This window comes from Microtus pennsylvanicus, chromosome 1, assembly GCF_037038515.1.
Source record: "Microtus pennsylvanicus isolate mMicPen1 chromosome 1, mMicPen1.hap1, whole genome shotgun sequence".
Lineage (NCBI taxonomy): Eukaryota > Metazoa > Chordata > Mammalia > Rodentia > Cricetidae > Microtus > Microtus pennsylvanicus.
In genome coordinates this window covers 204,663,128-204,807,306 of record NC_134579.1, presented here as the reverse complement: position 1 = coordinate 204,807,306, position 144,179 = coordinate 204,663,128, and the positions used below count along the sequence as shown (strand labels likewise).

General features: G+C 43.7%; 1 protein-coding gene, 2 long non-coding RNA genes and 1 pseudogene across 3 annotated transcripts; 2 read left to right on the top strand and 2 right to left on the bottom strand.

Moving 5' to 3' along the window:
* Positions 1-2,735: 2,735 nt before the first annotated feature.
* Positions 2,736-14,286, top strand: LOC142835786 (retinoic acid early transcript 1E-like). The gene is made up of 5 exons (XM_075949564.1): positions 2,736-2,864; positions 6,351-6,599; positions 7,176-7,442; positions 8,055-8,199; positions 11,595-14,286. Exons 1-4 carry the CDS (start codon positions 2,774-2,776, stop codon positions 8,171-8,173), a joined length of 726 nt encoding a protein of 241 aa, XP_075805679.1. The 5' UTR covers positions 2,736-2,773; the 3' UTR covers positions 8,174-8,199; positions 11,595-14,286.
* Positions 14,287-47,378: 33,092 nt separating this feature from the next.
* On the bottom strand, positions 47,379-139,275 carry LOC142835843 (uncharacterized). The gene is made up of 3 exons (XR_012907945.1): positions 138,937-139,275; positions 138,096-138,131; positions 47,379-47,461 (listed from the first exon to the last, which is right to left on the bottom strand). It is a non-coding gene; the product is annotated as an uncharacterized LOC142835843 (long non-coding RNA).
* Positions 85,026-133,475, bottom strand: LOC142835837 (uncharacterized). The gene is made up of 4 exons (XR_012907944.1): positions 133,419-133,475; positions 131,979-132,124; positions 130,084-130,245; positions 85,026-85,220 (listed from the first exon to the last, which is right to left on the bottom strand). It is a non-coding gene; the product is annotated as an uncharacterized LOC142835837 (long non-coding RNA).
* On the top strand, positions 121,726-131,532 carry LOC142835806 (dnaJ homolog subfamily A member 1 pseudogene; annotated as a pseudogene).
* Positions 139,276-144,179: the final 4,904 nt, after the last annotated feature.

Sequence of the window (144,179 nt, the reverse complement as noted above, 5' to 3'; positions counted from 1 at the left end):
GTGTCTCTAGATGGCTGCCTGCATCCTCACCCTGTCCTGCTGTGCTAGATGTAGCAGCAGCCTGTGTTAGGAGGGACCTGTGAGGTCTCTAAGGACATGACACTCCTGAGCACGGGATGTGCCATGTGCACTTCAGCCTTGGACCCGAGTCCAGGTTTGCACTCTCAGTCCTCACTGCTGACTCTACTGGACCTGTTCTCAGTCAAGACCTTCAAGTGAAGCCAGACTCCTAAAGACCCGAGTAAGAGCAGAGTCTAAGGAACTGCAGAAATAGGAGACTGCAGGGAAAGGGAAGGGTTAGGAGAGTCCCAGCTGAGCAACCTGAGACACAAATGGGGAAGTCACCCCCAAAGAACAGCAGAGATGTTAGCCCACCCCTCCTATTCACATCCTGTGTTCTTCAACTCCACTGCAGGCTGCGGGCAAGAATGACGTCAGCTATACCAGAAGCTTTTTTTGTAGGATGTCAACAACCATCCCTCTGCGATGTCCGTTACATCCTACCCTAAAGCTTGTGGAGTCCTTTGGTGGGGGTATATTGAAGGTAGGGGAGAGGGGGCACTGGAAACTCAGGTAGTATGGGAAAAGACAGGGTCTCTGTTCTGCAAGCTCTTTATTAGATGGGCAAAGTAACAGAGCTTCCGAGAGTTAAACAAATGCAACGTAAAAGAATGCAGCAGTGTGGAGCGATAGCTGAGTCATACAGCACTTGTCCTGCAGGCATCAAGACCAGAGTTTGAGCCCTAGGACCTAAGTTGTAGAGAGAGGGGTGGTAGAGCATGCTGGCCATCTCAGAAGTGCTGCAGCAGAGACAAGTGGATTCTTGACACTCACAGGTGAGCCAGCCTAGCCTTCCTACTTGGTAATCCCTGAGTCAGTGAACTCCCCAAACAAAAGATGGAAACCAGCTCGAGAACTCGAACCTTGATAGTTCTCTGGCATCCCGTGCACAGACACAAGCACAGAGTTTGTGGGCACTACCCCTGTCCGTGAGCACCCAGCCCTGCCTTCACCACCCCCACAGGAAAATAGGCAGAAGTACCAACTGTCCACAGTTTCGCAATTTCTGCCTGCTCATGGTAATGTTTTCTATGAAAGTGTTCTTTGCTATTGTTGTTTGGTTTTTAAGAAAGTTTCTCACCATGTAACTCTGCCTGGCCTTTAAATCAACAGAGATCTGCTGCCCAATTCTGCTTCCCAAGGACTGGGATGAAATGCAGGTGCCACTATGAGCAGCTAAAAAGTTGCTTTTCAAATCCCAGCAATGTAAGCACGAGGACCTGAATTTCATTCTCTAAAACAAACACAAAACCTCCAGAAGAGATGGTTTGTGCTTGTAATCCTGGACATAGGATGATCTTGGTTTTGGAGGCTGGCCAGTTTAGCCAAATCCATAACTTCCCAACTTCAGAGGGAGACCCTGCCTCAAAAAACTAGGTGTACCTCAAGGCCTCTGGAAACCCAGTAGTGACTTCACGCTTTCCTATGCAAGACCATGGGGGCCACAGAATTGACTAGAAATTCTAGTTGGCCTGCAGTTAGGAGAGCCAACAATTCTGATTTCAGAGGGGAACAAACCTGTTACGTGTTTTAAAGGATATACAGAAAGGAAAGTCCAGAGGGGTGTGGTGGCCATTTTCTGTCCTCTTGGCTATATCTGGAGTGAATGACAATTCAGAAATGGAGGGCACACCTGTAAGAGATGTTTTGCTTGGTTTCAGGTGGGTGAGTCAGGACCTGTGAAACAGGAAGCGACATGCCTTTAATTCGGTTCCTGAGGCACGAAGACTCACCTTTCTCTGGGATCTACCTTATGCTGGATATTTATAGAAGGACACAGAAGAGGAAGACTTGGCTCTTTGCCTGCTCGCCCTCACCTTGCCAGCACATCAGTTTCTTCACTGGCACGAGAGCCTGGTTCTACAGGAATCCAGCACACACTGAAGACCTTGGGAACTGAGCAACTGCTGGGTTCTAGGACTTAGCATTCACAGCCAGCCATTGTTGGATTAGCTGAACAAATCTTCTTTTCCAAAAATCTCCTTTATATAGTGAGATTCCTTCTCTAACCTCTGTTTCTCTAGAGAATCCTGACTAATATAAGGAGTCTGAAGGAGGAGCTGCAGTTAGGGAGAGAGAGGAGATGGGGTCAGGGAGGGGGCAGGAAGACGGATTGCTGCAGCCAGAGAGGAGTAGAAAGGATTCCTAGGCCATAGACAAGAGGCATGAACATGGGGTGCAGGGGAGGGGTGCGGGGAAACCCCACAAATGCACACCGTGTTTGGCCAGGGTTACTTCCATTTCTGGTTGCAGCCCATGTGACCACTTTCTTTGCCCTCTGTCCAGGTTTGCTGCAGAGGGTCCCCCAGGACATGGCTGCTGAGTGAGCTCCTTGAGGAATCTGGGTGTTATGAACTCAGAAGCCTGAAGCCCCTGCTGCTGGGTCCCCACCCCACCCCAGGCCCTCTTGCTGCTGCACTCCCCAGCCCCAGCACTCCTGACTGGAACCAAGGGAGGGGTCACACTGCAGCAGACAAGGGCATAGGACCAGCCCCCACAGACTGTGGAGTGACTCAGAGAGTGGAAACTAAGAACCTGATTTGACAGTCCCTAAGAAGAGAAATACCTCACTGCCAAAAGTTTCAGAAACTTCCTGTGGGCAGGGCCATCAGAAGAGAGTGACTGAGCCTTTCCTGACTTTGCAGACAGCTCATTTCATCACAGCAATTCAGAGAGTTCGCATTGCATCGCACTAGAGTCTAGGGAAGAAACCATGGAGCTGGAGGCAGCCACCAAGCTCATTTACTGCCACCTAATCCTGCTTCTCACTCTGCTGTCTGTCTGTCTGTGTGCAGGACTGGATGGTGAGTTCTGGGATTCCATGGGAACAGCGCCTGGCAGGGAGTTTAACTTGGCTGAGGGGCGCATGTAGTTTGTCTGTGAGTTTCTGGGTTCCTTCCGACATTGGAGAAGCGGGGTGGTGGCCAGGAGTTAACTGTGTTTTGGGCTAGCCAGTGAGTTCCAGGATCAGACTGGGAGGGGAATCACAGAGGCATAGTGTGGGAAGACAGGGCTTCCTCAGTTCAAGACTCCTTATAGAGTCTCAAAGTTCCTTCTTGCCCTTCCCTTCTGTCCCCAAACTAACTCTCAGGCATTCTCTGGGCTCTTATCTTGTGAACTTCTCAGTGTGCTTTAATAGAAGATCACAGCACATGCAACCAGCTTTTATATTGCTTTTATTATGTTCAGCTTTGTCCCTTATATTTCTAAACTGTCCAGGACTTTTATCATGAAGGGGTATTGGATTTTGTTAAAGGTTTTCCTGCATCTAATGAGATGATCAAGTACATGACATTTTTCTTTCACTTTGTTTATACAGTGAATTACATTTATTTATTTTTGTATATTGAACCATTCCTGCATCTCTAGTATGAAGCCTACTTGATTGTGGTGGATGATATTTTTGTTGTGTTCTTGAATTCAGTCTACAAATATTTTATTAGTTATTTTTGCATCTATGTTCATAAGGGGCATTGGTCTGTGGTTTTCTTTGCTGGGTCTCTATGTGGTTTGAGGATCAGGATAAAATGAATTGGGCAATGTTCCTTTTGTTTCTATTTTGTGGAATAATTTGAAGATTATTGCTCTAACTTTTCTTGAAAAGTCTGGTAGAATGCTGAACTAAAACAATATGAACCTGAACTTTTTTGATTGTTTGCTTGTTTATTTGGGAGACTTTCAGTGATTGCTTCTCTTTCACTAGGGATTGTAGGTCTATTTAAATTGTTTATCTGATCTTGATTTAACTTTGGTAAGTGGTACCTATGGAGAAGGTTAATCATTTCTTTTAGATTTTCCAATTTGGTGGAGCACAGTCTTTTAAAGTATACCTCTGTGATTCTCCGGATTTCCCTGGTGTCTGTTGTTATGTCCCCCTTTTCATTTCTAATATTGTTAATTTGGAAATTCCTTCTCTGACTTTTAGTTTGGATAAATTTTGCCTATCTTGCTAATTTTCTCAAAGAGCCAACTCTTTCTTTCATTGATTCTTTATATTGTTCTCTTTGTCTCTATGTCATTGATCTGAGTTCCCAGTTTGTCTGTTTCTTGTAGTTTACTTCTCTTGGGTTAGTTTGCTTCTTTATGTTCTAGAACTTTCAGGTGTATTTTTAAATTTCTGTCTTGAGATCTCCCCAATTTCTTTATGTAGGCTTTTAGTGCTATGACTTTTTCTCTTCGCACCGCTTTCATTTTGTCCTGAACATTTGGATGTGTATTAATTTTCATTGTATTCTAGGAAGTCTTTAAATTCTTTCTTATTTCTGCCTTGGCCCACTTTTAATCCAGTAGAGAGCGGTTCAGTTTTCTAACTGGGTTTTCGAGTTTTGTCTTGTTTCTATTTTTGATGATAACTCGCTTTAATCTGTGATGGTCTGATAGGATACAGAGAGTTATTTCAATTTTTTTATATCTGTTGAGACTCAATTTGTGTCCAAGTATGTGGTCAGTTTTGGTGAAAGTTTCAAGAGGTCCAATGAAGAAGGTCTATTCCTTTGTGTTTGGGTGAAATGTTCTGTAATTTCTGATATGTCCATTTGGTTGATAGCGTCTGTTAGCTCCAGTATCTCTGTGTTTAGCTTTTGTCTGGATGACCTGTCATTAGTAAAAGTTTGGTATTGGAGTCTACCACTATCAGTGTGCCAAGGTCAATATGTGATTTAAACTGTAGTAATGTTTCTTTTACAAACTTGAGTGCCCTTATGTTTGGGACATAGATGTTAAGAATTGAAATGTTATCTTAGTGGATTTTTCCTTTGATGAAAATTTAGTGTCTATCTCTTTTGATTAGTTTTGGTTTGAAATCTATTTTGTTAGATATTAAAATAGCTATATCCACTAACTTTTTAGGTCCATTTTATTAGAATATCTTTTCCAACCATTTACCCTGAATTAACGTCTTTGCTTGATGTTGACATATGTTTCTTGGGTATAGCAGAAGGATGAATCCTGTTTTGACATCCATTAAATTAATCTGTGTCTTTTAATTGGGGAATTGACATCTTTGGTATTGGAGATATTAATGACCTATGATTGGTGATTCTTGTTATTTTGTTGTTGCTATTGGTGGTGGTGCTGGTGATGGTGGTAGTAGTGGTGGCAGTGGTGTGTGTGTGTGTGTGTGTGTGTGTGTGTGTTTGTGTGTGTGTGTGTGTGTGAGTGTTCCTTTTTTTGGATTTCTGGTGTGGCGTTATTTATTTCCTATGTTTTCATTGGTGTAGTTAACTTCCTTAAGTTCGAGTTTTCCATCTAGTGCCTTCAGATGTGCTGGATTAGTACATAGATATTGTTTAAATCATGGAATATCTTATTTTCTCTGTCTGCGGTGAATAAAGATTTTGTTGGATATAATAAAATGAACTGGCATCTCTGGTCTCTTAGAGTATGCAGGAAACTAGGCTCTTTTGGCTTTTAGGGTCTCTGTTGAAAAGCCAGGTGTAATTCTAATATGTTTGTCTTTATATGTTAATTGGTCTTTTTGCCTTGTTGCTTTTAGTATTCTTTCTCTGTTCTGTAAGTTTAGTGTTTTGATTTCCATATGGTGAGGAGAATTTCTTTTCTGGTCCATTCTATTTGGTGCTCTGTATGCTTCTTGTGCCTATATGGGCATCTCCTTCTTTAAGTTAAGAAAGCTTTTTTTCTGTGATTTTGTTGGAAATATGTTCTGATTCTTTGAGCTGGAATCCCCCTTCCTCTACCCCTATTATTCTTAGATTTGGCTAGGCAGGACAGGAGGACTGTGACTTCATGCAGGCTATAGCCACATGCATAACCCTTAAACCTTTATTGAACTAGAGAGGACCCTAAAGGTCCAGTGCTCATAGCGAGGGCACCAAGATAGGTACCAGGTAATGTGACTATGGCAGCCTCTCTCCATCTATGCTATTTGTAATTTTTTCCCTGGAAGCCTCTCCTGAGTGCTTAAGATCTGTGATGAATTTACCGTGCACCCTTGATAACTCTCTCTTTCTGTAAAAGGCATTCTCTCATCAGCCAGATTTGAAGCCCCAGCAGCACAGATACTTTGTGGTTTATTTTTTACCTAGGTATTATTAGACAAAGATATTTCAAGGGGTTGTCAGGCAGGTCCTCCTGGTGACACTGTTTACATCCTAGGGGTTCATGGTAGCACCAGATAGTCATGCCAGACTAAGGCAGCTGAAGGTTATCCAGAACTCAGGATCTATCTTTCCTAACCAGTGTACCCATGCAAGAGTCTAGGTTTACAGAACGTGAGTTCTGTGGTCCTCTGCTCTCTTTGGAACTTACCCGCTTGTGTTTTTTTCTCACAGATACATACTATATTTATTTCAAATTCACTATCAAGGCTCGTTCCACACCCTGGTTTGAAGGGCAGTGCTCAGTGAATGGAGAACCTATCCTTTGGTATAATGAAAGTAATTTCACACCTTTGAGTGACCATGGAAAGGTGATATATAACACCAAAGCATGTACAGATTTCGGCCAACGCCAGAAAGACATTGGAGAAGAGATGAGAAAGCAGATACTTAACATGGAACAAGAAGCAGACAAGACCATGGGTAAGAATGGGGCAGGATGTACAGATAGAAGTTATCAATAAGAAACAAGAAGGGCATGTGGGGTGATGGTGGCCGCACATGCCCTTAATTCCAATACTCCAGAGCCATAGACAAGCAGAATCTTTACATTCAGACCAGCCTGGTCTATACAGAAAGTTCTAGGACAGGCAGGGTTACACTGAGAAACCCTGTCTTGAAAAAACAAAATGAAAACAAACAAAAAATCCAAACAAACAAACCAGCAAAAAAGAAAGAAAGAAAATAAGAAAGAGCAAGCAAGACAGACAGACAGGAAGAAAGAAAGAATGAATGAAAAAAGAAAAGAAGGAAGGAAGAAAGAACAAAGAAAGAGTAAAGGAAAGAAGAAACAGGGCAGAGCACTTGTGGGAAAGGGACTGCTGAGGATTTCTATAAAGAACTTAATGTTGACACAACCTAGAAGTACTAGGTACCCTATGGGTAAGAAACAGGAAGCCAGGGGAGGAAAGAATCCAGGTCCCTAAGTGTGTAGAGAAAGACTTGACCTTGGAGGGTCTGTAAGGGGTAGGATATGATGGTTTTGTGTGTCATTTCCAGGCTGTCACACCTTGCAGGTCACTATGGAATCCCAATATAAAAAAGGAGAACTCACTGATTCCTCCTGGAAGTTCACCATGGATGGACAGTATTTCTTCTACTTTAATCCAAAGAACAAGACTTGGGGAGTGATGCATGAGGAAGCCAGAGGTATCATGGAGAAATGGAAGAATAACAGAGAACTGCAAAAACTTCTAGCAATGTTCTCCATGGGGGATTCCCCACACTATCTCAAGGAATTCTTAAAGCTCTGGAAGGAAATGCCAAGTAAGAACTTAGGTGGATTATCACAAGGAAACCTCTACGGGGTGGGAAAGTCTGTTGACTTACCTAAGTAGACATCAGCATGTGTGCATAATGGTAGAGTTGATAGACTGAGTGATTTCTTGATAGTCTTCCTGCCTGGGGAGTCAGTTATGACCAAAGGGATCTCTCTCCCCCATCTCACCTGCCAATGTTTGGCAGTCCTATTAACCAATGCCCAGGTACTACATGGCCTGCTAATGATCCCCAAGTCTGTAGAGGCATCCCTATAAATGTTAACCCTTTCTTCCTCACTTATAGCTGTCCTTCCACCAGCTCCACATCAATTGAAAGACTTCACTATGTTTCTCTGGCACAATTAAACACCAGGGCTGACCTTACATCCAGAAAGTTCTACCCACAATAAATACATCACATTGTTTGATAGCTATTTGCTTTCTTTGGTAATGAAATAAACTCTGTAAGGACATCTTACACACACATCCTAGTCCTCTCTCATTGTAAGATCTGGTAAAATAGATATCACACAGGAGTCTCTAGGGCTGCCTAGAGAAAGAAGTAGCTCATAGTGGTGCGTTTTCAGCTTTATCCATACTTTTCCTAATGTTTTTATAGGATCAACATCAACGACCCTAGATACCACCTGGTTTCCATCTTCTTCTACCACCCAGTCTCCATGTATTGCAGTGCGTATCATCATGGGAGTCAGCTTCCTAGTCTTTATTTTGGCATGATTATGGAGAACTTTGGACCCAAGAAGGTAAGGAGCAGCCTGGGCTCTCACTCCTGTCTTTGGTAGTATTAGTCTGGTATGGATGTAGGAGAGTGGTCCCAATGGACACACCCAAGCCACTGCCTACCACAGTGCCTCTCTATCCGCTTGAATAATGATGAATGCCTCTTCTTAGCCTTAAACCCTCACTTTACAGTAATGTAGGTGATGACTATTGTTGAGGTACAGGAGGTCAGGAGAGTCAGCATGAGCATGCAGTCACAGGAGGTTTAAAACGGTAAAATTCCCCTGAGGTGACAGAGAATTCAGCAATCAAGGATGCAAATATGACTCAAGGAAAACTGGAATGGGGTGTTGCCTTCTCATAATCTAACAAAAGGTTCCCTCAAGACATTGATTAATATCTCTTTGCTTTCTGAGGATAACATTATGCTCTTTAACCTCATAGATGGTATCAGTTACCTGCTGTGTATGCTCTATACCAGGAGAAACAGCGTTGTTAGAGCAATCCTTGATTTCAGTCTGACTTTTTTTCCTTCAAATTTATTCTGTGTGTGTGTGTGTGTTATATGCATCTGTGCATTTTGTATGCCCCCATATGCACAATAAAGATGACAAAAGAAATCCACCATACTGCCCATGCGACAAGGTCTCTTTCTGACCTGGAGCTGGGCCTGTAGCCCTCAGGCTCCATTGATCCTCCTTCTTGTACCTCCTGAACCCCTGAAATTACAGGCACACCCACCCACCACCAGCTTTTGCCTGGGCTTGGGAATTGAAATCAGGTTCTCATGCTTGCATAGCAAGTCCTATACCAACTAAGCCATATTCCCAGACCCCAAATTGAAGTCTGTTGATAGTCTATCTGCCAGCCCAATACATAGCTTCGGCTCAGACACCAAGAGTAGCCAACAACTGAATGAAACAAGCTCCCTAAAGCCTCACCTGTGTGATCTCCTGCCATACTCCTTGGAGAGAGACCCTTGCCTTGTATCTACTTAACACTTATGAATGGTTTGTAAGAGATATTTGCTTACAGTCAGTTAGGACAGCCCACTGCACTCAGTCTTCCACAGTCCCACCATGTTAGATGCAGTTGGAGTGGTGGTGATTTTTATTTAAGGGGATGTATTTATCACAGCTGAGTGGGACAACACTCCTTTCTCTGTTGTCACTGATGGGCAGAAACCACAGCCAACTGTGCTAACTCACCAAATACCACAAGAGTGAGATGAAGTGAAATATGAATTAGCATGCTCTAGATTCTTTCACAGAAAGGATGAAGTATGATATATCTGTCTGCAGACAGAAATGTAAAGGACCATCCCAAGTTCAGATCTAGCACCTCCTGGGTGGATCACACCCATCTCCCAGAGCCCACTTGTCACCCTCAGCCTCAGTGAAGCTCAAGATTGCCATGTCATCCTCCTTCCCACAACCCAGCCTCTAAATTCTGTTTCTCTGGCAAAGGTCTCATGTGTTGAGCCTGTTAGTGTCACAGCAGAAGTAGGAGAAATGTCTAGAAACTGTGATGTGCTGCTTCACAGCATGGTGACCAGAAGGACACAGGTCCACAGTTTACCCAGTACAGAGGGATTTTCAGTATATTGCAAAGGCGCTTAATAAAGTCATTTCTCAAGGCGGTTTATCAGTTTTGTCCATGGGTGTTTAAAATTCAGTTTTCTTTACATAAAGACATGGACATATGTGTAGTATGAATGAGTACATGGTGAGGACGCACATAAAATTTTTTCAGAATTTTGTCTTTGGGGGCTGGAGTAATAGCTCATCTATTATTAACACTTACTACGCTTGTAAAGGACCCAGGTTCAATTCCCAGCACACACAGGGCAGGGTACAATCACATGTAACTCCAGGTCCAAGAGATCAGAGCCACTCTTTCAGTGTCTATGTGTTTCTGTTTAAACGTGTTGCATGGAAATACACTCACAAGCACAAATATGCACATAAAACAAAAACATAACTACTAATTTTTTTTAAAAAAAGCATTGAGATTCATGTCTGATAGTGAGCATGTGAAGACTTATAGCAACTTTGTTTCTTGCCTTTTTATTAGCAATATGTTTTATTTAACCAACTACCACTTTTAAGTGACCTTAACATAGAATCAGTGCAAAACACAAATAAGATATTTTACATCCTTTTTCTCGTGGCTGGAGAGATGGCACAGAAGTTAAGAGCACTGGCTGATCTTCCAGAGGTCTTGAGTTCAACCCAGAAACCATATGGTGTTGGCTGTCGACCATCTATAAAGGAATCTGGCACCCATTTCTGGTGTGCAACTCTACATGTAGGTAGAGCATTGTATACATAATAAATTAACAGAACAATAAATCTTTGAAGAGACTACAGGACTGTGAAGAAGATTGCATGTGGGACAATGGTCCATACCCTGTCAATTGTATTTTAATAAAATGCTGATTGGCCAGTAGCCAGACAGGAAGTAAAGGCAGGGGTACCAGGCAAAAAGTAGAGGTGGGGCACCGAGAATTCTGGGAAGAGGGAAGTTTCAGTATGCGGTCCTGATCCAGCTGCAGAGGAAGCAAGGTGTGACTGCCTAACTGAAAAGGGTACCAAGCCACATGGCTAACATATACAAGAATTATGGGTTAACATAAGTTGTAAGAATTAGTTAATAAGAAGAGCCTGAGATACTGGGCCAATCAGTTTATAATTGATGTAGACCTCTGTGTGATTCTTTGGGTCTGAATGACTGCAGGACCAGGCAAAGCAAACTTCAGACAATTGTCAATGTCCTAAGTATTTCAATTGATCTAAAATTTTCACTGTAAATATGGGGTGGTAAAAAGATTCACATCTAATATCAGTTGACATGTTAGATTTTAAAGGTAATATAATTATTTTGGAATAACTCTATTGCATAAAAAGGAAACTGTACCTGGATATTTGGTCAGCCTACAATCTCAATATGTGAAAAACTGAGGCAGGAGAATTGCTTTAAGTGTTCAAGCATGTCATAGATTATATAGTAAGTTAAAGGCAAGATTTAACTGTAAAACAAAGTCCTGTCCTCAAATATAAATAAATAAGTAAATAAATAAATAAATAAATAAATAAATAAATAAATAGTTAAAAGGCCAGCAAAGACAGAAATGCAGGCATATTTTGCTGGTCTTTTACATTTGCTGGTTTTTTTAGGTTTGCTAATTTTTATTTGCAATCTATTTTTAAATGCATATATAGCCAAGAAACATAGGAAGTCTTATCATAGCAGAGCTTAGAGTGACATAAAGATCTAGAAGGAAAGAGAAAAGAGAAAAAGGATGTGGGACTGAGTTCTATGGTCTGTAAGGTTGGGGAGTGTCAGAAATGAAGGAGAGTGGGTTGCTGTAAGTGGATGCCCAGGAGCCCACTGTAATTCACACCCTTTTTGTCAATAGGTGCTCCCTTCTGCTCCTCTTCCTCTGTAGACAGATCGTCAGTCTTCATCACCAGCTGTGTTGGGTGACTCTTGAACATTGCCTGCGACTTCTTCAGCAAACCAAGCAAACGTATTTCTGATGACATCCCCGAAACCTGTCCTGGTGACTTCTGACCAACCTTGTGGGGAACCCTGAGAGCGATGGTCTGGGAGCTTCACTCACCAGGGCATCTGAATCAACAGTGTTGCCATCAGGGGCTTCTTCTTGCTTTGCTTCTTTTCCTTTCTCATTCTTTCCTGATAGCTTTGTGGAGGTCAAGCTGGGCCGGGCTGCAAATTACTTCTCACTGTACAAAACAGTGACTTGCCCTGGGTGTCTGTATTTTACAGGCAGCAGTTGGCGCCTTTCTGAGAACAGTGAAGAGGCTGAATGACCCCTTACTTGGTACAGACACATTCTGCAGACCAGAACTGATATAAACGTTTTAGTGAGGAATGAGTTACAAAGAGATATCTCAGTCCCAGAGTGCTTGCCCTCTCCAGCATGAGGAGCTGAGTTCACTCCCCAGAACCCATGGACACCATGGTGACACACACTTATAAACCCCGTGTAGGGGACAGAAGGAAAAGTGCATACCTGGGAATTCCTCATCAGCCAGACTAGTGGAACTGGTGATCCAGGAGAGACAGGATCAAAACACAGTGTTCATGGCTGAGGAATGACACCAGAGTTAAAGCTCTGTCTCCATAGGAACAAGTACGTGAATGAGCACACACACATGTGTATATGCTCACATGAAAATGATAGACACTGTGGACCAGATCACAGCCAGTAAATTCTCATGAGGCAGTACTGCTGAGAAGGAACGGGGGCTGTAAATACTAGTTACGAGATATTACCTGGCCTTGTCTTCTGGGCCAGTTTTACGTTCATACGAAAAGGGGACAGCACATGTCTTCTTAGATGAGTTTAGTTGCACCGTGACGGATTCATAACTTGACATAAGGACCTCAGGTTACAGTTACTTATTAGAGTCTGGATGTGTATGAAGGTATGTTACATCAAACATGCAGTGAAAGAATTAATAAAAATCCGCAAGAGACTCTCAGGAATGATCTGTATGAGCCTCTGCAGGTGCAACGCTATTACTTCTCATCAGACGAATCCACAGATACAGGTCTCATAACTTAGTTACAGTTAGGGGGATGCGCAGGACCTGAGAGGAGCTGGTCCAGACATCTCCCATGGCCTTTCATCCTGTGGAAGAAGTTTAAGATTAACTTAATCACCTGTTTAATAACTGGAGCTTATCCTGAGAACATGGAGTCAGAGGTGGAGCTGTCCTTATCCTAGTATTCAGGGACAGCCTTGATCGTCTGCTCCAATGATATACTGAGACAAAGGAGTCTCTGCCTCTAATGAGAGGTCAGTACGAAGAAAAAGGCTAGTGTGAAGGCATCAGACAGTTGTTAGATAATTCAGGATTATAAATAAAAATTAATTAGTATTCAGAGCGCAGTTCTACCAGCTGATCCAAGTCATGATGAGACTACTGGGTGCAGCTGGTAGATTTTTAATTTTATATTATTTTTAGTTGTACATTTTTGGCAAGTGTTTGAGAGCATGAAGAGAGCCAACAGCTTCCTTTCCCTGTTGGCAGTTGTATCTCCTCAGGGGCTACTTTTAGGGGTTGGAGAGTGTTAGGAGCCATGTCTCCACGCTTTGCCATCTGATGGTCAAAGGGTCTTTTAGTGTGACATGACCCAAAACTCAAACTCCAGGGTCTCCACAGCCTCTCTGAGGCTATGAGATTCCTTTAGAGCTGTCCCATTGTCCTCCATCCTGGACATGGCCAACCTGGAGGGAGATGAACATATTGGCTGTCAGCCTAGCCCTTGATCCTCATTGTTCTAGGTTTCTAGAAATCTCAAAAAGTCAGTTACCCCAGATCTAATCTGTTATGTCACTTTCAGGGGTGAACACCTCACTGCCAAGGATACCCTAAATGTAGCCAAATCAAATGCAGGGACTTTAGTAAAATATTATGGGACAGTTTTGCAAAGATTTTTAGATCACTGAACTGTATTGTGACTTACGTCGATTGTCCAGTGTGAATTATTTAGATCCCTTTGTGTCGCGATATCAAAAGATCGGACACTTCTGATAATAAATGTTGACAAAGACAAATTTTAAATCAATCTTGACTCAGATAAGACCCCCATTATTGAGAAGTTAAAGTTCTGACAATCACAGAAGAAATTACAAGCAGTTATCTTGAGAAGCATAAATGCAATTAAGTAAGCTTTTTAAAAAATCCATACCATTTTAAATTAACTATCACAACTTGTGACATATGAAAGCTTCTTCTTTTTCACGATCTTTTAACAATCGTTTAGGATGAAATTAATATATCATGAAATTCTGACCCGTAAGCACATGCTCTCCTTCAGAAATACGTCTCTGTGCCTTCATGGAGCCATCGCCATCTCTTTCTTGGCTGTTTCCAGGCTTTGTTAAATTCCTGCTGTGATTTAGGCTTCTTTTTATTGAAGCAATAAAAACTTGAAAACTTCATCCTGTTTTCTCTTTTACAAAATAGGTTCAGACGTACAATATTGTGAAGTCTTTCCCTGCCCTTGCTTAATTGCTTTTTCACACTTTGCTGCAATAACCTGGTTGTTGTATGATGCTGATATTTCCATTTTTCTTTATAATTTAAAATAATCCAATATGTTAGATTTGTCTGTATCTTCTAAATTAAAAGAAATTTGGACTAAGCTTTCATAGTCTCTTGCTTACTGACCAGTCAATTTAAGCTAGATCCTTTGAAGAATGGACTTTTTCGTGTAAACACACCACCTAGCATCTCACCTGGAGGTTAGGAACAAATACATCAAATCAAAGACACCTAACCTCATCCCTGAAGTCTAGAGTACAAGTCATGTATGCTGTGGGGGCAGGTAGATCTGGAGAAGTGACTCAAGCCATTTAGAAGAGTCTAGACAGTCGTGAGTAGAATCCAGACAATGGCTACTGAGTTATTTATAGTTGGAGTTTAATTTTGATTTGTTTATACTGTAACAGGGCCCTGATTCTTCCCTCTTGAAATAAAGAAGTATTTAACTTAATTTTTATATTTACAGAAGCTTACAATTACGGACTTTGAACTTTTAAAAGAGAATTTTGATTCTTAACAAGATTCTAGATTTTTGCAGAGACTAAACTTTTAAAGTGTTTGAATTAGTAAAGACTATAGAACTTTTTAAGTCATTTAGGTTTTTATACTGTGATGTTAATTTTAAAATTCCACCATGGGGTTAAATGAGAAAAAAAAGGTTCTCACTGAAAAATGTTTTGTAGGGCTGGAAAAAATGGCTTAATGATTAAGAACACTAGATGCCCTTCCAGAGGCCCTGAGTTCAATTTCCAGCAACCACATGGTAGCTTACATCTATCTGTAATGAACTCCGATGCCTTCTTCTGGCCTGCAGGTGTGCATACAGGCAGAACACTGTATATGCAATAAATAAGTAAATCTTTTTAAAAAAAAAGAAAGAAAGAAAAGGGTTTTGTCAAAAAAAAGTGTTTATGTGTTAGGTTGACAAGGGTTCAGTTGGACTGGCTAGTTTTATTTCTAAACTTGAGAAAACCAGAGTTTCATCTCTAATTTTCTTTTGGTTGTGGTGTTTCATCATAGCAATAATTACCCCAACTAGAGGAAAAAGGGCCTTGCCATCCTGAAGAGAACAAAAACCTGATTACCCACAGGCCCTTGCATCAGGATGCCTGTCTAGAAGTGAAAACGGCAGACACAAATGCTGTCAGCAGGCTTTCTGTCCCTGACACCTGGAATAACAATAACTGTAAGTAGGGAAGTGAGAGAGAGAGAGAGAGAGAGAGAGAGAGAGAGAGAGAGAGAGAAGAGAGAGAGAGAGAGAGAGAGAGAGAGAGAGAGAGAGAGAGAGAGAGAGAGAGAGAGAGAAGAGAGAGAGAGAAGAGAGAGAGAGAAGAGAGAGAGAGAGAGAGAGAGAGAGAGAGAGAGAAGAGAGAGAGAGAAGAGAGAGAGAGAAGAGAGAGAGAGAAGAGAGAGAGAGAGAGAGAGAGAGAGAGAGAGAGAGAGAGAGAGAGAGAGAGAGAGAGAGAGAGAGAGAGAGAGAGAGAGAGAGAGAGAGAGAGAGAGAGAAGAGAGAGGATGAGGACATGCTCACCGTATGTTCAGACCTTCCGAAATGAGCTGTCACTGTCCCTTCATCATAGTAGGGCACATATTAAAAATAAATTAGCCCTTAACCCTTGCAGAGAAGTCTGAGAGTCACTCCTAAGCTTCTATCATGGTTTCCCCTGACCCCTAAGAAATGGAGGTGGTCCAGACTCCAGGCTGCAGGCCTCTGGGTCTCACTGGAAAGTCTCCCCAGACAGAAATCTTCATCTGCCCATGGAGTGCTCCATCAGCCACCACAATCAACAGACCAAAGAGAGAAGAGCTTCCCTTTAGGGTCAAAAGCCTTTATTAGACCAAGTATCTATATCATCCCATCAAAGAGTTAGGAATCACCTCGCAGAAGGGGAAGAAAGGATGTAAGAGCTAGAAGGCTGGAATGTTGTGAAAATGCTGTTTTCCAGCTATAACAGATCTGCTGCACTGCTGAACTCTCAGCTGGTCTGAGCGCTTGCACAATCCCTGCACAGAGCAGGCCTGTCAGCCTTCCCTTCATGGAGAGAGAGGTCATGAGACATAGAAGTTCTCTGGGGACATAACTACAATTAATGATGCTGGAGAGGGATAGATATTTTCAATCAGTCGTGTAACCATTCTTAAAATGCCCATGTTCCTGTACTTAACCCTCACCCACACTTCTATAATTGTAATTAAATTAATTGAGACACATATATGCACTTGTGAGCATGCACACACACACACACACATGTGAAGCAATTCTATCTTAAAGAGAAGGGGGTCTGGTGGGAGTGGAAATTAGAGGGTAATACAAGGGTTAATATGGGTGAAATATTATGTTATACATTTATGGAAATGTCATAATGAAACAAATTATTTTGGTGCCTTTCTCTGCAAATCATTTCATGACACAGGTCACATACACATAGAGAACATATGCCAAATCTGTACCAATATTAATGCTCATCCCTGTCCTTGCTGAATAATCCTTATGAAAGCAACTAGGTGAGCATCTTGCCTAACATGGAATTACCCAGAAGGAGCCCAACTCTAATCACAAAGGCCTGTGTCCTGACAGCATGAAATGTCTTCCAGGGTAGGGATTTGGCAGTAAGGCACCCAGTAACATCTGACAAGGTCTATAATAATCTCCGTAGTGTGGAAGAGACAGTCTGACACTTGCTGATTTTGTCGTCTGAGAGTCACTGGAAGGTCCTTTGACAGATTTAAGGGCCTGGAGGGTTTTGACATGAACTAAAGCTTCTTATTTGGAAAACTGACTGTAAGGTCTTAAAGTATTATGTCCCCAAGTGACCCAGGTCAGGTGAGCATCCCTTTTTGGTGACTGGTAAAACTTTGTGTAATGTTGTTCATAATATTGTATAAGTACGTGGTTATACTTTTCCTGTTGAGATGACTGTTCTTGGTTTCAACTACATCTGGAATTAACTAAAAAAGAAAAAGGCTGGGCAAGCTTGTGAGGAATTCTTTGATTAATTTGATCCTTTTGAGTTGTAAGATCCACTTACAATCTTGTTCTTAGAGGTGGGAAGTCACACCTTTAATACAGATCTTTGGATTAAATCTAATCTGGGCACCACATCTCCTCCTGGAAGCCCTGTAAAATAACATGGAAAAGGAAGATTTTGTGCTTTCTCTATTGCGCTAGCATCAAGAAGCAAGCCCATTTCTTCACTGGCACGAGAGCCTACCAATCAGAATTGTAGCATATACTGAAGATGAGCTGAGACAACCAGCCTCGTGGGTGGAGAAGCTTCTGTATTCTTGGTCTTACCATTCCCAGCCAGGCATTTTTGGCATAACTGGACCACAGCCTGTAAATCATTCTAATAGACCCCTTTTTTTATGTAGAGAGGGATTCATTCTTTAAGTTCTATTGCTCTAGAGAACCATGACTGATAAGTCTATCACATGCTTAAGATCATGTAGGGGCTACAAGTTAACCGCTTTGTGATATGATCAGTTGAGCTTTCTTAGGGTTTATTTTGGGGGACTTAGGAGAACGCCATTGCTTCTATTAATTTTCCTCACGTGACAGTGCCCTCGGTTGGAATGGGTTAGGATGTTACTGTCTGTGTGGCTTCCTTGAAGCAATGAAGCCATTTCCCTCTGTGATGACTCATGGCCCTCTTACAAAATACTTGGTCGTTCAAGTTCAACCTCGGTCATCTCTATGATCAAGACGACAGAAGGCTTATCAGAACCATGGCTGCTTTTGACCTCTCCCGTTGTTCCTTGGTCTCCTGGGACCTGGATGACCTGGGAAAAGGGGCAAAATTACAACTACTGTCTTAGCCCACTATCTGACCAATATCAGCCTCCAAGTGTGGACTGAAGGAACTTAAGGCAACTCACACAAGTCTGGAGGAGCAGACAGTCCCCTGAAATCCAGCCATCGTAGAGCACTTAGACCTTGACCAAAGGTAATTTGCCTCTGTTAAGTCAGACTCTCACCTCGTAGCTCTAGTTGGCTAGGAGTTCTTTAAGTAGACAAGGCTGGCTTCAAATTCACAAAGTTCTGCCTGCCTTAGCCTCCCAATTACTTGGATTGAAAGAATAAGCCACACACCTGTTCTCTCAGCCTCCGAAAAGCAAAGTTTCACACACATTTGTTGTGAGGTTTCCACCAGAGAAGACTGCTCAGACATGGGTTTAAACCAATAGTGAGTTTTTAATAGCTGACTGACACCTATACTGCGTATTTAGAATCCCAGTGTAGCCTCTCTCGGGATAATTTTTATGCACAAAAACCATGTCCTGAGTTGACATATGTAGCAAGAACAGTTAGCCAGAGCAGAACTACAGAAACCAAAATGCAAGGTTAGTACATTTAGAGACTTAACCCAGAACTATGGACTTTGGTGGATTAGGCCTTTGTTTTACTTGTGACAGGTGCTGATGTCCATATTTTGAGGTTCACATCCTGAATGGTACTTCCATCATGAAGTCAGTTGTGCTAAGATCTGGGTGCCCACTAAGATATGGGGACCTGTTACAACATTCTTGTGCCTTACTTTACATGCCTTTTTCCTGATCCTTTTCTCTTATTTTCAGTAATCTTTATTTTAGGATAAAACTCATTCAAAACCCTTTCTTACCAGAAATGATCTTATTTTTGTCAATAATCTGTCTTCCACACATGGAACACACACACACACACACACACACACACACACACACACACACACACACAAATGTGAACACATACAAACACACATTACTTCATGTGTCTTTCTCTAGTTACTGGTTTTAGTTTCCTTTGTAGAATTCTTGAATGCAATGTGATTTAGCATTTTCTTATAAAAACACAGGGCCCTTGACAGAGGCCACATCTGATCCATTTTGTCCTTTAATAATAGATGTAACTTTATTAAAACTTTATTATAAGGAACAGCAACTTGCTGGACTTGTGGTGCACCTTTAAGCCTAGGTCCTAGAGGGAAAAGGCAGGATGATCTCTAAGTTCAAAGCCAGCCTGGTCTACAGAGCTAATTCCACAATAGTCATGGCTACACAGAGAAACTCTGCCTTGGGAAAAAAAAACCTTTAAAATGTTTTAAAGAAATGTGTATAGTTAAAAAAAATTATATAACAAAATTAACCAGACCTAAAGTTCACTAGCTTTCTAACAGGAAACTCGAAAGATATATGACATTGTCTTAGTACTATACAGTAAGAATAGCCATTCAAATCAGTAATTTTAAAATTTGGCTAAAGGATGTTATTAAAGTTTATGTTATTGTTAGTTTCACACATTTCAACATGTAACTTAGGGACTGGAGAGGTGACTGAAAGGTCATGAGTGCTGACTGCTCTTGCAGGGGACCCAGATTCAATTAATTCACAGCACCTGCCCAGTGGCTCAGGACAACCTGTAACTGCAGAGAACCCTCTGGCCTTGGCGGACACCTGTATTTAGCACATAAATTATACAGTGACACTGTTTGTACAAGATTTGTATTAGGTCAAGGTTGTATGCTATGAAATTTATAATAGCAAATTTGTGCGATTTATTAGTATCTTATGAATTGAAAGCCGAAGAAAACTCACATAGTCCCTTGTCTTCATATAATCAATTTAAATCAACCCCCTTTCGGGGTTATTCAGAGTTATTTAGGCAAGTAAGCATATGTTATATATCAACAAATTTTATCCAAAAGTGGAAGACAAATCTATCAAGTCATAATCACAGCTAACAGCTGAACCTGAAGACCACAGGGCACCTAAGGATGATTTGAAAACAATTTTGACAACGTTAGCAAGAATCTCAAAGGACATTGAGATGACTGTGTCTCATCGTTGTTTCACTGGGAGGAAAACATTCGAACCACCAAACATAACTTAGTATAAACATGGGAGAAATTGGCTTTAAATTTTCCCTGTAGCAGGTTTCCAAGGACAGTATGCAGAGAGGTGACTCAGACTACAAAGAGTGTGTCATTTCACCTCTGGAAAGCAGGAGGAGGGTGTGGCAGGGCTCCACACACCTTGAGGAAGAAGGTATGTGAGCACTCCATACATTGCAATATCTCTCCTTTATGGAGCACCATGTCATGGCCGCAAGCATCCTCTCATCTTTATAACTCAGTGTAGTGAAGAGGTGCGGGCAGGCCTGCTTTTCATCCCACCCGGCTCCCGCACGCATGGCTAGCTTTATACCTGAAATAACAGCACACAAATTGTATTCTTTTAAACACTGCCTGGCCCATTATCTCTAGCCCCTTACTGGCTAACTTTCACATCTTGATTAACCCATTTCTAATAATCTGTGTAGCACCACGAGCTGGTGGCTTACAGGGAAAGATTCTAGCCTACGTTCATCTTGATCCAGAGCTTCATCGCATCTGACCCAGAGAGGAGAGGCATGGCAATTGCTTCACGGAGAGGCATGGCAATTGCTTCACTTCCCTCTTCCTCCCAGCATTCTCTTCTGTCTACTTTACCCACCTAAGGGCTGGCCTATCAGATGGCCAAGGCAGTTTCTTTATTAACCAATGAAATCATCCAAAATCAGAAGACCCTCCCACATCAGCTCAGCATGGCATGGCCGCAAGCATCCTCTTATCTTTTGCCTTTCTACTTCTGCCCTATTCAGAGAGTGAGTGCAGGGATGAGACCCTTGGAGTATGGGAAGGAAATAGAACCAAGGTCTGCCTGGGTGGAAATCAGAGCTACCTGAACTAGAGCTCTCTTGGAGAGGTTTAGAAAAACCAATGGGAGCTCAGAATGGGGCTGTTGAGAAAGGGTCAGGTGTGGGGAAAGAGGGGCTATTCCTGCCTGAGTGCACAGTCCAGATCTGTTGCATGGGCAGTTAGTGCCCACACAGCCCTGGAAGAGTTATTCAGGCTTTGCCTTTCCTTGGCACCTCAAGTCACTGCAGGCACCTGCTGGGTCTGAAGAAAGGAGCCATGGCCTGAGCAGGAGTCACCAAGCTTACTCAGAGCACCCAGGCTCTGCAGCTCCACTGAGTTGTTCTATTGGTCGACCTGTAAGGGTGTCTGGGAGGTGAGTTCATGTGATCTGACTGGGAGAGCCTGGATACAGGGACTCAACGTGGAAAAACCTAAGTCTCCATTGACCATAATGAAGCTGTGTAGTGTCCTGTTCCCCATGCTGGCTCTCTGTCATGCCACGGGACAACTCTACTTTGGAGACAGCTCATCATGTTTTCCCCTTCCTACACAGAGAGGAAAAGTGATAGGGAAAGGTACTGTGTAGAACACACAGGGTCTAGAGGAAAGCAGGGCGGGAAGGACAGCAGGCTATTCTATTCCCACTCCCCTCTACAAGCCATCTAACCCTCCCCAACCTGCAGATCCACAACCTCTCCAGCTTTCTCTGGTCACTCAGTCCTTACCCTCCCTTTCCATCTTCCAGCAGACCACAGCAATGCACTAGTACACACGTTGCCTTTTTCAATTTTTTATTTCATTTATTTACTTATTTATTCACTTACCTATTTATCTATTGTACGGTAGAATCACATTCTGTAACCCAGACTGGATTTAATTTGCAGCAGTGCCTTTATTCAGGCTCCTGAGTTTTAGGATTGCAGATTTGTCACCAAGCCAAGCTTCATTTCCCACTTGGTTGGCTGAACAAACATCTAGCTCACCTCCAGGCTCCCTTGTCTAATCAATACTGCTTGGCACAGTTGTGAGAGGTTATAAAAATGTTTCCCTTACTAAAGTCTGGGGGTCTACATGCTGTGGGAGCACATTCCGCTCCTTCAGCCAATAGCATTTAAGTTACCAGCCCATGTGGGCATGGTCTCTCATACTATGAATGTAGATATGAGGCATGTTCTCTCTATCTCTCTTGCTTCTGGCTCTCACTTCTGGCTGCTGGACTCTGTTCCTGTTTGTGCAGAGGACTGTTATCAAGGACAGTGATCTGTAAGTATTCCCCAAATAAACAACCCTTTATTATTTATAATTATGAACTGGTATGGGATTATTCTGTGGCTTCAGCCTTTATCTATTATACATATACTTCCTTCTCAGACATTTATCATCATCATCTACTATTATTATCATTATTGCTATTTTAATTGGCATATGTTTGGGAGTCGGGGATGCTTTCTTTAAATTGACTTCATAATTCACTATTCCTGCTCCCACAAAAACAGCTGGAAAAAGAAACAGACCATTTTCTTCATAGGTACCACATAGCAAAATTAAATCAAGAACAGAGAGACAATTTAAATAGACCTATAACCCCGAAGGAAATAGAAGCAGTCATTACAAACCTCCCAACAACAACAACAAAAGCCCAGGGACAGCTGGTTTCAGCACAGAATCCTATCAGAATTTCAAAGAAGAACTAATACCAACACTCCTCAAATTGTTCCACACAATAGAAAGAGAAGGAACATTGCCAAATTCTTTTTTATGAGCCCACAATTACCCTGATACCCAAACCACACAAAAATGCAACAAAGAAAATTACAGATCAATCTCCCTCATGAATGTAGACACAAAAATAATAAAATACTGGCAAACAAAATCCAAGGACACATGAAAAATAATAATTCATCCTGATTAAGTAGGCTTCAGCGCAAAGATGCAAGGTTGGTTCAACATACAAAAATCTATCAATGTAATCCACCATATAAACAAACTGAAGTGGAAAACCACATGATCATCACATTAGATGCTGAGAAGGGTGTTGCTGGGGTTGGAGTAGAGAGTGTAGCAAGGGAAGAAGGAGGGGCAGAAGGAATCTAAGGCATTGGGAGGTGTGGTAGAGCTGAGGTTTGAGAAAGAGGAGAGAGTTAACAAAGTAAAGCCCTAGACAGGGGATCAAGACAGGGATGAAGGTAAGGTAAAGAACAGGCCAGGAGACAGTACCACACCCTGCTTAAGGTCAAGAGAGGGTAAGGATGTCTTAAGAGGAGAGAATAGAGCATTGAGATGTTGACTGGTGTATCTGTCCCACGTGGTCCCACAGCAATTTAGCCCCAAATAAATATACAGAGGTCTACATTAATTATAAACTGCTTGGCCTATTAGTTCAGGCTTCTTATTAACCCTTTCTTACATCTTATATCAACCCATTATTCTTGTCTGTGTTAGCCACGTGGCTTCATATCTTTTTCAGCGAGGCGTTCTCATCTGGCTTCCTCTGTGTCTGCATTAAGACTGCAGACTGTTTCCTCTTCCTCAAATTCTTGTTGCACCGACTTTACTTCCTGCCTGGCTACTTGCCAATCAGCCAATACAATTGACAGAGTACAGAACATTGTCCCACAGCATTGGAAGTTAGGGGTTGTAGGGGCAAGACAAAGAGGAAAAGAAGGAGAGCAGCAAGTAAGAGGTTGAGGGCTGCCAGCAGAGAAGAGAGGGCCCTAAAACTGGGGCTAAAAGAAGACAAGGATAGGGTTTGGCCCTAAACAGTAGAGGTAGGACAAGGCAGAGTAGAGAGAGAGGGGTGGTTGGGGTGGGGGAGAGTGGAAGGTAAGACCAGCCAAGTTTGGGAACTTAGAACAGGAACTGAGAGGATGTGAAGAAATCCCACAGTCTCTGATAATTCCTTTCTGACCTCAAGCACATAACTGTGGCATAGACCCACGGGACTGAACTTATTCCTAGACTTTCTGCCATGCTTCAGCTGCCTAGGGTCTCCAAGGGTGCAGATGATTTGTGTGGGAAGGGACCACATGGAGTGGGAGACCTGGGAACACCAGAACCAAGGAGCCCTGGCTACTTAGCTTCTGCCTAGGTGTCTTGGCCTGTGTCAGACAAAGGACCTGAGCCTGTTGAAGACTTTCTTGGACGCTGATGTAGGCACAAATCTTCTAAGAAAAATAGGGAAGGGGTGTGACAGATAAACCGCAAACTTTTTAGGTCGCAGCCCTGATTCTGAAATTTTCATGAATGTCATTGAATTATCAGGAAGCTGGCGTCTATCCCAGTACCCTTCACATCTGAGGCTGGGTTTAGAGAAGGGAACCCATGGCCTAGCCACAGTGACTAAGCACCCTGCCTCTGCACAAACTTTACCAGCTTATGAGTTTAGGGGATTCAACAACATGACTTGAGGGGACAGAGGGGCACAAGATCCGAGATGAAGGGTGATCCTATCTGAGTTGATGATCCTGGGCCTCCATCCCCATCCTCCCATCCCCTCAGGCTTCTTCTGGATAAGCACACTGTCTAGACCCTGGGGTTAGCTCTCTACCTCACCCCTCTCTCTTTCTCTCAGAGGCTTTCAGAAAAGCTGAGAAGTTTCAGAACAAATACAACAGAATGGCAAGACTGCAGTAGAAGAAACAGAAGTTCACTGTGGCTCACCAGAAGTCACTGAATCTCTAAACCCATAGATGTCCCAGGGGCAGGAGTCACACCACCCCAGTTCCCTCCTCCTTCTCATTTTTTCCCCACTGGAAAAGGTTGCCAGCTTGCACCAGTTCCCTTCATCAGCTTTCTCAGAGCTGAGGGCAGAGGTCACCACAAACAGCTTTTCTGACTACTTCTTATACTGAACCAGCACCCATTTCACCATTCTTGTATCCCTTTCCCATCCTCCTATCCAGGAAGGTGGCACTGCATGCCCCTGCCTGAGGACACACCCAAGAAATCCATGTACCCTCACCTATAGAGCCTAAAGTAGGGGATATGGGACAAAGTTTAAATCACATAGGATGCTCCCAGTGGTGCTGAGGAAGACATAAGGAAGACTCTGTTCTTTCCTCCCAGACCTCCCAGGCTAACTGCTGGGCAGACAGTAGCAGATAATGTGGTTCATTTCAGCAGGCATTGCATAGTTTTTATTTACAGATCACATAACAACATTGACAACTTGGCAAGTCACTCCCTCTCTACATCAAACATTCTATCCCAGCTTCAGCATGAAAGCGGCTCAAGGGATTAGGGGACAACAGGAGACCAGGTTTGGCCTCTGTACTCATCTTCTGACCCCAGATTAGGTAGCATCCTGTATCCCAGTATTGGTAACCATTACCCTGAGCACTCTGTCCAAGTGATGCCAAAACTGTGTGCTAAACAACCAGGAATGGTCCTGTGCTGCCCGTGCCTTCTGGGCCAGCAGGAGTTGAGTGGAGGAGGCCCTGATGTCTGTGTCCATCATTGTCTGCAGTCCTCAGGAATGAGGACACTCCTGAGTCAGAGATGCTTGCTAAGGGAGAAGGGAAACCCCCTTTGTTATTCTTTTTTAAAAAATGCTGCAAGATCCCTGGTGGCAGTAGGCAGCAGAAATGCTGTAGGTCCCAAATGGTGGCGGTGGGCCATGTGGTGGCAGGCAGAGGGCCCTGGGAGCAGCCAGTCCCAGGCAGAAATGGCTGCCAGTCCCAGAGTGGTGGCCTGAGCGGTGGCGGCGGGCCATGTGGCAGCAGGCAGTGGGCCCCAGGCAGAGACGGCTGCTGGTCCCTGAGCAATGGCTGGTCTCAGGCAGGGAGACACATGGCGGGTGGGCAGAAGACAGAAACATGGATAGACACGACATGCAGGGTGAGGTTGAATGTTTATTCAGGGGGTTATGGAGGAGGAAGGGTGAAGGGGGGACAGAGAGAGGGAGAGAGAGAGAGAGAGAGAGAGAGAGAGAGAGAGAGAGAGAGAGAGGAGGAGGAGGAGGAGGAGAAAGAGACAGAGAAGGGGGGAAGCAGAGAAGTGGGGCGAGAGAGGAAGATGTAAAAAAGAGCAAGCTCAGGCCAAAAGCTGAAGATCAGCCTGCCTCAGCGGATGGGGAGGGGAATGAGTGTGGCTTCTCTCTTAAAGGGACCAAAACCATAACATTCCCAGGTCTTCCTTATAATAAAAAGGACGCATGTCAAGGAAGCAGAAAAGGAAGGGCCCAAGATGGCGGCAGGCAGGTCAGAGGTAATGGGAGTGGGCGTGGCTTGTCCCTTAAAGCCACAGGAAAGCACAACACCCTTCACTTCTAGGGTAAGATTCCGACAACCATCAGGGGAACAGGACATGTTCTGTCAGACAAGACTCCTTGTCCCTCCCTTTTAGGCAACTCTCAACATGTATGACCACCATGTCCCTTCTGGATGTGTCTCACTTCTGAACATCTTGTCTGACTGTGATCATTCACATAATAACCTAGTGGGAAAGAGCTCACCTCACCATGTCTTCCTGAGGCCTGATGGGCCATCTGATAGCCTAGGACCACAGGCTGCTCTTTCCCAGGCCCCAGGACCACGGCAGGGGGCACAATGAAATGGAATCTATTTTCCCTGCTGCAGGTGGATCAGGATAGCTCCTGTCCAAGCAAGGTGCTTCTCCAATTAGACACTGCCATGAACTCCACCCCGGAGCCATTTCCTTGATGACACCTCAGACTGGCATATTGCCCTGGGGACATTGGAGAGTCAGAGAACTCAGTATTGCTCAATCCAGCAGGCTGGGTGCCTCTACAGTGGCAATCTGACAGGGAAAGCTCGCAGCTACAGACTTTGTCACTGAGAATACCTGTGGAGGTAGCAGTAATACAGACACTTCCTCCTGACGGAAGGTCTTGCTGTGATACACTGTTCTCTCTGGAAACACTCCCACAGACACAGAGCATCTCAATCATTCTCCATATCTGCTAATTCAGTCAGGCTGACAATGTTGATCACTGTCCCTTACAGTTTTTTCCTCTGTGTTTTCACTTACAGTGCCTACTATAGATAAACACAGCAGGGAGGCAACAGGGACATGAAAAACACACAGTGCACTACAGACACCACTACAGCCTCCCCATCCTGCCCTACTGCACCCTCCTCTCACATTCCTGGACCTTCGTTTATTTCCTGGTTTCTCCCCACACTTACTTCCCATTATATAACCATATTTATCTTTTAGAAGCTTAGATCCACAATGATTTCAAGGTCATTTTAGATACAGGTTTGGGGAGAGGTGGAGTTTCTGGGACTCATTGGCCATACACCATAAACAACTCAGAGAACTAAGGCCTTTGAAAGAACCGTGTCCTCAAGTAAGTTTGATGGAATCTGTGGATCCACAGCCAAGGTCAATCACCATCCTGTATGAACAGCACCCACCACACCACACACACACACACACACACACACACACACACACACACACTCATATACACCTTCACAAGTATAGGATTCAACTGCAAAAAACACTAAATAAAACAATTAAAAAAGTGACAGAAAATTCAAAAATTTTCTACCAAAGATCTGTATTTTTCCTATGTAAAAGCCTCTTCTAAAATAGAAAAAAAAATCATTTTTACTTCATGTGTATGAGTGCTTTATGTGTGTGTGCCTTTCTGGCCCATGTATGTGCAGTGCCCATGGAGAATTCCCTGGAACCCCAGTTCTCCTGGCTATGAGCTGCTGTGTGGATGCTGGGGATCCAGCCTGGGTTCCCAAACAGCAGCTGGTGTTCTCACCCTCTGAGCCCTCTCTCCAGACCCCAGATGCTGCTTTTAATTGGGAGAAGTTTTTTAGTTGCAGAACTCTCCTGAAGGTCTTAGGTGCCAGTGTCACAGAGGTAAGGAGGAAAGCTCAGACTTCCTTCCCCACAAGACAGCTACTGTCTCCAACAGGGAGAGAGTGAAAGGAAGGAAATGGAGGTGGGAAGGGAGAGTGGCAAGAGGGAGCTAAGGGAGAGGCCACCTTCACAAGCTGGGACACAAGAACTTGAGGGTGCAAAGACCTTGAGGGGGTGATGGGGAAGGGACCTGGAGGGGCAAATGAGTCTGGAATGGGGGAGAAACTTGAGAAAGAGGAAGTGAGGAAGAGCAGGCTGGAGGTCCCAAGGAACCCAGAGGGATGGTCTAGAGGGAGACAGCGTTGGAATCTAGAGAAGCAGGGGAAACTGCTAAAGCTAACAGTGCCACCTACTGGAAGGGCCAAATGACTACATCGCTGTGGGCGTGGAAACCTCACCGCAAGAGAGGGCCGGGTAAAAATCAGCAGAACTTTTGTCAGAGAACAAGCGGAAGACACGAGTTGCTGAAAGTACGACTTTATTCAGTCTCTGTCTTTCCTGATTCTGTTGCCGACCCGTCCCCGAGGGTGCAGCTGCGGGTGAGTGAGGGGAAGGGACAGCAGGAGTGGGAGCCCAGGACCACAGTGTCCTCACCCCTCCCTTCACGAGAACGCTCCCTGCGCCTGTGTGCAAGGGGAACCGCGATCTGCTGGGAGGGAGGACCAGCCACAGGGCCCTGATGGAACCCCGAAGAGATGCAGGAAAAGATGAAGACTGGGAACCGGCATGGCTGGAGCACAGAAGGACTAAATTCACAGCCCTGCCGCCGGGTCTTTGGCGAATCTCCACGTGAGGTCCTCTGCGGGGCGGTACTGAGGACTCCCCATTCTCTCCGCAGCTCTAGTCACACCAGTCCGGTGCCGCACCTCGGAAAGGAACCATGGCAAAGGCTGCAGCCACTGGACGCAATCTTTCCCTAGTTCTGCGCCTTTTCGTTCTACTGAGCTGTCTGGAATCTTCACTGCAGCACCGTGAGTTACCGGGACAAAAATGAATGGGCGTGGGGGAGGGGAGCACTAAGGCGGAGTGGAGGGGATGGAGCATGGGGCAGGAAGATCAAAGTCTTCTCAGGGGAAGCTCCTGGGCTTCTCTCTCTTCACTATCACAGGGATTTAAGTATGGGCGCCCTGGTCGTCACCAAGTCCCTCCGGGTTTCTCTTCAGTGGATTGACAAAGTTAGGCGAAAGTTACTGCTGCCTCCAAGGGCTGGCATGAGAGACATGTGATACCATGCCCTTATGAGAGCCTACATCTTAAATGTCAAACAAGGTCCACACTTGAAGAATTGGGAACAGGTTTTAAAGCCACACTCCCAGTGACATACATCCTTCAGACAGCCTTACCTCCTAAACCAATCCCAACAGCTGCCACCAACTAGGGACCAAGTGTTCAAATTTCTACTCTATAGAGGACAGGCTCATTCAAATCACCACATCAGCCATTCACAGGAGCATCTCTGGGTTCATCCCTGAGTGACAGGGCAGTAACGACAGAGTGTAGAAAGAACGACTGTACTTGCTGCTGGGCTGAATTGTCTCTCTTCTTGGGATTTGATTGGTCCTCCTGGGAAGGCAATCTGGCCCTGTGTTGGAGGTGGTTTAGTTTTAATTGTTTTTTTAGATTTATTTTATTTTGCTTGCATGTATGTACATGCATTATGTATGTGTCTGGTGCCTTTGGAGGATGAAAGAGAGAACATTTGATCCCCTGGAAGTGGAATTAGAGGCAGTGGCAAGCCACCATGTGTGGTTGTTGAAAATCAAACCTGGATCCTCTGCAAAAACAAGTGCCCTTGACCATGTCACCACCTCTCTAGCCCCAATGGTTCAGTTTAAACAACGGGCAACAAAAGTCAGGGTTTTCATGCGGCGTCCGTTTTCAGTGTCTTGATCATCTGTTTGGTGTTTATTTATTCATATCCTGAAAAATCTGCGTTGGCTAACCATTTCCTATATTTAAGGTTTATCTGACCCCCCTTAAGCAGTTAGGCTTCAAGGTGGGTCCCTCTACTCATCAGTGACCCACTGTCCTTGATGTTCCTGCCTCCTGACCACTCCACCTGATAGGACTTTTCTGTTCCGTATTTCCTGGGATTCAGTAATACTGGTTTCTATTCCCCTGCCCCCAATCCTTGAGCCATCATCCTCATCCATGAGATCCCAGCCATGTTGGTGCCCTTCTCCCTGGTCCTCACTGTGCTTCTCAGTAGGGATGCTCCAGCATCCACAGACAGCATGGACTCTGCACTCTTCCCCTGGAAATGTTTGCTGTTCCATCCACTCTGGCACATGCACTTCTCTGAGATTTTTGATACCCACTCTTCTACTGCCAGATTTAACCAGCCTAGATTTTCTTTGTTCTTCAGTGTGGGCTAGCCTCTGACCAGGTCTAGGAAGCCATCCCTGGAGCACTGCAGTGTATCCTGGGGATCTGGCATGTATTGTTCTGGTTTCATTCAGTTGCTGTGATAAACCCTCTACCAAATGCAACTTAAGGGAGAAACATGGTCTTGCTCAGTGTTCTATTGCTGTGAAGAGACACAATGACCATGGCAACTTTTATAAAAAAAAAAAAACATTTAATTGGGGCTTGCTTACAGTTTTAGAGGTTTAGTCCGTTATCCTCATGATGAGAAGCATGGCGGTACCCAGACAGATATGGTAGCTGAGGGTTCTACATCCAGATCCAAAGGCAACCATCTGGGGTTGGGATGGGTTTTCTAAAATGTCAAAACCCACCCCCAATGGCTCCAATAAGGCCATACCTACTCACACCAGGCCACACTCCTAATCCCTCTTAGAAATTGCCACTCCCTGATGGTGAAGCATTCAAATACATGAGCCTATGGGGGCATTCTTATTCAAACCACCACAACCATGGTCTTGTGTAGTTTTTAACCCTGGGCATCTGCCAAGGCCTGTGCCCTTCTCCCTGGACATCCTTTCTATGCTTGGCAAATAAGAGTCACCCATGCTTCTCCATGGACAGAGTGGACATATTTCATATCACATATCCTTGACACATGTACTGAGCCTTTACACACACTCTTCACTTTTAGCTTTAGAAGTTCTGCAGCGATTCTCTGATAGGATATGATTTCTGGGTCTGTAGACACAGCCAGTTTAACTCTTAAAAGGGTCAAGTTTAACTACTCAAAATGTCAAGTTCACTTTTAAAAATAAGTTAGCCTAATTCCTTTTAACGCTGCCAACAGCCAAGGGCACTAGCCGGTGTGGGTACTTAGTCTATCCTCATCACTGCTGTGAGGACAGTCGTGTCTTCTGTCCCATCTTTAGACTCCTAATTTTATAGCCTTTTCCAAGCCTGTTTTTTCTGGTTGATGAAGTGGTTGTGTCTACCAAATATATTGTGAAAAAAGAAAAAAAAAGAAGTTCTGGACTTCCTGTTTCATGCAGTATGGCCCAGCCTCTGCAAGCCACTCCTGGAACACATGGGCATTGTCTCCAGAAAATCCTGGCTGTTTGCTGACTACTGGAAGTTAGTGTGTCCAAACATGGGAAGAGAGCTGAGTGGTAGAAGGTCTGCTTCACAACCATGAGGACTTGGTTTTGATCCCTAGCGACCCTGTAATAGAGCCAGGTGTGGTGCTATGTGCTTTCCCTGTCAATACTAAGAAAGCAGAGGCAGGAGAACCCTGGAGTCAGTGGCATGACTGTCTATCCTGCTTGGTGAATCCCAAGGCTTTTTGAGACCTTGTTTAGTCAATGCTACTGTGACACAGTCCTAAGAAAGTATAAAAATGTTTTTCTTCTCAAATCTGAAACTGTGAGTTTAAATACTTCCTTCTAAGACTTGGATGGTATCACATTAATATTGCTTTCTTTCAATCACCTTCATAAATCCCTGTTTCTGCTTTAGCAAAAACAGTTTCCTCTCATCAAACTTCTAACAGGATTTTTCTTATGGACAGTTGATGCATATTGTATCTGATCCACCAAGCTGCTGAGATTGTGGCCTTTGGTTCACAACCACAAAGCCAGTTCTCAGCTCACAAGGGCTCACGTTCATGTCCACCAATCTTCCAGCAGGGGTACTGAGTGAGAAAGATTCCAGCCATTAAATAACAAATTCAAGCCTTAGGAGTGGAAGGAAGGAGAAAGTTGGGGGAAACCACAGTGATGGAGGAAACGGGTGGCAGAAGAGGCAGAGAGGAGAAGGAAGAGGAAGTTGGTTGAAGGGACAGGAGAGGATGTCCCAAAACAGCCCACCTTAAAGCAAAGGTTTTGGGATGAGAGAAGGGAAGGAGGTTTTTCTTTTGTAACATTTCTGCATTTTTTACTATAATTATATGGCAAACTTGTTAAAACTTTCTTTAAAATTATAATTTTATATTTTAAGTCTGCACACACACAGACTATTTATGTCCATGCCCCACTAGGTCTTTCCTAATTGTTCGTGCAGTCTGCTGAACAGAACAGCTCTAGGATATTGTGTCTTCTCTTGTTGTTAGTTTGGGAGACCAGGGGCCGTAAGTGTCCTGGGAAACAACTTCCTGAGGAAGAGGAGACAATCAGGGCTTCGAGAATTTCAGACAGAGATCTCTTCTTAAGAATGATTTAGGGGTGTGGCATCTGATGCTCAACATTGTTGTGTGAAGTGCCCCAGTGGGAACACAGTGAGTACTGTGCTCACAGGTGGCAGCTCCCCTCCCATGACAAGTTTCAGCATAGTCCAGGAGGCCTTTCTTGAACTCCAGGTTCCATGTTGAATTTACCATGTGCTCTCTGAGGGCTCCTTTCTCTGTGTGGTCAGTAGATTTTCAGTTTCAGGAACAGATACTATCTGACAGATTTAATTCCTCAACACTTGATAAAATTCACTAACAGTACTTGTGAGATAAATGCCCCTGGTGATATGTGGTGCATCTGAGGGGTCCTCCCACTCCAAGACAGTCAAACATGGCACGGAAATATGGATCCAGAAGCTGAGTGACATCTTGACTAAAGGCTTCTCTTCCTACCCCTTTTGTCATTCAGAAGGACTCTGGGTGTCACAGAACCATGAGTCCTGTGGCTTCTGCTCCCTTTTTGTACCTCACCTGCTTGTTTTTCTCACAGATACACATTCTCTTAGTTGTGACGTCATTGTCAAGGCTGGTACCACACCTGGGCAGACCTGGTGTGAAGGGCAGTGCTCACTGGATGGAGAGCCTTTCCTTCAATATAAGGACAGCAAATTCACACCTTTGGGTGACCTGGGAAATGCAACAAATGGGACTCAAGTGTGGACAGATATGACCCAAAAGCTGGAATATTTGTGGAAAGAGCTCAGGACGATGTTGGCTGACAATAAAAAAGAGATTACCAAGATCAGTGGTAAGTGTTGGATCGAGTACTGGGGCAGAGACAGGTGGCAAGAGAGAGGAAGGGGAGAGCACATGTGGGAATGGGATGGTGAGTGTGTCTGTGTGAGAGAGTTGAGCATTGGTCCAACCTTGGAAGCATGTGGTACCCAGTGGGTAACAAAGGACAAGTCATGTGGAAATGATCCTGGCTCATAAGCCAGTGGGAAAGTCCTGACCTTTGGAGAAGTGATGGATCTATGAGAGTGAAGCATGATGGTATTGTGTGTGGTTCACAGGTCAGCGCACTTTACAGGCCACCATGGATTCTAAGTATAAACAAGGACAAATTGTTGATGCCTCCTGGAGATTTAACATCAGTGAAATGTACACCTTCATCCTCAATACAATGAATCTGAATTGGACACTGATTGATCATGAAGTTAGTGGTATCATGAATACATTGAAGGGTGATGAACACTTAATAAAAGATCTCAATAAAATATCCACAGCAGACTGCAGTTATTGGCTCAAGGAACTTTTAAAGTACCAGAAGGAAAAGCCAAGTAGGTATTACCTAGATCATCAGGGGACAACTCCATTCCATTTGATATACTGGGTGGGAGATTTCTTGGTGGTCTTTCTGTCTGAGATTCAATGATGACAACAAGGACAAAAGGGAAAGGAAGCTCTTTGCAGATGAGGTGTATGAGGCGTGTATGTGTGTGTAATAATTTAATCACCATGCATTCCTGCGTTGATGGCAATTTTTTGCATCATTCATTCTATTTCTCACCCTCTTCTATCTCATTAATTGTTCTCTCATTGTGGTTCTCACTGATCATTACAGTCTGAGCATCTTGTATTTCCTGACCTTTCCCCCATTCTAGACTCACTGTTGATTTTCATCTCACCTGATCTGTCTTCTTCCCTGGCACCATCTTCACAGGTGAGCTTCTCTCCTGCCAGAGGAAAGATGAGGCCCCATCATAACCTTGCTTCCCCAATCATAGTTCCATGAGTCTTTTAGGACAGAGGACATGCTTCTTCTCCCTTCCAAATCAGGATCCACCTAAACAGGTGTTTCATAGCAACAGGGGTGGAACTCTGTGTGTCACTGAATTGCATGAGCACCAAGAAACTAAAGTGAAATCTCCTTAGATCTGAGGTCTGGTCAAAGACTCAACTGTGTTTCCACTTCAGCCTTGCCAACTGCTGCTCCAGATGTGGTCCAGCCTTCATCCATGGCCATCAAGACCAATATCTCTGTCCTGCTGATAATTCTCATGTGCTTACTCCTGAATCTCATTCTCTGAAGAGAATACTTGGTAATTACAGGTACTGAGGGCAGTGTTGGGAGTGCGGTAAGAAACAGGTGGGTGAGGAGCAAGGACGAAATCCCTGAAGTCCTGATATTATCCCTAAACTCTATCATCTTGTTGAGAAGGAGGCAGGATACCTGAAGTTCATGTCACCTACTAGCAATAACATGTGCATGTTCTTCAAAGGACAGGAATCATATCACAGACCAGTTGGGAATGAGGAGGGAACACAGCAGGTGTTTGATCAGAGCAGGTTCCTAATCAGGAGGGTTCTGTGATGCAGATGTGCACACAGCAGGAACACAAAAGAACTCGCTAGTTCCACTTAGGGTGTAAAGGGAGGAGCATTCCATCTTGCAGACAAAAATAAAGAGATATAAATAAAAAGATGACCCAGTGGCAAGACCACCTGCTGCTCATGCATCAGACCAGAATTCTATTCCCAGAACCCACATGGTAGTTCATGACTATACAACTCTAGGTCCAGGAGAACCTGCCCTTTCTTCTAATTCACCGAGCACAGGTATTCACACAGTGCACATACAGACATGCAGGCTCACATTCATACACACAAAATAGAATTGAATCAAGCAGCAGCAGGTATTTCACATTCATACACACAAAATAGAATTGAATCAAGCAGCAGCAGCCTTCAGTACCCCTGGAGCAGTGTCCCCACTGGAGACAGAAGGGACTGAGATGCTGATGTGGCCTACTTCTCCCATCTGGGCTTCTCAGATGGACAAAGTGGGGCAGGGACAGTCACATCCACACCTGTGTGTGATACACTGAAGCTGAGAGATTTTGGAGAAGAAAGTTGGATAGAGGTCCCCCCCCCCTACCAGCTGCTCCTCCAGCCCCTGAGTCAGGAAGCAGAGCTAGTCATCACCACTTTATTCTCATCTCCAGGTCTGAAGCAGGGTCTGGGGCTCTGGGACTTGAGAAAAAAGGAGGAAGACAGTAGGGGATCCCAGATGGAGAGCCCAGGGATGATGGAGGAGGGAACTGAATGACCCTCAGTGAGGGTGGCTGTGGGGTGGTGATGGCTGGTACAGGGCACCCAGGAAAACTGACCGAGGCTCTCCTCAGATCCTTCAATAGATGTGTTTCCTTGCTGCAGGTTGAAGATGCTCCAGAGAAGTCGTGAGAGTTCATCTGGTGCCACCACTCTCCCTTTCCATCAGCCTCCACCAGATGAATCAGGATGCTGCAGACACAGCATTTCATGGTCTTCACTCTGTGTGGTCACTTGGGCCCTTTCTTATCACCTTGTACTCTTGGTGCTCCTGGGTAGAATTTGTCCTTAAAATGGAACTACTTGAACTAGAGATGTGGCTTGTACCCATTCCTAGCATAGGAAACAGGTAACCCGATCTCCTTAGCAGAAATGTGTAGTTTTACCCCTGTGTGTATAACTGACCAGTATCTAGGTCAGACAGACTAGGAGGACTCCTACACTCCCTAAGATATTTGGCTGGGAGTTAAATACTGTTAATTATTGATTTTGTAATAGATATATATTATAGCCAAACCTATACTATGCAGCATTTTTTTGAACAAAATAAGAAATGTATCTGTTATTTTAATATAACTATATATGATACAACGGGATACTACATAAGTGAAAAGATAATATTTTAAGGTATTATTGCTATTATATGTTAGTTTCTGTGACATGCACTAGGTCCAGCAATGGCCATATGCACACTGGGGAAAGAGAACCCGGAAGCTGCTCAGTCCGACAGGCTGGCTGTCCCTGCAGTGACAATCTGGCAGTGAAAGGTAGAAGGTCGTGGGAGCTGGTGCTGCTGGGTCCACATCCTCCTGGTGCAGGTCTGGGTCAGTGCTGCTCTCCACTGTGTCAGAGAAGCTTCTTCTGCAATCCAGACCTGGGATGGAAGGAGAGTGAACTCACACTGGTTTCCTCTGACTGCACAGGGACACTTTGCACACGTGCACTAGCACTCACACACGCACACACGTGACACACACAGTGACAGCATAAGGACTCTAAAGTATGGAGAATTCACTGTTGAAAACAATATTTTTTTGAGCTACAACCTAACTACATAGTACAGCCTGGAATGGAACTCACTTTATAGACCAGGCTGATCTGGAAACTCAGAGATCCACCTGCCCTTACATCCCCAGCACTGGGCTTAAAGGTGTGTGCACCACACCTGACTGATTCTTGGATTTTGAGCTCTTAGGTTGTGCTACTAAAGTATCACTGATGTAAGATGCACTATTTCTCCCTAATTAATTTGTAAATACAGTGGTATTAAGTAGACTGGCCATACTCAGGTATCTCAGGCATCACTAAAGGAAACCTGTAACAACTAATCCTAAGAAAGAGAAATTGAGGACCAGTTGTTTAGTTGAAGTCACTGGTAATGTCTGTCCTTTATTTTCATTACTGGAAGACATCTGATTACTGACTTGGCATCTTTAAAATGTCACCTTTCAACTCAGATGTCCATGAACTTTTTCTTGTGATTGTCTTGCAGATGGTCATGTTTCTACAAATGTGTGCATGGCTGCATTGTATGACGTTTGCATAAAAATGTTCAAAGAATTTTCTGGTAATTTTACTTCTCAAGGTTTGTAGCAATATGTATTTCATTTGTGATAAAGTAACTGTAATATCCTCTTTGTTCTTTGTCAATCTGTAAAAGTCCTGTAGGGTGGGGGGGTGGAGTGTATTGATATTTTGTTTGTGTTTTAACAAGTAAAGCATGCCTGAAGATCAGAGTGCAGAGCTAAGCCACTAGAGGTCAAGCAGTATTGGCACACACCTTTAATCTCCGGAGATGAAGGACAGAGGCAGAGGAATCTCTGTTAGTTCAAGGCTACCCTGGGCTACACGAGATTGAATCTGTCTAAAAGAAAATCAGGGCTCCCACAAAGTTGACCCCAGAACTTGGAATGACAGGTCTTTAATCCCAGACTAGGGAGGAAGAGAACAGAATGACATGGCTGGGTGGGGAGAGGAATAGAAGGCGGGAGGAGATAGGAGCTCAGTGCAGTCTGAGGAGCAGTGCAGTCTGGGACAGTCAGTCTGAAGCAGTCTGAGGATGCAACCTGAGAACGGGATCTCCCATTTGGTCTGAGCACTGGTAGAGACAAGAACTCTCTAGTGGCTGCCCCTTTGCTTCTCTGATCTTCAGCGTCAACACCTATATATGACTCTGTTTTTATTATTAATACCAATTTGAATTCATATTACATCTGGCACCCAGATGTTTGGGGTATGAATTCATGAAACAGTCATTAGCCTATGGCTTTGCAGCCACATGCATAGGCCAGAGCTGAAGTAGAAGGATCTTCTTTCTATGTGTTGTTTTCATTGGTTGAATAAAGAAAACTGCCTTGGCCTTTCAATAGGTCAAAACTTAGATAGCCAGAATAGACAGCACAGAATGCTGGGAGGAAGAAAGCAGAGTCAGAGAGAGCCACCATGGAGCCAGCCGCCAGGTCAGACATGCTGAATCTTTCCTGGTAAGCCACAACCATGATAGACATACAGATTATTAGAAATGGGTTGAATCAAGATGTGAGAGTTAGCCAATAAGAGACTAGAGCTAATGGGCCAGACAGTATTTAAATGAATACAGCTTCTGTGTAATTATTTCGAGTATAAGCTAGCCGGCCATCAGGAGCTGGGCGGGAAGAGGTCCGCAGCTCCTTTTTACTACACAGAGCTATAGGCAGTCAGAGACATCACCATACCAGCTAGGTTTTTCTCTTTCTCTTTCCTGATGGACATTCCCTGGAGCCATTCTCGGGCTGCTACCAAACCAGGTAGTTGCCTGGAAATCCAGTCAGGTTTCAAACTGTTCTGTGCAGCAGCAGTGAGCCTCACATCTTCATCGTCATCATCAGAAGATTGGTGAAAGAGTTGGGAATTCTTCAAGAAAGGAATTAGTTAAAACATAGAGTTTTCCCACATTAAAATATGGGACAATAGAGAAATTAGGTCTCTGTATGATGACACAGTGCATGATTTAAAAATGGAGCAATTAAATTAAGGGATAATCAACTTAATTGGGATTGGCATACTGTAAATTATCATTTTGATAATCCTTGCTATTGCTTTAATATTTTTTGGTTAATGTCTTAAAAAGTTGTTTGTGAAAAAGGGTGTTTGGTGTGACTACCAAAATACAAGCCTTAGAAAAACCTAATTCAAATGTGACGGGAGCAGGAGCAGATCCAGGCAGGGACATTTGCAGAAGCATGACTGGGCTAGCAACCTGGGCTGGAGGTGCAGGTACAGGGGAACAACCACTGAGCCACTGGGCCAGAGCCAGAGATGACTGCGGGTCCTGGCATGAATCTGGGACCTTCGAGGGAATAGACCTGAGCCAGGACCCATGTGAATCTGGGCATGAGTCTGGAACCTCCAAGGAACTAGGCCTGAGCCAGGACCTCTGCAGGTCTGGCTTGAGTCTAGAATCTTTGAAGGAGTAGGCCTGAGCCAGGTCCATACCCAAGTCTGTGACTGAAAACAGGGCATTCCCAGAACAATGATTTTTCTAAGCATAATTCAAATCAAATAGAATATGCCTCTCTTCTGGATTATGCAGAAGGTGCCAAATGCAGGCACTGACCAGCCAAGGGAGATTCAAGGTAACCCTTTGCCATCAGGGAAACTCCTTAAGGAGTCTTCTCAAAGGCCTTTCTGCCAAATCTGGTTCAGTACTTTACTGTAACCACAGAGGAAACTCTTTCCTAGAGCAATTGAAGAATGTAATACCTATTGCAAGAAGCCATACTGTTGTGGATAATAGAACATCTATAGAAGAGAGTAGAAAATAATTTAGGAGATACAGCAAAGCAAATATTTTGGCAAACTTGTGTGAATGGACCAAGAACAAAATTAAAAATACAAATAAATGACTTTGTCACTGAATGTCTGATAGACATGGGTAGGATGTAACAATAATTACACTAGAATCTTAGCATCCAAACTGGCATATTCAGAAGCTGAATGTTCAGCTTTTAGGGATTAGAACTTTATCTTAGGTAAAGCAGAGCATGAGAATGTATAGTGGCAAGAGGAAGGAGAGGAAAATTAAAACCATGTGTGGCTAACATAGCAATGACGTGATTTGTTACAACAATGGAATACTCAGAGTAGCATTCCTTCAATCTGAAAAAAACCATAAAATAACGTATGTCCCTGGGAAAAATTTTAGAAGGTATCATAAAGAACAGTTACCAACCATTCAGGTTGTACAAGAACAGGGCACAACAGCTGCTGATCTTCCAAAGGCATCAACTGTCCTACCTTCAAAATAGTTGACAGACAAACCTGTATGGGCTGTGCAATGAAAGTTAACAATGGAGAATGTAGTAAGGAGCGGTGGTGGGCTGCGTCCCGCCACCCGGCTAGCTTATGCCTCAAAATAATTACACGAAAACTGTATTCTTTTAAAACACTGTCTGGCCCATTAGTCCCAGCCTCTTATTGGCTAATTCTCAAATCTCGATTAACCCATTTCTTTTTTTTTAATTTATTTATTTATTAAGGATTTCTGCCTCCTCCCTGCAACTGCCTCCCATTTCCCTCCCCCTCCCCCGATCAAGTCACCCTCCCTCATCTGCTCGAAGAGCAATCAGGGTTCCCTGACCTGTGGGAAGCCCAAGGACCGCCCACCTCTATCCAGGTCTCCTAAGGTGAGCATCCAAACTGCCTAGGCTCCCCCAAAGCCAGTAGGTGCAGTAGGATCAAAAACCCACTGCGATTGTTCTTGAGTTCTCAGTATTCCTCATTGTCCTCTATGTTCAGCTAGTCCGGATTTATCCCATGCTTTCTCAGACCCAGACCAGCTGGCCTTGGTGAGTTCCCATTTCTGATAATCTGTGTAGCACCACGAGATGGTGTCTTACCAGGAAGGATTCTAGCCTACATCCATCTGGGGTCAGAGAATCATGGCGACTGCCTGACTTGGCTTCTTTCTCCCAGAATTCTGTTCAGTCTACTCCGCCTACCTAATTTTCTGTCCTATTAAAGGGTCAGGGAAGTCTCTTTATTTAACCAATGAAATTAACACAAAAGAGAAGACTCTCCCCCATCAGGAGATATTGTAGGTTTTAGATCAGGTGACACAGGAACAACAAAAGGACCAGAATATTGAAGAATCAACCAGCACTTAGAATTCTCCTATATTTGTTGTTAAAAAGAAATCTGTAAAATGGAAACTGGTAACAGATCTAAGAGCTGTCAACAAGGTAATTCAAAATGGACCCTCTACAGTCTAAAATTCTTTTACCTTCCCTATTGCCTAAAGTAAGGCCTCGTATAGTCATTGATATTAAAAATTGTTTCTTCACTATACCTTTACAAGAAAAAGACACAGAGAAATTTGCTTTTATAGTTCCTACTTACAATAATCCTCAGCCTACTAAGAGACATCAAGAAAATTCTCCCACAGGAAATGTTAAATAGATCCATCTTGTGCCAATATTTTGTATGGCTGACGTTGGAAATGATATGGAAACAATTTCCTCTAGTTCAACATTATATGAGCAGCAATTTGCTCTCTGATTCTAATACAGATACTTTGAAAAGAATGTTTGAAGAATCAAAAGATACTTTGAAAAGAATGTTTGAAGAAGCAAAGAATATTTTTGCCTTCTTGTTGATTACAAATTGTTCCTGAAAAATACAAAGAGGAGATTTTACTTAAAATCTTGATTTTACTGATAGCCATGTTATGGCCTAAAACTGTGTCTTGCTTTGTGGTTTACATTACAGTGACAAAAGACTTTAGCAAGATGCTTTGGGTATAATTTATTTTAAAAGTTTCTGTTATGGCTGGAGTGATGGCTCGATGATTAAGAGCTTACTTTTCTTGCAGAAGTTCCAGGTTCTGTTCCCAGCACCTACTAGTATCCCACAACCATCTGTAACTCCAGGTCCAATGGATCTCATGCCTTATCTGGCCTCCAATGGCATCAAGCACACATGGAATGCACAAACATACATGCAGACAAAACATTCATACACATAACGTAAAAATAAATCTCAAAAAACCTTCCACAAAGTTTCAAGTATAAGACTAGAATGATGTCTCAGAGGCAAAGGCACTGGCCATGAAATCCTTATGATCTGGGGTGGACTCAGGGAGTCATAGTGAAAGGAGAGAACTGAATTCCCATGGTGTCCTCTTGCCTTCACAGGGATGCCAGGGCACTTTACAGTTGGCTAGGGGGCACATGCTTGTAATACCAGTGTATGGGAAGTAGGAGCAGAAGGACCAGAAGATCAAGGCCATCCTTGATCCAGGAGCCAGATTACATACAATGATTGACCGGCTTTCTTTACATGACTCAGGAAAGGTGAAACTATCTCTTCAGTTTCAGTCCTCTCATGTATCTCTGTCTGCCTGTCTGTCCATCTGCCAGGGGTAAGTTTTTGTTTGATTGTTTGTTTTTCTTTTTGGCATAGAGCAGACTGGCACACAGGTTGGCCAGTCCTGATGGTGCAGCACCCATCTAGAGCAGTGAGCTCTGACACGCTCTTTCCACACTCTCAGAAAATGTGTACATTTCTCTAACTCATGTACTGAGTCAGACCCTAAAATGAGGCCTCTCACTCATATGAATAGCTACATTGATGCAATTTTTAAATCAGCAAGGAGTTCATTCCTGAATCTCAAAGATAAATGGGCATCAGAGGCTGTGTACTCATCTCTTAGGTCTGCTAGAATTTTTAGACAAAACATGTTGTGTGCTGACCCAGGTAAGGTTCTCCTAATGACATGATGATCATGATACATTGGGATTTGTTGTGTAAACAATAAACAAACTAAGGCTAGGCTGGAGAGACAGCTCAGTAATGACAGGCACTGGAGACTCTTCTATAGGTCCCATGTTCAATAACAAACACCCAAAGGGGGCCCACAACCACAACTAACTCCAGTTCCACAGAGTCTGACACCCTCTTTTGATGTCCATGGACAACTGGCATGAACATGGTACACACATACATATATTTATGGGAAAAAACATCCATATACATAAAGTAATACGAATTTTAAAAATACCTCTATGAACATCTCTCCTGGGCTAAATAACATAGTCTGAAGATACTGCTTTCTTGCGTGTGAAAGTTATTTACTTGAAACAGACATTAAAACTAGCTTTATGAAAACAAGTCTGCCATGCACAAGTGAACGAATGGTTTAAGGGAAATGTAAAATAATAAATGCCTGCAGGAAAAGTCAGTAAGGCTTCCAGGCCACAATCTTTATTTACACCCTAAAAATAAATTCGCAGCAAAGTAACCTCTGGAAAGCAGAAGACAGAAAATGAGAAAGAAAAGACAAGAATCTACACAAATAGAAAGTATAGATACACTAGAAAAAAACAGTGAGGGAGAAAACAACTCAATGAAGACAATGGTTCCTTCACCCCAGGGGCTCCTCTGTTGGACACCAGTGGACAAGGAGTTCTCAATGATGCTCAAGACAATAAATGTGGTGCTCCAAATGAAGAGAAAGAAGAGCAAAGGTTTCATGATCCCTTCAACAAATGCAGAAAAAGGTGTCAAAGCACAACACACGGCCATATGGCCTGGGCAGGTAGGAGACAACCACAGGCCAGCCTTGCACCATGTAAGCAAATGGATAGAACTAGGAAAAAGAAACAAAGATAACCCAGACCCTGAAAGACAAACAAAATATATATTTACTTATAAGTGGATAAACATCAATTTTTAAAGAAAAGAGCTGTAAGAGACTAGCCATCCCCATTCTCAAAAGCAGCCTAGGAATTGTGCTCCAGTCAGGAGATATGAAAACATAGAAGAGCTGTCAAGGCTGCACAGCAGGAAAGTCCTGTCTTTGGGGAACAGAAAATCACCTTGAAAAGCACCTTCTTCACTACTGTCTTGCTGTCACCAGATACCATGAACATGGCAGTTCTTTTAAGAGGATGCATTTAATAGGGCTTGTTACAGTTTAAGAGGTTTACTCCAATGTTACCATGTCAGGGAGCATGGTGGCAGGCAGGCATGTGCTGGATATGCAGCTGAGAGCCACATATTGTTCCACAGGCAGAGAGAGCAAGTCTAGGTCAGGCATGGGCTTTTGAAACCTCAATGCCCACCCTCAGTGATACACTTCCCCCAAAGGGCCATACAACCTAATCCTTCTTTTTTTTTTCCTTTTTTTTTTATTGGTAAAAGGAGAATAAAAAAAAAAAATTTCCACCTCCTCCCAGCCTCCCATTTCCCTCCCCCTCCTCCCATTCTTCTCCCCCTCCTCCCACTCTTCTCCCCCTCCTCCCACCCCTCTCCCCTTCCCCCCACTCCTCTCCCCCTCCCTCTCCAGTCCAAAGAGCAGTCAGGGTTCCCTGCCCTGTGGTAAGTCCTAGGTCCTCCCCCCTCAGTCCATATCTAGGAAGGTGAACATCCAAACTGGCTAGGCTCCCACCAAGCCAGCACTTTGCATAGGATCAAAACCGCGTGCCATTGTCCTTGGCATCTCATCAGCCCTCATTGTTCGCCATGTTCAGAGAGTCCAGTTTTATCCCATGCTTTTTCGGTAACAGTCCAGCTGGCCTTGGTGAGCTCCCAGTAGATCAGCTCCACTGTCTCAGTGGGTGGGTGCACCCCTCGTGGTCCCGACTTCTTTGCTCATGTTGTCCCTCCTTCTGCTCCTCATTGGGACCTTGGGAGCTCAGTCCAGTGCTCCAGTGTGGGTCTTTGTCTCTATCTCCATCCATCACCAGATGAAGGTTCTATGATGATATGCAAGATATTCGTCAGTATTGCTCTAGGATAGGGTCATTTCAGGTTCCCTATCCTCAGCTGCCCAAGGAACTAACTGGGGACCTCAGCTTGGGCACCTGGGAGCCCCTCTAGGGTCAAGTCTCCTGCCAACCCTAAAGTGGGTCTCTTAACTAAGAATTGTGGTTCCGTGCTCCCCTATCCAACCTTCCTTTATCCCGATCCTCCTGTATCCCCAAGTCCCCCCTCCTTCCCTTCTACCTTTTCTCTCCCCATCTCCCCTTACCCCCATCCTACCCCACCCCCAAGATCCCAATTTTCTCCCTGGCAATTTTGTCTACTTCCCTTATCCAAGAGGATAACTATATGTTTTTCCTTGGGTTCACCTTCTTACTTAGCTTCTTTAGGTTCACCTATTGTAGACTCCGTGACCCCTATTTATGGCTAGAAACCAATTATGAGTGAGTATATCCCATGTTCATCTTTTTGGGTCTGGGATACCTCACTCAGGATACTGTTTTCTATTTCCATCCATTTGCATGCAAAATTCGAGAAGTCATTGTTTTTTACCGCAGCATAGTACTCTAGTGTGTATATATTCCATACTTTCTTCATCCATTCTTCCATTGAAGGGCATCTAGGTTGTTTCCAGGTTCTGGCTATTACAACAGATGGGCACAGGTGATCGCTTCTTAGGTATAACCCCAAGCACAGACATTAAGGGCAACATTGAATAAATGGGACCTACTAAAACTGAGAAGCTTCTGTAAAGCAAAGGACACTGTCACTAAGACACAAAGGCAACCTACTGACTGGGAGAAGATCTTCACCAACCCCGCAACAGACAAAGGTCTGATCTCCAAAATATATAGAGAACTCAAGAAACTAGACTTTAAAATGCTAATTAACCCAATTAAAAAATGGGGCACTGAACTGAACAGAGAATTCTCAACAGAAGAAGTTCAAATGGCCAAAAGACACTTAAGGTCATGCTCAGTTTCCTTAGCAATCAGGGAAATGCAAATCAAAACAACTTTGAGATATCATCTTACACCTGTCAGAATGGCTAAAGTCAAAAACACCAAGGATAGCCTTTGCTGGAGAGGCTGTGGAGGAAGGGGTACCCTCATTCATTGCTGGTGGGAATGCAATCTTGTGCAACCACTGTGGAAGTCAGTGTTTCGGTTTCTCAGGAAATTCGGGATCAACCTACTCCTGGACCCAGCAATACCACTCTTGGGAATTTACCCAAGAGATGCTCTATCACATGACAAAAGCATTTGTTCAACTATGTTCAACCTAATCCTCCTAATCCAACAGAATATTCCATTCCCTGGTGACTAAGCATCCAAATACATGAGCCTATGAGGGCCATTCTTATTCAAAACACTATTAAGGGAGACTAATGTCTTAGATCCAGTATAGGAAAAGGAACTGAAGGAATTGCCTGCCTTCTTCCCTCCCTCCCTTCCTCTCTCCCTTCCTTCCTTCCTTTGTTTCTTCTCTTGATTTTCGAGACAAGATTTCCCAGTGTAACAGTTCTAGCTGTCCCTGAACTCACTTTGTAGACCAGGTTAGCCTCTAACACAGACAGAATTGCCTGCCATTGCTTCCCAAGTGCTGTGATTAAAGGAGTGAGCCACCACTGCCTGGCAGAAATTCCCTTCCTGGAGAAGACTGATATCATCATTAGTACAGAGGTATGAGTAAAGAACCAGTGATTAAAACTCCAACTACACTTCCATGATCACATTTTGCTCTTTGTATAGAACTGGAAACAGGGATGATCACTAGAGAGACAACTTCAGTCTAGAAATAGTCTATGAAATCTGACTGAAGGACAAAGGTCTCTAATAAATTCTAAAAGCTGAGTTTCCTTTAGGACATCAAGGGAACAGGAGGTGAGAGGTTTTTTGTATCATTGAACTCAGAAAGCTGAGAGTCTTGACTACTGAGGAGCATCTCAGGGTAAGTAAGCAGAGACCAAAGATGCAGAGCAAACTCACAAGCACTCATAGACAAGATGGCTGAGTGGGAAAAGCACTTGCCTGATAGCATGATGTTTCTTGTATATGTGACACAATGCTGAAATCATCTGAGAGGAGGGAACCCCTGTGATAAAATGCCTCCAGAGATCAGAATATTGGGCTGTGGGCAAGGTTGGAAGGCATTTCTTAATGAGAGAGTGATATGGGAAGGCCCGGCCGATTGTGGGTGTTACCACACCAAGGCATGTCCTCCTGGGCACTGAAAGAAAGCAGGCTGAGCAAGCCATGAAGAGCAAGACTGTACACTGGACTTTTCCAAGGCCTCTGCATCAGCTGCTCCTTCTAGGTTCCTGCCCTGCTTGAGTTTCAGCCTTGGCTTCCCTCAATGGAAGGTGGCTGGGCATACAGAAGGCAAATAGACCCATTCCTCTTCAGGCTGCTTTGGTCATGGTGTTTCATCACAGCAATAGAAACCCTAACTAAGACACCAGACAACTGGGTTCGAGCCCCAGAACCCACTGGGGAGGATTAGGTCTCACTGGAAGAGGAAACATATCTGTAAGAGGCTCAAAAGAACAGAGCAGTGGAGATTCTGTGGACAGAGCATCTTAACTCTGGACAGATGGATCCACAGTGGCAGACCTTGATGCTTGACTGCTGATGGACTTTTGAGAGCTTGACAGGGCCCAATTTGGACAGATTCTAGTGGCCTTTTGTGTTATAATTTATTTTAAAACGGTAGGAAAATGTCATGCCATACAGTAGGATTTGTATGAGAGTTTTATTGGAAGAGGAGGAAAAGAGGGCAGAAAAATGAATAGAGAAGGGAGCAGAGAGGGAGGCGGAGACTGTTGCATGGAGACAAAGTAGCAGAAGAGAAAGGAGACAGGAGGTTGGCACCACCTGCCTTTTATAAGTGAACTTATCGAATGTGCACATGGGGTGCTCTTGGAGAAACAGATGATGACACAGATCCCACAAGTGGGGCAGATAAGGAAGATCCAAGGGTCTGCAATTCCTAGCATCCAGCTGTTCAGACAGGATCAATTAAGAAGGTGCAAGCTGTTCAGTGAGTAGTGACATACAGAGCTGGGGCCTGGGTTGAGTCTGAGAGACACCTGGATTGCCTGGTACTAAGACTTGTCTGAGAAGCAAGAAGACACATTTGAGAGAGAATCCTCACACGTGGGAAATGGCCAGAGGTAGAGAAGTGGGGAAACTCACCAATCATGCCAGGGTTGGACAGAGGGACCCAGCGATCCATTAGTTGGAGAAGTAGGGCTGTCTGTCAGATTTGGACCGGGTTCAGTGTGTCGGAGTGCCTCCGTCTGCCAGCGGGCTGGAGGAAGTCCTAGTAGGGCCTGCCTAATCTTGGGGAACCAAGGTTACAATTCAATTGAAAATGGTGGGAAGTAGTCATGCCATACATCACGGCTCACTAGGAAGGTTTATTAGAAGAGGACAGAGAAGGGGCTAAAAAGGGACAGAGACAAGAGGAGAGAAGGGGGCTGGGAAGGGACAGAGACTGAGCAGAGGCAAGTAGACAAGAGTGGCAGAAGAGAAATCAACAGGAGGAGGCCAAGGCCCGCCTTTCACAAGGGAACACAGCAAATGTGCACAGAAGGTGCTCCCAGGGGCTGCAGCTGAGGGTATATCCTGTCAGGACCCTAAGGGCAGGCCAGTCCAGATGCCTGAATACTAACATTTTATCCTGTGGGAAGATGTTAAGATGATAAAATCTCCCATATTAGTGTGTGGAGGTGACTGAAAAGGCTTGTTTGTCTGGGAACTCCAGGTGCCCTTGATTGTCACCGTGATACAACATGAGACAGATACTGAGTCTCAGGATCTAGTGAAGGTCCATGTCAAAGGAGAGCTGCAGACTCCCTGTTCCCAAAAATTGTAACACATCAAGAGTGGGCAGAACTAGAATCTTGGGTGTGAGATTAGGGAGATCTAACAGTTAGGCAATCTGACAGGGACATGGAAAGGTGGTGCGTAGGGGGGGGAGAGGGAGGTCATTGCAGAAGAAAGTGGGATGTGAGTAAAGGGGAATCAGAATTGATACAATTGAGCTGATAGGGAATATGGAAAAGCATCCTCTACTTAGTGAAGAGGGGAGGTAAACACAGGAGGAGAAACGTGAGGGAGGTAGAGTAACAGCAGGAAAGGTGACAAGGGTTCATGTATTAACTATTTACCTAAAATTATAACAAACATAAATCTGTGTATAACTGACATATGTAGTTCTATGAACTTTTTCATGGGGGTTGATGGCGCTCCCTCCAGGAGACTACCTAAAAGAACCCCAATACCAGTCAGGAGAGACCCTCTTTCGAGTTGTTGGTCAGGGCTGTCCAACGGGCTGTCAAGAGGCTACTAAAGCACAAGCCTATTGCTCCTGCCCTTCTTTTCCCCCCGTTGAAAGGTAAGACCCTACCTGAAGACACCATGCACTTTAGAGACAGGGCCCAGAGGCCACTAAGCCGGAACTGACCTAAAGTCACCTCCCTAAGGGACTACCTTTCTTAATTCCAAAAAGTATTATTCAAGCTTCCACAGGAGGGCGGCAACCAATAGCCCCACCCAGCTATTGACGCCTATGGACCACATCAGTGAGCAGCATGCCACAATAACTCTTATCTGTGCAGAACTGGCACACATACCTTGATGGTATCCAGCATCACTCTCATTGAACTTAAGACCTGCTAAGCAGGAGGGACATCATGCCTGCACAGTACAGGAAACTAATAATAAACATAGCTAACTAATAAGTGCTGAAGTCATGGTTACTGAAGGAGATTCCACAACCACTAATTTACAAAATCAGCATAATCTCTAACATCAATCTATAAACATTTGTCCTTAAACACCAGAACAGATGTATTCTTCACTCTCTTCAAGAGAATGTCTCTTTGCAAAGAATGAAAACCACTGCAGAAAACCACAGACAATATGCAGAGTTGAGGAGCACACTCCTAAGGGATGAATCTTCCAAACAGTCCCACAGCTAAGGCTCAGGGAACAATTCAAAAGAGGGGAAGGAATTCCTATGTGGGTCCTCTGGAAGAGCAGTCAGGGCTCTTAACCTCTGAGTCTTCTCTACAGAACTGAATCTGCTTTGTACTGGAATAATTTTGTGATTGCAGAACTTTCCTAAATGTCTTAGGGTCCAGTGTCACAGAGTTAGGGAGAAAAAGCACAACTTTGGTGACAAGATAGTTACTAAGGGTCTCCAGTGGGGAGGGGGATGTTGGTAAAGGAAGGAGATAGAGAGGAGGGAGGGGAGAGTGACAAGGGCACCTTGTGGATGAGGAGTGCTGAGCTCTGGGCCAAGCATTAGGACAATTAGTGTGGGGGGAGGACAAGGTTGAAGGGAAGTGACTTGGTGGAGAACGTGAGTCTGGGATTGAGATGTAGAGAGAGGGAAGGTGATGGAAAGTGCAGAAGGGAGATCAGAAGGGAACTCAGAAGGGGTGGGGTGAGGTGGTTGAGAGGGAGGCTCCTGGTGAGGCTGAAGCTAAAGCAGGTGTGTGTCCAATACTCAGGAGAGAAACTCCTAGTGTGACTCAAGCTACTGTGGGCATGACTGGCCTTAAGTTACACAAGCTGCCAGAATCTCGTCCTGCCCCACAAAAACACTGACTGTAGGGCCATAATTTGCAACTGTAGGCAGCTTCAGTTACCAACATGGGAGAGTGCCAGGGAGGGACCAAGAGGTGTGAGAGCCTGGGTCTACAACCAGGGCAGGGATGCTCCACTCAGATGAGATAGTCTCCGCCTCCCAGAGGGAGGGACCACAACAGTCTGCTATAAATGCACCAGGGCAGAGTACCCAGTGAAAAGTCAGTGCATCTTTGTGCAGGGTGCTCTGCGGGTCGTCCCTGAGCCCTCACTGCTTCTCTCCACAGATATGAATACTAAACTTGTTGCTCAAGATATGTCAAGAAATGCAGCTGTCCAGAACTATCCTTCCTCTAAGGTGCTGTGTTTCTGGGTTCTACTGATCTGTCTGTGGTCCATAACACCCATCAGTGGTGAGTTGTTATATTCTAACTTGAGGGGTACAGGGAGTGGGAAGGTGAAGGAGGGGGGAACCAGGCTATTGAATCCCAGGGTAGCAGTCATTCTCTGGGAAGCTCCCGAACACAAAGAAACCCAGCAGGGCTAACTGTCCCAAGCCCTGCCAATTTTATACAGTCCACGAAAAGACTAGGAAAATTACCTTGTCAGAAAGGAAAATAAGGAGGGCGGGGGACAAGATGCCATAGGGGAATCCAGCTGATATGCTCAGCAATCAGTCATACTGGGGAGGGGGTAAAGGAAGCCTAAATCTAGCCATGAAACCCTAGTGTGACACCCTGCAGGGAGGCTCATTCAGCTTCTGTGGACATAAGGCAGTCTATGCTCTGAAGACTTTCTTCCCAGCCTCAGAAGTATTTCCAACGTTTCTGGAAATCTTTGCCCTCAAACTTTATTTCCCACTATTCCATGGTATTCTTCCACATATCACAATAGATGCTTCCAGGGACACAGCAGTCACATCCACCCTCTCTCTCACTTTTTCTTCTTAAAAGGCAGGATTTCACACCATAGCCCACACTATGGAATTTGCAGCAATCCCTTCTCTCCTTAGGTTGGCCAGGTGCTGGGATTACAACTTTGTATCACAAAGCTCAGTTTCAATGCCATAAGACTCATCAACCACCAGCTGGCTCAGCGCCCTTCCCTGCCCCTCTAACCTTTTCCACCCCTCAACCATAAAGTGCCTTCCAGCTCCTTTTCCACTAGGTAACAATCTGTGGGTTAGCACCTCAGCTAACCAGGGCTGACTATACTGCACTCTGGCAATGGTACTAGACAAGGACATGTGGAAGGCTCTACTCTTGCCTCCCAGGACCCATGTACTCAGCCTTCTGGGAAACCAGCATCCAATAACGATGTCATTTGGGCAGGAGTATGTTCTTTTATTCCTGTAAATGGCAGGCACTAAATATTTTCAACCTGGCAAACCTCACCATATCCATCCTGCACCAAATACTCAATACTACCTTTGGTGTAACAGACTTAGAACACAACAAGCTGATGAATAGGACAGCAAATGTGGCTACCATCATTCTTCTGACCACAGTTAGGGTGTACCCCATGTCTCAGAACTGGTGCCCATTGCCACAGAGTGTGTTCAGAACTTTGAAAGCTGTGTGTTTCCCAGACAGCGGTGGCTTCTATGCTGCGTTTGACTTCTGTGTCAGCTCGAAATGACACGAAGAGACCCTGGATTTAGGGACTTTTGATGTTTCACTGCTGTCCAGTGGTTTCCTTAGATCCCATGGCCATAGAGGTCACTACTGAAGCCTGAGGAGCTTGCTGAGAAAGAGGTGGCAGCTTACTTGAGAACTAACTTCAGTCTCTTCCTCTAGGTAAGGTAAGATCTCCAAAAGCATCTGGAGAACAGGAGATGTTCTATCAGACAAGAGTCCTTATCTCTCCCTGCTAGGAAGCTCTCAATACACAAGTGACATGTTTTGTTGCTGCAGCAATGTCTCTCTTCTGGACATCTTCTCTGACTGTGAACTGTCCACCTAATAGCTTAGTGGGAAAGAGATCATCTCATGATGTCTGCCGGGGGCCTGATGGGCCTTCTCATAGCCCAGGACCACAGACCACTCTCTGTGGATCCATCACCATGTCAGGAGCCTCAGTGAAATTGGGCATTTTCCCTGCTATAGGTGGGTCAGGCTGTCACCAAGCAACGTGGTTCTCCAATTAGTCATAAAGTCCACACAGGGTCATTTCCGAGAACTGACCCCTCACGCTGACAGATTGTCCTGGGTCAGAGAGTCCTAGAGGAAGATCCAGCCATGTTCTTTGTTGGTTTATTGTCTCTGGCTGCTCTCAGGTTTCAAGAGCAGAGCTGAGCAGGTATAACAGAGACAGTCTGTTCTGTGAAGACTTCAGTACTAATACAGTAGCTGTATTGGTCACTTTCTGCTGCTGTGATGAACACCAAGGCCACGGTCACACAGGAAGGAAGGGTGTGAATCTTAGAGTTTCAGAGGACAAGAGTCCATCACCTCACAGCAGAGAAGCATGGCACCTGGGGTGCATGGTGGCGGGAGCAGGAGGCTTAGAGCCCACATAGCTTTAGTTTGGTTTGTTTTTTGTTATTGTTGCTGTTGTTGTTAAGTATAGCACACCTCTTGGTGGACTACACTTTTGTTTGTTTGTTGTTTATTTATTTTTCTAGTCCTGGCCTCTCCTGAAACTTGCTCTGTAGACCAGTCTGGCCTCGAACTCACAGAGAACCTCCTGCCTCTGCCTCTCAGTGCTGAGATTAAAGGCATGTTCCACTACCACCCTGCTGGTTTGGGTTTTTGAGATGAGGTCTTCCTGTATATTTCCTGCTGTCCTAGAACTCACTATGGAGAACAGGATGGACAAAAACTCATAAAGATCTGCCTTACTCTACCTCTCAAGTGCTTGCATGGGAGCCATGTGATACTATACTTAGCTGAGAACACACATCTTAAACCTCAAGAAAGATCCAGCGATGAAAAAATGGGAATGGGTTTCAAAGTCACACACTCCCAATGACATATTTCCTTCAGCCAAGCCATACCTCCTAAACCTATCCAAAAAGCTGCCACCAACTGGGGACCACGTATTTAAGCACCCTACTCTATAGAGGACAGGCTCATTCAAACAACCACACTAAACACTCACAGGAGCATCTGGGGGTTCATCCCTGGGTGACAGGGCAGTAATGAAGCAGTGCAAAAGAATGACTGCACTTGCTGCTGGGCTGAATGGGATCTTGTTGGGACCTGATCGGTCCTACTAGTAGGCCAATCTGAGGGTGTCCTTTAAGTGGTTCATTTAATTGATGTTTAGATTTATTTTATGTTTTGACTGCATGTACACTTGTGCACCATATATGGACCTAGTGCTCTCAGAAATCAAAAGAGGACATTTGAAACCACAGGCGGTGATGAACCACCATGCGTGGTTTTTGAGAATCAAACCTGGATCCTCTGCAAGCTCAAGAAGTTCCCTTAACCACTGCACCACCCCTCTAGCCAAAATGGTTCAGTTTAAACAATGGGCACAGGAGTCTAGGTTTTGACGGGACAGCAGCTTTCAGCCTCTCGGTCATCTGCTTTGTCTTCTTCTTTGCTTGTTTTTAGTTTTTATTTTGGTTTGTTTCTTTGTTTGGACACAGGATTTCTCTGTTTACCTCTACCTGTCCAGGAACTTACCTTGTAGACAAGGATCACCCCAAACTCATAGAAATAGGCCTGCCTCTGCCTCACCGAGTGCTAAAATGAAAGGCATTTGCCACCACCACCCAGCTCGTCTTTCATTATTAAAACCCAGCCACGTCTGGCTTGGCTAACCATCTTTCTGTATTTGGGATTTTGGCATTCTGTTAGTCATGTTCCTCTTAGACTTTAAGGTGGGTCCCTCTTTCTCATCAATGGAATACTACCTTTGATGTTACTTTCTCTTGACCATTCACTCTATGGGGTTTTTCTGTCCAGTTTCCTAACACCAAGCATAGTCTTGAACCATCATTATCATCTCTGAGCTTCCAGCAATGCTGGTGCCCTTCTCCCTGGTTCTTCTCACTGTGCTTCTCAGCAGGGATGCTCCAGCATCCACAGACAGCATGGACTCTGCACACTTCCTCTGGAAATGTTTGCTGTTCCATCCACTCTGGCACATGCACTTCTCTGAGATTTTTAATCCCCACTCATCTACTGCCAGATTTATCCAGCCTAGAGTTTCTATGTCCTGTGCTGTGAGCTAGTCTCTGACCAGGTCCAGGAAGCCATCCCTGGACCACTGCAGTCCATCTAGGGGATCTTGCATGTGTTTTTCTAGTCTCATTCTGTTGCTGTGATAAACCCTCTACCATATGCAGCTTATGTGAGAAACATGGTCTTGTTCAGTGTTCTATTGCTGTGAAGAGATAACCTGACCATGGAAACTCTTAGAAAAGAAAGCATTTATTTGAGACTTGCTTAGAGTTTCAAAGGTTGAGTCCATTATCCTCATGATGAGGAACCTGGTGGTACCCATGCAAATATGGTAGCTAAGAGTTCTTCATCCAGATCCAAAGGCAGCAAGAAGAGACAGACTCTGGGCTTCAATGGGTTTTTCTAAGATTTTAAAACCCACCCCCAATGACACGCTTCCTCCAATAAGGCTACATCTACTCACACCAGGAGACACTCTTAATCCCTCTTAGGAATTGCCAAAATCCTGATGCCTAAGCATTCAAATATATGAGCTTATGGGGCCATTTTTATTCAGACCTCCACAACTCTGACCTTGTGTAGTTTTCATTCCTGTGCATCTCTCAAGGCCTGTGCTTTTCTCCCTGGGCATCTTTTCCATGCTTGGCAAACAAGGGTCATCCGTGCTTCTCCATGGACAGAGTGGACATATTTCATATCACATATCCTTTGGCACATGTACTGAGTCTTTACACACACCCTTCACTTCCAGCTTTAGAAGTTCTGGACTTCCTGTTTCATGCAGTATGGCCCAACCTCTGCAAGCTCTCCTGGAGCACGTGGGTATTGTCTCCAGAAAATACTGACTGTTCCCTGACTATGGAAAGTTAGTGTATCCAAGGCATGGGGAGAGAGCTGAGTGGCAAAGGGCCTACTTCAAAACCAAGAGGACTTGGTTTGAGTCCTAGCGACCCTGTAATAGAGTCAGGTATGGCGTTGTGTGGTTTTACTGTCAATATTAAGAAGGGAGAGGCAGGAGAACCCCAGAGTCAGTGTCAAGCCTGTCTGCCCTGCTTGGTGAGTCCCAAGGCTTTTTGGATTTTTCTTATAGGCAACTGATGCATATTGTATCTGATCCACAAAACTGCTGAGATTGTGACCTTTGGTTCACAACCACAGAGCTTGTTCTCGGCTCACAAGGGCTCACGTTCATGTCCACCCATCTTCCGGTAGAAGGTACATAGTGAGAAAGATTCCAGGCATTAAAGAACAAATTTAAGCCTTAGGAATGGGAGGAAGGAGAAAGTTGGGGGAACCACACTGATAGAAGAAGCAGGTGGCAGAAGAGGCAGAGAGGAGAAGGAAGAAGAAACTGGTTGAAGGGGACAGGAGAGGATGGCCCCAAACCTGCAACAACCCACCTCATTGCAGAAGTTTTGGGATGAGAGATAGGAAGGGGGGGATTTTTTTTTGGCTTTTTTAAAAACATTTCTTCATTTTTTTAGTATAATTACATAGAAAAGTTGCTGAAACTTCCTTTAAAATTATAATTTTAGATTTCATGTCTGCACACAGACAGGGGAGTACACATGCCCATGCCCCTCTAGACCCTTCCTACTTATTTGTACAGTTTGCTGAACAGAACACCCCTAGGATATTGTGTCTTCTCTTGATGTTAATCTGGGAGACCAGGAGCCATAAGTGTGATGGGGAACAACTGCCTGAGGAAGAGGAGAGAGATGAGGGCTTAGAGAATGTCACAGACAGAGATCTCTTCTTGAGAATGACTTAGGGATGTGGTTTAACGGGAGAGAATTTGAGATATGCTGTTCAAAATTGCTATGTGAAGTGCCCCAGTGGGAACACAGTGAGTACTGTGCTTACAGGTGATAGCTCCCCTCCCATGACGAGTTGCAGCATAGTCCAGGAGGCCTTTCCTGAACTCCAGGCTCCATGTGAATTTACTACGTGTTCTATGATGCCTCCTTTCCCTGTGTGTTCAGTAGATTTTCAGTCCCTGGAACAGATACTATCTGACAGATTTAGTTCCTCAACACTTGACAAAATTCACTAAAAGTACTTGTAGATGAATCTCCCTTGTGATATGCTATGCATCTGAGGGGTCCTCCCACTCCAAGACAGTCAAAGATGGCACGGAAATATGGATACAGAAGCTGAGTGACATCTTGACTAGAGGCTTTTCTTCCTGCCCGTTTATCCTTCAGAGGGATTCTGGGTGTCACAGAATCTTGAGTCCTGTGGCTTTCTGCTTCCTCTTTGTACCTCTCTTGTTTGTTTCTCTAACAGATGCACACTCTCTTAGTTGTGACATCATTGTCAATGCTCGGACAACACCTGGGCAGTCCTGGTGTGAAGGGCAGTGCTCAGTCCATGGAGAGCCTTTCCTTCAATATAATGATAGCAAATTCACACCTTTGGGTGACCTGGGGAAAGCGGTAAATGCCACTCCTCTGTGGACAGATATGATCCAAAGGCTGGAACACTTGTGGAAAGAGCTCAGGAAGATGCTGGCTGACACCAAACTAGGGTCAAACAAGATCAGTGGTAAGTGTGGGATCAAAAACAGAGGTAGAGACAGTGGGCAAGAGAGAAAGGGCAGAACACATGTGGGAATGGGATCGTGAGTGTGTCTGTGTGAGGGAGTTGAGCACTGGTCCAACCTTGGAAGCATGTGGTACCCAGTGGGTAACAAAGGACAAGTCATGTGGAAATGATCCTGGCTCATAAGCCAGTGGAAAAGTCCTGACTTTTGGAGAAGTGATGGATCTATGAGAGTGAAGCATGATGGTATTGTGTGTGGTTCACAGGTCAGCCCACTTTACAGGCCACCATGGTTTCTCAGTATGAACAAGGACAAATTGTTGATGCCTCCTGGACATTTAACATCAGTGGAAAGTACTCCTTCATCTTCAACACAGTGAATATGAATTGGACACTGATTGATCGTGAAGCTGGTGGTATCATAAATAAATGGAAGGATGAGGAACCAGTCATACAGGATCTCATGATAATCTCCACAGCAGACTGTAGTTATTGGCTCAAGGAACTCTTAAAGCACCAGAAGGAAAAGCCAAGTAGGTATTATCTAGATTATGAGGGGCCAACTCCATCACATTTGATTGACTGGGTGGAAGATTTCCTGTTTGTCTTACTGTCTGAGATCCAGTGAAGACCACAAGGATTCCTCTTCCTCATCTCACCCTCCAGTGTTTCTCATTTCGTACTAACTAATGGCCCAGACACTACATGGCCTGCTAATGGGCCTCAAGTCAGCATCACTGTAAACTTATATCTTTTTCTGATTCACACATAATAAAAACCTAGAGACAGATGTTGGGGTTCAAGCTGAAGGTCAAAAAAGCAAAGCAGCCAAGACACTAGAAAAATCTTACCTCTATCAAGACTCAGACACACAAGGACCCTCCTGCAGTACTCTCCACCAATCTCAGACTACATGCTCCCATCAGTTCCTGTCTCTTCTTTATATTCCTCTCTCCCCACAGCCATATCATTCCTGTCTCCACCTCCCGAGTGCTGGGATTAAAGACATGTCACTCCCTGGTACTGGGATTGAAGGTGTGAGGCACCACCACTTGAATCTGTTTCTGGATTGATCATGTGTAGCCCATGGTGGCCTTGAACTCACAAAGATCTGTCTTCGTCTGTCTACCAAATCCTGACATTAAAAGTGTGGCTTCCCTTTGCCTGCAGATCTTCAGGCAGCTTCATTTGTTAAAACACATATACTATACAACTACACTTTCCTTCTCACTGATAGCTGCCCTTGTACCAGCTCCACATCACTGTGAAAGGCTTCACTATCATTTCTGGCACAATTAAACACCACCAACTGTGTCACCATCCAGAAAGTTCTACCACATTAAGTATGTCATATTGTTTAATGCTTTGATAGACATTTGCTTTCTTTGGTAAGGAAATAAACTCTGCAAAAACATTACCCACACAGCTCCACTCCTCTCTCTATCAGGAATTATAAACAGTTATTACACATGAGGCCCTCAGACTGAATGGAGAGAGAAGATGCTGATGGAGTTGTTTTTAGCTTTATCCCGAACTTTGCTGATTTTTTTTTAAGGACCAACATCAAGCGCCATGGATATCACCCAGCTTCCATATACCATGACCACCACCCAGATTCTGTCTTCCAATCAGTTTTCCAATAAGAAAATATTTACCATCATAGCAGTAATCAGCACCATCATCATCACCCTATCTGTCATTGTTGGCATTTACAAGTATGTGAAGAGAAAAATCTAATCCCCAAGGAGGTAAGGAGCAGACTGGGGTCTCACTCTGGTTCTTGGTAGGGTAGTCTGCTGAGGACATGGAACAGGTGTCCCACGTGGTATCGGGGATGTGAATTCCAGTCTTCATTCTTCCATAGCAAGGCCCTTACCTATTGGGCCATTCTCCCAGCCCCCAACACTGACCTGTTGACTGTCTGGTTACATGTTCAATATACTGTCTTCTCAGACAATGAGAACTGAACGTAACAAGCTTCTGAATGCATCACTTGCATGCACTCCCGTCCTGGCCCTGAGAGGGACCCTTACCATGTACTCATCGCAAACACAACTGCAAAGGTGTTTTCACACAGTCAACTAGGACTGCGTGTCTACTCTTTCTGCCTCCCTTCCCTCTGTGCCACATGCAACTGAGAGGCTGCTGACCCCAGAATGGGTCTGTCTGAGAAGGGCTTGGGTGGTCTGTCCTCAAAACCCCCTTCATTTGTCAGTAGTCATGGGACATTGGGTTACAAGGGAAGTGATGCCTGTCATACTTCTCTCCTAAGGTAAAGGCTTGAGTACTTTCAGACTCACAGTCTGGAGCATTGACTGTCACTGCAAAACCTTTCCAGATGTGTCCATAATGTTGGTCCGCGGCAACAATCCACAGAGGGAAGAAAGGACAATGGAGCCAAACGGAGAGTCCCTAAACGAGTCACCAAACTGTTGTCCCAGGAGGAAGAACACAAGACACAGAAATTAAAGAATTTACCAAACCACACATCTACATCACCACACCCAAGATTCAGCAATCTATCCTAATCCCACCCCAGCCTTGAGCCATCAACATCCCCAAGATACAGCAATGCCGGTGCCCTCTCCCTGGTCCTTCCCTCTGTGCTTCTCAGCAGGGATGCTCCAGCATCCACAGACAGCATGGAGTCTGCACACTTCCCCTGGATATGTTTGCTGTTCCATCCACTCTGGCACATTTATTTCTCTGAGATTCTTGATCCCCACTCTTGTACTGCTAGATTGAACAAGTCTAGATTTTCTTTGTTCTGTAGTATGGGCTAGTCTCTGACCAGGTCCTGGAAGCCATTCCTGGAGCCCTGCAGTATCCAGGAGACCTGGCGTGTGCTGTTCTGGTTTGATTCTGTTGCTGGGATAAACCCTCTACCAAATGCAACTTAAGGGAGAAACATGATCTTGTTCAGTGTTCTATTGCTGTGAAGAGACACCTTGACTGTGGCAACTCTTACAAAAGAAAGCATTTGATTGCAGCTTGTTTACATTTTCAGAGGTTTAGTCCATGATCCTCAAGATGAGGAGTATGGTGGTACCCAGTTAGAGTTCTACATCCAGATCCAAAGGCAGCAAGTAGAGAGACTCTGGGCTTAAAATTGATTTTCTAAGATTTCAAAACTCACCCCCAGTGACACACTTCCTCCAATAAGACTACTATGTCTACTCAAACATGGCCACACTCCTAATCCCTCTTAGGAAGTGCCACTCCATGATGATTAACTGTTCAAATATATAAGCATATGAGGACCATTCTTATTCAAACCACCACAACCATGGCCTTGTGTAGTTTTTAATCCTGGGCATCTGCCAAGGCCTGTGCCCTTCTCTCTGGACATCTTTCCATGCTTGTCAAACAGTAGTTGCTGATGCTTCTCCATGGACATATTTCATATCAGATATGTACTGAGTCTTTATACACACCCTTCACTTCCAGCTTTAGAAGTTCTGGACTTTCTGTTCCATGCAGTATGGACCAGACTCTGACCAGGTTCCTGCAAGCCACTCCTGGAGCACATGGGCATTGCCTCCAGAAAATTCTGGCTGTTTACTATTAAGTACTATATGTCCAAAGCATGGGGAGAGAGTTGAGTGTTAGCAGGCCTGCTTCACAATCATGAAGTGTAGTAATAAGGGCGACAGGCTGCATTCCACCCCGCTCCCGCACAGCTAGTTTTATACCCAGAAATAATTACACACAAACAGTATTCTTTTAAACACTGCCTGGCCCATTAGTTCCAGCCTCTTAATGGCTAATTCTCACATCTTGCTTTAACCCATTTCTAATAATCTATGTAGCACCATGAGGTGTGGTTTACCAGGAAAGATCTTAACCTGCCTCTGTGTCCTGTGCGAGAATCATGGCGATTGTCTGACTCAGCTTTTTTCTCCCAGAATTCTGTTCTGTCTACCACACTTACCTAATTTACTGTCCTGTTAAAGGGCCAAGGAAGTCTCTTTATTTAACCAATGAAATTAACACAGAACAGAAGACTCTCCCCCATCAATGAAGACTTGGGTTTGATCTCTAGAGCTCCTATAATAGAGTTAGGCATAATGTTGTGTGCTTTTACTGTCAGTACTAAGAAGGCAGAGGCAGGAGAACCCTGGAGTCAGTTTCAAGCCTGTCTAGCCTACTTGGTGAGTCTCAAGGGTTTTAGATAGAGACCTTGTCTAGTCAATACTGCTGTGAAACACTTGTAGGAGGTTCTAGAAATATTTTTCTAACTAAAATCTGGAGATCTGACTGTACTTGTTTCCTTCTAAGATTTTATTATTATTATTATTATTATTATTATTATTATTATTGCATATTTGGACATTATTATATAAGGGATGCTTTCTTTCCATCATCTTCATAAATCCCTATTTCTGCTTTGGTGAAACAGCATCATTTCACCAAACTTCTAATTGGATTTTATTGTAGAAATCCCTGCTACACATTTCATTGTGATCCATCTTAAAGAGCTGAGTTTGTGACCTTTGCTTTACAACCACAAAGTTAGTTCTCGGCTCACAGGGCTCATGTTCATGTCCACCAATTTTCCAGAAGTGGGTACTGTGTGAGAAAGGATCCAAGCCATTAAAGAATAAATTTAAGACTGAAGAGTGGTAGGAAGGAGAAATTAGAGTTGGGGAAAACCACGGAGATAAAAGAAACAGAGGCAAAGAGGAGAAGGGATGAGGAAACTGATTGAAAGGGACAGGAAAGAAAGTCCCCAAGCCTGTAGCAGCGCATCTCAGAGCAGAAGTTTTAAAGTGTGAAAAAGGAAAGAGGTTTTTTTTTAAAAAAAACTGCATTTTTAGGATAATTATATTGAAAACTTTTTAAAAGTTCTTTTAAAAATTATTAGCTTAGATTTCAGATCTACACACACACACAAACACACAGGAGAATATATATGTCCATGTCTCACTAGGTCTTGCTTGATTGTTTGTGCAGCCTGCAGAACAGACTAGCTCTATGGTGTTGTGTCTTCTGTTGCTGGTAGGGAAAGTCCTGGAGACCAGGGGCCATAAGTGTGCAGGGAAACAACTGCCGGAGGACAGGGAGAGAGGTTGAGGGCGTCAAGCAGGTCACAGATAGAGATCTTTTTTTTTTTTTTTTTGAGAATGAGTTAGGGGTATGGTTTAATGTGGGAGAATTGGGCATCTGATGCCCAACATTGCTGTGTGAAGGGGCCCAGTGGGAACACAGTGAGTACTATGCTCACAGGTGGCACCTCACCCTCCCATGACAAGTGGCAGTGTTATGCCAGGATGCCTTTCCTAAACTCCCAGACTCCATGTAGAATTTACCATGTGTTCTATGATGCCTCCATTCACTGTTTGTTCAGTAGATCTCAGACCCAGGAGCACAGATACTGTTTAATGTATTTTAGTCCTTAATACCTCATATATGTCACTAAAAGTACTTGTGAGGTAAATCTTTTGTGTAACATAGTGTGCATCTGAGGGTTCTACCACCCTAAGACAGTCAAAGATGGCACAGAAACAAGGATTCAGAAGCTGGTGGACTTCTTGACTAGAGGCTTCTCTTCCTGCCTTCTTGCCCTTCAGAGGGATTCTGTGTGTCATCTAGTGTCGTAGACCATGAGTCCTGTGACTTTCTGCTCCCTCTTTGTAGCTCAAATGCTTGTTTCTCTCACAGATGCAAACTCTCTTAGTTGTAACGTCATTGTCAAGGCTGGTACCACACCTGGGCAGTCCTGTTGTGAAGGGCAGTGCTCAGTGGATGGAGAGCCTTTCCTTCAATATAAGGACAGCAAATTCAAACCTTTGGGTGACCTGGAAAATGCAGCAAATGGGACTCAAGTGTGGACGGATATGAGCCAAAAGCTGGAATACTTGTGGAAAGAGCTCAGGAAGATGATGGCTAACACTAAAAAAGAGATTACCAAGATCAGTGGTAAGTGTGGGATCCATACTGAGGCAGACAGGTGGCAAGAGAGAGGAGGGGGAGAGCAAATGTGGGAATGAGATGGTGGTTGTATCAGTGTGAAAGAGCTGAGCGTTGGTCCAACCTTGGAAGCATGTGGTACCCAGTGGGTAACAAAGGACAAGTCATGTGGAAATGATCCTGGCTCATAAGCCAGTGGGAAAGTCCTGACCTTTGGAGAAGTGATGGATCTATGAGAGTGAAGCATGATGGTATTGTGTGTGGTTCACAGGTCAGCCCACTTTACAGGCCACCATGCTTTCTCAGTATGAACACAAAAAAATTGTTGGTGCCTCCTGGAGATTTAACATCAGTGGAATGTACACCTTCATCCTCAATACAATGAATCTGAATTGGACACTGATTGATCATGAAGCTAGTGGTATCATGAATACATAGAAGGATGATGAACACTTAATGAAAGATCTCAAGACAATATCCACAGCAGACTGCAGTTATTGGCTCAAGGAACTTTTAAAGTACCAGAAGGAAAGCCAAGTAGGTATTACCTAGATCATCAGGGGGCAACTCCATTCCATTTGATATACTGGGTGGGAGATTTCTTGGTTGTTTTCCTGTCTGAGATCCAGTGATGACAACAAGGACAAAAGGGGAAGGAAGCTCTTTGCAGATGAGGTGTGAGGCATGTATGTGTGTGTAATAATTTAATCACCATGCATTCCTGCATTGATGGCAATTTTTTGCATCATTTATTCTATTTCTCACCCTCTTCTGTCTCATTAATTGTTCTCTCATTATGGTTCTCACTGATCATTACAGTCTGAGCATCTTGTATTTCCTGACCTTTCCCCCATTCTAGACTCACTGTTGATTTTCATCTCACCTGATCTGTCTTCTTCCCTGGCACCATCTTCACAGGTGAGCTTCTCTCCTGCCAGAGGAAAGATGAGGCCCCATCATAACCTTGCTTCCCCAATCATAGTTCCATGAGTCTTTGAGGACAGAGGACATGCTTCCTCTCCCTTCCAAATCAGGATCCACCTAAACAGGTGTTTCATAGCAACAGGGGTGGAACTCTGTGTGTCACTGAATTGCATGAGCACCAAGAAACTAAAGTGAAATCTCCTTAGATCTGAGGTCTGGTCAAAGACTCAACTGTGTTTCCACTTCAGCCTTGCCAACTGCTGCTCCAGATGTGGTCCAGCCTTCGTCCATGGCCATCAAGACCAACATCTCTGTCCTGCTGATAATTCTCATGTGCTTACTCCTGAATCTCATTCTCTGAAGAGAATACTTGGTAATTACAGGTACTGAGGGCAGTGTTGGGAGTGCGGTAAGAAACAGGTGGGTGAGGAGCAAGGACGAAATCCCTGAAGTCCTGATATTATTCCCTCAACTCTATCATCTTGTTGAGAAGGAGGCAGGATACCTGAAGTTCATGTCACCTACTAGCAATAACATGTGCATGTTCTTCACAGGACAGGAATCATATCACAGACCGGTTGGGAATGAGGAGGGAACACAGCAGGTGTTTTATCAGAGCAGATTCCTAATCAGGAGGGTTCTGTGATGCAGATGTGCACACAGCAGGAACACAAAAGAACACTCTAGTTCCACTTAGGGTGTAAAGGGAGGAGCATTCCATCTTGCAGACAAAAATAAAGAGATATAAATAAAAAGATGACCCAGTGGCAAGACCACCTGCTGCTCATGCATCAGACCAGAATTCTATTCGCAGAACCCACATGGTAGTTCATGACTATACAACTCTAGGTCCAGGAGAACCTGCCCTTTCTTCTACTTCACCGAGCACAGGTATTCACACAGTGCACATACAGACATGCAGGCTCACATTCATACACACAAAATAGAATTGAATCAAGCAGCAGCAGGTATTTCACATTCATACACACAAAATAGAATTGAATCAAGCAGCAGCAGCCTTCAGTATCCCTGGAGCAGTGTCCCCACTGGCGACAGGAGGGACTGGGATGCTGATGTGGCCTACTTCTCCCATCTGGGCTTCTCAGATGAACAAGGTGTGGCAGGGACAGTCACATCCACACCTGTATGTGATACACTGAGGCTGAGAGATTTTGGAGAAGAAAGTTGGATAGAGGTTCCCCCCCTACTCTTCCAGCTGCTCCTCCAGCCCCTGAGTCAGGAAGCAGAGCTAGTCATCACCACTTTATTCTCATCTCCAGGTCTGAAGCAGGGTCTGGGGCTCTGGGACTTGAGAAATATGAGGAAGACAGTAGGGGATCCCAGATGGAGAGCCCAGGGGTGATGGAGGAGAGAACTAAAGGACCCTCAGTGAGGGTGGCTGTGGGGTGGTGATGACTGATACAGGGCACCCAGGAGAACTGACCCAGGCTCTCCTCAGACCCTTCAATAGATGTGTTTCCTTGCTGCAGGTTGAAGATGCTCCAGAGAAGTCGTGAGAGTTCATCTGGTGCCACCACTCTCCCTCTCCATCAGCCTCCACCAGATGAGTCAGGATGCTGCGGACACAGCATTTCATGGTCTTCACTCTGTGTGGTCACTTGGGCCCTTTCTTATCACCTTGTACTCTTGGTGCTCCCTGGTGGGATTTGCCCTAAACACGAAACACTTGAACTAATGATCAGGAAAGAGCATGGTTACGTACACATCCCTAGCATAGGCCACAGGATGACAAGATCTCCTTAGAGGGAATGTGTAGTTTTACTCCTGTGTATATCACTGACCAGTATCTGAGTCAGACAGACTAAGGGCACCCCACCCTCCCTGAAGTATTTGGTTGGGAGTTAAATTCTGTTAAGAATTGATTTTGTAATACATATTTTTTATAGTCAAGTCTATACCATGCAGCCTTTGTTAGAACAAAATAAGAAATGAATCTGTTATTTTTATATAACTATATTTGATTCAAAGGGATACTCCATAAAAAGGTGATATTTTATAATATTACTATTATACGTTAGTTTCTGTGACGTGCTCTAGGTTCAGCAATGGCCACATGCACACTGGGGACAGAGAACCTGGACGCTGCTCAGTCTGACAGGCTGGCTGTCCCTGCAGTGACAATCTGGCAGTGAAGGTCATGGAAAGTTGGTGTTACTGGATCTGCATCCTCCTGGTGCAGTGCTGCTCTCCACTGTGCTCAGAGAAGCTTCTTACACAAATACAGACATGGGATGGAAGGAGAGTGAACTCACTCTAGTTCCCTCTGACTACACAGGGACACTTTTGCGCAAGTGCCTAGCACTCTCACACACATCACACACACACACACACACACACACACACACACACACACACACACACAGTGACAACATAAGAACCCTAAAGTATGGAGAACTCACCATTAAAAACAATATTTATTTGAGGTAGGACATAACTACATAATACAACCTAGAATGGAACTCACTCTGTAAACCAGGCTGTCCTAGAACTCAGAGATCCACCTGCCCCTACAACCCCAGCATTGTGCTTAAAGGTGTGTGCATCACACCTGACTGATTCTTGGATTTTGAGCTCTTACAGTGTACTACTAAAGTATTACTAATGTAAGATGTACTATTTCTCGCCAGTTAATTTGTAAACTATAGTGAAATTAAGCAGACTGTCCATATTCAAATATCGCAGGCATCACTAAAGGAAACCTGTAACAACTAATCCTAGGAAAGAGAAATTGAGGACCAGTTGTTTAGTTGAAGTCACTGGTAATGTCTGTCTTTCATTCTCCATACTGGAAGCCATCATATTGCTGACTTGGTATCTTTAAAATGCCATCTTTCTATTCAGATGTTTATAAACTTTCTTCTTGTGATTGCCTTGCAGATGTTCATGTTTCTACAAATGTATGCAAGCCTGCATTGCATGATTTTTACATAAAAATTTTAATCTATTTTTCATAATTATTTTTCTTCTCAAGGCTTGTGGCAATTTCATTTGTGATAAAGTAACTGTAATATTCTCTTTGTTCTTTGTCAGCCTGTAAAAGTCCTGTCAAAATCAGTATACACTTTTTGAGAGGTTTTAGAGGGTGGTTGAGAATATTGATATTTTGTTTGTGTTTTAACAAGTAAAGCTTGCATGAAGATCAGAGTGCAGGACTAAGCCACTAGAGGCCAAGGAGTGTTAGCACAATCATTTAATACCAAGAGATGAAGGACAGAGGCAGAGGATCTCTTTTAGTTCAAGGCTACCCTGGGCTACACAAAACTGAATGTGTCTAAAAGAGAAACAGGGCTCCCACAAAGTTGACCCCAGAACTTGGGATCACATGTCTTTAGTTTCAGCACGAGGGAGGTAGAGAACAAAATGACATGGCTAAATGGGGAGAGGAATAGAAGGCGGGAAGAGATAGGAGATCACTGCAGTCTGAGGAGCAGTGCAGTCTGGGACAGTCAGTCTGAAGCAGTCTGAGGATGCAACCTGAGGACGGGATCTCCCGTTTGGTCTGAGCACTGATAGAGACAAGAACTCTCTAGTGGCTGCCCCTTTGCTTCTCTTATCTTCAGCGTTAACACATATATATGACTCTGTTTTTATTATTAATACCAATTTGAATTCATATTACATCTGGCACCCAGATGTTTGGGGTATGAATTCATGAAACAGTCATTAGCCTATGGCTTTGCAGCCACATGCATAGGCCAGAGCTGAAGTAGAAGGATCTTCTTTCTATGTGTTGTTTTCATTGGTTGAATAAAGAAAACTGCCTTGGCCTTTCAATAGGTCAAAACTTAGATAGCCAGAATAGACAGCACAGAATGCTGGGAGGAAGAAAGCAGAGTCAGAGAGCCACCATGGAGCCCGCCGCCAGCCGCCAGCCATGCTGAATCTTTCCTGGTAAGCCACAACCATGATAGACATACAGATTATTAGAAATGTGTTGAATCAAGATGTGAGAGTTAGCCAATAAGAGACTAGAGCTAATGGGCCAGACAGTATTTAAATGAATACAGTTTCTGTGTAATTATTTCGGGTATAAGCTAGCCGGCCATCGGGAGCTGGGTGGGAAGAGGTCCGCCGCTCCTTTTACTACACAGAGCTATAGGCAGTCAGAGACATCACCATACCAGCTAGGTTTTTCTCTTTCTCTTTCCTGATGGACATTCCCTGGAGCCATTCTCGGGCTGCTACCAAACCAGGTAGTTGCCTGGAAATCCAGTCAGGTTTCAAACTGTTCTGTGCAGCAGCAGTGAGCCTCACATCTTCATCGTCATCATCAGAAGATTGGTGAAAAAATTGGAAATTCTTCAAGAAAGGAATTAGTTAAAACATAGAGTTTTCCCACATTAAAATATGGGACAATAGAGAAATTAGGTCTCTGTATGATGACACAGTGCATGATTTAAAAATGGAGCAATTAAATTAAGGGATAATCAACTTAATTGGGATTGGCATACTGTAAATTATCATTTTGATAATCCTTGCTATTGCTTTAATAATTTTTGGTTAATGTCTTAAAAAGTTGTTTGTGAAAAAGGGTGTTTGGTGTGACTACCAAAATAAAATCCTTAGAAAAACCTAATTCAAATGTGACGGGAGCAGGAGCAGATCCAGGCAGGGACATTTGCAGAAGCATGATTGGGCTAGCAACCTGGGCTGGAGGTGCAGGTACAGGGGAACAACCACTGAGCCACTGGGCCAGAGCCAGAGATGACTGCGGGTCCTGGCATGAATCTGGGACCTTCGAGGGAATAGACCTGAGCCAGGACCCCTGCGGGTCTGGGCATGAGTCTGGAACCTCCAAGGAACTAGGCCTGAGCCAGGACCTCTGCGGGTCTGGCTTGAGTCTAGGATCTTTGAAGGAGTAGGCCTGAGCCAGGTCCACACCCAAGTCTGTGACTGCAAACCGGGCATTCCCAGAACAATGATTTTTCTAAGCATAATTCAAATCAAATAGAATATGCCTCTCTTCTGGATTATGCAGAAGGTGCCAAATGCAGGCACTGACCAGCCAAGGGAGATTCAAGGTAACCCTTTGCCATCAGGGAAACTCCTTAAGGAGTCTTCTCAAAGGCCTTTCTGCCAAATCTGGTTCAGTACTTTACTGTAACCACAGAGGAAACTCTTTCCTAGAGCAATTGAAGAATGTAATACCTATTGCAAGAAGCCATACTGTTGTGGATAATAGAACATCTATAGAAGAGAGTAGAAAATAATTTAGGAGATACAACAAAGCAAATATTTTAGCAAACTTGTGTGAACGGACAAAGAACAAAATTAAAAATACAAATAAATGACTTTGTCACTGAATGTCTGGTAGACATGGGTAGGATGTAACAATAATTGCACTAGAATCTTAGCATCCAAACTAGCATATTCAGAAGCTAAATGTTCAGCTTTTAGGGATTAGAACTTTATCTTAGGTAAAGCAGAGTATGAGTATGTATAGTGGCAAGAGGAAGGAGAGGAAAATTAAAAACATGTGTGGCTAACATAGCAATGACGTGATTTGTTACAACAATGGAATACTCAGAGTAGCATTCCTTCAATCTGAAAAAAAAACATAAAATAATATATGTCCCTGGGAAAAATTTTAGAAGGTATCATAAAGAACAGTTACCAACCATTCAGGTTGTACAAGAACAGGGCACAACAGCTGCTGATCTTCCAAAGGCATCAACTGTCCTACCTTCAAAATAGTTGACAGACAAACCTGTATGGGCTGTGCAATGGAAGTTAACAATGGAGAATGTAGTAAGGAGTGGTGGTGGGCTGCGTCCTGCCACCCGGCTAGCTTATGCCCCGAAATAATTACGCGGAAACTGTGTTCTTTTAAACACTACCTGGCCCATTAGTCCCAGCCTCTTATTGGCTAATTCTCAAATCTTGATTAACCCATTTCTAATAATCTGTGTAGCACTACGAGATGGTGTCTTACCAGGAAAAATTCTAGCCTACACCCGTTTGGGGTCGGAGAATCATGGTGACTGCCTGACTTGGCTTCTTTCTCCCAGAATTCTGTTCAGTCTACTCCGCCTACCTAATTTTCTGTCCTATTAAAGGGTCAAGGCAGTCTCTTTATTTAACCAATGAAATTAACACAAAAGAGAAGACTCTCCCCCATCAGGAGATATTGTAGGTTTTAGATCAGGTGGCACAGGAACAACAAAAGGACCAGAATATTGAAGAATCAACCAGCACTTAGAATTCTCCTTTATTTGTTGTTAAAAAGAAATCTGTAAAATGGAAATTGGTAACAGATCTAAGAGTTGTCAACAGGTAATTCAAAATGGACCCTCTACAGTCTAAAATACCTTTACCTTCCCTATTGCCTAAAGTGAGTCTTCTTATAGTCATTGATATTAAAGATTTCTTCACTATAGCTTTACAAGAAAAAGACACAGAGAAATTTGCCTTTACAGTGCCTACTTACAATAATCCTCAGCCTACTAAGAGACATCAAGAAAATTCTCCCACAGGAAATGTTAAATAGATGCATCCTATGCCAATATTTTGTTGAGCTGACATTGGAAATGATATGGAAACAATTTCCTCTAGTTCAACATTATATGAACAGCAATTTGCTCTCTGATTCTAATACAGATACTTTGAAAAGAATATTTGAAGAATCAAAAGATACTTTGAAAAGAATGTTTGAAGAAGCAAAGAATACTTTTGCCTTCTTGTTGATTACAAATTGTTCCTGAAAAATACAAAGAGGAGATTTTACTTGAAATCTTGATTTTACTGATAGCCATGTTATGGCCTGAAACTGTGTCTTGCTTTGTGGTTTACATTACAGTGACTGAAGACTTTAGCAAGATGCTATGGATATAATTTATTTTAAAAGTTTCTGTTATGGCTGGAGCTATGGCTCAATGATTAAGAGCTTACTTTTCTTGCAGGTTCTGTTCCCAGCACCTACTAGTATCCCACAACCATCTGTAACTCCAGGTTCAATGGATCTCATGCCTTATTTGGCCTCCAATGGCATCAAACACACATGGAATGCACAAACATACATGCAGACAAAACATTCATACACGTAACGTAAAAATAAATCTAAAAAAACCTTCCACAAAGTTTCAAGTATAAGACTAGAATGATGTCTCAGAGGCAAAGGCACTGGCCATGAAATCCATATGATCTGGGGTGGACTCAGGGAGTCATAGGGAAAGGAGAGAACTGAATTCCCATGGTGTCCTCTTGCCTTCACAGGGATGCCAGGGCACTTTACAGTTGGCTAGGGGGCACATGCTTGTAATACCAGTGTATGGGAAGTAGGAGCAGAAGGACCAGAAGATCAAGGCCATCCTTGATCCAGGAGCCAGATTACATACAATGATTGACCGGCTTTCTTTACATGACTCAGGAAAGGTGAAACTATCTCTTCAGTTTCAGTCCTCTCATGTATCTCTGTCTGCCTGTCTGTCCATCTGCCAGGGGTAAGTTTTTGTTTGATTGTTTGTTTTTCTTTTTGGCATAGAGCAGACTGGCACACAGGTTGGCCAGTCCTGATGGTGCAGCACCCATCTAGAGCAGTGAGCTCTGACACGCTCTTTCCACACTCTCAGAAAATGTGTACATTTCCCTAACTCATGTACTAAGTCAGACCCTAAAATGAGGCCTCTCACTCGTATGAATAGTTACATTGATGCAATTTTTAAATCAGCGAGGAGTTCATTCCTGAATCTCAAAGATGAATGGGCAACAGAGGCTACGTACTCATCTCTTAGGTCTGCTAGAATTTTTAGACAAAACATGTTGTGTACTGACCCAGGTAAGGTTCTCCTAATGACATGATGGTCATGATACATTGGGATTTGTTGTGTAAACAATAAAATACTATGGCTAGGCTGGAGAGACAGCTCAGTGATGACAGGCACTGGAGACTCTTCTATAGGTTCCATGTTCAATAACAAACACCCAAAGGGGGCTCACAACCACAAGTAACTCCAGTTCCAGGGAGTCTGACACCCTCTTTTGATGTCCATGGACAACTGGCATGAACATGGTACACACATAAATATATTTATGGGAAAAAACATCCATAGACATAAAGTAATACCAATTTTAAAAATACCTCTATGAACATCTCTCCTGGGCTAAATAAAATAGTCTGAAGATACTGCTTTCTTGCATGTGAATGTTGTTTATTTGAAACAGACATTAAAACTAGCTTTATGAAAACAAGTCTGCCATGCACAAGTGAACGAATGGTTTAAGGGAAATGTAAAATAATAAATGCCTACAGGAAAAGTCAGTAGGGCTTCCAGGCCACAATCTTTATTTACACCCTAAAAATAAATTCGCAGCAAAGTAACCTCTGGAAAGCAGAAGACAGAAAATGAAAAAGAAAAGACAAGAATCTACACAAATAGAAAGTATAGATACACTAGAAAAAACCAGTGAGGGAGAAAACAACTCAATGAAGACAATGGTTCCTTCACCCCAGGGGCTCCTCTGTTGGACACCAGTGGACAAGGAGTTCTCAATGATGCTCAAGACAATAAATGTGGTGCTCCAAATGAAGAGAAAGAAGAGCAAAGGTTTCATGATCCCTTCAACAAATGCAGAAAAAGGTGTCAAAGCACAACACACGGCCATATGGCCTGGGCAGGTAGGAGACAACCACAGGCCAGCCTTGCACCATGTAAGCAAATGGATAGAACTAGGAAAAAGAAACAAAGATAACCCAGACCCTGAAAGACAAACAAAATATATATTTACTTATAAGTGGATAAACATCAATTTTTAAAGAAAAGAGCTGTAAGAGACTAGCCATCCCCATTCTCAAAAGCAGCCTAGGAATTGTGCTCCAGTCAGGAGATATGAAAACATAGAAAAGCTGTCAAGGCTGCACAGCAGGAAAGTCCTGTCTTTGGGGAACAGAAAATGACCTTGAAAAGCACCTTCTTCACTACTGTCTTGCTGTCACCAGATACCGTGAGCATGGCAGTTCTTTTAGGAGGATGCGTTTAATGGGGCTTGTTACAGTTTAAGAGGTGTACTCCAATGTTACCATGTCAGGGAGCATGGTGGCAGGCAGGCATGTGCTGGATATGCAGCTGAGAGCCACATCTTGTTCCACAGGCAGAGAGAGCAAGTCTAGGTCAGGCATGGGCTTTTGAAACCTCAATGCCCACCCTCAGTGATACACTTCCCCCAAAGGGCCACACAACCTAATCCTTCTAATCCAACAGGCTATTCCATTCCCTGGTGACTAAGCATCCAAATACATGAGCCTATGAGGGCCATTCTTATTCAAAACACTATTAAGGGAGACTAATGTCTTAGATCCAGTATAGGAAAAGGAACTGAAGGTTGCCTGCCTTCCTCCCTCCCTCCCTTCCTCCCTCCCTTCCTTCCTTCCTTTGTTTCTTCTCTTGATCTTCGAGACAGGATTTCCCAATGTAACAGTTCTAGCTGTCCCTGAACTCGCTTTGTAGACCAGGTTAGCCTCTAACACAGAGAGAATTGCCTGCCATTGCTTCCCAAGTGCTGTGATTAAAGGAGTGAGCCACCACTGCCTGGCAGAAATTCCCTTCCTGGAGAAGACTGATATCATCATTAGTACAGAGGTATGAGTAAAGAACCAGTGATTAAAACTCCAACTACACTTCCATGAACACATTTTGATCTTTGTATAGAACTGGAAACAGGAATGATCACTAGAGAGACAACTTCAGTCTAGAAATAGTCTATGAAATCTGACTGAAGGACAAAGGTCTCTAATAAATTCTAAAAGCTGAGTTCTCCTTTAGGACATCAAGGGAACAGGAGGTGAGAGGTATTTTGCATCATTGAACTCAGAAAGCTGAGAGTCTTGACTACTGAGGAGCATCTCAGGGTAAGTAAGCAGAGACCAAAGATGCAGAGCAAACTCACAAGCACTCATAGACAAGATGGCTGAGTGGGAAAAGCACTTGCCTGATAGCATGATGTTTCTTGTCAACATGACACAATGCTGAAATCATCTGAGAGGAGGGAACCCCTGTGATAAAATGCCTCCAGAGATCAGAATATTGGGCTGTGGGCAAGGTTGGAAGGCATTTCTTAATGAGAGAGTGATATGGGAAGGCCCAGCCCATTGTGGGTGTTACCACACCAAGGCATGTCCTCTTGGGCACTGAAAGAATGCAGGCTGAGCAAGCCATGAAGAGCAAGACTGTAAACTGGACTTTTCCAAGGCCTCTGCATCAGCTGCTCCTTCTAGGTTCCTGCCCTGCTTGAGTTTCAGCCTTGGCTTCCCTCAATGGAAGGTGACTGGGCATACAGAAGCCAAATAGACCCATTCCTCCTCAGGCTGCTTTGGTCATGGTATATCATCACTGCAATAGAAACCCTAACTAAGACACCAGACAACTGGGTTCGAGCCCCAGAACCCACTGGGGAGGATTAGGTCTCACTGGAAGAGGAAACATATCTGTAAGAGGCTCAAAAGAACAGAGCAGTGGAGATTCTGTGGACAGAGCATCTTAACTCTGAACAGATAGATCCACAGTGGCAGACCTTGATGCTTGACTGCTGATGGACTTTTCAGAGCTTGACAGGGCCCAATTTGGACAGATTCTAGTGGCCTATTGTGTTATAATTTATTTTAAAATGGTGGGAAAATGTCATGCCATACAGTAGGATTTGTAGGAGAGTTTTATTGGAAGAGGAGGAAAAGAGGGCAGAAAAATGAATAGAGAAGGGAGCAGAGAGGGAGGCGGAGACTGTTGCGTGGAGACAAAGTAGCAGAAGAGAAAGGAGACAGGAGGTTGGCACCACCCGCATTTTATAAGTGAACGTATAGAATGTGCACATGGGGTGCTCTTGGAGAAACAGACGATGACACAGATCCCACGAGTGGGGCAGATAAGGAAGATCCAAGGGTCTGCAATTCCTAGCATCCAGCTGTTCAGACAGGATCAATTAAGAAGGTGCAAGCTGTTCAGTGAGTAGTGACATACAGAGCAGGGGCCTGGGTTGAGTCTGAGAGACACCTGGATTGCCTGGTACTAAGACTTGTCTGAGAAGCAAGAAGACACATTTGAGAGAGAATCCTCACACGTGGGAAATGGCCAGAGGTAGACAAGTGGGGAACTCACCAATCATGTTAGGGTTGGACAGAGGGACCCAGCGATCCATTAGTTGGAGAAGCAGGGCTGTCTGTCAGATTTGGACCGGGTTCAGTGTGTTGGAGTGCCTCCGTCTGCCAGCGGGCTGGAGGAAGCACTAGTAGGGCCTGCCTAATCTTGGGGAATCAAGGTTACAATTCAATTGAAAATGGTGGGAAGTAGTCATGCCATACATCACGGCTCACTAGGAACGTTTATTAGAAGAGGACAGAGAAAGGGCTAAAAAGGGACAGAGACAGGAGGAGAGAAGGGGGCTGGGAAGGGACAGAGACTGAGCAGAGGCAAGTAGACAAGAGTGGCAGAAGAGAAATCAAAGGAGGAGGCCAAGGCCCGCCTTTCACAAGGGAACACAGCAAATGTGCACAGAAGGTGCTCCCAGGGGCTGCAGCTGAGGGTATATCCTGTCAGGACCCTAACGGCAGGCCAGTCCAGATGCCTGAATACTAACATTTTATCTTGTGGGAGGATGTTAAGATGATAAAATCTCCCATATTAGTGTGTGGAGGTGACTGAAAAGGCTTGTTTGTCTGGGAACTCCAGGTGCCCTTGATTGTCACCGTGATACAACATGAGACAGATACTGAGTCTCAGGATCTAGTGAAGGTCCATGTCAAAGGAGAGCTGCAGACTCCCTGTTCCCAAAAAATGTAACACATCAAGAGTGGGCAGAACTAGAATCTTGGGTGTGAGATTAGGGAGATCTAACAGTTAGGCAATCTGACAGGGACATGGAAAGGGAGTGCGTAGGGGGGGAGAGGGAGGTCATTGCAGAAGAAAGTGGGATGTGAGTAAAGGGGAATCAGAATTGATACAATTGAGCTGATAGGGAATATGGAAAAGCATCCTCTACTTAGTGAAGAGGGGAGGTAAACACAGGAGGAGAAACGTGAGGGAGGTAGAGTAACAGCAGGAAAGGAGACAAGGGTTCATGTATTAACTATTTACCTAAAATTATAACAAACATAAATCTGTGTATAACTGACATATGTAGTTCTATGAACTTTTTCATGGGGGTTGATGGTGCTCCCTCCAGGAGACTACCTAACACAACCCCAATATCAGACAAGAGAGACCCTCTTTCGAGTTGTTGGTCAGGGCTGCCCAACGGGCTGTCAAGAGGCTACTAAAGCACAAGCCTATTGCTCCTGCCCTTCTTTTCTCCCCGTTGAAAGGTAAGACCCTACCTGAAGACACCATGCACTTTAGAGACAGGGCCCAGAGGCCACTAAGCCGGAACTGACCTAAAGTCACCTCCCTAAGGGACTACCTTTCTTAATTCCAAAAAGTATTATTCAAGCTTCCACAGGAGGGTGGCAACCAATAGCCCCACCCAGCTATTGACGCCGATGGACCACGTCAGTGAGCAGCATGCCACAATAACTCTTATCTGTGCAGAACTGGCACACATACCTTGATGGTATCCAGCATCACTCTCATTGAACTTAAGACCTGCTAAGCAGGAGGGACATCATGCCTGCACAGTACAGGAAACCAATAATAAACATAGCTAACTAATAAGTGCTGAAGTCATGGTTACTGAAGGAGATTCCACAACCACTAATTTACAAAATCAGCATAATCTCTAACATCCATCTATAAACATTTGTCCTTAAACACCAGAACAGATGTATTCTTCACTCTCTTCAAGAGAATGTCTCTTGGCAAAAATGAAAACCACTGCAGAAAACCACAGACAATATGCAGAGTTGAGGAGCCACTCCTAAGGGATGAATCTTCCAAACAGTCCCACAGCTAAGGTTCAGAGAACAACTCAAAAGAGGGGATGGATTTCCAACATGGGTCCTCTGGAAGAGCAGTCAGGGCGCTTAACCTCTGAGTCTTCTCTACAGAACTGAATCTGCTTTTTACTGGAATAATTTTGTGATTGCAGAACTTTCCTAAATGTCTTAGGTTCCAGTGTCACAGAGTTAGGGAGAAAAAGCACAACTGTGGAGACAAGATAGTTATTAAGGGTCTCCAGTGGCGAGGGGGATGTTGGTAAAGGAAGGAGATAGAGCGGACGGAGGGGAGAGTGACAAGGGCACCTTGTGGATGAGGAGTGCTGAGCTCTGGGCCAAGCATTAGGAAAATTAAAGTGTGGGGGAGGACAGAGTTGAAGGGAAGTGACTTGGTGGAGAAAGTGAGTCTGGGATTTAGATGTAGAGAGAGGGAAGGTGATGGAAAGTGCAGAAGGGAGATCAGAAGGGAACTCAGAAGGGGTGGGGTGAGGTGGTTGAGAGGGAGGCTCCTGGTGAGGCTGAAGATAAAGCAGGTGTGTGTGTCCAATACTCAGGAGAGAAACTCCTAGTGTGATTCAAGCTACTGTGGGCGTGACTGGTCTTAGGTCAGACAAGCTGCATTCTCCTGTCCAGTCCACAAAAACACTGACTGTAGGGCCATAATTTGCAACTGTAGGCAGCTTCAGTTACCAACATGGGAGAGTGCCAGGGAGGGACCAAGAGGTGTGAGAGCCTGGGTCTACAACCAGGGCAGGGATGCTCCACTCAGATGAGATAGTCTCTGCCTCCCAAGGGAGGGACCACAACAGTCTGCTATAAATGCACCAGTGCAGAGTACCCACTGAAAAGTCAGTGCATCGTTGTGAATAGTTCTCTGCACATCAGCCCTGCCTCTCTCCACAGATCCGATCACTAAACGTGTTGCTAAAGATATGGCAAGGAATGCAGCTGCCCAGAACTATCCTTCCACTAAGGCGTTGTGCTTCTGGGTTCTACTGATCTGTCTGTGGTCCATGATACCCATCGGTGGTGAGTTGTTATATTCTAACTTGAGGGGTACAGGGAGTGGGAAGGAGAAGGAGGGGAGAATCAGGCTATTGAATCCCAGGGTAGCAGTCATTCTCTGGGAAGCTCCCAAACCCAAGGAAACCCAACAGGGCTAACTGTCCCAAGCCCTGACAATTTTATACAGTCCAGGAAAGGACTAGGAAAATTACCTTGTCAGAAAGGAAAATAAGGAGGGCGGGGGACAAGATGCCAAAGGGGAATCCAGCTGATGCGTTCAGCCCTAGTCATACTGAGGAGGAGGTACAGGAAGCCTAAATCTAGCCATGAAACCCCAGTGTGACACCCTGCCAAGAGGCTCAGACAGCTTATTTGGACGTAAAGCAGTCTATGCTCTGAAGACTTTCTTCCCAGTCTCAGAAGTATTTCCAACATTTTTGGAACTCTTTGCCCTCAAACTTTATTCCCCACCATTTCATGGTATTCTTCCAAAGATCACAATAAATGCTTCCAGGGATACAGCAGTCACAACCACCCTCTCTCTCATTTTTTACCCTTAAAAGTCAGGATTTCACTCCATAGCCCGCACTATAGAATTTGCAGCAATTCCTTCTCTCCCTAGGTCTGTCAGGTGCTGGGATTACAACTTTATACCACCAAGCTCAGTTTCAATGCCATAAGACTCATCAACCACCTTCCGGCTCAGTGCCCTTTCCTGCCCATCTAACCTTTTCCACTCCCCCAACCAGCCCCTTTTTCATCAGGTAACAATCTGTGGGTTAGCACCTCAGCTAACCAGGGGTGACTATACTGGACTCTGGCAATGGTACTAGACAAGGACATGTGGAAGGCTCTACTCTTGCCTACCAGGCCCCATGTACTCAGCCTCCTGGGAAACCAGCATCCAATAATGATGTTCATTTAGGCAGGAGTATGTTCTTTTATTCCTGTAAATGGCAGGCACTAAATATTCTCAACCTGGCAAGCCTGACTCTATCTAATCTGCACCAAATACTCAATTCTACTTTTAGTGTAGTAACAGACTTGGAATGCAACAAGCTGATGAATGGGACAGCAAATGTGGCTACCATCATTCTTCTGACTCCAGTTAGGGTGTACCCCATGTCTTAGAACTGGTACCCATCACCACAGAGTGTATTCAGAAGAACTTTGAAAGCTGTGTGTTCCCCAGACAGCAGTGGGTTCTATGCTGCCTTTGACTTCTGTGTCAGCTAGAAATGACATGAAGATACCCTGGATTTAGGGACTTTTGATGTCTCACTGCTGTCCAGTGGTTTCCTTAGATCCCATGGCCATAGAGGTCACTACTGAAGCCTGAGGTGCTTGCTGAGAAAGAGGTGGCAGCTTACTTGAGAACTAACCTCAGTCTCTTCCTCTAGATGAGGTAGCATCTCCAAAAGCATCTGGGGAATAGCAGATGTTCTGTCAGACAAGAGTCCTTATCTCTCTCTGCTAAGGGCTCTCAACACACAAGTGTCCTGTTATATCCCTGCAGCAATGTCTCTCTTCTGGACATCTTCTCTGACTGTGAGCTGTCCACCTAATAGCCTAGTGGGAAAGAGACCACCTCATGATATCTGGCCTGAGGCCTGATGGGCCTTCTCATAGCCCAAGAACACAGACCACTCTCTCTCCAGATCCATTACCATGTCAGGAGCCTCAATGAAATAGAGCATTTTTCCTGCTATAGGTCGGTCAGGCTGGTCACCAAGCAATGTGGTTCTCCAATTAGATATAAACTCCACCCAGGGTCAAGAGTGTCCTGGGTCAGAGAGTCCTAGAGGAAGATCCAGCCATGTTCTTTGTTGGTTTATTGTCTCTGGCTGCTTTCAAGTTTCAAGATCAGAGCTGGGCAGGTATAACAGAGACTGTCTTGTAAAATGAGCAGCAGGCTGCATCCCACCATCCAGCTAGCTTTACACCCAAAATAACAACACACAAATTGTATTCTTTTAAACACTGCTTAGCCCATTAGCTCTAGTCTCTTACTGGCTAATTCTCACATCTTGATTAACCCATTTCTAATAATCTGTGTAGCACCACGAGGTGGTGGCTTACCAGGAAGGACCTTAACCTGTGTCCATCTTGGAGAGGAGAGGCATGGCCACTGCCTCACTTCCCTTCTTCTCAGCATTCTGTTCTGTCTACTCCACCCACCTATGTTCTGACTTATCAGGCCAAGCAGTTTTCTTAACCAATGAAAGCAACAAATAGATAGAAGACATACCTACATCACTGTCTGTCCTGTGAAGACTTCAGTACTGATATAGTAGCTGCATTCATCACTCTCTGCTTTTGTGATGGACACCAAGGCCAAGGTCACACACAGAAGGAAGGGTTTGGGATCTTAGAGTTTCAGAGGACAAGAGTCCATCACCTCACAGCGGAGAAGCATGGCACCTGGGGTGCACGGTGGCTGGAGCAGCAAGCTTAGAGCTCACATATTTTAAGTTTGGTTTAGGTTTCTGAGACAAGGTCCCGCTGTTTAGTTCCTGATGTCCTAGAACTTACTATACAAAACAGACTAGATACAAACTTACAAAGATCTCCTTCCTTTGCCTCTCAAGTGCTGGAATGAGAGCCATGTGATACCATGCCCAACTGAGAGCATATGTCTTAAACCTCAAGCAAAGTTCAGAGATGAAGAAATGGGAATGGGGTTTAGAGCCACACCCCAGTGTCATACTTCCTTCAGCCAGGCCTTACCTACTGAACCTGTCCAAACAGCTGCCATCAACTGGTGACCTGGATTCAAAAACATTTTACTCTGTAGACGACAGGCTCATTCAAACCAGCACAACATCCATTCACAGGAGCATCTCTGGGTTCATCCCTGAGTGACAGGGTAGCTGTGAAGCAGTGCAGAAAGAATGGCTGCACTTGCTGCAGGGCAGAGTGGTCTCTCTTGTTGGGACCTGATCTGTCTGTCCCCTAGGAAGTAACTCTGTGTCTATCATGGAGGAGGTCCAGTTTCGATTGCTTTATAGGTTTATGTTTTGACTGCATGTATATATGTGCAGTACATATGTACCTGGTGCTTTTGGAGGACAAAAGAGGACATTGGGTCTCCTGGAATGGAGTCGCAGGCAGTGGTGAGTCACTGTGTGAGGTTGCTGAGAATCAACCCTGGATCCTCTGCAAGAGCAACCAGTGCTCTTAACCCCTGCACCACCTCTGTAGCCCCAGTGCTTCAGTTTAAACACTGGGCACAGGTGTCTGAGTTTTCATGGAACAGCAGCTTTCACCTTTGTGATCACATTTTTTGTCTTTAATTATTAAAAGCCAGCCACATCTGTGTTTTGTAACCATCTCTCTATAGTTAGGATTTTTCTGTTCTGTTAGCCATGACCCCCTTACACAGTTAGTCTTCAAGGCAGATCCTCCTTACTCATCAATGGACCACTGTCCTTGATGTTTCTGCTCCTGACCACTCCATGCTATATTTTTTTGTACTATACTGCTAAGATTCCAACTTAGAAATCAAGTTTCCTAATCCTACCCTAGCCTTGAGCCATCACCATCCCTGAGCTTCCAGCAATGCTGGTGCCCTTCTCCCTGGTCCTTCTCACTGTGCTTCTCAGCAGGGCTGCTCCAGCATCCACAGATAGCATGGACTCTGCACTCTCCTGGAAATGTTTGCTGTTCTATCCACTCTGGCACATGCATGACTCTGAAATTTTTGATACCACTCTTCTACAACAAGATTTAACCAGCCTAGATTTTCTTGGTCTTATACTATGCACTGTCATCTGACCTGCTCTCTAGTAAGCCATCCCTGGAGTACTGCATTGTTTACACAGGGGTCTGCCAATGTTTTATTCAAGTTTCATACTGTTGTTGTGATAAAACAGTCTATCAAATAAAAGTTAAGGGAGAAATTGATTTATTTGACTCCTACTTCTATGCCATAGTCTGTCACTGAGTAAAGTCAGGTCAGGTACTCAGAGGCAGGCCCACTTGCTATTCCCCACAGCATTATCTATGACCACAGAACTTGATTCTCAGCCAAGGAGGAAGAGCAGGAACCATGGAGGATGCTGCTTGTTGTCTGGATCACGAGCTCCTGCATAGCTAGATTTCTTATCCAGCCAGAGACCACCTGCCCAAAAAATAGTAATGTCCATAGTGGCTGGGTGTTCCTACATCATTAACAATCAAAACAGTCAAAACAGTCAATCAATATACGTCCCTTCTTAGGTGACTCTAGGCTTATTAAGTTGACAGCTTGATAACCATCAAATGTCTTCAAGTCTATGATTTGAGAGAAAAGATCAATCAAAACTGTGTTCATGCAACTTCTTTTCTGTCCTCACCCTGCTCCACTCTGGGGGGGGAGGGGGCAGCCTCACGCACCATTCTGGAGATTCTCCAAAATGAACAAATCCAGAGAAGACATCCTGAATTTTCCTGCCATAACTGACAGGGACAACCCTTAGCACAATGATGTGATAACACATAAGAGACTTGCCCTGGTGGAGAGAAAAGGTTGGCCACAACTAGACCATCATCTTCAAACAAGAAAAAAAAATTACTAAACTTTTTTAGCACAGTGAAAGTTCAGTCAGGGATTTTTATTTCATTTTTCTTACTTTCATTCTCCTTTTTTAAAGACTCCCTTCCGAAGGACTTTCTTGATCCACAGGCAGAGACTGTCTCTGAGTCCCTGCTCCTCATCCCTAACCACACTGCATGTTTTCTTCACAGATGCAGCTTCTCTTTGTTACAACTTCACTGTTGGCAGGTCATGGTCTGGAACATGGAGTAAGGAAGTCCAAGGAAAACTCAATGAAGAGACTTTTATTTCCTGTGAGAGTAACAACTGCCATGCCATTGGTCTTCTGGGGAGCAGACTGGATGACACAAAGAACTGGGAAACACAGGTTGACACTCTGATTGATGGAGTTGACCTGATAAAAGAACAAGTGATTTACATCAGACGGGATATTAATACCATCAGAGGTGAGTTTTTGAATGACCCCCAGATTGCAGGCGATGTAGCTCAGTGACAGAGTGCTTACCTGGCATGTATGAGGCCATAGGTTCAATCCCCACTACTACAAAATAAACAAAAGAACAACCCGATGGCTCCCAGAAGGAAAGAACAGTGAATGTGACAGGTTAGGGACATTCATTGTTTGCATGGAGGAAAAGAAATGAATCACCGGTAGCCCCTGTCACCTCAGAGGTCCAGCACTAAAGGCTAAAATGGGGATGGTAGAGCAAGGTCGGAGGATGGGAAGGGAGGGGAAGGGACAGGATTCATAAAAGCAAAAGGCTGATCCCTTTCCGATGGGCTCAGAGCCCCTCACTCTACAGGCCAGGATGTGTTGTTGTCATGAAGCAGATGGACGTTTCCAAGGATTCTGGGATTTTGACCTCAATGGACACAAAATGGCTCATTTTGACTCAAGCACTGGAGAGTGGACTGAAGTTGACCCTGGATCCAGATGGATGAAAGTGATGTGGGAGGAAAAGAAGGATTTAACAGACTTCTTATACAGGACCTCACAGGGGGACTGCAGGGCCTGGCTCAAGAAGATAAAGTCATACTGGGAAGAAATGCTGGAGACTACAGGTAGCTTGGAAAAGCTTTCTAGACATGAGGGGTGTGTGTGTGTGTGTGTGTGTGTGTGTGAGAGAGAGAGAGAGAGAGAGAGAGAGAGAGAGAGAGAGAGAGAGAATCTAATCACGATGAATTCTTGAGTTTATGGTCATTTTTACTTTCTTCTCATTCTCTTCTATCTCATTAATTGTGGTTACATTGTTCTCTCACACTGGCTGTCACAGTATAGAAACCTTGTATTTCCTGACCTTTTCCTCATTCTAGATGCACTGTTACTTTCATCTCATCTGATCTTTCTTCTTCTTCTTCCCTGTCACCATCCTCACAGGTCATCCTCATGCTTCCACAGGAAAGATAAGGTCCCATCATTACTCTGCTTCTCCTGCCATACCTGTATGAGTCTTTTGAGATCAGGGGACATGCCCTCTCTTCTTTCCAATGCAGGAGCAACCTAAACAGTTGTTTCGTAGGAACAGGGGTAGAATTAGTGTGTTGCTGAAGACCCAGAACCTAAGGTGAGATTTCCTCAGATTTGATGTCTGATCCAAGATTCAACTTGTATTTCCATTTCAGCCTCACCAACCACTACTATAGATGTGGACCAGCCTTCATCCATGGCCTTCAATCCCAGCATTTTTCTTCCGCTGATAATCCTCCCCTGCACCATTCTTCTGTGTTTTCTGATGAAAACCATAACAATTAGGAGGTATTGAGGGTAGTTTTTGGAGTGGGGTAAGGAAAAGATGGGTGAGCAGTGAAGAAGCCAAAGTGAACTCCAGGAGTCCCACTCTTGTCCCTCATCTAGAGCATCTAACTGAAAAAGGAGGCAGGAGATCTGGCGTTCATTTCACCTGCAAGCAACAGCTTGTGCATATTCAGCCTCAACAGGACAGGAATCATGGCATAGACCAGTAGGGAATCAGAATAGAACACCAGGCTCATAATTAGTAGAATAGGTCATATGATGCATACATGGAGACACATGAACACAAAAGAACATGGTAGTTCTGCTTAAGGAATAGAGGGAAGAAGACTCCATCCCACAAAGAAAGAAAAGAAGATATAAATAAAGAAATGGTCTAGTGATGAGACCACTTGCTGCTCATGAGTCAGACCCAGGTTCTATTCTCAGCACCCACATGGCAGTCACAACCATACAACTCCATCTACATAGGGTCCAGTCTCTTCTTCTCCAAGGCCCCAGGCATGCATGCACACAGTGCACTTACAAACATGTAGGCTCACACTCTTATACTTAAAATATAAATTTATTGATCAACAGCAGCAGCCTCCATAACCCCTGATGCAGTGTCCCCACTGGAGAGAGAAGAGAATGAGCTGTTGATAGAGTCTACCTCTCCCATCTGGGCTGCTCAGATGGACAAAGTAGGGCTGAGAAAGTCACATCCACACCTGTGTTTGTCACTCTAAGGCTAATAAAGAATGAAGAAAAAGGCTAGATAGGGGTCCCCACTGCTCCTCCAGCCCCTCCCATCAGGCCCTGAGTGAGCAAACAGAGCTAGTCATCACCACTTTGTTCTGATCTCCCAGGTCTGCAGAAGGGCCTGGGGATCTGGGACAAGGGAAAGAAGAAAGAAGACAGTATGGGATCTAGGATGGAGAGCCCAAGTGATAGAGGAGGGAACTGAATGACCCTCAGTGAGAAAGGTTGTGGGGTGGTTATGGCTGGTACAGAGCACCCAGAAGAACTGACCCAGCTGTCTCCTCAGACCCTTCAAAAGACATGTTTCCTTGATGCAGGTTGAAGATGCTCCAGAGAAGTTCATAAGGGTTCATCTGATGCCACCACTCTCCCTTTCCATCAGCCTCCACCAGATGAATCAGGATGCTGCAGACACAGCATTTCAGGATCTTTCACTCTGTGCTCATTGCTTGGGCATTTCTTATCACCTCATACAGTTTCCTTGGTGTTCCCTGGTAGAATTTGTCCTTAACATGGAACTAGTTAAACTAGAGATGTGGGAAAGACTGTGGTTATGTATCCATGTCTAGCATAGGAAGCAGGGTAAACAGATCTTAGTGGGAATGTGGAGTTTTTGCTCCTGTGTTTGTAACTTATCAATATCTAGATCAGAGAGACTAGAAAGACCCCACATTCTCTAGGGTGTTTGGCTTAGAGTTAAATTCTATTAAGAATATTGATTTTGTGATAGGTATTTATTGTAATCAATCCTGAACTAGGGAATCTTTGTTAGAACAAAATAGGAAATATATTTGTTATTTTATATGACTATATATGATACAACAGAATGCTCTATAAAAAGAAAACGTAGTATTTTATAGTATTATTATAAATTCCTAGGTAGCCTAGGAATGCCAACATTCACACTAAGAACAGAGAACCCAGAAGCTGCTCAATCCGACAGGCTGTCTGTCCCTGCAGTGACAATCTGGCAGTGAAAGGCAGAAGATCCTGGGAGCTGGTGCTGCTGGGTCCACATCCTCCTGGTGCAGGTCTGGGTCAGCGCTGCTCTCCACTGTGTCAGAGAAGCTTCTTCTGCAATCCAGACCTGGGATGGAAGGAGAGTGAACTCACACTAGTTTCCTGACTCCACAGGGACACTTTGCACACGTGCACTAGCACTCACACACATGACACATATACACAGTGACAACATAAGGACCCTAAAGTATGGAGAGTTCATTGTTGAAAACAACATTTTTTTTTTGAGGTGAGAACTAACTACATAACACAACCTGGAATGGGACTCACTATGTAGACCAGGCTGGCCTGGAACTCAGAAATCCACTTGTCTCTTCCTCCCCAGCATTGGGCTTAAAGGTGCATGCCACCATGCATGAACAACTCTTGGATCTTGAACTCTAATTGTGTGATGAAGACAGACGTTAAAAAGAAATCCCATACTAGCTCAGCATTGAGTATAATAAAGAGTTATATATTCAGGGGTAGAATCACAGATCACAGTCCTCTGCACAAACAGGGAACAGCAGCCTAATCCAGCAGCTAGAAGAGAGAGCAAGCACGCACTTTACATTGGCATTTATAGTATAAGAGGCCATGTCCAAGTAGGCGGGTAACATAAATGCTACTGGCTGAAGAATTTCCTACAGCACCTACCCCTTTTGTTTAAATAAAAAGTAAAGTTTTACCTTTAATGTAGTAAAACTACATATAACAAAATATGCATAACTAAGGAAAACTATAATTATAACTATCTATTCTTCAACTCCATCAAAGACTCCAGAGAGAAATAATATTACCTAAATTAACAGCAAGTGCATTATAAGCAACTTATAAAACTCTAGAATTGGCAGAGACATCTTGCTGCCTGGAGAGTCATCCAAAGTTCTTCTGTATCATTGGGGCATCCATCTTCAGCCTACAGGCCCATGGTATTCAGGTGGCTTTTCTGCAAAGCAGGAAATTTGAAGATCTGTTCTGCCTTGTAATGGTAAAGTCCACCAGTTGCTTTCTTCTGTGTCCTGCAGAATGTCTTGAAGCCACTTTCATGAAGCAGGACCCTGAAGGATAGTCTCACTTTTAGGCAAGTTTAGCAGTCATCTCTCTGTGGGTTCCACATGTCCAGCCTATACAACATAATATTAAGTAGTTCAGGTAAGAGCAGTTTCTTGCCCAAATAGCTAGCAAACTCCATTAGAAGCCTCTTTGATGCCCATCTTCCTCTTGAAGTAAATGGTATTGCCAGGGGCAGATGTGTCTCTATGTCATAAAAAGTCCTAAGTTCTTAAAATATTTTAAATGCCATGTTCTGTAATTTGAAAAACCCCTATCTAACTGAAATATATCTTTATACATCTAGAAAACATAACTAACATGACTACAAGCTTGACTATTATAGATGACTCTCTATTAACATATATTTCTTAATTATATATTACATATTAAAATGAATTGCACAAACACAATACCTTAATCATGAGCAGATATATACATATAATAAAATTGACATTAAATTTGTATCAATAAACCAAAATCCATACCAATGCAAACCTTTATAGTATATCCCCCTTTAAATGTAAACAAAAATTTATAGACAATATTTGGGAATTTGGGCATAGTTCTCTCCAAACTGTTTCCTGCTTTCTGTTTGGTGAATTAATTTTTGGGGGGTGTTCATAGTTACCTTTTGGGGAATCTTAGTCTATCAAACCACATTAGTCTGGAAGAAATCCACAGGTTCTCATCTTCGGTGGAAACAAAAACAGAACCTCTTCTCCAAAGCAACAAATCCTTAGACCCAAATTTTAAAGTCAAGATACCTTTATTAGATACATGCTGGTTTAGCTTAGCAGCCCATACAATGAAATGTCTCTCTGTACTCAGCTCCTTCATAGTAAAAAAAAATTTTTAAAGACACAATAATATATATAACACAGACTATGTATTTTTTATCTGTATGTGGCTTATTTTTCTTACTCCATTACTTTTTCTAAAAGTTTAACATTTATTTTATTATCTTTACTCCTGTAATCTATGACTGTCTATAATCATTTATATTACATTTTCTGTCTCTTTCATCTTTTTCTTCTTTCTCTGAAGCCTATGTACATTTTTTAAACAAAGTGTGTCTCATTTAGAGGTCTTTTATGAATGAATCTGTCCTATTATGTACCTGAACTCCTCTTCTGTTCAGGAGTGCTTCTTAAAATGCTAAGCCATGGCATGACTAGAGCAAAGGCTGCTTTGCCTTTTGGCTCTGCCCAATCCAACATGTCAGAGGCATGTTCACTGACTCTACAAGCCATGCACACTGCCCCTAATTAATTGGCAAACTATAGTGCCTTTAAATAGACTTGCCATATTCAAATATCTCAGATATCACAAAAGAAGACCTGTAACAAATAATCATAAGAAACAGAAATTGAGAACTAGTTATTTAGTAGAAGTCATTGTTAATGTCTGTCCTTTATTTTCATTACTGGAAGCCATCTGATTGCTGACTTAGCATCTTTAAAATGTCATCTTTCTACTCAGAAGCTTATGAAATTTCTACTTGTGATTGCTTTACAGATGTTTCTACAAAAGTGTGAATGGCTAAATTGTATGAGTTTTACATGAAACGTTCCAAAGAATTCTCTTTTAATTATTTCACTTCTCAAGGTTTGTGGCAATGCCTATTTCAATTGTGAAAATGTAGTTGTAATATTATTTTTATTCTTTGCCAATCTGTATAAAGTCCTGTCAAAATCAGTATATCTTTGAGGAGGGAGTCTAGAGAGGGATTGGAGTATAGTGATATTTTGTTTGTGTTTTTTTTTGTTTGTTTTGTTTTATTTAATTTTTTTAGTTGTTGAAAAAAATTTCTGCCTCCTCCCCATTTCCCATTTCCCTCCCCATCCTCCCACACATACCCCTACCCCATTACCCTGCCCTTCTCCCCCTCCCCGCCACTCCATTCCCCCTCCCTCTCCAGAATGAAGAGCAGTCCAGATTCCCTGCCCTCCAGGAAGTCCAAGGTCCTCCCACTTCTATCCAGGACCAGGAGGTGAGCATCCAAACAGGCTAGGCTCCCACAAAGCCGGTTCATGTATTAGGATCGAAACCTAGTGCCATTGTCCTTGGCTTCTCATCAGCCTTCATTGTCCACCATGTTCAGAAAGTCCGGTATCATCCCATGCTTATTCAGTCCCAGTCCCGCTGGCCTTGGTAAGCTCCTAATAGATCAGTTCCACTGTCACAGTGGTGGGTGCACCCCTCATAGTCCTGACTTCCTTGCTCATGTTCTCCCTCTTTCTGCTCCTCATTTGGATCCCAAGAGCTCAGTCCGGTGCTCCAATTTGGGTCTCTGTCTCTATCTCGATCCATCTCCAGATGAAGGTTCTAAGGTGATATGCAAGATATTCATCAGTATGCCTGTAGGATAGGGTCTTTTTAGGTTCTCTTTCCTCAGTTGCCCAAGGTACTAGCTGGGGACATCTCCCCGAACACCTGCGAGCCCCTCTAGAGTTAACCCTAAGATGGCTCCCTTAATTAGGATATATATTTCTCTGCTACCGTATCCACCCTTCCTTTATCCCAAACATCCCATTCCCACAAGCTCCCACCATCCTCCCCTTCTAACATTACTCACCCCATTTCCCCTTAGCCCCGTGCCACCTCACCCCCAAGTTCCCAGTTTTTGCCCGGCAATCTTGTCTACTTCCTATATCCAGGCAGATGACTATGTTTTTCTTTGGGTTCACCTTCTTATTTAGCTTCTCTAGGATCACAAATTATATGTTCAATGTCCTTTATTTATGGCTAGAAACCAATTATGAGTAAGTACATCCCATATTCTTTTTTTTGGGTCTGGCTTACCTCCCTCATGATAGGGTAAGTCTAATTATAAATGACAAACTTAGATGACTATTAGTCTATATAATTCTCAATATCTATCTAACTTAAAGACTAAGACAATAAACGACTGTGAAACAAATGAGGACAATGACCTCCAAATATAAACAATGTACAAATATACATTGCAGTAGGTAAATATATATCAATACACAAACATTATATAGGTATCTTAATCAGAGGTAGAAATGTACACTGCAATATGGTAAATATATACAATATATATGTCAATACAATATATGTCAATACATAAAAATGTTTTAAACAGAGGTAGAAACATGCATGCATACAATAGTCAATATAATTTAACTTTGTATCAATATACAAGAATCTATACCAATATATTTGTCTAAAAACAGTAACTCACAATTACAAATCTATTATCCCATCATCCCTCTTTTTTTTTTCAAAATGATCCCTGAGCTTATAAAATTCCTCCCCCAACCCTCAATCGTATACTAATTATAATCAACCCCTAAATGATGTCCCTAAACCCAAGGGCAAACTTTACTGGGAGAAGGGACGTCGTCCTCTAGAATTACTTCCAGCTGTCATGAGGGCGACGTTCTTTCTGGGGGATCCTGTGAAAGTAAAATGATGGTTAAATTTCAAGATCAATGTCTTTTAAAATTGCCAATAGTCTCTGAGTATTTTGTGCAGGTCTGGCCAAAATGTTGTATAAGATGTGCACCATTTCAGCTAACCAAGTTGGAACTGTCTTGTGCAGCTGGTACCCAAAGCAGGTCTTGTAGTAGCGCTATCAGTATCGTGACGTCATATCAACCAGGTGGAGTTGTTGTTATGGGGCCCCATCTTCTTCCTGGAAACTTCAAATGTCACTTCAGGAAAAACTCATTGTTCATTATGAAAAACTTAAACATTAATCATATAGACATATATATATATATATATATATTCAATGAAAGACATGATAGATATATTCAATGAAAAGTATGATAGATATGAAGAAAAGCAAAGGTGTTTTCTAAACTCATATTTCTTTCTGTCCCACATCATGGCTCTTGACATGAGACAGAAACTCCAGAAACTCTGGGTTTTTCTCTTACTAACAGGCTTGGAATTGGAGAGGGACTGAGCCAGAGTCCAACTTCAAAACCAGCTTTATAAATTTAGAAATATGGTTTAATATTACTTACACAACCCATTCAGTTTTCTTGATATGTCCTATTGGGCAGGTATTTTTCCATCTGTCAGTATCCAAACATCCAGGGTCCCTTGAATTTCTCAAAGATGAGTGTTTTCCTGTGGAGATAAGAACAGAACCCTGCCCCCATTTTATATGTTTTTCTTACCACCTGTATGAATATCATCATTGTGGATGAGTTGTCATTTTTCCTTTCCAAGAGGTTTCTCCTCTTCAAATCGAAACTTTATTAATTTTGATGGTAGCCACAATTTTTCTTCTCCTGTGGAAACAAGAGCAAAACCCCTTCCCCAACGTAGCACATCTCCTGGCTTCCACTGAGAGGTTAGCACATCTTTGAAATAAATCGGTTGATTTAGTTCAGCAGACTTTTCCATTATCCAATGTCTTTCTGCTGCTGTCATTCCTTTCTCATTAGCGTTAAGAAAATTCAAGGTTAATAAAGCATTATGTAATCTATTTCTGGGGGTATTTTTGGTCCCTTTCTGTTTGTTCAGCATATCCTTTATAGTACGATTTGATCTTTCTATAACTGCCTGACCTGTAGGATTATTTGGTATACCTGTAATGTGTTTTATATTATAATAATCAAAAAAGCATTTCATTTTCTTAGATACATATGCTGGACCATTATCTGTCTTTATTTGCGCAGGTATACCCATGATGGCCGTAACTTCTAATAAATGTGTGATTACTGAATCAGCCTTTTCTGAGCTCAGGGCAGTAGCCCCTTGAAAACCTGAATACATGTCTATGGTGTGGTGTACATATTTTAATTTACCAAATTCCATAAAGTGGAACACATCCATCTGCCAGATTTCATTTCTCTTAGTACCCTTTGGGATACTCCCTGCAGGCAACGGTGTTTGATTATAGAAAGAACAAGTAGAACATCTCTTTATAATATCCTTAGCTTGTTGCCAAGTAATGGAAAATTCTTTAGGCCTTTACTATTGACATGATGCTTCTTATGAAATTCCGAGGCCTGCAACACACTTCCAATCAATAATTGATCAATCTCAGCGTTGCCTTGGGCTAGAGGACCAGGCAGACCTGTATGGGAACGGATGTGTGTTACGTACATCGGACAAAGCCTGTTCCTGATTATGTCTTGTATTTGGATAAACAATGAAGTCAACTCTGTGTCATCTGGTATAAATTCAGCGGTTTCAATATGCAAGATAACTCTTTCTGCATATTGTGAATCTGTAACTATATTAAGAGGTTCTTTAAAATCCCTTAGCACCATAAGAATGGCATATAATTCTGCCTTCTGGACAGAATTATAAGGGTTTTGTTCCACCTTATTCAATTCATCTGACTTGTAACCTGCTTTCCCTGATTTATTTGCATCAGTATAGAACATACGGCCTCCAGTTATTGGAGCATCACGTACAATTCTAGGAAGAATCCAAGAAGTTCTTTTTATAAGGTTAAATCTACCACTTTTGGGATAGTTGCTATTAATTTCTCCCAAAAAATTAGCACAAGCTCTTTGCCACGGTTCATTGTCTTCCCATAACTTTTTTATTTCTTCAGTAGTAAAAGGCACTATAATTTCTGCTGGGTCTATACCTGCTAGTTGACGAAGTCTCAGCTTACCTTTTATAATTAATTCAGAGACTTTTTCCACATAAGTTTTTAATTTTTTACTTGGTTTATTAGGTATAAATATCCACTCTAAAATAATATCTTCCCTCTGCATTAGAATCCCTGTAGGAGAAATTCTGGAAGGCAATATGACTAGGATGCAGCTAAGATTGGGGTTCACCCTATCCACATGTGCCTCCTGTAATTTTTCCTCAATCATTGTCAGTTCCTTTTCTGCTTCAGCTGTCAGTTCTCTTGGACTATTCAAATCTTTATCACCATCTAAGGTTTTGTTTAAATGAACTATTAGGTCAGGTGTTATCCGAACAGCTGGTCGTAGACTGGAAATGTCTCCTAACAATCTTTGGAAGTCATTAAGAGTCTTTAACCAGTCTCTCCTAATTTGTGCCTTTTGCGTTTTAATTTTCTCTAACCCTATTCTGTAACCTAGGTAATTAATAGAATTTCCTCTTTGAATCTTTTCAGGGGTGATTTGTAATCCCCACCTAGGCAAGACTTTCTTTACTTCTTCAAACATCCTTTCTAAAGTATCTTTATTTGAATCAGATAACAAGATGTCATCCATGTAATAATAAATTATGGACTTGGGGAATTGTTTACGAATTATTTCCAATGGCTTACTTACAAAATATTGGCACAATGTAGGACCATTGAGCATACCCTGTGGGAGGACAGTCCATTGATATCTCCTATTAGGCTGAGAATTATAAGTAGGCACTGTGAAGGCAAATTTTTCTTTATCCTTTTCTTGTAACGGTATAGTGAAAAAACAATCTTTCAAATCAATAACTATAAGAGGCCATCCTTTTGGTAACAGAGAAGGCAAAGGAATTCCAGATTGTAGTGGGCCCATAGGTTGAATTACTTTGTTGACAGCTCTTAGATCTGTCACCATTCTCCATTTACCAGATTTCTTTTTTACAACAAACACAGGAGAATTCCAAGGGCTGGTTGATTCTTCAATATGGTGAGCATCTAGTTGCTCCAGCACCAGCTGTTCCAATGCTTGTAGTTTATCTTCAGCTAGAGGCCACTGTTTGATCCATATTGGCTTCTCAGTTAGCCATTTTAAAGGTAGGGCTGTTGGTACCTCTAAAGGTTTGGTATTTGCTGTATGTTCTTGTACAGCCTAAATGGCTGGTGACCTTTTTCCATAATACCTCATCATATCCTTCCCAGAATTATGAGTTCCTGGAACTACAGGAATGTTAATCTGGGTATTCCATTGCTGTAACAGGTCATGGCCCCATAAATTTATGGCAATATTGGCTATATATGGCCTTAGTCTTCCTATTTGCCCTTCAGGCCCTATGCATTCAACCCATCTTGTGCTTTGTTTTACACGAGATAGGGTTCCAATTCCCAGGAACTGAACATCTACCTCTTGAAGAGGCCAATTCGGATGCCAAGATTCTGGGGTAATGATACTTACATCCGCACCTGTGTCTAATAAGCCTTCAATAAAAGTGCCATTTATACAGACTCTTAGCTTTGGTCTTTGATCATTAATAGAAGTCTGCCAAAATATACATTTACTCTGTCCTACTGGGTTTTTTGACTCATCCTCCACACATATTTCATCATTTAGACCAGTATTACTTTTTACAGCAGAAATTGGAGCTTTTAATTTTCTTGGTGAGGCACATTCTCCACTGTGACTGGGAATGACTGGGCCACTGTTGGCTTGGGGGCCTGCTAGAGGCCCCTCAAGGGTTTCCCGATGGTATTGGGTTGCCTTGTTTGTCTGTTGTTGACCTGCATTCGTTGGACCAATGTCAGCCTTTACCGCATCTCCTACATATACCTGAAGGCCTAGGTCTCCTATTTTTGTCATTCCCAGAGGAGATATTATTCCTAGAAATTCTGTGCCTGCAATCCCTTTTCAGATGTCCTAATTTAGAGTACCCACGGAAAAGTCAGTGGATCTTTGTGCAGGGTGCTCTACAGTTCGGTCCTGAGCCTTCATTGCTTCTCTCCACAGATATGAATACTAAGCTTGTTGCTCAGGATATGGCAAGGAATGCAGCTGCCCAGAACTATCCTTCCACTAAGGCGCTGTGCTTCTGGGTTCTACTGATCTGTCTGTGGTCCATGATACTCGCTGGTGGTGAGTTGCTGTATCCTAACTGGAGGGGTACAGGGAGTGGGAAGGTGAAAGAGGGGGAAACCTGGCTATTGAATCCCAGGGTAGCAGTCATTCTCTGGGAAGCTCCTGAGCCCAAGGAAACCCAGCAGAGTTAACTGTCCTACAGCCTGCCAATTTTATACTGTCCAGGAAAGGACTAGGAAAATTACCTGGTCAGAAGGGAAAATAAGGAGGGCAGGGGACAAGATGCCAAAGGGGATCTTTTAGAGTCCTTATCTAGTCATTATTGCTGTGACACACTTTTAAGAAAGTATAAAATTGTTTTCCTCCTCAATCTGTAAGTTTGAGTTTAAATACTTCCTTCTATTACATTTATTATTATTATTATTTTTACTACATACTTTGATGTTATTACGTCAGGGATGCTTTCTTTCAGTCACCTTCAATAATCCTTGTTCCTGCTTTGGCAAAACAGTTTCTGTTCATCAAACTTCTAACTGAATTTTTCCTACAGAAAACTGATGCATATTGTATCTGTTCCACCAAATTGTTGAGTTTGTGACCTTTGGTTCACAACCACAAAGCTAGTTTTTGGCTCGCAAGGGCTCACGTTCATGTCCACAAGTCTTCCAGCAGGGGTACTTAGTGAGAAAGATTCCAGCCATTAAAGAATAAAGTCAAGCCTTAGGAGTGGGAGGAAAAGGAATGTAGGTCTTGGGGAAAACCACAAAGATGGAAGAAACAGGTGAAAGAAGAGGTAGAGAGGAGGAGGAAGTAAGAGTTAGTTGAAGGGGACAGGACAGGATGTTCCCAAACCTCCAACAGCCCACGTCAGAGCAGAAGTTTTGAGATGAAACAAGGGAGGGAAGGTTTTTTTTTAACCTTTCTGCATTTTTTACTATAATTATATGGCAAACTTGTTAAAACTTCCTTTAAAAATTATAATTTCAGATTTCAGGTCTCCACACACACAGAAGAGTATTTATGTCCATGCCCTACTAGGTCTTCCCTACTTGTTTGTGCAGTCTGCTGAACAGAACAGCTCTAGGATGTTGTGTCTTCTCTTGTTGTTAGTTTGGGAGACCAGAGGCCTCAAGCGTGCTGGGAAACAACTGCCTGAGGAAGGGGAGACAATCAGGGCTTAGAGAAGGTCACAGACAGAGATCTCTTCTTGAGAATGACTTAGGGATGTTGTTAACAAGGGGGAACCTGTCATCTGATGCCCAGCATTGTGTGAAGTGGCCCAGTGGGAACACGTTCAGTACTGTACCTACAGGTGACAGCTCCCCTCCCATGACAAGTTGCAGCATAGTCCTGGAGGCCTTTCCTGAACTCCAGGCTCCATGTGAATTTACCACGTATCCTATGATGATACCTTTCCCTGTGCAGTGGATTTTTCAGTCCCAGGTACAGATACCATCTGATATATTTTATTCCTCAATACTTGAAAAAATCACTAAAAGTACTTGTGAGATAAATCTCCCGGTGATATGGTGTGCATCAGAGGGGTCCTGCCGCCCTAATACAGCCTAAGATGGTCTGCAAATATGGATACAGAAGCTGATTGACATCCTGAGTAAAGGCTTCCCTTCATGTGTTTTTGCCCTCAGAGGGATTCTGACTGTGACTTTCTGTTCCCTCTTTGGACCTCACCTCCTTGTTTCTCTCACAGATACATACTCTCTTAGTTGTGACATCTTTGTCAAGGATCCTGCAACACCACTAGATTCCTGATTTGAAGGGCAGTGCTCAGTGGATGGAGAGCCTTTCCTGCAGTATGATAATGACAACAAAGCCTGGGGAAGGCTACAGATGCCACTAAAGTGTGGACAGATATGATCCAAAGGCTGAAATTCTTGGGGAAAGAGCTCAGGATGATGTTGGCTAACACTAAACAAGAGATGACCATGACCAGTGGTAAGTGTGGGTTGAGTACTGAGGAAGAGACAGGTGGCAAGAGAGAGGAAGGGGAGAGCACATGTGGGAATGGGATGGTGGTTGTATCTGTGTGAGAGAGTTGAGCATTGGTCCAACCTTGGAAGCATGTGGTACCCAGTGGGTAACAAAGGACAAGTCATGTAGAAATGATCCTGGCTCATAAGCCAGTGGAGAAGTCTTAACCTTTGGAGAAGTGATGCATCTATATAAGTAAAGCATGATGTTATTGTGTGTGTTCACAAGTCAGCCCACTTTACAGGCCACCATGCTTTCTCAGTATGAACACGGACAAATTATTGCTGCCTCCTGGACATTTAACATCAGTGGAAAGTACTCCTTCTTCTTAGACACAGTGAACATGAATTGGATACTGTTTGATGATGAAGTCGGCGGTATCATGAATAAATGGAAGGATAAAAAACAATTAATAAAAGATCTCAAGATAACATCCACAGGAGACTGCAGCAACTGGCTTAAGGAACTCTTAAAGCACCAGAAGGAAAAGCCAAGTAGGTATTAGCTAGATTATCAGGGGCCAACTCCACCACAGTTGATAGACTGGGTGGAAGATTTCCTGGTTGTCTTACTGTCTGAGATCCAGTGATGACCACAAGGATTCCTCTTCCTCATCTCACCCTCCAGAGTTTCTCATTTTGTACTAACTAATGGCCCAGACACTACATGGCTTGCTAGTGGGCTTCAAGTCAGCATCACTGTAAACTTATATCTTTTTCTGATTCACACATAATAAAAACCTAGAGACAGATATTGAGGTTCAAGCTGAAGGTCAGAACATCAAAGCAGCCAAGACACTAGAAAGATCTTACATCTATCAAGACTCAAACACAAAAGGGGGCCTCCTGCAGTGCTCCCCACCAACCTCAGACTCCACACTCCAGTCAGTTCCTGTTTCTTCTCCTTTATATTCCTCTCTCCATCCAGCCATATCATTCCTGTCTCCATCTCCCCCCCCCACCCCGAGTACTGGGATTAAAGGCATGTCACTCCCTGGTACTGGGGTTGGAGGTGTGAGCCGCCACCAACACTTGGATCTGTTTCTGGATTGATTTTGTGTAGCCCATGGTGGGCTTAACACACAAAGATCTGTCTGCGTCTGTCTCCCAAATCCTGACATTAAAAGTGTGGCTTATCTTTGCCCGCCAATCTTCAGGCAGCTTCATTTGTTAAAACACATATACTATACAACTACACTTTCCTTCTCACTGATAGCTGCCCTTGTACCAGCTCCACATCACTTTAAAGGCTTCACTATCATTTCTGGCACAATTAAATACAATTGTGCCACCATCCAGAAAGTTCTACCACGTTAAGTATGTCAATTGTTTAATGCTTTGATAGACATTTGCATTCTTTGGTAAGGAAATAAACTCTGCAAGAACATTGTCCACACAGCTCCACTCCTCTCTCTACTCAGAAATTATAAATAGTTATTACACATGAGACCCTCAGACTGAATGGAAAGAGAAGATGCTGATGGAGTTGTTTTTAGCTTTATCCCGAACTTTGCTGATTTTTTTTTAAGGACCAACATCAAGGGCCATGGATATCACCCAGCTTCCCTCCATCACCCAATTTCCATATACCATGACCACCACCCAGATTCTGTCTTCCAATCAGTTTTCCAATAAGGAAATATTTACCATCACAGCTGTAGTCAGTGCCATCATCATCCCATTTGTCATCACTGGCATTTACAAGTATGTGAAGAGGAAATCTCATCCCCAAGGAGGTAAGGATCAAACTGGGGTCTCACTCTGGGTCTTGATAGGGTCTCACTTCTGAGGACATGGAACTGGTGTCCCACGTGGTATCGGGGATGTGAATTCCAGTCTTCATTCTTCCATAGCAAGGCCCTTACCTATTGGGCCATTCTCCCAGCCCACAACACTGACCTGTTGACTGTCTGGTTACATGTTCAATATATTGTCTTCTGCTCAGACAGTGAGAACTGAACGTAACAAGCTTCTGAATGCATCACTTGCATGCACTCCTGTCCTGGCCCTGAGAGGGACCTTACCATGTACTCATCGCAAACACAACTGCAAAGATGTTTTCACACAGTCAACTAGGACTGCCCGTCTACTCTTTCTGCCTCCTTTCCCTCTGTGCCACCTGCAACTGAGAGGCTGCTGACCCCAGAATGGGTCTGTCTGAGAAGGGCTTGGGTGGTCTGTACTCAAAACCCCCTTCATTTGTCAGGAGTCATGGGACATTGGGTTACAAGGGAAGTGATGCCTGTCATACTTCTCTCCTAAGGTAAAGGCTTGAGTACTTTCAGACTCATAGTCTGGAGCATTGACTGTCACTGCAAATCCTTTCCAGATGTGTCCATAATGTTGGTCTGCGGCAACAATCCACAGAGGGAAGAGAGGACAACGGAGCCAAACGGAGAGTCCCTAAACGAGTCACCAAACTGTTGTTCCAGGAGGAAGAACACAAGAAACAGAAATTAAAGAATTTACCAAACCACACATCTACATCACCACACCCAAAATTCAGCAATCTATCCTAATCCCACCCCACCCTTGAGCCACCAACATCCCCAAGATACAGCAATGCTGGTGCCCTCTCCCTGGTCCTTCCCTCCGTGCTTCTCAGCAGGGATGCTCCAGCATCCACAGACAGCATGGAGTCTGCACACTTCCCCTGGATATGTTTGCTGTTCCATCCACTCTGGCACATTCATTTCTCTGAGATTCTTGATCCCCACTCTTGTACTGCTAGATTGAACAAGTCTAGATTTTCTTTGTTCTGTAGTATTGGCTAGTCTCTGACCAGGTCCTGGAAGCCATTCCTGGAGCCCTGCAGTATCCAGGAGACCTGGCGTGTACTGTTCTGGTTTCATTCTGTTGCTGGGATAAACCCTCTACCAAATGCAACTTAAGGGAGAAACATGATCTTGTTCAGTGTTCTATTGCTGTGAAGAGACACCTTGACCGTGGCAACTCTTATAAAAGAAAGCATTTGATTGCAGCTTGTTTACAGTTTCAGAGGTTTAGTCCATGATCCTCATGATGAGGAGTATGGTGGTACCCAGTTAGAGTTCTACATTCAGATCCAAAGGCAGCAAGAAGAGAGAGACTCTGGGCTTAAAATTGATTTTCTAAGATTTCAAAACCCACCCCCAGTGACACACTTCCTCCAATAAGACTACTATGTCTACTCAAACATGGCCACACTCCTAATCCCTCTTAGGAAGTGCCACTCCCTGATGATTAACTGTTCAAATATATAAGCATATGAGGACCATTCTTATTCAAACCACCACAACCATGGCCTTGTGTAGTTTTTAATCCTGGGCATCTGCCAAGGCCTGTGCCCTTCTCCCTGGACATCCTTTCCATGCTTGTCAAACAGTAGGTGCTGATGCTTCTCCGTGGACATATTTCATATCAGATATGTACTGAGTCTTTATACACACCCTTCACTTTCAGCTTTAGAAGTTCTGGACTTTCTGTTCCATGCAGTATGGACCAGACTCTGACCAGGTTCCTGCAAGCCACTCCTGGAGCACATGGGCATTGTTTCCAGAAAATTCTGGCTGTTTACTATTAAGTACTATATGTCCAAAGCATGGGGAGAGAGCTGAGTGGTAGCAGGCCTGCTTCACAATCATGAAGTGTAGTAATAAGGGCGACAGGCTGCATTCCACCCCGCTCCCGCACTGCTAGTTTTATACCCAGAAATAATTACACACAAACTTTATTCTTTTAAACACTGCCTGGCCCATTAGTTCCAGCCTCTTATTGGCTAATTCTCACATCTTGCTTTAACCCATTTCTAATAATCTATGTAGCACCATGAGGTGTGGCTTACCAGGAAAGATCTTAACCTGCCTCTGTGTCCTGTGCGAGAATCATGGCAATGGTCTGACTCAGCTTTTTTCTCCCAGAATTCTGTTCTGTCTACCACACTTACCTAATTTACTGTCCTGTTAAAGGGCCAAGGAAGTCTCTTTATTTAACCAATGAAATTAACACAGAACAGAAGACTCTCCCCCATCAATGAACACTTGGGTTTGATCCCTAGAGCTTCTATAATAGAGTTAGGCATAATGTTGTGTGCTTTTACTGTCAGTACTAAGAAGGCAGAGGCAGGAGAACCCTGGAGTCAGTTTCAAGCCTGTCTAGCCTACTTGGTGAGTCTCAAGGGTTTTAGATAGAGACCTTGTCTAGTCAATACTACTGTGACACATTTGTAGGAGGTTCTAGAAATATTTTCCTAACTAAAATCTGGAGATCTGACTGTACTTGTTTCCTTCTAAGATTTTATTATTATTACTATTATTATTATTATTATTATTATTATTATTATTATTGCATATTTGGACATATATAAGGGACATATTTGGACATATATAAGGGATGCTTTCTTTCCATCATCTTCATAAATCCCTATTTCTGCTTTAGTGAAACAGCATCATTTCACCAAACTTCTAATTGGATTTTATTGTAGAAATCCCTGCTACACATTTCATTGTGATCCACTTAAAGAGCTGAGTTTGTCACTATCCTGAGTGAGGTAAGCCAGACCCAAAAAGAGGAACATGGGATGTACTCACTCATATTTGGTTTCTAGCCATAAACCAGGGACATTGAGCTTATAATTAGTGATCCTAGAGAAGCTAAATAAGGAGAACCCAAAGAAAAACATATAGGCATCCTCCTGAATATTAACCTTCAGCAAGCGATGAAAGGAGACAGAGACAGAGACCCAAATGGGAGCACAGGACTGAAATCTCAAGGTCCAAATCAGGAGCAGAAGGAGAGAGAGCACGAGCATGGAACTCAGGACCGCGAGGGGTGCACCCACACACTGAGACAATGGGGATGTTCTATTGGGAACTCACCAAGGCCAGCTGGCCTGGGTCTGGAAAAGCCTGGGATAAAACCGGACTCTCTGAACATAGCGGACAATGAGGACTACTGAGAACTCAAGAACAATGGCAATGGGTTTCTGATCCTACTGCACGCACTGGCTTTGTGGGAGCCTAGGCAGTTTGGATGCTCAACTTACTAGACCTGGATGGAGGTGGGGGTTCCTTGGACTTCCCACAGGTCAGGGAACCCTGATTGCTTTTCGGGCTGGGGGGAGACTTAATTGGGGGAGGGGGAGGGAAATGGGAGGCGGTGGCAGGGAAGAGACAGAAATATTTAATAAATAAATAAATTAAAAAAAATATTATTGAGTTTTAAAGCACCAAAAGGCATCAACACAGCTAAATGATGCATTCTCAGGCTATTATAAAAATTAACCATACTATTCTCATCTCTTGGTTAAGATTATTTGGCAACATTCCATACCAAAGGAAGTTGGCCAAGTCTTAAACATCCTTTGCATGAACTGCACAAAGTAAATACCCACTAGGAATTGTAAATAGGCACTTAGGGAATAATTTCAAAGTGCTTATGTGACTTTAAACTGTGACAACTTTGTACAAACACAGGTTTTTCCTAACATTTTTCTAAGATAGATTTAAAGTTAAATGTAATATTATCCATCTGCCAATATGATTTCTGAACCTTTGTAAATATGCTGGATATTATTTTGGCCACAGAAGAGTTTTATAAATCCCACTCATCATTCATTGAACATTTTATCAATAAATGATCAGTTGAAAACACACACACACAAAAAAAAAGAGCTGAGTTTGTGACCTTTGCTTTACAACCACAAAGCTAGTTCTCAGCTCTCAAGGGCTCATGTTCATGTCCACCAATTTTCCAGAAGTGGGTACTGTGTGAGAAAGGATTCAAGCCATTAAAGAATAAACTCAAGACTGAAGAGTGGTAGGAAGGAGAAATTACATTTGGGGAAAACCACGGAGATAAAAGAAACAGAGGCAAAGAGGAGAAGGGATGAGGAAACTGGTTGAAAGGGACAGGAAAGAAAGTCCTCAAGCCTGCAGCAGCGCATCTCAGAGCAGAAGTTTTAAAGTGTGAAAAAGGAAAGAGGATTTTTTTTAAAAAACTGCATTTTTAGTATAATTATATTGAAAACTTGTTAAAAGTTCTTTTAAAAATTATTAGCTTAGATTTCAGATCTACACACACACACACAAACACACAGGAGAATATATATGTCCATGTCTCACTAGGTCTTGCCTGATTGTTTGTTCAGCCTGCAGAACAGAACAGCTCTAGGGTGTTGTGTCTTCTGTTGCTGGTAGGGAAAGTCCTGGAGACCAGGGGCCATAAGTGTGTTGGAAACAACTGCCGGAGGACAGGGAGAGAGATTGAGGGCTTCAAGCAGGTCACAGATAGAGATCTTTTTTTTTTTTTTTTGAGAATGAGTTAGGGGTATGGTTTAATGTGGGAGAATTGGGCATCTGATGCCCAACATTGCTGTGTGAAGGGGCCCAGTGGGAACACAGTGAGTACTATGCTCACAGGTGGCACCTCACCCTCCCATGACAAGTGGCCGTGTTATGCGAGGACGCCTTTCCTAAACTCCCAGACTCCATGTAGAATTTACCATGTGTTCTATGATGCCTCCTTTCCCTGTTTGTTCAGTAGATCTCAGTCCCAGGAGCACAGATACTGTTTAATGTATTTTAGTCCTTAATACCTCATATAAGTCACTAAAAGTACTTGTGAGATAAATCTTTTGTGTAACATAGTGTGCATCTGAGGGTTCTACCAACCTAAGACAGTCAAAGATGGCCCAGAAACAAAGATTCAGAAGCTGGTGGACTTCTTGACTAGGGGCTTCTCTTCCTGCCTTCTTGCCCTTCAGAGGGATTCTGTGTGTCATCTAGTGTCGTAGACCATGAGTCCTGTGACTTTCTGCTCCCTCTTTGTAGCTCAAATGCTTGTTTCTCTCACAGATGCAAACTCTCTTAGTTGTAACGTCATTGTCAAGGCTGGTACCACACCTGGACAGCCCTGGTGTGAAGGGCAGTGCTCAGTGGATGGAGAGCCTTTCCTTCAATATAAGGACAGCAAATTCAAACCTTTGGGTGACCTGGGAAATGCAGCAAATGGGACTCAAGTGTGGACGGATATGAGCCAAAAGCTGGAATACTTGTGGAAAGAGCTCAGGAAGATGTTGGCTAACACTAAAAAAAGAGATTACCAAGATCAGTGGTAAGTGTGGGATCCATACTGAGGCAGACAGGTGGCAAGAGAGAGGAGGGGGAGAGCACATGTGGGAATGGGATGGTGGTTGTATCTGTGTGAGAGAGTTGAGCATTGGTCCAACCTTGGAAGCATGTGGTACCCAGTGGGTAACAAAGGACAAGTCATGTAGGAATGATCCTGGCTCATAACCCAGTGGGAAAGTCCTGACCTTTGGAGAAGTGATGGATCTATGAGAGTGAAGCATGATGGTATTATGTGTGGTTCACAGGTCAGCCCACTTTACAGGCCACCATGCTTTCTCAGTATGAACAGACAAATTGTTGGTGCCTCCTGGAGATTTAACATCAGTGGAATGTACACCTTCATCCTCAATACAATGAATATGAATTGGACACTGATTGATCATGAAGCTAGTGGTATCATGAATACATAGAAGGATGATGAACACTTAATGAAAGATCTCAAGACAATATCCACAGCAGACTGCAGTTATTGGCTCAACGAACTTTTAAAGTACCAGAAGGAAAGCCAAGTAGGTATTACCTAGATCATCAGGGGGCAACTCCATTCCATTTGATATACTGGGTGGGAGATTTCTTGGTTGTTTTCCTGTCTGAGATCCAGTGATGACAACAAGGACAAAAGGGGAAGGAAGCTCTTTGCAGATGAGGTGTGAGGCATGTATGTGTGTGTAATAATTTAATCACCATGCATTCCTGCATTGATGGCAATTTTTTGCATCATTTATTCTATTTCTCACCCTCTTCTGTCTCATTAATTGTTCTCTCATTGTGGTTCTCACTGATCATTACAGTCTGAGCATCTTGTATTTCCTGACCTTTCCCCCATTCTAGACTCACTGTTGATTTTCATCTCACCTGATCTGTCTTCTTCCCTGGCACCATCTTCACAGGTGAGCTTCTCTCCTGCCAGAGGAAAGATGAGGCCCCATCATAACCTTGCTTCCCCAATCATAGTTCCATGAGTCTTTGAGGACAGAGGACATGCTTCCTCTCCCTTCCAAATCAGGATCCACCTAAACAGGTGTTTCATAGCAACAGGGGTGGAACTCTGTGTGTCACTGAATTGCATGAGCACCAAGAAACTAAAGTGAAATCTCCTTAGATCTGAGGTCTGGTCAAAGACTCAACTGTGTTTCCACTTCAGCCTTGCCAACTGCTGCTCCAGATGTGGTCCAGCCTTCGTCCATGGCCATCAAGACCAACATCTCTGTCCTGCTGATAATTCTCATGTGCTTAGTCCTGTATCTCATTCTCTGAAGAGAATACTTGGTAATTACAGGTACTGAGGGCAGTGTTGGGAGTGCAGTAAGAAACAGGTGGGTGAGGAGCAAGGACGAAATTCCTGAAGTCCTGATCTTATCCCTAAACTCTATCATCTTGTTGAGAAGGAGGCAGGATACCTGAAGTTCATGTCACCTACTAGCAATAACATGTGCATGTTCTTCACAGGACAGGAATCATATCACAGACCGGTTGGGAAGGAGGAGGGAACACAGCAGGTGTTTGATCAGAGCAGGTTCCTAATCAGGAGGGTCCTGTGATGCAGATGTGCACACAGCAGGAACACAAAAGAACACGCTAGTTCCACTTAGGGTGTAAAGGGAGGAGCATTCCATCTTGCAGACAAAAATAAAGAGATATAAATAAAAAGATGACCCAGTGGCAAGACCACCTGCTGCTCATGCATCAGACCAGAATTCTATTCCCAGAACCCACATGGTAGTTCATGACTATACAACTCTAGGTCCAGGAGAACCTGCCCTTTCTTCTACTTCACCGAGCACAGGTATTCACACAGTGCACATACAGACATGCAGGCTCACATTCATACACACAAAATAGAATAGAATCAAGCAGCAGCAGGTATTTCACATTCATACACACAAAATAGAATTGAATCAAGCAGCAGCAGCCTTCAGTACCCCTGGAGCAGTGTCCCCACTGGCGACAGGAGGGACTGAGATGCTGATGTGGCCTACTTCTCCCATCTGGGCTTCTCAGATGGACAAAGTGGGGCAGGGACAGTCACATCCACACCTGTGTGTGATACACTGAGGCTGAGAGATTTTGGAGAAGAAAGTTGGATAGAGGTTCCCCCACACACACACTCATCCAGCTGCTCCTCCAGCCCCTGAGTCAGGAAGCAGAGCTAGTCATCACCACTTTATTCTCATCTCCAGGTCTGAAGCAGGGTCTGGGGCTCTGGGACTTGAGAAAAAAGGAGGAAGACAGTAGGGGATCCCAGATGGAGAGCCCAGGGGTGATGGAGGAGGGAACTAAAGGACCCTCAGTGAGGGTGGCTGTGGGGTGGTGATGACTGGTACAGGACACCCAGGAAAACTGACCGAGGCTTTCCTCAGACCCTTCAATAGATGTGTTTCCTTGCTTTAGGTTGAAGATGCTCCAGAGAAGTCGTGAGAGTTCATCTGGTGCCACCACTCTCCCTCTCCATCAGCCTCCACCAGATGAATCAGGATGCTGCGGACACAACACTTCATGGTCTATCACGCTGTGCTAATTACTTAGAGTCTTTTTTTATCACCTTGTACTCTTGGTGCTCCCTGGTGGGATTTGCCCTAAACACGAAACTACTTGAACTAATGATCAGGAAAGAGCATGGTTACGTACACATCCCTGGCATAGGCCACAGGATGACCAGATCTCCTTAGTGGGAATGTGTAGTTTTACTCCTGTGTATATCACTGACCAGTATCTGAGTCAGACAGACTAAGGGCACCCCACCCTCCCTGAAGTATTTGGTTGGGAGTTAAATTCTGTTAAAAATTGATTTTGTAATAGATATCTTTTATAGTCAAGCCTATACCATGCAGCCTTTGTTAGAACAAAATAAGAAATGAATCTGTTATTTTTATATAACTATATTTGATTCAAAGGGATACTCCATAAAAAGGTGATATTTTATAATATTACTATTATACGTTAGTTTCTGTGACGTGCTCTAGGTTGAGCAATGGCCACATGCACACTGGGGACAGAGAACCTGGACTCTGCTCAGTCTGACAGGCTGGCTGTCCCTGCAGTGACAATCTGGCAGTGAAGGTCATGGAAAGTTGGTGTTACTGGATCTACATCCTCCTGGTGCAGTGCTGCTCTCCACTGTGCTCAGAGAAGCTTCTTACACAAATACAGACATGGGATGGAAGGAGAGTGAACTCACTCTAGTTCCCTCTGACTACACAGGGACACTTTTGCGCAAGTGCCTAGCACTCTCACACACATCACACACACACACACACACACACAGTGACAACACAAGAACCCTAAAGTATGGAGAACTCACCATTAAAAACAATATTTATTTGAGGTAGGACATAACTACATAACACAACCTAGAATGGAACTCACTCTGTAAACCAGGCTGTCCTAGAACTCAGAGATCCACCTGCCCCTACAACCCCAGCATTGTGCTTAAAGGTGTGTGCATCACACCTGACTGATTCTTGGATTTTGAGCTCTTACAGTGTACTACTAAAGTATTACTAATGTAAGATGTACTATTTCTCCCCCAATTAATTTGTAAACTATAGTGAAATTAAGCAGACTGTCCATATTCAAATATCGCAGGCATCACTAAAGGAAACCTGTAACAACTAATCCTAGGAAAGAGAAATTGAGGACCAGTTGTTTAGTAGCAGTCACTGGTAATGTCTTTCCTCATTCTCCATACTGGAAGCCATCATATTGCTGATTTGGTATCTTTAAAATGCCATCTTTCTATTCAGATGTTTATAAACTTTCTTCTTGTGATTGCCTTGCAGATGTTCATGTTTCTACAAATGTATGCAAGCCTGCATTGCATGACTTTTACATAACAATTTTAATCTATTTTTCATAATTATTTTTCTTCTCAAGGCTTGTGGCAATGTGTATTTCATTTGTGATAAAGTAACTGTAATATTCTCTTTGTTCTTTGTCAGCCTGTAAACGTCCTGTCAAAATCAGTATACACTTTTTGAGAGGTTTTAGAGGGTGGTTGAGAATATTGATATTTTGTTTGTGTTTTAACAAGTAAAGCTTGCATGAAGATCAGAGTGCAGGACTAAGCCTCTAGAGGCCAAGGAGTGTTAGCACACTCATTTAATACCAAGAGATGAAGGACAGAGGCAGAGGATCTCTTTTAGTTCAAGGCTACCCTGGGCTACACAAAACTGAATGTGTCTAAAAGAGAAACAGGGCTCCCACAAAGTTGACCCCAGAACTTGGGATCACATGTCTTTAGTTTCAGCACGAGGGAGGTAGAGAACAAAATGACATGGCTGGATGGGGAGAGGAATAGAAGGCGGGAGGAGATAGGAGCTCAGTGCAGTCTGAGGAGCAGTGCAGTCTGGGACAGTCAGTCTGAAGCGGTCTGAGGATGCAACCTGAGGACGGGATCTCCCGTTTGGTCTGAGCACTGGTAGAGACAAGAACTCTCTAGTGGCTGCCCCTTTGCTTCTCTGATCTTCAGCGTTAACACCTATATATGACTCTGTTTTTATTATTAATACCAATTTGAATTCATATTACATCTGGCACCCAGATGTTTGGGGTATGAATTCATGAAACAGTCATTAGCCTATGGCTTTGCAGCCACATGCATAGGCCAGAGATGAAGTAGAAGGATCTTCTTTCTATGTGTTGTTTTCATTGGTTGAATAAAGAAAACTGTCTTGGCCTTTCAATAGGTCAAAACTTAGATAGCCAGAATAGACAGCCCAGAAATCTGGGAGGAAGAAAGCAGAGTCAGAGAGAGCCACCATGGAGCCCGCCGCCAGCCGCCAGCCATGCTGAATCTTTCCTGGTAAGCCACAACCATGATAGACATACAGATTATTAGAAATGGGTTGAATCAAGATGTGAGAGTTAGCCAATAAGAGACTAGAGCTAATGGGCCAGACAGTATTTAAATGAATACAGTTTCTGTGTAATTATTTCGGGTATAAGCTAGCCGGCCATCGGGAGCTGGGTGGGAAGAGGTCCGCCGCTCCATTTACTACACAGAGCTATAGGCAGTCAGAGACATCACCATACCAGCTAGGTTTTTCTCTTTCTCTTTCCTGATGGACATTCCCTGGAGCCATTCTCGGGCTGCTACCAAACCAGGTAGTTGCCTTGAAATCCAGTCAGGTTTCAAACTGTTCTGTGCAGCAGCGGTGAGCCTAACATCTTTATCATCATCAGCAGATTGGTGAGAAAATTGGAAATTCTTCAAGACAGGAATTAGTTAAAACATAGAGTTTTCCCACATTAAACTATGGGACAATAGAGTAATTAGGTCTCTATGATGACACAGTGCATGATTTAAAAATGGAGCAATTAAATGAAGGGATAATCAACTTAATCGAGATTGGCATACTGTAAATTATCATTTTGATAATCCTCGCTATTGCTTTAATAATATTTGGTTAATGTCTTAAAAAGTTGTTTGTGAAAAAGGGTGTTTGGTTTGACTACCAAACTACAAGCCTTAGAAAAACTTAATTCAAGTGTGACAGAAGCAGGAGCAGATCTAGGCAGGGAAATTTGCAGAAGCATGACTGGGCCAACAAAATAGGCTGGAGCAGGCCTGAGGCGGTGAGCTCCAGGGGAAGAGGGAGCAGATCCAGATCAAGGAGATTTGCACAGGCAAGACTGAGCAAGCAACGTGGGCTGCAGCAGACCTGAGACAGGTAACTCCACAGGTGCAGGTACAAGGGAGAAACCACTGAGACACTGGGCCAGAGCCAGAGATCACTGCAGGTCCTGGCATGAATCTGGGACCTTCGAGGGAATAGACCTGAGCCAGGACCCCTGCGGGTCTGGGCATGAGTCTGGAACCTCCAAGGAACTAGGCCTGAGCCAGGATCTCTGCGGGTCTGGCTTGAGTCTAGGATCTCTGATGGAGTAGGCCTGAGCCAGGTCCACACCCAAGTCTGGGACTGAAAACAGGGCATTCTCAGAACAACGTTTTTTCTAAGCATAATTCAAATCAAATAGAATATGCCTCCCTTCTGGATTACGAATAAGATGCCAAATACAGGCACTGACCTGCCTGTCTTCCTTTCTTCTTTCCTTCCTTCCTTTTTCTTCTCTTGATTTTCGAGACAGGATTTCCCAATATAACAGTTCTAGCTGTCTCTGAACTCTTTTTTAGACCAGGTTGTCCTCTAACACACAGAGAATTGCTTGCCATTGCTTCCCAAGTGCTTTGATTAAAGGTGTGAGCCACAACTGCCTGGCAGAAATTCCCTTTCTGGGGAAGACTGATATCATCATTAGTACAGAGAGGTATGAATAAAGAACCAGTTATTAAAACTCCAACTACACTTCCATAATTACATTTTGCTCTTTGTATAGAACTGGAAACAAGGACAATCACGAGAGAAACAACCTCAGTCTAGAAGTAGTCTATGCAATCTGACTGAAAAACAAAGGTCTCTAATAAATTCTTTAAACGGAGTTCTCCTTTAGGACATCAAGGGAACAGGAGCAGAGAGGTTTTTTGCATCACTGAACTCAGAAAGCTGAGAGTCTTGACTACTGAGGAGCATCTCAGGGTAAGTAAGCCGAGACCAAAGATGCAGAGCAAACTCAAAAGCACTCATGAGCAAGATGGCTGAGTGGGAAAAGCACTTGCCTGATAGCATGATGTTTCTTGTCAACATGACACAATGCTGAAATCATCTGAGAGGAGGGAACCCCTGTGAAAAAATGCCTCCAGAGATCAGAATATTGGGCTGTGGGCAAGGTTGGAAGGCATTTCTTAATGAGAGAGTGATGTGGGAAGGCCCAGCCCATTGTGGGTGTTTGAACACCTAGGCATGTCCTCCTGGGCACTGAAGGAAAGCAGGCTGAGCAAGCCATGAAGAGAAATACTGTAAACTGGACTTTTCCAAGGCCTCTGCATCAGCTGCTCCTTCTAGGTTCCTGCCCTGCTTGAGTTTCAGCCTTGGCTTCCCTCAATGTGACCAGCATACAGAAATCAAATAGACCCATTCCTCCTCAGGCTGCTTTGGTCATGGTATATCATCACTGCAATAGAAACCCTAACTAAGACAACAGACAACTGGGTTCGAGCCCCAGAACCCACTGGGGGGGGATTAGGTCTCACTGGAAGAGGAAACATATCTGTAAGAGGCTCAAAAGAACAGAGCAGTGGAGATTCTGTGGACAGAGCATCTTAACTCTGGACAGATGGATCCACAGTGGCAGACCTTGATGCTTGACTGCTGATGGACTTTTGAGAGCTTGACAGGGCCCAATTTGGACAGATTCTAGTGGCCTTTTGTGTTATAATTTATTTTAAAATGGTAAGAAAATGTCATGCCATACAGTAGGATTTGTATGAGAGTTTTATTGGAAGAGGAGGAAAAGAGGGCAGAAAAATGAATAGAGAAGGGAGCAGAGAGGGAGGCGGAGACTGTTGCATGGAAACAAAGTAGCAGAAGAGAAAGGAGACAGGAGGTTGGCACCACCCGCATTTTATAAGTGAACGTATAGAATGTGCACATGGGGTGCTCTTGGAGAAACAGATGATGACACAGATCCCACGAGTGGGGCAGATAAGGAAGATCCAAGGGTCTGCAATTCCTAGCATCCAGCTGTTCAGACAGGATCAATTAAGAAGGTGCAAGCTGTTCAGTGAGTAGTGACACACAGAGCAGGGGCCATGGTTGAGTCTGAGAGACACCTGGATTGCCTGGTACTAAGACTTGTCTGAGAAGCAAGAAGACACATTTGAGAGAGAATCCTCACACGTGGGAAATGGCCAGAGGTAGAGAAGTGGGGGAACTCACCAATCATGCCAGGGTTAAACAGAGGGACCCAGGGACCCATTAGTTGGAGAAGCAAGGCTGTCTGTCAGATTTGGACCTGGTTCCTTGTGTCGGAGAGCCTCCGACTGCCAAAGGGCTGGAGGAAGCCCTAGTAGGACCTGCCTAATCTTGGCGAACCAAGGTTACAATTCAATTGAAAATGGTGGGAAGTAGTCATGCCATACATCACGGCTCACTAGGAAGATTTATTAGAAGAGGACAGAGAAGGGGCTATAAAGGGACAGAGACAGGAGGAGAGAAGGGGGCTGGGAAGGGACAGAGACTGAGCAGAGGCAAGTAGACAAGAGTGGCAGAAGAGAAATCAACAGGAGGAGGCCAAGGCCCGCCTTTCACAAGGGAACACAGCAAATGTGCACAGAAGGTGCTACCAGGGGCTGCAGCTGAGGGTATATCCTGTCAGGACCCTAAGGCAGGCCAGTGCAGATGCCTGAATACTAACATTTTATCCTGTGGGAGGCTGTAAGGTAGATACAATCTCCCATATTAGTGTGAGGAGGTGACTGAAAAGGCTTGTTTGTCTGGAACTCCAGATGCCCTAGATTGTCACCGTGAAAAAATATGAGACAGATACCGAGTCTCAGGATCTAGTGAGAGTCCATGCCAAAAGTGAGCTGCAGACTCTGAGGAGCCAAAATGTGTAATATGTATGAGTGTGGGCAAAATTACTGTCATGATTGTGATCTTAGGATAAGAGTTAGATAATGTGATCGGGACATGGGAAGAGGGGAAGGTTAGGTGGGGAGAGGGAGAGCAACACAGAAGGTGGAAAAATAATAAGGAATATCAGAATTGTTACAATTGGACTGATAGGGAATCTGGAAAAGCATCATCTACTTACAGAAGTGCCTAGGTAAATACAGGAGAAACAGTGAGGGAGATAAAATAACAGCAAGATGGTTGAAGAGGTGACAAGGATTCATGCTATTAAATATTTACCTAAAATATAACAAATATAAATTTAAATATAAATATACATACATTCTTCTAACGAACATTTTTTCGTGGGGGCTGATTGTGCTCTCTCCAGGAGACTACCTAAAGAACCCCAATACCAGACAAGAGAGACCCTCATTTGAGTTGTTGGTCAGAGCTGACCAACAGGCTGTCAAGAGGCTACTAAGGCATACAGCCTATTGCTGCTGCGCTTCTTTTCCCCAGAGCTGGAACTTAACACCCTACTTTAAAGACTCCATGCACTTTAGAGACATGGCCCAGAAGCCACTGAGCCGGTACTGACATAAAGTCACCTCCCTAAGGGACAACCTTTTTTGGTTCCAAAAGGTGCCAGGCAAGCTTCCAAAGGAGAGAGGCAACAAATATTTCCACCTATCAGTTAACGCCTATGGACCACATCAATGAGCAGCGTGCCACAATAACTCTTATCTCTGCAGAACTGGCACACATACCTTGACGGTATCCAGCATCTCTCTCATTGAACTTAAGACCTGCTCAGCAAGAGGGACATCATGACTTGTAATGGAAACTAATAATAAACATAGCTAACTAATTAGTACTGAAGTCGTGGTTATTGGAGGAGAATCCACAACCACTAATTTACTAACCAGCATAATCTCTAACAGCAATCTATAAACATTTGTCCTTAAACACCTGAGTAAATGTATTCTTCACTTTCGTCAAGGCAATGTCTCTGCAAAGAAAGGAGAGCACTGCAAAAATACACAGCCAATCAATATACACAGTTGTGGAGCCCACTCCTAAGAGATGAATCTTCCAAACACTCCCACAGCTAAGGCTCAGGGAACAATGCAGAGAGGGGATGGAATAACTACATGGGTCCTCTGGAAGAGCAGTCAGGGCTCTTAACCTCTAAGTCCTCTCTACAGGGTTGAATTTGCTTTTTACAGAATAATTTTCTGATTGCAGAACTTTCCTAAAGGACTTAGGTTCCAGTGTCACAGAGTTATGGAGAAAAGTACAGCTTTACTGACAAGATAGTTATTAAGGGTCTCCAGGAGGGAGGGGCATGTTGGTAAAGGAAGGAGATAGAGAGGAGGGAGGGAAGAGTGATAAGGGCACCTTGTGAATGGGAAGTGCTGGGCTCTGGGCCAAGCATTAGGACAATTAAAGTGTGGGGAAGGACAAGGTTGAGGGGAAGAGACTTGGTGAAGAAAGTGAGCCTGGGATTGAGATGTAGGAAGAGGGAAAGTGATGGAAAGTGCAGAAGGGAGATCAGAAGGGAACTCAGAACAGGTGAGTTGAGGTGGTTGAGAGGGAGGCTCCTCGTGAGGCTGAAGGTAAAGCAGGTGTGTGTGTGTCAAATACTCAGGAGAGAAACTCCTAGTGTGACTCAAGCTGCTGTGGGCGTGACTGGCCTTAAGTTACACAAGCTGCATTCTCCTGCCCACAAAAACACTGACTGTGGAGGCGTAATTTCAGTTCAACCTGACAAACCTCACTATATCTGTCCTGCATCAAATACTCTATTCTAACTTTAGTGTAACAACTTGGAATGCAGCAAGCTAATGAATAGGACAGCTAATGTGGCTCCCATCGTTCTTCTGACTCCAGTTAGGGTGTACCCCATGTTCCAGTACTGGTGCCCGTCGCCACAGAGTGTGTTCAGAAGAACTTTGAAAGCTGCCTGTTTCCCAGACAGCGGTGGGTTCTATGCTGCCTTTGGCTTCTGTGTCAGCTCGAAATGACACGAAGAGACCCTGGATTTAGGGACTTTTAATGTCTCACTGCTGTCCAGTGGTTTCCTTAGATACCATGGCCATAGAGATCACTACTGAAGCCTGAGGTGCTTGCTGAGAAAGAGGTGGCAGCTTACTTGAGAACTAACCTCAGTCTCTTCCTCTAGGTAAGGTAAGATCTCCAAAAGCATCTGGAGAACAGGAGACAAGAGTCCTTATCTCTCCCTGCTAAGCAGCTCTCAACTCACAAGTGACCTATTATGTCCCTTCAGCAATGTCTCTCTTCTGGACATCTTGCCTTACTGTCACCTGCCCACCTAATAGGCTAGTAAGAAAGAGATCCCCTCATGATGTCTCCCTGAGGCCTGATAGGCCTTCTGATAGTGCAGGACCACAGGCTGCTTTCTTTCAGATCCATTACAATGTCAGGAGCCTTAATAAATGGAGCATTTTCCCTGCTGAAGGTGGTCAGGCTGGCCTCTGCCCAAGCAAGGTGTTTCTCCAATTAGACATAAACTTCACCCAGGATCATATCCAAGAATTGGCCCCTCAGGCTGACAGATTGTTCTGGTTCAGAGAGTCCTAGAGACAGACCCAGACATGTTCTTCATTGGTCTATTGTCTCTCTCTGCTTTCCAGGTACAAGCAAAAATGAGCAGGTGTAACAGAGACAGTCTGTCCTGTGAAGAATTCAGTACTGATACAGTAGCTGTATTGGTCACTTTCTGCTGCTGTGATGAACACCAAGGCCACAGTCACACATAGAAGGAAGGGTTTGGGATCTTAGAGTTTCAGAGGACAAGAGTCCATCACCTCACCGCAGAGAAGCATGGCACCTGGGGTGCATGGTGGCTGGAGCAGCAAGCTTCGAGCCCACATAGCTTTAGTTTGGTTTAGGTTTCTGAGACAAGTTCCCACTGTTTAGTTCCTGATGTACTAGAACTTAATACACAAAACAGACTGGATACAAACTTATAAAGATCTCTTTCCTCTGCCTCTCAACTGCAGGCACGAGAGCAATGTGACACCAGGCATAGCTAAGAACACAAGTCTTGAACCTCAAGCAAGGTGCAGAGATGAAGAGAAGGGTATGGGTTTCAAAGCCACACCCCCAGTGTCATATTTCCTTCAACCAGGCCATACTTCCTGAAGCTATCCAAACAGCTGACAACTACTGGGGACCAAGTATTCAAAAACATTCTACTCTATAGATGACAGGTTCATTCAAACCAGCGCACGATCCATTCACAGGAGCACCTCTGGGTTCATCCCTGAGTGACAGGGCAGTAGTGAAGCAGTGCAGGAAGAATGGCTGCACTTGCTGCAGGGCAGAGTGGTCTCTCTTGTTGGGACCTGATCTGTCTGTCCCCTAGGAAGTAACTCTGTGTCTATCTTGGAGGTGGCCCAGTTTTGATTGTTTTATAGGTTTATGTTTTGTCTGCATGTATATATGTGCAGCACATATGCACCTTGTGCTTTTGGAGGACAAAAGAGGACATTTGGGCTCTGGGAATGGAGTTGCATGCAGTGGTGCATCACCGTGTGAGGTTGCTGAGAATCACTCCTGGATCCTCTGCGAGAGCAACAGGTGCTCTTAACCCCTGCACCACCTCTGTAGCCCCAGTGGTTCAATTTAAACAATGGGCAAAGGAGTTGGGATTTTCATGGGACAGCAGCCTTCACCTTCTTGATCATCTCTTCTGTCTTTAATTATTAAAATCAAGCCACATTTGGGTTGCCTAAACATTTCTCTATATTTCGGGTAATTTTGTCTGTTAGCCATGACCCCTTTAAGCAGCTAAACATCAAGGTGGGTCCCCCTACTCATCAATGGACCACTGTCCTTGACGTTACTTCTCCTGAACACTCCACCCTATTCTGTACCATGTTGCAAAGATTCTAATTTAGAAATCCAGTTTCCTAACCCCAACCCAGCATTGAGCCATCATCATCTCGGAGCTTCCAGCAATGCTGTTGCCTTCTCTCTGATCCTTCTCACTGTGCTTCTCAGTAGGGATGCTTCAGCATCCACAGAGCAGCATGGGCCCTGAGCACTTCCCCTGGAAACGTTTGCTGTTCCATCCACTCTGGCACATGCATGACTCTGAGAGTTTGATATCACTTTTCTACCACAAGATTTAATCAGCCTAGATTCCTTTGTCTTATACTATGCGCTATCATCTGATCGTCTCTAGGAAGCCATCCCTGGAGTACTGCATTGTGCACAGGGGTCTGGCAATGCTTTATTCAAGTTTCATACTGTTGCTGTGATGAACAGTCTACCAAATAAAAGTTAAGGGAGAAACTGATTTATTTGACTTATACTTCTAAGCCAGAGTCTGTCACTGAGGGAGGTCAGGGTAGGTACTAGAGACCAGCCCACGTGCTATTCCACACAGCATTATCTATGACCAAGGAACTCACTTCACAGCCAGAGAGGCACAGCAGGAACCATGGAGGAGGATTCTTTCTGTCTGGATCACCAGGTCCTGCTTAGCTAGATTTCTAATCCAGCTGGAGACCACCTGCCCCTGGAATGATAATGCCCACAGTGACCGGGTGTTCCTACGTTATTAATAGTGAAAACAGACCCTAAGTAGATACTACCTTATTAGGTGACTCTAGGCTTTATCAAACTGGCAATAGAATCTAACCAGCAAAGATGTTCAACTCTATGATCTGAGTGTACAGATCAGTAAAAACAGTGTCCATGCAACGTCTGTTCCATCCTCACCCTGCTCCACTCTGCCCCACCAGCCTCACGCACCATCCTGTCTCCACACAGTCTCCATGAGCAGCTCCTGGAGATTCTACAGATCCAAAGAAGATAAGCTGAATGTTTCCTGCCATGACTACAGGGTCAACCACTAACAAGAACGTGTGATAACAGAAAAAAAAAACTATTGAGGTCAGGTGACATGCCCTCTGTCCCTTCCAACACAGGACCCACCTAAACAGTTGTTGCATATTAACGGAGGTAGAACTTTAGTGTTGATGAAGACCCAGAAGCTAAGGTGAGATTTCCTCAGATTTGATGTCTGGTCAAAGACTCAACTTATATTTCCAATTTAACCACCCCAACTACCACTCCAGATGTGGACCAACCTTCCTCCATGGCCTTTATCCATGGCCTACAATCCCAACAATAAAGGAACACTAAAGTAACAACTAATCTTAGCAAAGAGAAATGGAGGACTAGTTGTTTAGCAGAAGTCACTGGTAATGCCTGTCCTTTATTTTCCTTACTGGAAGCCATCTGAATGCTGACTTGGCATCTTTAAAATGACATCTTTCTACTCAGATGTCTATAAACTTTCTTGTGATTGCCTTGCTGATGTTCATGTTTCTGCAATTGTGTACATGGTTGCATTGCATAATTTTTATGTAAAAGTTTTCAAATTATCATCTTCTAATTATTTTACTTCTCAAGGTTTGTGATCATGCCTGTTTTTTTAAAAAATATCTTTTTATTAATTTTTATTGAGCTTTATATTTTTCTCTGCTCCTCTCACCTTCAATCCACTTCCAAGGTCCCCATGCTTCCAATTTTCTCGGGATATCTTGTCTTTTTCTACTCTCCATGTAGACTAGATCTATGTAAGTTTTTCTTGGGGTACTAATTGCTGTCTAGGTTTTCTGAAATTATGATTTGTAGGTTGGCTACTTTGCTTTATCTTTAAAAGCCATTTATGGGTGAGTACATATGATATTTGTCTTTCTGTATCTGGGTAACCTTATTTCCTATCTCCATACATTTGCCTGCAAATTTCAAGATGTTGTTATTTTTCCCTGCTATGAATATTCCATTGTGTAAATGTACCGCATTTTCCTTATCTTTTCTTTGGTCAAGGGTCATTTATGGTGTTTCCTTATTCTGGCTATGACAAACAGTGCTGCTATGAACATAGTTGCATGATTGAGCATCCTTTGGATATATACCCAAAAGTGGTATTGCTGCTATTTGAAGAAGGTTGTTTTCCAATTTTTTGAGAAAACTCCATACTGATATCCAAAGGGGCTGTACCAATTTACATTCCCATCAGCAGTGTAGGACTGTTCCCTTTACCCCACAATCTTTGCAGCGTAAGTTGTCATCAATGTTTTTGATCTTGGCCATTCTTACAGGTGTAAGATAGACTCTCAGAGTTGTTCTGATTTGCATTTTTCATATAACTAAGGATGTTAAAAATTCCTGAAGTGTCTTTCAGCCATTTGAGATTCTTCTGTTGAGAGTTCTCTGTTTAGGTCTGTACTCCGTTTTTTTGTTGGAATATTTGTTCTTTTGATGACCATTTCTTGAGCTCTTTGTATATTTTGGAGATCAGACCTCTCTCTGATGTGGGGTTGGTGAAGATCTTTTCCCATTCTGTAGGCTGTTGTTTTGTCTTGTTGACTATGTCATTTGCTTTAAAGAGGCTTTTCAGTTTCAGGAGGTCCCATTTATTTACTCTTTTTCTCATTGTTTTTGCTACTGGGGTTATATTTAGGAAGTGGTCTCCTGTACAATTCCTATTTCAACTATGATAAAGTAGCTATAATATTCTCTTTGTTCTTTGTCAACCTGTAAAAATTCCTGTCAAAAATCAATATAATTCGGGGAGCTCTTGGGGGGTTGGAGCGTAGTGATATTTTGTTTGTGTTTTATCAAATGAAACCTGCCTGAGAACAGAGTGCAGAACTAAGCCACTGTAGGCTAGGGAATGTTGGCACACACCTTTATTCCCAGGACTTGAAAGACAGTTGCAGAGGAATCTCTGTTAGTTCAAGACCACCTAGGTTATGGGATTGAATTTGTCTAAAAGAGAAACAAAGGTGAATCTACCCTTGGGACCACATCCCTTTAATCCCAGCCCTAGGGAGGTGGAGACTGAAATGGGTGGATGAAGAGAAATATAAAAGGCAGCAAGAGACAGGAACTCAATGCAGTCTGAGGAGCAGTGTAGTTTGAAACAGTGAAGTCTGAGATAGTCAGTCTGAGCAGTCTAAGGACGAAACCTGAAGACAGGATTTCCTCTTTGGTCTGAGCATTTGTAGAGGTAAGAACTCTCTAGTGGCTGGCCACTTTACTTCTCTGAGCTGCAGCATTAACCTCCGCATCTTACTCTGTATTTTTATTATTAACACTAATTAGAACTTATATTACATCTTGCACCCAGAGGTTTGGGGTATGAATTCATGAAAAAGCCATTTGCCTCTGAATTTGAAGCTACATGCATAAGCCAGAGCTACATATGGACGGAGTCACCACCTTACAAGTTAAGTTTTTCTTTTTTCTCTCCTGATGGACTTTCCCTGGAGCCCTGCTCAGGCTGCTACCAAACTAGGCAGCTGCCTTGAAATCAATTCAGGTTTCAAACTGTTTTGTGCAGCAGCAGTGAGCCTCACATCTTCAGCAGCAGCAGATTGGTTAAAAAAAAAAAAAACAGGGAATTCTTAGAGAAAGGAATTAGTTAAAGGATAGAGTTTGTCCCACATTAAAAAATGTAAAACACAATTAAAAAAGAGAAATTAGGTGTCTGTATGATTACACAATACATGATTTAAAATGGAACAATTCAATGAAGGGATAATCACCTTAATCGGGATTGGCATACTAAACATTATCATTTTGATAGTCCTTGTTGTCACTTTGGGAATTCTCCATTAATCTCTTAAAAGTTGTCCGGAAAAAAAGTTGTTTGATTTGACTTCCAAAACACAGACCTTAAAAAACTTAAAAAAAAAAAACACAGATCATAGAAATTTTCAGTTTTAGATATAAAAATTTAATGAAGACACAATTTCAGTAATGCAGTGTAAGGTTAGAGAAGAACAGCCTAAGGTTTTCAAACAGTCAACCTTAATATGTCCAGTAACCTTACAAGAATTACCAAATTAAAGAGGATCTGGAAGAGCTGATTTGGCTCCTGTGACAATGCTAGCTTTGAGTGCTGGGGTTAAAGGCATGGACCACCACTGTCTGACAGGAATTTCCTTTCCAGGGAAGACTGATATTATCATTAAGACAGAGAAATATGAATAAAGGACCATTGATTAAACCCTCAACTACATTTCTATGACCATATTTTGGTCTTTAAATAGACCTGGAAGAGAGACAATCACTAGAAAGACAACCTCAGTCTAAGAATAGTCTATGCGCTCTGACTGAAGGACAAAGGTCTCTAATAAATTCTCAAAGCTGAGTTCTCCCTTAGGACATCGAGGAAACAGAAGCATAGAGGTCATAGAATTGTATCATTGAACTCAGAAAGCCGAGAGTCTCGACTAATGAGGAGCATCTCATGGTAAGTAAGCAGAGACCAAAGATGCAGAGCAAACTCACAAGCACTCATGGGCAAGATGGCTTCGTGGGAAAAGCACCTGCCTGATAGCATGATGTTTCTTGTATATGTGACACAATGCTGAAATCATCTGAGAGGAGGGAACCCCTGTGATAAAATGCCTCCAGAGATCAGAATACTGGGCTGTGGGCAAGGTTGGAAGGCATTTCTTAATGAGAGAGTGGTGTGGGAAGGCCCAGCCCATTGTGGGTGTTTCCACACGTAGGCTTGGGCTCCTGGGCACTGAAGGAAAGGAGGCTGAGCAAGCCACGAAGAGCAAGACTTTAAGCTGTACTTTTCCAAGGCCTCTGCATCAGCTGCTCCCTCCAGGTTCCTGCCCTGCTTGAGTTTCAGCCTTGGCTTCCCTCAATGGATGGTGACTGGGCATAATAGACCCATTCCTCATCAAGTCGCTTTGGTCATGGTGTTTCATCACAGCAATAGAAACCCTAACTAAGACACCAGACAACTGAGTTTCAGACCCAGGACCCACTGGGGATTATGTCTCACTGGAAGAGGAAACAGATCTGCAAGAGGCTCAAAAGAACAGAGCAGTGGAGATTCTGTGGACAGAATCTAGTGGCCTTTTGTGTTATAATTTATTTATTTATTTATTTATTTTGATTTTTTTTATTGATAAAAGGAGGATAAAGAAAAGAAAAAAAAACAAATTTTCACCTCCTCCCACCAGCCTCCCATTTCCCTCCCCTCCTCCCACTCTTCTCCCCTTCCTCCCACTCTTCTCCCCCTCCTCCCACCCCTCTCCCCTTCCCCCCACTCCTCTCCCCCTCCCTTTCCAGTCCAAAGAGCTGTCAGGGTTCCCTGCCCTGTGGTACGTCCTAGGTCCTCCCCCCTCCATCCATATCTAGGAAGGTGAACATCCAGACTGGCTAGGCTCCCACCAAGCCAGCACATTGCGTAGGATCAAAACTGCGTGCCATTGTCCTTGGCGTCTCATCAGCCCTCATTGTTCGCCATGTTCCGAGAGTCCAGTTTTATCCCATGCTTTTTCTGGTAACAGTCCAGCTGGCCTTGGTGAGCTCCCAGTAGATCATCTCCACTGTCTCAGTGGGTGGGTGCACTCCTCGTGGTCCCGACATCTTTGCTCATGTTCTCACTCCTTCTGCTCCTCATTGGGACCTTGGGAGCTCAGTCCAGTGCTCCAGTGTGGGTCTCTGTCTCTATCTCCATCCATCGCCAGATGCAAGTTCTAGGATGATATGCAATATATTCGTCAGTATTGCTCTAGGGTAGGGTCATTTCAGGTTCCCTATCCTCAGCTGCCCAGGGAACTAACTGGGGACCTCAGCTTGGGCACCTGGGAGCCCCTCTAGGGTCAAGTCTCCTGCCCACCCTAAAGTGGGTCCCTTAACTAAGAATTGTGGTTCCGTGCTCCCCTATCCAACCTTCCTTTATCCTGATCCTCCTCTTTCCCCAAGTCCACCCTCCTTCCCTTCTACCTTTTCTCTCCCCATCTCCCCTTACCCCCATCCCACCCCACCCCCAAGATCCCACTTTTCCCCCCGGCAATTTTGTCTACTTCCCTTATCCAAGAGGATAACTCTATGTTTTTCCTTGGGTTCACCTTCTTACTTAGCTTCTTTAGATTCGCCTATTGTAGACTCCGTGAACCCTATTTATGGCTAGAAACCAATTATGAGTGAGTACATCCCATGTTCGTCTTTTTGGGCCTGGGATACCTCACTCAGGATAGTGTTTTCTATTTCCATCCATTTGCATGCAAAATTCGAGAAGTCATTGTTTTTTACCGCAGCGTAGTACTCTAGTGTGTATATATTCCATACTTTCTTCATCCATTCTTCCATTGAAGGGCATCTAGGTTGTTTCCAGGTTCTGGCTATTATAAATAATACTGCTATGAACATAGTTGAACAAATGCTTTTGACATGTGATAGAGCATCTCTTGGGTAAATTCCCAAGAGTGGTATTGCTGGGTCCAGGGGTAGGTTGATCCCGAATTTCCGGAGAAACCGAAACACTGACTTCCACAGTGGTTGCACAAGATTGCATTCCCACCAGCAATGGATGAGGGTACCCCTTCCTCCACAGCCTCTCCAGCAAAGGCTATCCTTGGTGTTTTTGACTTTAGCCAATCTTACAGGTGTAAGATGATATCTCAAAGTTGTTTTGATTTGCATTTCCCTGATCGCTAAGGAGGTTGAGCATGACCTTAAGTGTCTTTTGGCCATTTGAACTTCTTCTGTTGAGAATTCTCTGTTCAGTTCAGCGCCCCATTTTTTAATTGGGTTAATTAGCATTTTAAAGTCTAGTTTCTTGAGTTCTCTATATATTTTGGAGATCAGACCTTTGTCTGTTGCGGGGTTGGTGAAGATCTTCTCCCAGTCAGTAGGTTGCCTTTGTGTCTTAGTGACAGTGTCCTTTGCTTTACAGAAGCTTCTCAGTTTTAGTAGGTCCCATTTATTCAATGTTGCCCTTAATGTCTGTGCTTCTGGGGTTATACCTAAGAAGCGATCGCCTGTGCCCATCTGTTGTAGGGTATTGCCCACTTTCTCTTCTATCAGATTCAGTGTTTTCGGGCTGATATTGAGGTCTTTAATCCATTTGGACTTGAGTTTTGTGCACGGTGATAGATATGGGTCTATTTTCATTCTTCTACAGGTTGACATCCAGTTGTGCCAGCACCATTTGTTGAAGAAGCTTTCTTTCTTCCAATGTAAACTTTTAGCTCCTTTATCGAAAATGAGGTGTTCATAGGTTTGTGGGCTAAAGTCCGGGTCTTCTATACGATTCCATTGGTCGACTTCTCTGTTTTTATGCCAGTACCACCCTGTTTTCATTACTGTAGCTCGGTAATAGAGTTTGAAGTCAGGGATGGTAATGCCTCCAGAAGATCCTTTATTGTATAGGATTGTTTTGGCTATCCTGGGTTTTTTGTTTTTCCATATAAAGTTGATTATTGTCCTCTCCAGATCTGTGAAGAATTTTGATGGGATCTTGATGGGGATTGCATTGAATCTATAAATTGCCTTTGGTAGAATTGCCATTTTTACTATGTTGATCCTCCCAATCCAAGAGCAAGGGATGTCCATCCATTTTTTGGTATCCTCCTCAATTTCTTTCTTCAATGCCTTAAAGTTCTTGTCAAATAGATCTTTCACTTCCTTGGTTAGATTTACCCCAAGATATTTTATGCTGTTTGTGGCTATCGTGAATGGAGAAGCTTCTCTGATTTCCCTCTCTGCTTCCATATCCTTTGAGTATAGGAGGGCGACTGATTTTTTGGAGTTGATCTTGTATCCTGCCACATTACTAAAGCTGTTTATCAGCTGTAAAAGTTCTTTGGTGGAATTTTGGGGGTCGCTTATGTACACTATCATATCATCTGCGAATAACGAAAGTTTAACTTCTTCATTTCCAATTCGAATCCCCTTGATCCCATTATGCTGTCTTATTGCTATTGCTAGAACTTCAAGCACTATATTGAAGAGGTATGGCGAAAGTGGGCAGCCTTGTCGTGTTCCTGAGTTAAGCGGGATGGCTTTGAGTTTCTCTCCATTTAATTTGATGTTAGCTGTCGGCTTGCTGTATATAGCTTTTATTATATTTAGGTATGACCCTTGTATCCCTAATCTCTCCAAGACTTTTAACATAAATGGATGTTGAATTTTGTCAAATGCTTTTTCAGCATCTAATGAAATGATCATATGGTTTTTTTCTTTCAGTTTATTTATATGATGGATTACATTGATAGATTTTCGTATGTTGAACCAGCCCTGCATCTCAGGAATGAAGCCTACTTGATCATAATGGATAATTTTTCGGATGTGTTCTTGGATTCGGTTTGCCAGTATTTTGTTGAGGATTTTTGCGTCGATATTCATGAGTGAGATCGGCCTGTAATTCTCTTTCCTGGTTGAGTCTTTGTGTGGTTTTGGTATCAGAGTAACTGTAGCTTCATAAAAGGAATTTGGTAATGACCCTTCTGTTTCTATATTGTGGAATACATTGAGGAGTATAGGTATTAGGTCTTCTTGGAAGTTCTGGTAGAATTCCGCATTGAAACCATCTGGCCCTGGGCTTTTTTTGGTAGGGAGGTTTTTGATAACAGCTTCTAGTTCTTCGCGACTGACAGGTCTGTTTAGCTTGTTCACCTGGTCCTGATTTAATTTTGGTAAATCGTATTTATCTAAGAAAGTGTCCATTTCTTTTACATTTTCCAATTTAGTGGCATACAAGCTTTTGTAGTAAGATCTAATGACTCTCTGAATTTCCTCTGTGTTTGTGGTTATGTCCCCCTTTTCATTTCTGATCTTATTAATTTGCAAATTTTCTCTCTGCCGTTTGATTAGTTTGGATAGGGGTTTGTCAATCTTGTTGATTTTTTCCAGGAACCAGCTTCTTGATTCATTGATTCTTTGGATTGTTTTTTGTGTTTCTATTTTGTTGATTTCAGCCCTCAGTTTGATTATTTCCAGTCTTCTACTCCTCCTAGGTGAGTCTGCTTCTTTTTTTTCTAGAGCTTTCAGGTGGGCTGTTAAGTCTCCAATATGTGCTTTTTCTGTTTTCTTTAAGTGGGCACTTAGTGCTATGAACTTTCCTCTCAGGACTGCTTTCATAGTGTCCCATAAGTTCGAGTATGTTGTTTCTTTATTTTCATTGAATTCAAGGAAGACTTTAATTTCTTTCTTTATTTCCTCCTTAATCCAGGTATGGTTCAGTAGTTGACTGTTCAGTTTCCATGAGTTTGTAGGCTTTCTGGGGGTAGCATTGTTGTTGAATTCTAACTTTAATCCATGGTGGTCTGATAAGACACAGGTGGTTAGTAATATTTTTTTGTAGCTGTGTAAGTTAGCTTTGTTACTGACTATGTGGTCGATTTTCGAGAAGGTTCCATGAGCTGCAGAGAAAAAGGTATATTCTTTCCTATTTGGGTGGAATATTCTATAGATGTCTGTTAAGTCCATTTGCTTCATTACCTCCATTAATTCTCTAATTTCTCTGTTAGGTTTCTGTCTGATTGACCTGTCCATTGGTGAAAGAGGAGTGTTGAAGTCTCCTACTATTAGTGTGTGCGGTTTGATGGCTGCCTTGAATTTTAGCAATGTTTCTTTTACATACGTGGGTGCTTTTATATTAGGGGCATAGATATTCAGGATTGAGATTTCTTCCTGATGAATTTTTCCTGTTATGAGTATAAAATGTCCCTCTCCATCTCTTTTGATTGATTTAAGTTTGAAGTCAACTTTGTTAGAAATTAGTATGGCCACACCTGCTTGTTTCTTAGGTCCATTTGCTTGATAAGCCTTTTCCCAGCCCTTTACTCTGAGTAGGTGCCTGTCTTTGTGGTTGAGGTGTGTTTCTTGTAGACAGCAGAATGTTGGATCCTGTTTTCGTATCCAGTCTCTTAGCCTGTGCCTTTTTATAGGTGAGTTGAGTCCATTGACATTAAGTGATATTAATGACCAGTGGTTGTTAACTCCGGTCACTTTTTAAGTAGTAGGGTTTGTGTGTTTCCCTTCTTTGAGTTGCGCTGGTGAAGGGTCTCTAGATGTCTGAGTTATTGAGGTCTTTGTTGGACTCCTTGGTTAGTGATTTTCCTTCTATTATTTTCTGTAAGGCTGGATTTGTGGCTACGTATTGCTTAAATTTGTTTTTATCCTGGAAAATTTTGTTTTCTCCATTTATGGTGAACGAAAGCTTGGCTGGATATAGTAGTCTGGGCTTGCATCCATGGTCTCTTAGTTTTTGCAGTACATCTATCCAGGACCTTCTGGCTTTCATGGTTTCCATAGAGAAGTCAGGTGTAAGTCTGATAGGTTTACCTTTATAAGTAAGTTGGCCTTTTTCCTTTGCGGCTCTTAATATTCTTTCTTTATTCTGTATATTTTGTGTTTTGATTATTATATGGCGAGGGGATGTTTTTTTTTGATCCAGCCTATTTGGGGTTCTGTATGCCTCTTGAACCTTCATAGGTACATCCTTCTTCAGGTTGGGAAAGTTTTCTTCTATAATTTTGTTAAGTATATTTTCTGGACCGTTGAGCTGCACTTCTTCTCCTTCTTCTACTCCAATTATTCTTAGGTTTGGTCTTTTTATTGTGTCCCATATTTCCTGAATGTTTTGTGATGAGAGTTTGTTGGACTTGCTGTTTTCTTTGATCCGTGCGTTTATTTTCTCTATGTTATCCTCAGACTCTGAGATTCTTTCTTCTATCTCTTGTATTCTGCTGGTTATGCTTGTTTCTGTAGTCTCTATTCGTTTACCTAGATTTTCCATGTCCAGCCGGCCCTCTGTTTGTGTTTTCTTCTTTGCCTCCATTTCATTTTTCAAATCATGAACTGTTTCCATTATCTGCTTAATTGTTTTTCCTTGCTTTCCTAGGGTATCATTCACTGATTTACTCAATTCCTCGAACTTTCTGTTATACTTCTCATCCATTTCTATAAGGGCGTTTTTTATATGCTGTTTAAGGGTGTCAATCACTGTCGTGAAGTCAGTTTTTTCTCCTTCTTCATGATTAAGGTGTTCATGTTCTCCTGTTGTGAGGTCGCTGGCTTCTGGTGGTTTCGTGTTGTTTTTCAGATTGTTGGGTGAATTCTTGCATTGGCGTCTCCCCATCTCTTCCTTCCAATATTCTCCTATGGATCTTCTTTTACAGGATCAGGTCTTCTTGCCAACTGATGTACCTTCCAAGTGATGTCACTCCCCCGTGATGTTTCTCCTGGAGTCCAGTTCCAATCTCCTTGCTGCTTGGTTAGCTTGCAAACAAAGGCCCACCCTGCTTGCTGCAGGCAGGTTATGGAGACAAAGGAGCTACCACCTTCCCCTTTGCACTCACCTTCGGGTTCAGTCCCAGCGCCCAGGCAGGCTGAACAGGGAGACACTCTGCCACCAGGGAAGGGAGGGATGGAGGGAGACAGGGGGTAGGGGGATCTGGATGTAAGCTGGATGGGATAGGAAGAGAGAGGAGGTACCGGGCAGTGTAGCCCTGTAGGTTGATCAGGAAGTGTAGGCGGGCTGTTCCCGGGTGCCGCAGCACTCACTCACCACAATGATGTCTCACTAGGTGCCCTGATCGAAACTCCTTGCTGCTTGGTTCGCTCGCAGACAAAGGGCCCACCCTGCTTGTTGCAGGCGGGCTATGGGGACAAAGAAGCCCCCGAACTCCCCTTTACCCTACGCTTGGGGTTAGGACCCAGCGCCCAAGCAGGCAGAGCAGGGAGGCTCTCTGCCACCAGGGAAGGGAGGGGGGAGAGAAACAGAGGGTGGGGGGATCTGGATGTAAGCTGGATGGGATAGGAAGAGAGAGGAGGTACCGGGCAGTGTAGCCCTGTAGGTTGATCAGGAAATGTAGGCGGGCTGTTCCCGGGTGCCGCAGCACTCACTCACCACAATGATGTCTCACTAGGTAGTTATAATTTATTTTAAATGGTAGGAAAATGTGATGACATACAATAGGATTCGCATGGGAGTTTTATTGGAAGAGAAGAGAAAATGGCAGAAAAATGGGTAGAGAGATAGAGGGGGAAGAGAGAGAAGCAGAGAATGTTGCTTGGTGAAAAGAGTGGCAGAAGAGAAAGGAGACAGGAGATGAGCACAGCTTGCATTTACATGAACATAGCGAATGTGCACATGTGTGCTCTTAGTGGCTCCAGCTGATGTCATATCCTGTCAGGACCCTAAGGGCAGGCCAGTCCAGATGCCTGAATGCTAACAATCCTTGCTTTTGTTTATTATAAACAGGAGAGGAGTTAGAAAGAGATAGCAGGTGATGCAGGGATGAGGGTGTCATGTTCTTGAAACTGCTTCCTGCTGAACTGGGGATCATCAGTCATCTCTGTGGGACTTGAGAAATTCGGGGTTGCTGGCCATGTCCAGGGGTAACTGGCTGTTTCAGTTCACTGTCCAGGCTCTGTAGAACCATCAGGCACTGCTTGGAACTGGTAAAGTTTTATTCGAGATAGATCCAGGTTGACTCCCTGGAGCTCACAAGAAATCATGATGAGATCATCAGGCAAGATGGGGAGAGCCACATGATTGCTGAAAACAATAGTTACATGCACACATACATAGAGTTGAATCCAAGTTACATACACATACATTAGGCATTAGACCCTGCTAACATTTAAAATCAAGTCACACACACACACACACACACACACACACACACACACATTAAACAGGAATTGAGTAAATATAAAGGAAAAGAGAACCGGTGTGTGAAGAAGAAGAGGAATCTGGCTTCTCCATCTGACCCACACGTTGCAGCAAACAGACAAGACATTTAGAGAGCAAGAACTGACAGACACAAGCAGGCCTTGGAGCCAAGACAAGGAAAGAAAGTGGAGAATTCTTTCTCATTTTTCTGACTGACTGGTTAAAGAATACTGAGGCCAGATTTAATTTAAAAGAAGTGGTCAGTGAGTCTTCAAACCTGAGCAGGTGTATGACACAGTGCCCAAGTATGAGGCAGATCCAGGGATACAGAAGGCACAAGCTAATCAGAATGCTGTTACACAAGAACAGGGGCCAAGGGCTCTGAGTCCAAGAGAGACACACTCAACTGGTACCAGAAAAACCAGAAGGCAAGGAGAGGGCAGTACTCAAGAAATGGAACCTACTATTAGTGTGTGGGGTTTGATGTGTAAATTAAGTTTTAGTAATTATTCTTTTACATATGTGGATGTTCTTGTATTGAGGGCATAGATATTCAGGATTGAGACTTCATCTTGATGAATTGTTCCTGTTATGAGTATAAAGTGTCCTTCTCCATCTCTTCTGATTGATTTTAGTTTGAAATCAATTTTGTTAGACATTAGGATAGCCATACCCACTTGTTTTTTAGGTGTGTTTGATTCAAAATCTTTTCCTAACCCTTTACTCTGAAGTATTGTCTGTCTTTTGAGGTTGAGGTGTGATGGAGGAAGGTCATTGGTTAAATAAAAAGAAACTGCTTGGCCCTCATTGGTTAGAAGATAGGTGGGAGGAGTAAACAGAACAGAACGCTGGGAGGAAGAGGAAGTGAGCTCAGACTCCACAGCTCTCCTCTCGGGAGCAGACGCCTCAGAGAGACGCCATGCTCCCAGCTCCCAGGCAGACGCACGTGATGAAGCTCCGACCCAGGATGGACATAGGCTAGAATCTTCCCGGTAAGCGCACCTAGGGGCGCTACACAGATGATTAGAAATGGGCTAAATTAATATGTGAGAATTAGCCTAGAAGAGGCTAGATAGAAATGGGCCAAGCAGTGATTGAATGAATACAGTTAGTGTGTTGTTATTTCGGGCATAAGCTAGCCAGGCAGCCGGGGTGCTGGGGACGCAGCCCTGCTGCCCTTATTACTACAGAGGTGTGTTCCATGTAAACAGCAGAATGCTGGATCCTGATTTTGTGCTCTTAGCCTGTGTCTTTATATAGGTGAATTGAGTCCATTAATATTAAGCAATATTATTAACTAGTGGTTGTTAACTTCGGTTATTTTTCAGTAATAGTGTTTATTTGTTTCCCTTCTTTAGGTTATGCTGGTGGGGGGTATCAGATGTCTGTGTTATTGTGGGTGTCCCACATCGGAGCACTGGACTGAGCTCCCAAGATCCAGTTGAAGAGTGGAAAGAGTGAGAGTATGAGCAAGGAGGTCAAGACCATGAGGGGTTCATCCACTGAGACAGTTTGCCTGAGCTAATGGGAGCTCACCAACTCCAACTGGACTGGGAGTGAGTGAGCATGGGAACAAACTAGTGCCTCTGAATGTGGTTGGTAGTTGGGGCAGACTGAGGGGCCACTGATAGTGGCATTGGGATTTGTCTCTACTGCATGTACTAGCTTCTTGCTTTCTTATTCTCTTTGGATGTACACCTTGCCCTACCTAGATGTAGTAGGGAGGGCCTTGGCCTTTCCACAGGGCAGGGTACATTGCCCTTGCTTATGATTGGAGGGGGTGAAGTGGGAGGGAGTGTGGAAGGAGTGGGAGGGGACTGGGAGGAGGGGAGAGAGTTGGAATTTGGATTGTTTTTTTTAAAGTAATAAATTTGTCTTAAAAACTAAAAAATGTTTTGATAAAGAAAAATAAAAGAAATGAAACTTCACATAAAGGGGAATGGTCAGCGGCACATAGCCCCACCAGAGACCCAGTCCCAGTATTGAATGGAAGGTGAAGCTGCTAGTGAACGAGGAAGCAGATTTGTTGCAGGTGGAAGAGAACAAATCTGCTGCAAGTGGAGCAGGCAGGTAGGGTCCTAGCGAGTAGTGGGTACCATTGGCTGGCCCTGCCAAGGCACACCACTAAGCAAACAAGCCACACAAAACAGAGTTAGTGCAAGTGGTGTATTGGGGGGGGGGGGAGTAAAAGATCAAGAGGCAGATACATCCTTCCATCTGTCTGATCCCTGGAGGAATGTTGCAAAGGTCCTTTAAAATATTCTGATAGGGAACTTTCCAGAATGCTCGGTGGGAGGTGGAGGACCTTCGCCTGAACCGCGCTGTGCTATGCTTCTCTTTGCACTATCCAGCACTGGTCTGCTCCCCGGCTGTAAAAAAATGGTAAAAGAAACCACTTACTATGATGTTTTGGAGGTCAAACCCAATGCCACCCAGGAAGAACTGAAAAAGGCTTATAGAGAATTGGCCTTGACGTACCACCTTGATAAGAATCCAAATGAAGGTGAAAAATTTAAACAGATTTCTCAAGCTTATGAAGTTCTTGCCAATTCCAAAAAAGGAGGAGAGCAGGTGATTAAAGAGGGTGGAGCAAGTGGTGGTTTTGGCTCACCCATGGATATCTTTGATATGTTCTTTGGAGGAGGAGGAAGGATGCAGAGACAAAGGAGAGGTAAAAATGTTGTGCGTCAGCTCTCAGTGACCTTGGAAGACTTGTATATGGTGCAACAAGAAAGCTGGCTCTGCAGAAGAATGTGATCTGTGACAAATGTGAAGGCCGAGGTGGTAAGAAAGGAGCAGTGGAGTGCTGTCCCAACTGTCGTGGGATTGGCATGCAAATAAGGATTCATCAGATCCGACCCGGAATGGTCCAGCAAATTCAGGGCCACGGAGAACGCATCAGTCCTAAAGACAGATGTAAAAGCTGCAATGGAAGAAAGATAGTTTGAGAGAAGAAGATTTTAGAGGCTCATATTGATAAAGGCATGAAAGATGGTCAGAAGATAACATTCCATGGTGAAGGAGACCTAGAGCCAGGAGACATTATCACTGTGTTAGACCGGAAGGACCATGCTGCTTTTACACGACGAGGCGAAGACCTTTTCATGTGTATGGACATACAGCTGGTTGAAGCATTGTGCGGCTTCCAAAAGCCAATATCTACTCTTGACAACCGAACCATAGTCATCACCTCTCATCCAGATCAGATTGTCAAACATGGAGATATAAAATGTGTGCTGAACGAAGGTATGCCAATATATAGTTGGCCATATGAAAAAGGACGTCTAATCATTGAGTTTAAGGTAAACTTTCCTGAGAATGGCTTTCTCTCTCCTGATAAACTTTCTTTGCTGCAAAAACTCCTTCCTGATAGGAAGGAAGTAGAAGAGACTGATGAAATGGATCAGGTATAACTGGTGGACTTTGATCCAAATCAGGAAAGATGGCATCCTTATAATGGAGAAGCATATGAGGATGATGAACATCACCCTAGAGGTGGCGTTCAGTGTCAGACCTCTTAAGGGGCCAGTTACTGTTTGTCACTCTATATGCAGTAGTGAATGTGGGAAGGACTATAATCATAATATGCTCACTACTTGGCTGTTGTTCTTGTTTTAATATTCAACTATAGTAGTGTTTTAAAAGTTAAATGAAGAATAAACAAAATATAAAAGCTCAAAAAAAATATCCGGATATAGGGAGCCAGGAAGTGGCCATTTGAATTGATATGTAAAGGGTATTTGGGCCAGATCTGACTACAAAGGCAGAAGAGTTTAGAAGTCATTAAGGATAAAAGTCTGAGGTTTTCCAAGAGACATCCCAGTGGGGAGCAAAGAGAAAAAGACTATGACACAGTTCGCATGAGTGAGGCAATAAGTAAGGTCCAAGAGTCTGCATTTCCTAGTGTCCTAGGAATTCAGACAGGATCTATTTAGAAGACACAGGCTGCTCAGTGAGTAGTGATACACAGAGCAAGGGCCAGAATTGAGTCTGAGAGACACATGGATTGCTTGGTAGCAAGACTGAGAAGCAAGAAGACACGTTTCAGAGAGAATCCTCACACGTGGGAAATGGGCAGAGGTAGAGAAGAGGGGGAACTCACCAATCATGCCAGGGTTGGACAGAGGGACCCAGCGATCCATTAGTTGGAGAAGCAGGGCTGTCTGTCAGATTTGGACCGGGTTCAGTGTGTCGGAGTGCCTCCGTAGGCCAGCGGGCTGGAGGAAGCACTAGCAGGGCCTGCCTAATCTTGGGGAGCCAAGGTACAATTCAATTGAAAATGGTGGGAAGTAGTCATGCCATAAATCAGGGCTCACTAGGAAGGTTTATTAGAAGAGGACAGAGAAGGGGCTTAAAAGGGACAGAGGCAGGAGGAGAGAAGGGCTGGGAAGGGACAGAGACTGAGCAGAGGCAAGTAGACAAGAGTGGCAGAAGAGAAATCAACAGGAGGAAGCCAAGGCCCGCCTTTCACAAGGGAACACAGCAAATGTGCACAGAAGGTGCTCCCAGTGGCTGCAGCTTAGGGTATATTCTGTCAGGACCCTAAGGGCAGGCCAGTACAGATTCCTGAATATTAACATTTTATCCTGTGGGAGGATGTTAACCTAGATACAATCTCCCATATTAGTATGTGGAGGTGACTGAAAAGGCTTGTTTGTCTGGGAACTCCAGGTGCCCTTGATTGTCACCGTGATGCAACATGAGACAGATACTGAGTCTCAGGATCTAGTGAGGGTCCATGTCAAAGGAGAGCTGCAGACTCCCTGTTCCCAAAAAATGTAACACATCAAGAGTGGGCAGAACTAGAATCTTGAGTGTGAGATTAGGGAGATCTAACAGTTAGGCAATCTGACAGGGACATGGAAAGGGAGTGCGTAGGGGGGAAGAGGGAGGTCATTGCAGAAGAAAGTGGGATGTGAGTAAAGGGGAATCAGAATTGATACAATTGAGCTGATAGGGAATATGGAAAAGCATCCTCTACTTAGTGAAGAGGGGAGGTAAACACAGGAGGAGAAACGTGAGGGAGGTAGAGTAACAGCAGGAAAGGTGACAAGGGTTCATGTATTAACTATTTAACTAAAATTATAACTAACATAAATCTGTGTATAACTAACATATGGAGTTCCATGAACTTTTTTCATGGGGGTTGATGGTGCTCCCTCCATGAGACTACCTAACAGAACCCCAATATCAGACAAGAGAGACCCTCTTTCGAGTTGTTGGTCAGGGCTGCCCAACGGGCTGTCAAGAGGCTACTAAAGCACAAGCCTATTGTTCCTGCCTTTCTTTTCCCTAGAGCTGAAAGGAAAGACCCTACCTGAAGACACCATGCACTTTAGAGACAGGGACCAGAGGCCACTAAGCCGGAACTGACCTAAAGTCACCTCCCTAAGGGACTACCTTTCTTAATTCCAAAAAGTGTGATTCAAGCTTCCACAGGAGGCGGCAACCAATAGTCCCACCCAGCTATTGACGCCTATGGACCACATCAGTGAGCAGCATGCCACAGTAACTCTTATCTGTGCAGATCTGGCACACATACCTTGATGGTATCCAGCATCTCTCTCATTGAACTTAAGACCTGCTAAGCAGGAGGGACATCATGCCTGCACAGTACAGGAAACTAATAATAAACATAGCTAACTAATAAGTGCTGAAGTCATGGTTATTGAAGGAGATTCCACAACCACTAATTTACAAAATCAGCATAATCTCTAACATCAATCTATAAACATTTGTCCTTAAACACCAGAACAGATGTATTCTTCACTCTCTTCAAGAGAATGTCTCTTTGCAAAGAATGAAAACCACTGCAGAAAACCACAGACAATATGCAGAGTTGAGGAGCCACTCCTAAGGGATGAATCTTCCAAACAGTCCCACAGCTAAGGCTCAGGGAACAACTCAAAAGAGGGGATGGAATTCCAACATGGGTCCTCTGGAAGAGCAGTCAGGGCTCTTAACCTCTGAGTTTTCTCTACAGAACTGAATCTGCTTTTTACTGGAATAATTTTGTGATTGCAGAACTTTCCTAAATGTCTTAGGTTCCAGTGTCACAGAGTTAGGGAGAAAAAGCACAACTTTGGTGACAAGATATTTACTAAGGGTCTCCAGTGGGGAGGGGCATGTTGGTAAAGGAAGGAGATAGAGAGGATGGAGCGGAGAGTGACTAGGGCACCTTGTGGATGAGGAGTGCTGAGCTCTGGGCCAAGCATTAGGACAATTAAAGTGTGGGGGGAGGACAAGGTTGAAGGGAAGTGACTTGGTGGAGAACATGAGTCTGGGATTGAGATGTAGGAAGAGGGAAGGTGATGGAAAGTGCAGAAGGGAGATCAGAAGGGAACTCAGAAGGGGTGGGGTGAGGTGGTTGAGAGGGAGGCTCCTGGTGAGGCTGAAGGTAAAGCAGGTGTGTGTCCAATACTCAGGAGAGAAACTCCTAGTGTGACTCAAGCTACTGTGGGCGTGACTGGCCTTAAGTTACACAAGCTGCATTCCCCTGTCCTGCCCCACAAAAACACTGACTGTAGGGCCATAATTTGCAACTGTAGGCAGCTTCAGTTACCAACATGGGAGAGTGCCAGGGAGGGACCAAGAGGTGTGAGAGCCTGGGTCTACAACCAGGGCAGGGATGCTCCACTCAGATGAGATAGTCTCTGCCTCCCAGAGGGAGGGAACACAGCAGTCTGCTATAAATGCACCAGTGCAGAGTACCCACTGAAAAGTCAGTGCATCTTTGTGCAGGGTGCTCTGAAGGTCGGTCCTGAGCCTTCATTGCTTCTCTCCACAGATATGAATACTAAACTTGTTCCTCAAGATATGGCAAGGAATGCAGCTGCCCAGAACTATCCTTCCACTAAGGCGTTGTGCTTCTGGGTTCTACTGATCTGTCTGTGGTCCATGATACCCATCGGTGGTGAGTAGTTATATTCTAACTTGAGGGGTACAGGGAATGGGAAGGTGTAGGAGGGGAGAATCAGGCTATTGGATCCCAGGGCAGCAGTCATTCTCTGGGAAGCTCCCGAACCCAAGGAAACCCAGCAAGGCTAACTGTCCCAAGCCTTGCCAATTTTATACAGTCCAGGAAAGGACTAGGAAAATTACCTTGTCAGAAGGGAAAATAAGGAGGGCTGGGGACAAGATGCCAAAGGGGAATCCAGTTGATGCATTCAGCCCTCAGTCATACTGAGGAGGAGGTACAGGAAGCCTAAATCTAGCCATGAAACCCCAGTGTGACACCCTGCCAAGAGGTTCATTCAGCTTCTATGGACTTAAGGCAGTCTATGCTCTGAAGACTTTCTTCCCAGCCTCAGAAGTAATTCCAACGTTTCTGGAAATCTTTGCCCTCAAACTTTATTTCCCACTATTCCATGGTATTCTTCCACATATCACAATAGATGCTTCCAGGGACACAGCAGTCACAACCACCCTCTCTCTCACTTTTTACCCTTAAAAGTCAGGATTTCACTCCATAGCCCGCACTATAGAATTTGCAGCAATTCCTTCTCTCCCTAGGTCTGTCAGGTGCTGGGATTACAACTTTGTACCACCAAGCTCAGTTTCAATGCCATAAGACTCATCAACCACCTTCTGGCTCAGCGCCCTTCCCTGCCCATCTAACCTTTTCCACCCCCCATCCATAATTTGCCTTCCAGCCCCTTTTCCACCAGGTGACAATCTGTGGGTTAGCACCTCAACTAACCAGGGCTGACTATACTGCACTCTGGCAATGGTACTAGACAGGTACATGTGGAAGGCTCTACTCTTGCCTCCCAGGCCCCATGTACTCAGCCTCCTGTGAAAACAGTTGAGAGCCTGCATTTTTAAATCAAGCAAGGTTCAGAGATGAAGAAAGGGGAATGTGTTTGAAAGCCACATCCCAGTGTCAAACTTCCTTCAGCCAGGCCACACCTCCTGAACCTGTCCAAGCACTGCCACCAAGTATTCAAACACCCTACTCTATAAAAGACAGGTTCATTCAAGTAACCACACCAGACATCAACAATAGCATCTCGGGGTTAGTGTCTGAGTGACAGGGCAGTAATGCAGCAATACAAAAAAAAAATGAGTGCCCTTGTTTTGGGGACAAAAGGTCTCTCTTGTTGAGATCTGATTGGTCCTCCGAGAAAGATAACCTTGGAGGTTGTCCAGCTTTAGCTGTTTTTTAGATTTATTTGTTTTAACTGCATGTATGTATGTATTATGTGCACCACATATGTGCCTGGTGAACTCAGAGGTCAAAAGAGGTCATTGGATCTGGAACTGGAGCTGCAGGCAGTGGTGAGCCAGCATGTGTGGTTGCTGAGAATCAAACGTGGATCCTCTGCAAGAGCAGACAGTGCTCACAACCACTGTACCACCGATGGTTCAGTATAAACAATGGACACAGGAGTCAGGGTTTTCATAAGACAGCAGCTTTCAGGTTCATGATTGTCTGTTCTATTTTTAATTATTAAAATCCATTCACATGTGGGTTGGCTAACCACTTATCTGCATTTAGAATTTTGATATTCTGTTAGCCATGACTCTCTTAAGCAGTTAGGCTTCAAGGTGGGTCCCCATAGTCATAAAGAGACCGCTGTCCTTGATGTTACTGTCTCTTGACCAGTGCACCTGGTGGGATTTTTCTTCATCATATTTGCTGGGATTCAGGAATACAGTTTCCGAACCCACCCCAGCCTTGAGCCATTTCATCATCATCTCTGAGTTTCCAGCAATGCTGGTGCCCTTCTCCCTGGTTCTTCTCACTGTGCTTCTCAGCAGCGATGCTCCAGCATCCACAGACAGCATGGACTCTGCACTCTTCCCCTGGAAATGTTTGCTGTTCCATCCACTCTGGCACATGCACTTCTCTGAGATTCTTGATCCCCACTCTTCTACTGCCAGATTTAACCAGACTAGATCTTCTGTGTCCTGTAGTGTGGGCTAGCCTCTGACCAGTCCAGGAAGCCATCCCTGGAGCTCTGCAGTATCCATGGAATCTGGCAGATGTTGTTCTGGTTTAATTCTGTTGCTGTGATAAGCACTGTACCAGAAGCGGCTTAAAAGGGAAAGTTACTTATTTGACTCCTACTTCAAAGCCATAGTCTGTTGCTGAGGGAGGTCAGGGCAGGTACTCAGAGGCAGGCCCATGTGCTATTCCACACAGCATTATCTATGACCATGGAACTCACTTAACAGCCAGAGAGGCACTGCAGGAATCAGGGAGGATGCTGCTTGCTGTCTGGATCACCAGCTCCTGCATAGCTAGATTTCTTTTCCAGCCAGAGACCACCTGCCCTGGGAATAGTAATGTCCACAGTGGCCTGGTGTTCCTACCTCATTAACAGTCAAAACAGTCCGTCAATAGACAATCCCTCAATTGGTGACTCTAGGCTTTATTAAACTAACAGCTTGATAATCAGCAAATACGTTCAAGTCTATGATCTGAGAGTACAGATCAGTAAAAACAGTGTCCATGCAACTTCTGTTCCATCCTCACCCTGCTCCACTCTGCCCCACAACCTCACGCACCATCCTGTCTCCACACAGTCTACATGAGAAGCTTCTGGAGATTCTACAGAATGAACAGGTCCAGGGAAGACACCCTAAACATTTCTTGCCATAACTGACAAGGCCAACCCCTAGAAAGTTCATGTGATAACACATAAGAGACTTGTCCTGGGGGAGAACAGGGTTTGGCCACACCTATATCTGTGTCTTCAAGCAAGAGAAAATGACCAAACTTTTTTATTTATTTTTTTTGTAGCACAGTGAAAGTTCAGTCAGGGTTTTTATTTCATTTTTCTTACTTCCATTCTCTTTTTTTAGAGATTCCCTTCCAGAGAACTTTCCTGTTCCACAGGCAGAGACTGTCTCTGAGCCCCTGATCCTCATCCCTAACCTCATTGCATGTTTCCTTCACAGATGCTGCTTCTCTTTGCTACAGCTTCACTGTTGGCAAGTCAGGGTCTGGATTGTGGTGGCACAAAGTCCAAGGCCAATTGAATAAAAAGACTTTTATATCCTGTGACAGTAACAACAACTGCAATACCACTGGTCTTCTGAGTGACAAACTGAATGCCACAACGCCCTGGAAAGAACAGGCTGTCACTCTGAAAGATGGAATTAACCGGTTCAAACAACAAGTGACTGACATGAAGCAGGAGACTAACACTATCAGAGGTGAGTTTCAAATTACCCCCATATTCTGGGTGATGTAGCTCAGTGATAGAGTGCTTACCTAGCATGTATGTGGCCATAGGTTCAATTCCCACTGCTACAAAATAAACAAAAGAACAATCAGATGTCTCCCAGAAGGAAAGAATGTGAATGTGACAGATTAGGGACATTCATTGTTTGCATGGAGGAAAGAAAATGAATCACTGGTAGCCCCTCCCACCTCAGAGATCCAGCAGCAAGGCTAAAATGCAGAGGGTGGAGCAAGGTCAGAGGATGGGAAGGGAGGAGGGTAGGTAGCCAGGATTCATCAAAGCCAGAAGCTGATCCCTTTCCAATGGGCACAGAGCCCTTCACTGTGCAGGTCAAGCAATGTTGTTGGCATGAAGCAGATGGAAATTCCAATGCATCCTGTGACCTATATCTAAATGATCACAAAGTGCTGTCTCTTGACTTAAGCACTAGAAAGTGGACTGAAGTTGACCCTGGATCCATGTGGATAAAAGAGATGTGGGAGAAAAATGAAGATTTAACAGGCTTCTTATACAGAACCTCACAGGGGGACTGCAAGGCCTGGCTTAAGAAGATAAAAATGTCACACTTGGAAGAAAAGCTGGAGCCTACAGGTAACTTGGGAAAAGCTCCTTAGAGATGAGGTGTGTGTGTGTGTGTGTGTGTGTGTGTGTGTGTGTGTGTGTGTGTGTGTGCGATAATCTAATCACTATGCGTTCTTGAGTTTAGGGTCATTTTTTCCATCATTTATTTCATTTCTCTCCCTCTCCTATCTCATTAATTGTGGATACATTGTTCTTTCACTGTGGTTCTCGCTGGCTGTCACAGTCTGAGCATCCTTGTATTTCCTGGCCTTTTCCTCATTCTAGACTCACTGTTACTTTTCATCTCACCTGATTTTTCTTCTTCCCTGTCACCGTCCTCAGAGGTCATCCTCATGCCTCCTCTCCTGCTGGCAGGAAAGATGAGGTCCCATCATTACCCTGCTTCCCCTACATAGCTGCATGAGTCTTTTGAGATTAGGGGACATGCCCTCTCTCCCTTTCAATGCAGGACCCACCTAAACAGTTGTTGCATAGTAACAGAAGTAGAACTTTAGTATTGCTGAAGACCCAGAAGCTAAGGTGAGATTTCCTAAGATTTGATGTCTGGTCAAAGACTCAACTTGCATTTTCACTTCACCCACACCAACTACAACTCCATATGTGGACCATCCTTCGTCTATGGCCTTCAATCCCAACATCACTCTTTTGTTGATAATCCTTCCCAACTCCATTCTTCTGTGGTTTCTGATGAGAATAATAACAATGAAAGGTGTCAAATACAGTATTGTGAGTAGGGTAAAGGAAAGATGGGTGAACAGTGAAGAAGCCAGAGTGATCTCCTGGGGTCCAACCCTTGTCCCTCATCTAGAGCATGTAACTGAAAAAAGGAGACAGGAGATCTGGAGTTCATGTCACCTGCAAGCAACAGCTTCTGCCTGTTCAGCCTAAACAGGACAGGAATCATGTCACAGACCAGTGGGGAATGAGGAGGGAACACAGCAGATTTCTGATTAGGAGGGTCAGCCATAGGGTACAGACATAGAGACAGCAGGAACACAGAAGAACATGGTAGTTCAACTCAAGGTGTAAAGGGAAGATTTCATCCTGAAGAGAAAGACAAAGAAGATATAAATACAGAGACAGCCTAGTGATGAGACCACTTGCTGCACATGAATCAGACCCAGATTCTATTCCCAGCCCTGACATGGCAGTCATACCATATAACTCCAGCAACACAGGGTCCAGTCCCTTCTTCTCCGAAGACCCCAGGTGTATACACAGTGTACTTACAAACACATAGGCTCACACTCTTACTCTTAGATTAGAAATTTATCAAACAGCAGCAGTGGTCTCCAGAACCCCTGGAACAATATCCCCACTGCAGTCCAGAAGTACTGAGCTGCTGCTGGAGTCTACCACTCCCATCTGGGCTGTTCAGATGGACAAGGTGGAACAGGGACAGTCACATCCACACCTGTGTGTGTTACACTAAGGCTGAGAAAGAATAAAAAAAAATTGGATAGGGGTCCCCATGACTCCTCCAGCCCCTCCCATTAGGCCCTGAGTCAGGAAGCAGAGCTAGTCATCACCACTTTATTCGGAACTCCCAAGTCTGCAGCATGGCCTGGGACTCTGGGACATGGGAAAAAAGGAAAAAGACAGTAGGGGATCCAGGATGGAGAGCCCAGGGGTGATGGAAGAGGGAACTGAATGTCCCTCAGTAAGAGGAATTTAATGGAGAAACAATTTCAGTAATGCATTATAAATTTAGGGAGGAACAGACTAAGGGGTTCAAACAACTAACCATAATATATCTAGTAACTTTACAGGAATTACCAAATAATAGAGAATCTGAAAGAATTTATTTGGCTCCTGTGACAATGCTAGGTTTAAGGAGATTCAAGGAAGTGATTGTCTCACATGGCATGCATTCACCATTTGTGAATAGATATTAAACTCATGGTCAACTTATGGAACCTGGTCCACAATTACAATGGAGGACCTGGTAGAAAGAAAATGTTAAGATCATTGAACAACAAATTAGAGCTAGAGGTATGAAAATCTACCAAAGCCAAATTCTTGGAGAAGGAGATTATGCTACTACAGAAAGGCAATCCCTATATAATGGCCACACCATGACTTTATGCTATGTAGCATCTTCTACTGCTTGGAACAGAATTGAAGAATTAGGAAACTAAAGTCATAGATGGCCCCCCAAAAAAACCTTAATGGATTTCTTACAAATTTTGACATCAGGATTAAATAGAATGATACCAAATTCAGAAGCTAGACATATAATAATTGAATATCTGGTTTTTAAAAAAATGCTAATTATCAATGAAAATGGATCATTAGACCTTTAAAGGCAACATCAGGACCCTTGGAGGAATGAATTGAAATACAATCAATATTGAATCTATGACCAGGATGATGCTTGGATAGGAGAGGTGATTTCCAGAGGTTTGAACAAAAATCAAAATGTCAAGTGTTTCAATTATGGCAACCAAGGTCAACCTGAAAGGGAATTTAAACAGGGAGTTTTTAGAACAATGTTTTTCTAAGCATAATTCAAATAAAACTCCCTCCCTTCTGGATTATGTAGAAGTTGTGGCAAAGGAAGACACTGAACTAATGAGTGTAGATGAGCAAGAGATATTCCAGGTAACCCTTTGCCATTTGACAACTCCTTAAGGTGCTCTGGCAGGCTCCTATATCAAATCCAGCTCAGTAATTTCCTATAATCATAGAGGAAACTCCTTCCCAGAGCAATTAAAAAAGCTTAATGCCTATTTAAGACACCATATTGCTCTGGATACTAGAACATCTATAGAAGAGAGAAATAGAAGAAATAGTGAGTATTTTGGGAATCCTGTGTAAATGAATAAAGATCAAAATTAAAAATAGAAATAAGTGACATTGTCATAGAAGGTCTGATAGAGACAAGAGTAGATGCAACAATAATTGCAACAAAAATTTAAAATCCAAATTGGCCTTTTTAGGAGGTTCAGCTTTTAGGGGTTGGAACTTTATCTAAGGTAAAGCAGAGCATGAGATGGGTCAGTTGGATAAGGCCACAAGGACAGAGGGGAAAATTAAAACCATATGTGGCTAACATAGCAATGAATTTGTGGGGACATGATTTGTTACAGTCCCCCAATTTGAAGACAAACCAAAAAGTAACTTATCTCACTGGGTAAAATATTAGAAGGTATCATAAAGACCAGTCACCAACTATTCAGGTTAAATAAGAACAGGGCATAACAGTTGCTGATGTTCCAAAGGCACCATCAGCCCTACCTTTAAAATGGTTGACAGAAAACCTGGATGGGTTAAGCAATGGCTTTTAACAGCAGAGAAACTGCAGGCTTTAGAACAGCTGGTACAGGAGAAATTAAAGGCTCAGCATGATGAAGAATCAATCAGTCCTTTGAATTCTCCTGGAATTCAAAGAAATCTGGAAAATGGAGAATGATAATAGATCTAAGAACTGTTAATATGGTGATTCAGTCAATGGGCTCTCAAAAATGTAGAAATCCATTGTCTTCTCTGTTGCCTAATGATGGCCTCTTATAGTTATTGATTTTAAGGATTGTTTCTTAACTATGCCTTTACAAGAAAAAGACAAAGAGAATTTGCCTTCAGAGTACCTACTTATAATATTCTGCAGGCTACTAAGAGATGTCAATAGAGAATTCTCAAACAGGGAATGTTAAATAGCCCCATCCTGTGCCAATATTTTGTACGGCAGACGTTGGAAATAATATGTAAGCAATTTCCTATAGTTTACATGGATGACATTTTGCTGTCTGATTCAAATGTAGATGCTTTAGAAAGAATAAAAAAGCAAAGAAAATTTTCCTTCTTGGTGGTTACAAATTGTTCTTGAAAAACACAAAGAAAAGATTATATGAATTATTTAGGCTATAAAATAGGTTTACAAAAAATTAGACCCCAAAAGGTGCAGATTTTGAGAGATCCATTGCAGAGTATTAATGACTTTCAGTGATTTCTAGGAGACATTTTCCATCTATGGTTCTCTAGTGGAATAGTTCTCATGAACTGAGTAATTTGGTCAAAATCTTAGATGGTGACAAGAACTTAAATAGTACCAGGAAATTATCACACAATGGCTAAAGAAATGACAAGAGGGCAGGAAGGGATACAGTTCCCTGAAGCATGTGGAGAAAGACTTGACCTTGGAGGAATGGTGGCTCAGTAAATGGGGAGATGATGGTTTTGTGTGTCATTGGCAGATCATCACACCTTGCAGGTCACCACAGTATCTCAATACAAAAAAGAAAACTATTTGATACCCCTGGAATTTCACCAATGATAGACAGTATTCCTTCCACTTTAATTGCTTTAATCCAAAGAACAAGAAATGGGGAGTGATTCACTTTAATGCCATAGATATAGGGAGATAGGAGACTAACACCAAACTAGCTCAGCATCTAGCAACACTCTCTATTGGAGTTTCCAGTAGCTGCCTCAAGGAATTCTTAAAGCCCTGGAAGGAAATGCCAAGTAAGTAGTTAGAAGATTATCATAAAAAAAGTAAACCCTCCATAGATAGGAAGGCATGGTAATTCTCTCATTAGCATGTGTGCACAATGAATGATTTGATAGAATGGTTTGATAGAATGATTTCTTGATTGTCTTCCTGTTTTGGGAGCCAGTGATGACCTTGAGGATTTCTCTCTTTCCCATCTCACCTCCCAGTGTTTCTCATTTCCTACTAACAAATGGCACAGGAACTGCATGGCCTGCTAATGGGTGTCAAATCTGCATGTAAACCTCCAAGCTTTTCTTCCTCACTTATAGCTGCCCTTCCATCAGCTCCGTATCACTTTGAAAGGCTTCACTATCTTTCTCTGGCACAATTAAACACCAGCAATTGTATCAACATCCAGAATGTTCTACCCACAGTAAATATGTCACATTATTTAATGATTTGATAGACATTTTCTTTCTTTTGTAATAAAGTAAATTCTGCAAGGACATCACATACAGAACTCATCTCCTCTCTCTACTCAGGACCTTATAAACAGTTGTTACACATGGGTCCCTCTGGCTGCCTGGAGAGAAAAGGTACAGATGGAGGTGTGATTTTAGCTTCATCCAAAATTTTTCTGGTTTTATTTAAAGGATCTACATCAAGAGCCCCAGAGATCGCCCGACTTCCTTCGGCCACCCTTCCTGTACCTGCCAGTCAGTGGTGCAACCTCATTATGGGAGTAGCCTTCTCCATCACTTACTTCTTTATTCAAGCATGGCTGTGAAGAAATTATTTACCCAAGGAGGTAAGGAGCAGGCTGAGGTCTTTCTCGGGTTCTACAGACTAATTCTGGGGCCAATTTTTAGAAAAAAAATGTCCTCCTGGGTATTGGAAGCATAAATTCCAGTCCTCATCCTTGCCTAACAAGTACCCTTACCCATTGAGCCATCTTCCAATCCCCCAACACTGACCTTTTGAGCCTTTGGCTACCAATCTACCAGTTCAATAAATTATCTTCTGCTCAGATGCCAAGAACTGAATGAAACAAGATTCTTAATGTCTCAACTGCATGCACAACTAACTACCATGACACTTG

Bases quoted from the DNA above. Each gene is read 5' to 3' on its own strand.
- LOC142835786 (XM_075949564.1), top strand. From the start codon at position 2,774: ATGGAGCTGGAGGCAGCCACCAAGCTCATTTACTGCCACCTAATCCTG. The intron at 6,600-7,175 runs GTAAGAATGGGG...TGTCATTTCCAG, and splicing joins AGAAGCAGACAAGACCATGG to GCTGTCACACCTTGCAGGTC. The intron at 7,443-8,054 runs GTAAGAACTTAG...ATGTTTTTATAG, and splicing joins GCTCTGGAAGGAAATGCCAA to GATCAACATCAACGACCCTA.